The sequence below is a fragment of the Delphinapterus leucas genome, chromosome 11 (assembly GCF_059928025.1).
Source record: "Delphinapterus leucas isolate spDelLeu-1000000601 "Yukka" chromosome 11, BTC_Dleu_Yukka2, whole genome shotgun sequence".
NCBI lineage: Eukaryota > Metazoa > Chordata > Mammalia > Artiodactyla > Monodontidae > Delphinapterus > Delphinapterus leucas.
Window position 1 is genome coordinate 27,730,204 of NC_143139.1, and position 144,179 is coordinate 27,874,382.

General features: G+C 36.1%; 1 protein-coding gene across 1 annotated transcript; it reads right to left on the reverse strand.

The window, feature by feature from the left end:
• Positions 1-32,862: 32,862 nt before the first annotated feature.
• SYT10 (synaptotagmin 10) lies at positions 32,863-109,843 on the reverse strand. Its single transcript, XM_022577081.2, has 7 exons — positions 109,671-109,843; positions 87,231-87,588; positions 73,993-74,560; positions 43,497-43,617; positions 38,709-38,880; positions 36,105-36,234; positions 32,863-33,459 (listed from the first exon to the last, which is right to left on the reverse strand). The coding sequence occupies exons 1-7, from the start codon at positions 109,819-109,821 to the stop codon at positions 33,388-33,390; spliced, it is 1,572 nt and encodes a 523-aa protein (XP_022432789.1). The 5' UTR covers positions 109,822-109,843; the 3' UTR covers positions 32,863-33,387.
• Between the last annotated feature and the right edge of the window lie 34,336 nt (positions 109,844-144,179).

Genomic DNA, 144,179 nt, shown 5'->3' on the forward strand with positions numbered 1-144,179 from the left:
ACAATGCCTATTAATTTGGCATTTACCATTTTATGTTATAAAATGAAATTTTTATCTATGTTTAACAGATTCGATTAACCACATTTGATCCACTGATCCAGTTTTGTGAACTGGGAATGTGATATACAACATATAGCAGAATAACTGCTAATTAATGAATTTTTAAATGAATCTCAGTTACACAGAATTGTTCTAATCATAATGTTTGGCTTGTAGACAAATTGTCTTCATTGGTCCATGCAAGGCTCTCTTTTATGCTTGTTGGTATGGTGAATATACATATTTAGTAGTATAAAGAGCATCTGTGAACTCAAATCTTAGGAACTAGACCATTTCTAGTTATTTATACCTGTACATTTATTCATCCTTATTCTACTCCTCTAGTTCCCACTTCCAAATAAACACTATGCTAAATTTTCTGTTTGTCATTCTCTTTTCTTGGTAACATTTTTATTGGGATATAATTCATATACAAATCAATTCATCCACTTAAAGTGTATAATTAAATGGTTTTTAGTATATTCCCATACTTGTAAAACCAATCACAATTAATTTTATTTTTTTAAACATCTTAGAGTATAATTGCTTTACAATGGTGTGTCAGTTTCAGCTTTATAACAAAGTAACTCAGTTATACATATACATATGTCCCCATATCTCTTCCCTCTTGCATCTCCCTCCTCCCACCCTCCCTATCCCACCCCTCTAGGTGGTGACAAAACACCGAGCTGATCTCCCTGTGCTATGCGGCTGCTTCCCACTAGCCATCTATCTTATGTTTCGTAGTGTATATGTCCAAACCACTCTCTCAGTTTGTCCCAGCTTACTCTTCCCCCTCCCCGTATCCTGAAGTCCATTCTCTAGTAGGTCTGCATCTTTATTCCCATCTTGGCCCTAGGTTCTTCTGACCATTTTCTTTTTTTCTTTTAGATTCCATATGTATGTGTTAGTATATGGTATTTGTTTTTCTATTTGTTTTTCATCTGTTTGTTGGCAATTTGTATATCTTCTTTGGAGACATATCTATTTAGGTCTTCTGCCCATTTTTGGATTGGGTGTCTTGTTTTTATGATATTGAGCTGCATGAGTTGCTTGTATGTTTTGGAGATTAGTCCTTTGTCAGTTGCTTCATTGGCAAATATTTTCTGCCATTCTGAAGTTTATCTTTTTGTCTTGTTTATGGTTTCCTTTGCTGTGGGGGTATTGCCTTAAAGCCAATAAATAGTTACCTTAAAGTGAACATATAGCCAATCCTATTTAAGTTTCATTAGGTCCCATTTGTTTACTTTTGTTTTTATTTCCATTTCTCAAGGAGGAGGGTCAAAAAGGATCTTGCTGTGATTTATGTCATATAGTGTTCTGCCTATGTTTCCCCCCAAGACTTTCCTCCAACACACCTTTTAAGGTGTCTGGCCTTACATTTAGGTCTTCAATCCATTTTGAGTTTATTTTTGTGTATGGTGTTAGGGAGTGTTCTAACTTCATTCCTTTAAATGTAGCTGTCCAGTTTTCCCAGAACCACTTATTGAAGAGGCTGTCTTTTCTCCCCTCTATATTCTTGCCTCCTTTACAAAAGATAAGGTGACCATATGTGTGTGGGTTTATCCCTGGGCTTTCTATCCTGTTCCATTGATCTATATTTCTGTTTTTGTGCAAGTACCATACTGTCTTTTATTTATTTATTATTCTTTTTAACATCTTTATTGGAGTATAATTGCTTTAAAATGGTGTTAGTTTCTACTTTACAACAAAATGAATCAGTTATATGTATACATATGTTCCCATATCGCTTCCCTCTTGCGTCTCCCTCCCTCCCACCCTCCCTATCCCACCCCTCCAGGTGGTCACAAAGCACGGAGCTGATCTGCCTGTGCTATGTGGCTGCTTCCCACTAGCTATCTACCTTACATTTGGTAGTGTATATATGTCCATGCCTCTCTCTCGCTTTGTCACAGCTTACACTTCCCCCTCCCCATATCCTTAAGTCCATTCTCTAGGTCGGTGTCTTTATTCCTGTCTTACCCCTAGGTTCTTCATGACATTTTTTTCCTTTAAATTCCATATGTATGTGTCAGCGTACGGTATTTGTCTCTCCCTTTCTGACTTCACTCTGTACTACAGACACTAGGTCTATCCACCTCATTACAAATAGCTCAGTTTAGTTTCTTTTTATGGCTGAGTAATATTCCATTGTATATATGTGCCATATCTTCTTTATCCATTCATCCAATGATGGACACTTAGGTTGTTTCCATCTCCGGGCTATTGTAAAGAGAGCTGCAATGAACATCTTGGTACATGACTCTTTTTGAATTATGGTTTTCTCATGGTATATGCCCAGTAGTAGGATTGCTGGGTCATATGGTAGTTCTATTTGTAGTTTTATAAGGAACCTCCATACTGTTCTCCACAGTGGCTGTATCAATTTACATTCCCACCAACAATACAAGAGGGTTCCCTTTTCTCCACACACTCTCCAGCATTTATTGTTTCTAGATATTTTAATGATGACCATTCTGACTGGTGTGAGATGATATCTCAATGTAATTTTGATTTGCATTTCTCTAATGCTTAGTGAGGTTGAGCATTATTTCATGTGTTTGTTGGCAGTCTGTATACCTTTTTTGGAGAAATGTTTATTTAGGTCTTCGGCCCATTTTTGGATTGGGTTGTTTGATTTTTTGTTATTGAGTTGCAAGAGCTGTGTAAAAATTCTGGAGATTAATCTTTTGTCAGTTGCTTCATTTGCAAATATTTTCTCCCATTCTGAGTGTTGTCTTTTGGTCTTATTTATGGTTTCCTTTGCTGTGCAAAAGCTTTGAAGTTTCATTAGGTCCCATTTGTTTATTTTTGCTTTTATTTCCATTTCTCTAAGAGGTGGGTCAAAAAGAATCTTGCTGTGATTTAAATCATAGAGTGTCCTACCTATATTTTCCTCTAAGAGTTTGATAGTTTCTGGCCTTACATTTAGGTCTTTAATCCATTTTGAGCTTATTTTTGTGTATGGTGTTAGGGAGTGATCTAATCTCATACTTTTACATGTACCTGTCCAGTTTTCCCAGCACCACTTATTGAAGAGGCTGTCCCTTCTCCACTGTACATTCCTGCCTCCTTTATCAAATATAAGGTGACCATATGTGCGTGAGTTTATCTCTGGGCTTTCTATCCTGTACCATTGATCTATCTTTCTGTTTTTGTGCCAGTACCATACTGTCTCGATTACTGTAGCTTTGTAGTATAGTCTGAAGTCAGGGAGCCTGATTCCTCCAGCTCCGTTTTTCTTTCTCAAGATTTCTTTTGCTATTCGGGGTCTTTTGTGTTTCCATACAAATTGTGAAATTTTTTGTCCTAGTTCTGTGAAAAATGTCAGTTGTTGTTTGATAGGAATTGCATTGAGTCGGTAGATTGCTTTGGGTAGTAGAGAGATTTTCCCAATGTTGATTCTTCCAATCCAAGAACATGGTATATCTCTCCATCTATTTGTATCATCTTTAATTTCTTTCAGTGGTGTGTTATATTTTTCTGCATACAGGTCTTTTTTCTCCTTAGGTAGGTTTATTCCTAGATATTTTATTCTTTTTGTTGCAATGGTAAATGGGAGTGTTTTCTTGATTTCACTTTCAGATTTTTCATCATTAGTGTATAGGAATGCCAGAGATTTCTGTGCATTAATTTTGTATCCTGCAACTTTACCAAATTCATTGATTAGCTCTAGGAGATTTCTGATAGCATCTTTAGGATTCTCTATGTATACTATCATGTCATCTGTAAATCGTGACAGATTTACTTCTTGTTTTCCAAATTGGATTCCTTTTAATTCTTTTTCTTCGGATTGCTGTGGCTAAAACTTCCAAAACTATGTTGAATAAGAGTGGTGAGACTGGGAGACCTTGCCTTGCTCCTGATCTTAGTGGAAATGCTTTCAGTTTTTCACCATTGAGGACGATGTTGGCTGTGTGTTTGTCATATATGGCCTTTATTATGTTGAGGAAAGTTCCCTCTATGCCTACTTTCTGCAGGGTTTTATCATAAATGGGTGTTGAATTTTGTCGAAAGCTTTCTCTGCATCTATTGAGATGGTCATATGGTTTTTCTCCTTCAGTTTGTTAATATGGTGTATCGTGTTGATTGATTTGTGTATATTGAAGAATCCTTGCATTCCTGGAATAAACCCCACTTGATCATGGTGTATGCACCGTTTAATGTGATGTTGGATTTTGTTTGCTAGTATTTTGTTGAGGATTTTTGCATCTATGTTCATCAGTGATATTGTCCTGTAGTTTTCTTTCTTTGTGTCATCCTTTTCTGGTTTTGGTATCAGGGTGATTGTGGCCTCATAGAATGAGTTTGGGAGCGTTCCTCACTCTGCTATACTTTGGAAAAGTTTGAGAAGGATACGTGTTAGCTCTTCTCTACATGTTTGATAGAATTCGCCTGTGAAGCCATCTGGTCCTGGGCTTTTGTTTGTTGGAAGATTTTTAATCACAGGTTCAATTTCAGTGCTTGTGATTGGTCTGTTCATATTTTCTATTTCTTCCTCGTTCAGTCTCGGAAGGTTATGCATTTCTAAGAATTTGTCCATTTTATTGGCATACAGTTGCTTGTAGTAATCTCTCATGATCTTTTGTATTTCTGCAGTGTCTGTTGTTACTTCTCCTTTTTCATTTCTAATTCTATTGATCTGAGTCTTCTCCCTTTTTTTCTTGATGAGTCTGGCTAATGGGTTATCAATTTTATTTATCTTCTCAAAGAACCAGATTTTAGTTTTATGGATCTTTGCTATTGTTTCCTTCATTTCTTTTTCATTTATTTCTGATCTGATTTTTATGATTTCTTTCCTTCTGCTAACTTTGGGTTTTTTTTTATTCTTCTTTCTCTAATTGCTTTAGGTGCAAGGTTAGGTTGTTTATTTGAGATGTTTCCTGTTTCTTAAGGTGGGCTTGTATTGCTATAAAGTTCCCTCTGAGAACTACTTTTGCTGCATCCCATAGGTTTTGGGTCATCGTGTCTCCATTGTTATTTGTATCTAGGTATTTTTTTATTTCCTCTTTGATTTCTTCAGTGATCCTTTCATTATTAAGTAGTGTATTGTTTAGCCTCCATGTGTTTGTATTTTTTACAGATGTTTTCCTGTAATTGATATCTAGTCTCATAGCGTTTTGGTCGGAAAAGATACTTGATACAATTTCAATTTTCTTAAATTTACCAAGGCTTGATTTGTGACCCAAGATATGACCTGTCCTGGAGAATGTTCCGTGAGCACTTGAGAAAAATGTGTATTCTGTTGTTTTTGGATGGAATGTCCTATAAATATCCATTAAGTGCATCTTGTTTAATGTATCATTTAAACCTTGTGTTTCCTTATTTATTTTCATTTTGGATGATCTGTCCATGGGTGAAAATGGAGTGTTAAAGTCCCCTACTATGAATGTGTTACTGTTGGTTTCCCCTTTTATGGCCATTGGTATTTGCCTTATGTATTGAAGTACTCCTATGTTGTGTGCCTAAATATTTCCAATTGTTATATCTTTTTCTTGGATTGATCCCTTGATCATTATGTAGTGTCCTCTTTTGTCTCTTCTAAAAGTCTTTATTTTAAAGTCTATTTTTTCTGATATGAGAATTGCTACTCCAGCTTTCTTTTGGTTTCCATTTGCATGAAATATATTTTTCCATCCCCTTACTTTCAGTCTGTGTGTGTCTCTAGGTCTGAAGTGGGTCTCTTGTAGACAGCATATATATGGGTCTTGTTTTTGTATCCATTCAGCCAACCTGTGTCTTTTGGTGGGATCATTTAGTCTATTTACATTTAAAGCAATTATCGATATGTATATTTCTATTCCCATTTTCTTAATTGCTTTGGGTTCCTTATCGTAGGTCTTTTCCTTCTCTTGTGTTTCTTGCGTAGAGAAGTTCCTTTAGCAGTTGTTGTAGAGCTGGTTTGGTGGTGCTGAACTCTCTCAGCTTTTGCTTGTCTGTAAATGTTTTAATTTCTCCATCAAATCTGAATGAGATCCTTGCTGGGTAGAGGAATCTTGGTTGCAGGTTTTTCTCTTTCATCACTTTAAATATGTCCTGCCACTCCCTTCTGGCTTGCAGAGTTTTTGCTGAAAGATCAGCTCTTAACCTTATGGGGATTCCCTTGTGTGTTATTTGTTGCTTTCCCCTTGCTGCTTTTAATATGTTTTTTTTTGTATTTAATTTTTGACAGTTTGATTAATATGTGTCTTGGCATATTTCTCCTTGGATTTATCCTGTATGGGACTCTCTGTGCTTCCTGGACTTGATTAACTCTTTCCTTTCCCATATTAGGGAAGCTTTCAACTATAATCTCTTCAAATATTTTCTCAGTCCCTTTATCTTTCTCTTCTTCTTCTGGATCCCCTATAATTCAAACGTTGGGGTGTTTAATGTTGTCCCAGAGGTCTCTGAGACTGTCCTCAGTTCTTTTCATTCTTTTTTCTGTATTCTGCTCTGCGATAGTTATTTCCACTATTTTATCTTCCAGGTCACTTACCCGTTCTTCTGTCTCAGTTATTCTGCTATTGATCCCATCTAGAGTATTTTTAATTTCATTTATTGTGTTGTTCATCATTGTTGTTTCATCTTTAGTTCTTCTAGGTCCTTGTTAAATGTTTCTTGCATTTTGTCTATTCTATTTCCAAGATTTTGTATCATCTTTACTATCATTATTCTGAATTCTTTTTCAGGTAGACTGCCTATTTCCTCTTCATTTGTTAGGTCTGGTGGGTTTTTATCTTGCTCCTGCATCTGCTATGTGTTTTTTTGTCTTCTCATTTTGCTTATCTTACTGTGTTTGAGGTCTCCTTTTTGCAGGCTGCAGGTTTGAAGTTCCCGTTGTTTTTGGTGTCTCTCCCCAGTGGCTGAGGTTGGTTCAGTGGGTTGTGTATTCTTCCTAGTGGAGGGGACTAGTGCCTGTGTTCTGGTGGAAGAGGCTGGATCTTGTCTTTCTGGTGGGCAGGTTCACGTCTGATGGTGTGTTTTGCAGTGTCTGTGGACTTATTATGATGTTAGGCAGCCTCTCTGCTAATGGGGGGGGTGATGTTCCTGTCTTGCTTGTTGTTTGGCATAGGATGTCCAGCACTGTAGCTTGCTGGTCGTTGAGTGAAGCTGGCTGCTGGTGTTGAGATGGGGATCTCTGGGAGATTTTTTCTGTTTGATATTATGTTGAGGTGGGAGGTCTCTTGTGGACCAGTGTCCTGAAGTTGGCTCTCCCACCTCAGAGGCACAGCACTGACTCCTGGATGCAGCACCAAGAGGCTTTCATCCACATGGCTCACAAAAAAGGGAGAAAAAGTAGAAAGAAAGAATTAGTAGAAGTAGAAAGACAGAAAGAAAGAAAGAAAGAAAGAAAGAAAGAAAGAAAGAAAGAAAGAAAGAAAGAAGGAAAGAAGGAAAGAAAGAAAGAAAGAAGGAGAGAAAGAAAGAAGGGAAGAAAGAATGAAAGAAAGGAGAGAGGGAGGGAGGGAGGATGGAAGGAAGGAGGGATGGAAGGAAAAAAAAAGAAAAGATAAAGTAAAATAAAGTAAGATAAAATATAATAAAGTTATTAAAATAAAAAAATTATTATTAAGAGAAAAAAACCCCCAAAAAATGGACGGATGGAACCCTAGGACAAATGGTGGAAGCAAAGCTATACAGACAAAATCTCACACAGAAGCATACACATACACACTCACAAAAAGAGGAAAAGGGGAAAAAATCAAATCTTGCCCTCAAAGTCCACCTGCTCAATGTGGTATGATCGTTGTTTAAAGGAGGGAAGGAAGGAAAGAAAGAACTAAGATAAAGTAAAATAAAGTTATTATAATAAAAAGTAACTATTAAGAAAAAAATTGAAAAAAAAAAAGGACGGATAAATCCCTCGGACAAATGGTGGAAGCAAAGCTATACAGAGAAAATCTCACACAGAAGCATACTGATACACACTCACAAAAAGAGGAAAGGGGAAAAAATCATAAATCTTGCTCTCAAAGTCCACCTCCTTAATTTGGGATGATTCGCTGTCTATTCAAGTGTTCCACAGCTGCAGGATACATCAAGTTGATTGAGGAGCTTTAATCCGCTGCTTCTGAGGCTGCTGGGAGAGATTTCCCTTTCTCTTCTTTGTTCTCACAGCTCCCAGGGGCTCAGCTTTTGATTTGGCCCCGCCTCAGCTTGTAGGTCGCCGGAGGGCGTCTGTTCTTCGCTCACACAGGATGGGGTTAAAGGAGCCGCTGATTCAGGGGCTCTGGCTCACTCAGGCCAGGGGGAGGGAGGGGCACGGAGTGCGGGGTGAGCCTGCGGCGGCAGAGGCTGGCATGATGTTGCACCAGCCTGAGGTGCTCCATGTGTTCTCCCGGGGGAGTTGTCCCCGGATCCTGGGACCTTGGCAGTGGCGGGCTGCACAGGCTCCCCGGAAGGGGGGTGTGGATAGTGACCTGTGCTCGCACAGAGGCTTCTTGGTGTCAGCAGCAGCAGCCTTAGCGTCTCATACCTGTCTCTGTGGTCCGCGATTTTAGCCGTGGCTCGCGCCCATCTCTGTAGCTCCTTTAAGCAGCGTTCTTAATCCCCTCTCCTCGCGCACCAGGAAACATAGAGGGAAGAAAATGTCTCTTGCCTATTTGGCAGGTCCAGAATTTTCCCCGGACTCCCTCCCGGCCAGCCGTGGCACACTAACCCCCTGCAGGCTGTGTTCACGCCTCAACCCCAGTCCTCTCCCTGCGATCCGACTGAAGCCCGAGCATCAGCTCCCAGCACCGCCTTCCCCAGCGGGGGAGCAGACAAGCCTCTCGGGCTGGTGAGTGCTGGTCGGCACCGATCCTCTGTGTGGGAATCTCTCTGCTTTGCCCCCCACACCCCTGTTCCTGTGGTCTCCTCTGCAGCTCCGAAGATTTACCCCTCCACCACCCACTGTCTCTGCCCACGAAGGGGCTTCCTAGTGTGTGGAAACCTTTCCTCCTTCACAGCTCACTCCCACTGGTGCAGGTTCCATCCCTACCCTTTCGTCTCTGTTTATTCTTTTTCTTTTGCCCTACCCAGATACGTGGGGGGTTTCTTGCCTTTTGGGAGGTCTGAGGTCTTCTGTCAGCGTTCAATAGGTGTTCTGTAGGAGTTGTTCCACGTGTAGATGTATTTCTGTTGTATCTGTGGGGCGGAAGGTGATCTCCACGTCTTACTCTTCCGCCATCTTCCCGGAAGCCCCTATACTGTCTTGATTACTGTAGCTTTGTAGTATATTCTGAAGTCAGTGTGCCTGATTCCTCCAGTTCCGTTTGTCTTTCTCAAGATTGCTTTGGCTATTCGGGGTCTTTTGTGTTTCCATACAAATTGTGAAATTTTTTGTTCTAGTTCTGTGAAAAATGCTGGTGGTAGTTTGAAAGAGATTGCATTGAATCTGTAGATTGCTTTAGGTAGTAGAGTCATTTTCCTAATGTTGATTCTTCCAATCCAAGAACATGGTATATCACTCCATCTATTTGTATCATCTTTAATTTCTTTCATCACTGTCTTGTAATTTTCTGCATACAGGTCTCTTGTCTCCATAGGTAGGTTTAGTCCTAGATATTTTATTCTTTTTGTTGCAATGGTAAATGGGAGTGTTTTCTTAATTTCACTTTCAGATTTTTCATCATTAGTGTATAGGAATGCAAGAGATTTTGTGCATTAATTTTGTTTCCTGCTACTTTACCAAATTCATTGATTACCTCTACTAGTTTTCTGGTAGCATCTTTAGGATTCTCTATTTATAGTATCATGTCATCTGCAAACAGTGACAGCTTTACTTCTTCTTTTCCAATTTGGATTCCTTTTATTTCTTTTTCTTCTCTGATTGTTGTGGCTAAAACTACCAAACCTATGCTGAATAACAGTGGTGAGAGTGGGCAACCTTGTCTTGTTCCTGATGTTAGTGGAAATGGTTTCAATTTTTCACCATTGAGGATGATGTTGGCTGTGGGTTTGTCATATATGGCCTTTATTATGTTGAAGAAAGTTCCCTCTATGCCTACTTTCTGGAGGTTTTTTATCCCAAATGGGTGTTGATTGTTGTCAAAAGCTTTCTCTGCATCTATTGAGATGACCATATGGTTTTTCTCCTTCAATTTGTTAATATGGTGTATCACATTAATTGATTTGCTTATATTGAAGAATCCTTGCATTCCTGGGATAAACTCCACTTCATCATAATGTATGATCCTTTAAATGTGCTGTTGGATTCTGTTTGCTGATATTTTGTTAAGGATTTTTGCATTTGTGTTCATCAGTGATATTGGCCTGTAGTTTTCTTTCTTTGTGACATCTTTGTCTGCTTTTGGTATCAGAGTGATGGTGACCTTATAGAATGAGTTTAGGAGTGTTCCCCCTTCTGCTATATTTTGGAAGAGTTTGAGAAGGATACGTGTTAGCTCTTCTCTAAATGTTTGATGGAATTCGCCTGTGAAGCCATCTGGTCCTGGGGTTTTGTTTGTTGGAAGATTTTTAATCACAGTTTCAATTTCAGTGCTTGTGATTGGTCTGTGCATATTTTCTATTTATTCCTCGTTCAGTCTTGGAAGGTTGTGCATTTCTAAGACTTTGTCCATTTCTTCCAGGTTGTCCATTTATTGGCACATTGTTGCTTGTAGTAGTCTCTCATGATCCTTTGTATTTCTGCAGTGTCAGTTGTTACTTCTCCTTTTTCATTTCTAATTCTATTGATTTGACTGTTATCCCTTTTCATTTTTGATGAATCTGGCTAATGGTTTAACAATTTTGTTTATCTGCTCAAAGAATCATCTTTTAATTTTATTGATCTTTGCTATTGTTCCCTTCATTTCTTTTTCCTTTATTTCTGATCTGGTCTTTATGATTACTTTCCTTCTGCTAACTTTGGGGTTTTTTTGTTCTTCTTTCACTAAGTGCTTTAGGTATGCATTTTGGTTGTTTATTTGAGATGTTTCTTTTTTCTTAAGGTAGGCTTGTATAACTATAAACTTCCCTCTTAGAAATGCTTTTGCTGCATCTGTTACGTTTTGGGTCATTGTGTTTTTATTGTCATTTGTTTCTAGGTAGTTTTTGATTTCCTCATTGAGTTTTTCATTGATCTCTTGGTTATTAAGCAGTGTGTTGTTTAGCCTCCATGTGTTTGTATTTCTTACAGATATTTTTCCTGTAATTGCTATCTAATCTCATAGCTTTGTGTTTGGAAAAGATACTTGATATGATTTCAATTTTCTTAAATTTATCAAGGCTTGATTTGTGATCCAAGATATGATCTATCCTGGAGAATGTTCCATGAGCACTTGAGAAGAAAGTGTATTCTGGTTTGTTTGGAAGAAATGTCCTATAAATATCAATGAAGTCTTTCTTGTTTAATGTATCATTTAAAGCTTGTGTTTCCTTATTTATTTTCATTTTGGATGAGCTGTCCATTGGTGAAATTGGGGTATTAAAGTCTCCTACTATGATTGTATCACTGTCGATTTACCCTTTTATGGCTGTTAGAATTTGCCTTATGTATGGGGTGCTCCTATGTTGGGTACATAAATATTTACAATTGTTATATCTTCTTTGTGGATTGATCCCTTGAACATTATGTAGTGTCCTTCTTTGTCTCTTGTAATATTCTCTGTTTTAAAGTCTATTTTGTCTGATATGGAAATTGCTACTCCAGTTTTCTTTTGATTTCCATTTGCATGGAATATCTTTTTCCATCCCCTTACTTTCAGTCTGTATGTGTCCCTAGGTCTGAAGTGGGTCTCTTGTAGACAGCATATATACGGGTTTAGTTTTTGTATCCATTCAGCCAATCTATGTCTTTTGGTTGGAGCATTTACTCCATTTATGTTTAAGGTAATTATCGATATGTATGTTCCTATTACCATTCTCTTAATTGTTGTGGGTTTATTATGGTAGGTCTTTTCCTTCTCTTGTGTTTCCTGCCTAGAGAAGTTCCTTTAGGAGTTGTTGTAAAGCTGGTTTGGTGGTGCTGAATTCTCTTAGCTTTTGCTTGTCTTAAAGTTTTTAATTTGTCTGTCAAATCTGAATGAGTTCCTTGCTGGTTTGCATAATCTTGGTTGTAGGTTTTTCTCCTTAATCACTTTAAATATGTCCCACCACTCCCTTCTGCCTTGCAGAGTTTCTGCTCAAAGATCAGCTCTTAACATTGTGGGGATTCCTTTATGTGTTGTTTGTTGCTTTTCCCTTGCTGCTTTTAATATTTGTTCTTCGTATTTAATTTTTGATTGTTTGATTAATATTTCTTGATGTGCTTCTTCTTGGATTTATCATGTATGGTAGTCTCTACACTTCCTACACTTGATTGACTAATTCCTTTCCCATATTAGGGAAGTTTTCAACTATAATCTCTTCAAATATTTTCTCTGTTCCTCTCTTTTTCTCTTCTTCTTCTGGGATCCCTATAATTCAAAAATTGCTGTGTTTAATGTTGTCCCAGAGGTCTCTGAGACTGTCCTCTCTTCTTTTCATTCTTTTTTCTTTATTCTGCTCTGCAGTAGTTATTTCCAGTATTTTATATTGCAGGTAACTTATCCATTCTTCTGCCTCAGTTATTCTTCCATTGATCCCTTCTAGAGAATTTTTAATTTCATTTATTGTGTTGTTCAACTCTGTTTGTTTGCTCTTTAGTTCTTCTAGGTCCTTGTTAAATGTTTCTTCTATTTTCTGCATTCTATTTCCAACATTTTGGATCATCTTTACTATCATTATTCTGAATTCTTTTTCAGGCAGACTGCCTATTTCCTCTTCATTTGTTAGGTATGATGGGTTTTTGCCTTGCTCCTTCATCTGCTGTGTGTTTCTTTGTCTTCTCCTTTTGCTTAACTTACTCTGTTTGGGGTCTCCTTTTCACAGGCTACAGGTTCGTAGATCCCATTGTTTTTGGTGTCTGTCCCCAGTTGCTAAGGTTGGTTCAGTGGGTTGTGTAGGCTTCCTGGTGGAGTGGACTAGTGCCTGTGTTCTGGTGCATGAAGCTGGATCTTGTCTTTCTGGTGGGCAGGTCCATGTCTTGTGGTATATTTTGGGGTGTCTGTGGCCATATTATGATTTTAGGTAGCCTCTTTGCTAATGGATGAGGTTGTGTTCCTGTCTTGCTATTTGTTTGGCATAGGGTGTCCAGAAATGTAGCTTGCTGGTTGTTGAGTGGAGCTGGGTCTTGGCCTTGAGATTGGAGATCTCTGGGAGATTTTCACCATGTGAAATTTTGTGGATCTGGGAGGTCTCTTGTGGCCCAGTGTCCTAAACTTGGCTTTCCCACCTCAGTGACACAGCCCTGACACCTGGCTGGAGCACCAAGAGCCTGTCCTCCACATAGCTCAGAATAAAAGCGAGAAAAAAAAGAAAGAAAGAAAGAAGAAGAGAAAATAAAATAAAGTAAATTAAAATAAATTTATTAAAATAAAAAATAAAGTATTATTAAGAAAAAAAATTTTTAGTAATAAATAAAACAAAAACCAAACAAACAAACAAACAAAAAAAACATGGACAGACAGAACCCTAGGACAAATGGTAAAAGCAAAGCTATACAGACAAAATCACACACAGAAACATAAAGATACACACTCACAAAAAGAGAAAAAGGGGAAAAAAAATATATCATTGCTCCCAAAGTTCACCTCCTCAATTTGGGATGATTCATTGTCTATTCAGGTATTCCACAGATGCAGGGTACCTCAAGTTGATTGTGGAGATTTAATCCACTGCTCCTGAGGCTGCTGGGAGAGACTTCCTTTTCTCTTCTTTGTTCGCACAGCTCCTGGGGTTCAGCTTTGGATTTGGACCCCCCTCTCCATGTAGGTCGCCTGAGGGCATCTGTTCTTCACTCAGACAGGACAGGGTTAAAGGGGTCGCTGATTTGGGGGCTCTGGCTCACTCAGGACCTGGGGAGGGAGGGGTACGTTTGTAGGGCGAGCTTGCAGTGGCAGAGGCCAGCATGACGTTGTACCAGCCTGAAGTGTGCCATGCGTTCTCCCGGGGAAGTCGTCCTTGGATCACAGGACCCTGGCAGTGGTGGGCTGCACGGGCTCCCGGGAGAGGTGGTGTGGATAGTGACCTGTGCTTTCACACAGGTTTCTTGGTGGCTGAAGCAGTTACCTTAGGGTCCCATACCCGTCTCTGGGGTCCACGCTGATAGCCGTGGCTCATGCTCATCTCTGGAGCTCCTTTAAGTGGCGATCTTAATCCCCTCTCCTCGCGCACCAGGAAACAAAGAGGCAAGAAAAAGTCTCTTGTCTCTTCGGCAGCTCCAGAGTTTATCCCGGACTCCCTCCCGGCTAGCTGTGAGGCACTAGCCCCTGCAGGCTGTGTTCACGCAGCCAACCCCTGTCTACCGAAGCCCGAGCCTCAGCTCCCATCCCCCACCCATCCCGGTGGATGAGCAGACAAGTCTCTCAGGTTGATGAGTGCTGGTCAGCACCGATCCTCTGTGCAGGAATCTCTCCGCTTTGCCCTCCGCACCCCCGTTGCTGCATTCTCCTCTGTGGCTCTGAAGCTCCCTGCCTCTGCCACCTGCAGTCTCTGCCTGCTAAGGGGCTTCCTAGTGTGTGGAAACCTTTCCTCCTTCACCGCTCCCTCCCACTGGTGCAGGTACCATCCCTATTCTTTTGTCTCTGTTTATTCTTTTTTCTTTTGCCCTACACAGGTATGTGGGGAGTTTCTTGCCTTTTGGGAGGTCTGAGGTCTTCTGCCAGAGTTCAGTAGGTGTTCTGTAGGAATTTTTCCACATGTAGATATATTTCTGATGTATTTGTGGGGAGGAAGGTGATGTCCGCATCTTACTCTTCCACCATCTTGAAGCTCCTCCTCCCACAATTAATTTTAGAACATTTTCATCTGCTCCAAAATTAATCCTGTTCCCTTTGTAGTCACTCCCAGTCTCCTCATCCAAGGCAGCTCCAGTCAACCACTAAACTGTTTTCTGTCTCTATAGGTTTGCCTGTTGTGTACCTTTCATATAAATGGAATCATTACAATACACTATCTTTTGTGATTGGCTTTTTTCAATTAGCATAACGTTTCCAAGGTTCACCATGTTGTAGTATGCACCAGTACTGTATTTTTATTTATTGCCAAATAAAATTCCATATGTGGATATACCACATTTTACCTTTATATTCGTCAGTTGACAGGCATTTGGATCATTTCCTCTTTTTTGCTTATTATGAATAATGCTGCTATGAACATTCATGTACAAGTTTTTTGTGGACATATGTTTTTATTTCTCTTGTGTATATATATTTAGGTGTGGAGTTGCTGGGTAATGTGGAACTTTAACATTTTGAGGAACTGCCAGAAATTTTCCAAAGTGTCTGGCCCATTTTACATTCCTACCAACTGCCAATGAGGATTCCAATTTTTCTACATTTTTGTCAACATTTGTTCTTATCTGTCTTTTAAATTATAGACATTTTAGTGGGTGTGAAGTGGTATCTCATGGTTTTGATTTCTATTTCCCTGATGACTGATGTTGCTAAACATCTTTTCCAGTGCTTATTGGCCATTTGTACATCATTTGGAAGAAATTTCTTTTCATATTTTTTGCCTGTTTAAAAAAATGGGTTTGTAGTTTTTATTATTGAGTTATAAGAGTTCTTTATATATTTATTAATAAGATCCTTATAAGATATATAACTGGCTTATAGTTTCTCACATTAAGTAAGCTGTCCTTTTAGGCTCTTGATGGTATCCTTTGAAGCATAAGAAGTTTTAATTTTGGTGAAGTTCAGTTTATTATTTCCTTGATTGTCAATGCTTTTGGTTTCATATCTCAGAAACCATTGCTAAATCCAAGGTCAAGAAGATTTACCCCTATGTTTTCTCCTAAGAGTTTTATCATTTTAGCTCTTACATTTATGTGTCTGATCCACTTTGAGTTATTTTTTTGTATACTGTGTGAGCTGGGGCTCCAGCTTCATTTATTTGGATGTGGACATCCATTTGTCCCAACACTATTTGTTGCAAAGACTATTGTTTCCTCATTGAATTTTTCTGGCACCCGTGTCAGAAATCAGTTGATCATAAGTGTGAGTGTTTATTTCTGGGCTCTAATTTCTGTTCCATTGATTTATATGTATATACTTAGTCAGTTATCACAGTTTTAATTTTATTGCTTCCTTAAATTAGTTTGTATGTAGTTTTTGTTTGCAATGATACAACATCCTTTCAAGATTAAAAATTATACAAAAGTGTACACAGAAATTCTTCAGTTTTAAGGTTTCCAGTCAACATATTGTTATTAAGATTTATCCATGTCATTGGTAACAATAATTCAGTTATTCCATGGTTATGTATCATTTTTTGTTGAATATGCCATACTTTTAAAATCCATCACTTTTCTATAAGTGTGCAGGTCATTTCCTATTTTTACCCCCCCCCCCATTTTGTACAGTGTTTCAATGTCAATTCTTGTTCCTATCAACTAATACACATGGATGAAGTAGTTTCCTCTGGGTATATACTCAGGTGTGGAATTGCTCCAACCTGGATATGTCAGTGTTTAATAGATACTTCCAAATTGTTGGGTTTTTTTTTTATTACTCTCCAATCAGAAATGTATTGGAAATTCTATTGGTCTATTGGTCTTCAGAGTTGGGATTGTGAGACTTTGTGAGTTTGTCAATTAGTGCCATATTACAAGCTTGATTTGCATTTCTTTGATTAATGAGGTGGAGAATATCCATAAGTTTATTGCCATACATATTTCCTCCTCCATAAAATACCTCCCATGATTTTCATGTTTTTGGCCATTTTAAATTGGGTTATTTAAGCCCTTATGATTGATTTGTAGGATTTATTTATACAATTTGCAGCTTTCTTAATCATATGTGTTGTAAATATCTTATCCTTAATTTGTAGCTTGACTTTTCACTTTTTAAAGGTAATTTTTGATAATGAAAAGTTATTTAAGTTTTTTTTTAAATTGAGGTGTAATAGACATATATTAGCTTCAGAGGTACAACATAATGACTTGATATTTGTAATGTATTACAAATTCTTCACCACGATAAGTCTAGTTAACATCTGTCTCCACACATAGTTATATAGGTTTTCTTGTGATTAGAACCTTTAAGATCTCAGCAACTTTCAAATATACAGTACAGTATTAACTATAGTCACCATGCTGTACATTGCACACCCATGACATTGATTTTATAACTGGAAGTTTAATATCTTTTGATTCCCTTCATCAGTTTGACACCCCTTTACCACCACCCCACACCTTCCCCACCTCTGGCAACCACCAATCCCTTCTCTGAGCTTGGTTGTTGTTGTGTGGTTCTTTTGTGTTTGTTTTGGTTTGGTTTGGCTTTAAGATTCCACACATAAGTGAAATCATATAGTATCATTTACCATAATATCCATGAAGTCCAGCCATGTTGTCACAAATTGCAAGATTTCCTTCATTTTTTATGGCTGAATTATATCCATCTATCTGTCGATGAACACTTAGGTTGTTTCCATATCTTGGCTATTGTAAATAATGCTGCAAAACATGGGGGTACATGAACTTTTCGAATTACTGTTTTTTCTTTGGATAAAAACACAGAAGTGGAATTGTTGGATCATATGGTAGTTCCATTTTTAAGTTTTTGAGGAACCTCCATACTGTCTTCTATCGTGGCTGCACCAATTTATATTCCCACCAACAGTGTATGAGTGTTCCCTTTTCTCCACATTCTGACCAACACTAGCTATTTGTTGTCTTTTTGATGATAACCATTCTAACAGGTGTGAGGTGATACATCATTGCAGACTTGACTTGCATCTCTCTGATGATTAGTGATGTGTGTGTCTTTTCATGTCCTCTTTGGAAAATTGTCTGTTCAGGCCCTCTGCCAATTTTTAGATTGGATTGTTTGTTTTTTGCTATTGAGTTATATGATTTTTCTCTATATTTTGGATATTAACCCTTTAGATATATGATTTGCAAATATTTTCTCCCATTTAGTAGGTTGCCTTGTCATTTTGTTGTTAATTTCCTTTGCTGTGCAGAAGGTTATCCTTAATGTAGTCACACTTGTTTATCTTTGTTTTGGTTGCCATTGCTTTTGGTGTCAGATTACTTAATGTAATACAATTGGTCTTTTGTTTTAATTTGAACATATTTTGTGTCTTAAGAAACCATTCCCTCCCTCTAAATCATTTATATTTTATAATAGAATTTTGAAAGTTTTTTTGATATTTAATGCCATTTGAAGTTGAATTTAGTATGTGAACTGAAAGGGGGATTGGTATTTATGTTTTTCCCTAAAAATAATCATTCTTACAGCTGCCAATTATTAAATAAATAATTCCATTTGTTTTCCCACAACCTTGTATGTCCCTTTTGTCACATATCTAATTTCCATATGTATTTGACATAGTTTTACTCTATTTATTTTGCCAATTTTTCTATCCTCACACAAGTGTCACACTCTTTAAATTACTATAAGTTCAGAATAAACCATATTTTTAGAGTAAGTCTCACCTCTTCCTCTTCCTCTTTCTTTTTCAGCAGTATGGTTGTTCATAGACCTTTACTTTTCCATACACTTTTAAGAATCAGCTTGTCAAATTTCATAGAAAGAAAAATTTAAAAACTCATTGGGGGGACTTCCCTGGTGGTCCAGTAGGTAAGACTCTGCACTCCCAAGGCAGGGGGCTTGGGTTTGATCCCTGGTCGGGGAACTAGATCCCACATGCATGCCACAACTAAGAGTTCGCATGCTGCAACTATGAGCCTGCATGCCATAACTAAAGATCCTGCATGCTGCAAATAAGACCCAGCACAGCCAAAATAAATTAATTAAAAAAATAAATATTAAAAAAAAAACCTCATTGGGATTTTAATTGGAGTTGCTTTGAAAAGTTGAGTTGGTTTAGATCAATTTGGAGGAATTTTAAATCTTTACATTTTTAAGACTTTCTATATTTTTCCTTGGCTACTTTTAAGAAACAACATCTCAGCCAGGTGTGCTTATACCAAGATCATGAAGATATACTTGGTCTTTCAGAAGTTCTATAGGTTTAAGATTTATATTGAAGCCTGATGTATCTGAATTTAACTTTTATGTATGATATGAGGCAGGAGTCAAATTATTATTTTTTCCTTATGGATTTGCAATTGATCCAGTACAATACTTTTCTCCTTTAAGATTCATTTAGGAATTTGGGTAAGGATATGGGATGTACAGAGTTGCATTTCTAGTGGTGGATCTAACAACACTGGATAGTAGAGAGTGACAACTGTGAGAATCTGGAGGTTTCTAAACCAATTATCAAGATTTATAAAATGTAGATAACACGGTTCATGGCCTGAACCAGAATAGTGCCAATGGAAATATAATTTTTATTTATCTATTTAAAAAAATTTTTTTAACATCTTTATTGGAGTATAATTGCTTTACAATGGTGTCTTAGTTTCTGCTTTCTAACAAAGTGAATCAGCTATACATATATCCCCATATTTACCCCCTCTTGCGTCTCCCGCCCATCCTCCCTATCCCACCCCTCTAGGTGGTCACAAAGCACTGAGCTGATCTCCCTGTGCTATGCAGCTGCTTCCCACTAGCTATCTATTTTACATTTGGTAGTGTTTATATGTCCACACCACCCTCTCACTTCATCCCAACTTACCATGTCCTCAAGTACATTCTCTAGGTCTACGTCTTTATTTCTGTCCTGCCCCTAGGTTCCGCATGACCATTTTTTTTCTTAAGATTCCATATATATGTGTTAGCATATGGTATTTGTTTTTCTCCTTCTAACTTACTTCACTCTGTATGACAGCAGACTCTAGGTCCATCTACCTCACTACAAATAACTCACTCTTGTTTCTTTTTATGGCTGAGTAATATTCCATTGTATATATGTGCCACATCTTCTTTATCCATCCATCTGTTGATGGACACTTAGGTTGCTTCTATGTCCTGGCTATTGTAAATAGAACTGCAATGAACATTGTGGTACATGTGTCCTTTTGAATTATGGTTTTCTCAGGGTATATGCCCAGCAGTGTGATTGCTGGGTTGTATGGTAGTTCTATTTGTAGTTTTGTAAGGAACCTCCATACTGTTCTCCATAGTGGCTGTATCAATTTACATTCCCACCAACAGTGCAAGAAGGTTCCCTTTTCTCCACACCCTCTCCAGAGTTTATTGTTTGTATATTTTCTGAGGATGGGCATTCTGACTGGTGTGAGGTGATACCTCATTGCAGTTATGATTTGCATTTCTCTAGTGATTAATGATGCTGAGCATCCTTTCATGTGTTTGTTGGAAATCTGTATATCTTCTTTGGAGAAATGTCTGTTTAGGGCTTCTGCCCATTTTTGGATTGGGTTGTTTGTTTTTTTGATATTGAGCTGCATGAGCTGCTTGTATATTTTGGAGATTAATCCTTTGTCAGTTGCTTCATTTGCAAATATTTTCTCCCATTCTGAAGTGTGTCTTTTTGTCCTGTTTATGTTTTCCTTTTCTGTGCAAAAGCTTTTAAGTTTCATTAGACCCCATTTGTTTACTTTTGTTTTTATTTCCATTTCTCTAGGAGGTGGGTCAAAAAAGATCTTGCTGTGACTTATGTCATAGAGTGTTCTGCCTATGTTTTCCTCTAAGAGTTTTATAGTGTCCGGTGTTACATGTAGGTCTTTAATTCATTTTCTGTTTATTTTTGTGTATGGTGTTAGGGAGTGTTCTAATTTCATTCTTTTACATGTAGCTGTCCAGTTTTCCCAGCACCACCTATTGAAGAGGGTGTCTTTTCTCCATTGTATATTCTTGCGTCCTTTATCAAAAATAAGGTGACCATATGTGCATGGGTTTATCTCTGGGCTTTCTATCCTGTTCCATTGATCTATATTTCTGTTTTTGTGTCAGTACCATACTGTCTTGATTACTATAGCTTTGTATTATAGTCTGAAGTTTGGAAGCCTGATTCCACCAGCTCAGTTTTTCTTTCTCAAGATTGCTTTGGCTATTCGGGGTCTTTTGTGTTTTCATACAAATTGTGAAATTTTTTGTTCTAGTTCTGTGAAAAATGCCAGTGGTAGTCTGATAGGGATTGCACTTAATATGTAGACTGCTTGGTGTAGTATAGTCATTTTCACAATGTTGATTCTTCCAATCCAGGAACATGGCATATCTCTCCATCTGTTCATATTATCTTCAATTTCTTTCATCAGTGTCTTATATTTTTCTGCATACAGGTCTTTTGTCTCCTTAGGAATGTTTATTCCTAGCTATTTTGTTCTTTTTGTTGCAGTGATAAATGGGATTGTTTCCTTAATTTCTGCTTCAGATTTTTCATCAGTAGTGTATAGGAAAGCAAGAGATTTCTGTGCATTAATTTTGTATCCTACTACTTTACCAAATTCATTGATTAGCTCTCACAGTTTTCTTGGAGCATCTTTAGGATTCTCTATGTGTAATATCATGTCGTCTGCAAACAGTGACAGCTTTACTTCTTCTTTTCCATTTTGGATTCCTTTTTTTCTCTGATTGCTGTGGCTAAAACTTCCAAAACTATGCTGTATAAGAGTGGTGAGGGTGGACAACCTTGTCTGTTCCTGATCTTAGTGGAAATGATTTCAGTTTTTCACCATTGAGAATGCTGTTGGCTGTGGGTTTGTCATACATGGCCTTTATTATGTTGAAGTAAGTTCTCTCTATGCCTACTTTCTGGAGGATTTTTATCATAAATCGGTGTTGAATTTGTCAAAAGCTTTTTCATATTTTGAGATGATCATATGGTTTTTGTCCTTCAGTTTGTTAATATGGTCTATCACATTGATTGATTTGTGTATATTGAAGAATCCTTGCATCTCTGGTATAAACCCCATTTGATCATAGTGTATGATCCTTTTAATGTGCTGTTGGATTCTGTTTGCTAGTGTTTTGTTGAGGATTTTTGCATCTATGTTAATCAGTGATATTGGCCTGTAGTTTTCTTTTTTGTGACATCTTTGTCTGGTTTGGGTATCAGGGTGATGGTGGCCTCGTATGATAAGTTTGGGGGTGTTCCTCCCTCTGCTATATTTTGGAAGAGTTTGAGAAGGATAGGTGTTAGCTCTCATCTTAATGTTTGATAGAATTCACCTGTGAAGCCATCTGGTCCTGAGCTCTTCCTTGTTGGATGAATTTTAATCACAGTCTCAATTTCAGTGCTTGTGACTGGTCTGTTTATATTTTCTATTTCTTCCTGGTTCAGTCTTGGAAGGTTTGCTTTTCTAAGAATTTTTCCATTTCTTCCAGGTTGTCCATTTTATTGGAATATAGTTACTTTAGTAATCTCTCATGATCCTTTGTATTTCTGCAGTGTCAGTTGTTACTTCTCCTTTTTCATTTGTAATTTTATTCCTTTGAGTCTTCTCTGTTTTTTTTTCTTGATGAGTCTGGCTAATGGTTTGTCAGTTTTGTTTATCTTGTCACAGAACCAGCTTTTAGTTTTATTGATCTTTGGTATTGTTTCCTTCATTTCTTTTTCATTTATTTCTGATCTGATCTTTATGATTTCTTTCCTTCTGCTAACTTTGGGGTTTTTTGTTCTTCTTTGTCTATTTGCTTTAGGTGTAAGGTTTTTACTTGAGATGTTTATTGTTTCTTGAGGTAGGATTGTATTGCTATTAACTCCCCTCTTAGAACTGCTTTTGCTGCAGCCCATAGGTTTTGGGTTGTTGTGTTTTCATTGTCTTTTGTTTCTAGGTATTTTTTGATTTTCTCTTTGATTTTGTCAGTGATCTCTTCATTATTTAGTAGTGTATTGTTTAGTCTCCATGTGTTTGTATTTTTTACAGATGTTCTCATGTTAATAATATCTAGTCTCATAGTGTTGTGGTCAGAAAAGATCCTTGATACGAATTCAATTTTCTTAAATTTACCAAGGGGTTAATTTTTGACCCAAGATATGATCTATCCTAGAGGATGTTCCATGAGCACTTGAGAAGAAAGTGTATTGTGTTGCTTTTGAATGGAATGTCCTATAAATATCAACTAAATCAATATTGTTTAATGTATCATTGAAAGGTTGTGTTTCCTTATTTATTTTCATTTGGATGATCTGTCCATTGGTTAAAGTGGGGTGTTAAATTCCCCTACTATGATTGCGTTACTCTCAATTTCCCCTTTTATGGCTGTTAGCATTTGCCTTATGTTTTGAGGTGCTCCTATTTGGGTGCATAAATGTTTACCATATTTATATCTTCTTCTTGTATCAATCCCTTGATCATTATGTAGTGTCCTTCTTTGGCTCTTTTCATAGTCTTTATTTCAAAGTCTATTTTGTCTGATACAACAAGCTGCTACTCCAGCTTTCTTTTGATTTCCATTTGCATGGAATATCTTTTTCCAACCCCTCATCTTCAGTCTGTTTGTGTCCCTAGGTCTGAAGTGGGTCTCTTGTAGACAGCATATATACAGGTCTTGTTTTTGTATCCACTGAGGCAGTCTATATCTTTTGGTTGGAGCATTTAATCCATTTACATTTAAAATAGTTATTGATATGTATGTTCCTATTACCATTTTCTTAATTGTTTTGGGTTTGTTAATGTAGGTCTTTTCCTTCTCTTGTGTTTCCTTCCTAGAAAATTTCCTTTAGCATTTTTTTTAAAAGCTGGTTTTGTGGTGCTGAATTCTCTTAGCTTTTGCTTCTCTGTAAAGATTTTAATTTCTCCATCAAATCTGAATGAGTTCCTAGCTGGGTAGAATAATCTTGGTTGTAGGTTTTTCCCTTTTGTCACTTTAAATATTTCCTGCCACTCCCTTCTAGCTTGCACAGTTTCTGCTGAAAGAGTATCTGTTAACCTTATGGGGATTCCTTGTATGTTATTTGTTGTATTCACCTTGCTGCTTTTAATATTTGTTCTTTGTATTTAATTTTTAATAGTTTAATATGTGTCTTGGCATGTTTCTCCTTAGGTTTACCCTGTGTGGGACTCTCTGCCCTTCCTGGACTTGATTGACTATTTCTTTTCCCATATTAGAGAAGTTTTCAACTATAATCTCTTCAAATATTTTCTCAGTCCCTCTCTTTTTCTCTTCTTCTTCTGGGACCCCTATAATTCGAAAGTTGGGGCATTTAATGTTGTCCAGAGGTCTCTGAGACTGTCCTCTATTCCTTTCATTCTTTTTTCTTTATTCTGCTCTGCAGTAGTTATTTCCACTATTTTATATTCCAGGTCACTTATCCGTTCTTCTGCCTCAGTTATTCTTCCATTGATCCCTTCTAGAGAATTTTTAATTTCATTTATTGTGTTGTTCAACTCTGTTTGTTTGCTCTTTAGTTCTTCTAGGTCCTTGGTAAACGTTTCTTGTATTTTCTGCATTCTATTTCCAACATTTTGGGTCATCCTTACTATCATTATTCTGAATTCTTTTTTAGGTAGACTGACTATTTCCTCTTCATTTGTTAGGTATGATGGGTTTTTGCCTTGCTCCTTCATCTGCTGTGTGTTTCTCTGTCTTCTCATTTTGCTTAACTTACTGTGTTTGGGGTCTCCTTTTCATAGGCTGCAGGTTCGTAGTTCCCATTGGTTTGATCTCTGCCCCAGTTGCTAAGGTTTGTTTAGTGGGTTGTGTAGGCTTCCTCTTGGAGGGGACTTGTGCCTGTGTTCTGGTGGATGAGGCTGCATCTTGCCTTTCTTGTGTGCAGAACTGCATCCGGTGGTGTGTTTTAGTGTGTCTGTGACCTTATTATGATTTTAGGCAGCCTCTCTGCTAATGGTTGGCATTGTGTTCCTGTCTTGCTAGTTGTTTGGCATAGGGTGTCCAGCACTGTAGCTTGCTGGTCGTTGAGTGGAGCTGGATCTTAGTGTTGAGATGGAGATCTCTGGGAGAGCTTTCCCTGTTTGATATTACATGGAGCTGGGAGGTCTCTGTTGGACCAATGTCCTGAACTTGGCTCTCGCCCCTCAGAGGCACAGGCCTGACACCTGGCCAGAGCACAAAGATCCTGTCAGCCACATGGCAATGTATGTGGAGTGTTGCTTGCCTTTTGGGAAGTATGAGGTCTTCTGTCAGTGTTCAGTAGGTGTTCTGTAGGAGTTGTTCCACATGTAGATGTATTTCTGTTGTATTTTGGGGGAGGATGGTGATCTCCACCTCTCACTCCTCTGCCATCTTGAAGGTCTCTCCTGAAAACTAATTTTTAAATGAGATATTATTAGCAGGATTCTATGCTCCTTCTTTTCCCATCTTTGCTCTTTTTTCATCAGGTCAGGGTAAATTCAGTATCAGAAGAGAGTTCCTTCTTCTTAGCAAATTGATCTGCAGATAATGCTATCTTATGGCACTTGAAAATATTTACCCCATTCATGGGTTTTATGTATTAATGATGAGAATTATGTTGGTGATAAAACTAGTGCTACTATTTGCATAGTGGTTTACATGTTATAAAAATGACATATACTTTAACTAATTGGTAGATCAGGCAGATACAACTGATCTCAATTTAGGGAAGAGTAAAGGTAATAAAGTTTATACATCTTTCGTCTTGGTGATTTATCTAAGAGGCAAAAAAATCCAATTAGCTCTCTTTTTTATTTTTAAAGTGTTATACTGAAAAGCATCAAGTTGCTTATGCTTGTAATTTAGGCCCAAAGATCTAGATTTGAAGCCCAGTCTCACCATCTACTTTGTAACATTGGGCTTTCACTTAATCTTTCTTAACCACAATCACCATCTCTGTAAAATTGGAGTGATACAACCCACATGACTTTGGTAAGAATTAAGAAACAGCAAATGTGAAAATATTTTAAAATTATATAAATATAAGCTTTTACATTTCATGGTATGTAGAGAATAAAAGCCCAGACTTACCATTTGATCAAAGCTGTGCTCTGCAGTTTAAAAAAAAAAAAACCTCCCCAATTCTTAACTCTAGGTTTTAATTACTGCTTCTGGTTAAGGTACCTCTATAGCTTTCAGTATGCTTTTTCCTTGTTATTCACTAATTTAAGGTGGTTAGATTCATGTGCTGCTGCAGGCACCATTTACATACAGTAGTGTGATCAATGCCTCTAGGAGTTGTACAATTTGGTGGCCTGTTTGTATCTTGTGTTCTCAGTATAATTCTTATCTATTAGTTCCTTTACATCCTGGTTTAAGTTCCTGTCACTGACTCAAGTCTACCTTCTCATTTAAGGTACAATTTTCAGTCATATATGTCCTGGAAATTATAAAAAGCAAACAAACACCACCTCCCCTCAAATCTTGCTCATGAAAGGCATACAAGCTAAACAATTAGACTCACTAAGTTCATTCACAGTTGGGGTTGAATCTGTCCACATAATTTATACTTGTATGTAGAATTTTGGATGATTTTTTTTTCATTTGAAGGAAAAATGAGGTTAAAAAAACATGAAAACTGTTTGGCAAGTGTCCTATTGTGGTTACAGTTCACATTTTTGGTTTTATTTTCTGTAGACATTAATGGATATATCTTCCCTTCATTCTGTATTATTTTATGAAAGTGGATAGATTTGAAACTGTTCAAATCTAACATAAAAATTAATTTAAAAAATAGCATAAATAATGGCTTATCCATGAACTGGACGTCCTCAAATTCTTTCAGATACACTGGTAGTGACAGCACAAAATGATCTAGTATACTGTCAAGATAATAACTCCTGCTTTTTAAGATAAAACATGGTAACTTTTGATTACACTTTGTATCTCACATATATTTTTATTTTATATTTTTCATTTGTATAGATTGTATAAACTGCCTTTACAGATTATAACCTAATATTATATGCCTTCAGCTTTGCAGGATGGAAATCAGTTTGAGATGTGGTCCTATGAAGAATATGTTTGCATTTTAAAAAAAAGGAATAAAAACCTCTAAAAAATGAATAAAGGGCTTCCCTGGTGGCACAGTGGTTGAAAGTCCACCTGCCAATGCAGGGGACGCAGGTTCATGCCCCGGTCTGGAAAGATCCCACACGCTGCGGAGCAGCTGGGCCCGTGAGCCATGGCCGCTGAGCCTGCGCATCCGGAGCCTGTGCTCTGCAACGTGAGAGGCCACAACAGTGAGAGGCCCACGTACCACAAAAGAAAAAAAAAAAGAATAAAGAAGACAATTCCAACAGAAGAATGAGAAAAGTCTTAAGCAATAAAATTCAAATTTCCAATCAAAATATATGAAAAATGTTTAATACCACTGGAAAAAAAGAAATAAAATTAAAACACTGATGAAATATCATTTTTGTTGTGTTTAAATTGGCAAAGATTCAAATAATAATAATGCCAAGTACTGACTAGGGTAACTGGAAACTCTCATATATTGTTAGTGCAAATATAAACACTTCCTGGGGAGACATTTAGAAATACTAACAAAAAGTCTTTAAGAGTTGCCATTTGACTAATATTTTTAAGAGGCAACTTAAAAAACTAATCTAAACAGCTTAGATTTCATGTTGGTTCCTCAAACTTTTTGGATGTAGGAACTTAAGCAAGGCCAGACAAGTCAGATCATTGACTTTTCATTATCCTGCATTCTAAACAGAGGCATAGACTTATTTATTTGCTTCTTCTTAGGAGTTGTATTTTTTTTAAACAGTGACTCTAGGTACAGAGCATCTGTTTTATCAATGATTATGATTTCCTTTGATTCACTGCTGTGTTGATTGCTTAAAACTAGTTGCTGTATGTATAATCCTTATGAAAATATTTTTGAAAATCTGAGGTAAAACAGAACCAAACAAAATAACTGGTATTCCCAACTACTGAATCACCTGCTAAGTTATTTATAGGGAGTTTTTGCAGATGAAAAAAATGTAGCTAAGATGTGTAAATTTACCTCTCTTAACACTTGACTAATGATTGTTTCATTATACCTTAATGGAAATAATCCAGGACCTTAAGTTTATAATTTTGTTAAAATAATGATATGTATTAAGTGAGGTTTTTAAAGTATATTCAGTTGCTCTAGTTACTGAATTATTGATAAATGAATTACTCTGCTCTCTAATGAGTGCCAAAAATAATGACTATTAAAGAAAGACTTAGCAACATAAAGGTCTCAAAATTAAATCTGAAAAAGATGTTTTCTTCAAAGGCAAGAAAAAATAATTTATAATCACTTTATTTTCAAAATACATATGAAACAGTAAAATTATATTTCAAGTGCTTTCCCTTTTTCTTTTACAAAAGTAATCTCATAAACTGTACACTTCACAACAGCTTTGAGGTTTCATTGTTTCATAATTCATCTGAACCTAACAAATATGTTCACACATTTTAAAGAAGACATTGTAAAAATACTGAAATGTGTAACATCTTTTAAAGGTGGTTGCAAAACATTTGTTCTAAGTAATACAATTATATGCTGTCAAATTTCACAAATGGCTGGTTACCATGTACAAAAGCCAGAAACATGAATTTCAAAAGATTAAAAAAATTTTGTTCTATAATACAGAAGTCAAATATTTTGATTTGAACAAAGGCTACATATTATATCACAAACTTCAGTTAAAAAGCCACCTTATGAACAATGACTGAAGGATACAAAAAAAATCAAATATGATGAATCCAAATTATTCAATGTCATGTATGAAATGAAGAATTTTCATGTATTCTGCCAGTTTAGAATAACTGGCAAATATTTTGGAATATTCATTAGTGGAATCATCATATTTACAGTGTGAGATATTTCTATTTGACTTCTTCATTCTTCAATGAGGATCTCACTTCATGTGTTCCATAATTTATCTATATTTTGCAGATGAACCCAATAATTTATCTCAATTGGAAGGGTCAATAAAAAGTTAATGACATAAACTTGAGTTGGACTTTTTGTTTATAAAAAAGTATAAATGCAAATATTTTGTATATATAATTGAAATCCACCATCCTGTACAGTAAATAGGGGTCCTGTGCATAGCAGATGCAAATCACAACAAAATTTCTGAAGAAAATGATCTATTTTTACCCTTTTATGACAAAATCAGGCATAGTTTGTTCTTTGGAGAGGGTATTCATGACGCAGTTGAGCTTCAAAGAAATCATCGTCAGTTTGAGATTAAAACATTTCCATATAAATACTATCTGCAGCTTTAGATCCATTAATGGCAAGTCATTTCCGGTGTTTCAGAAGAGATAAAAATAGGACTATTGTAATCAATTCTCCTTATAGAAGTGTATTTAAATCATTTCAAGCATGAAGAAATCTATCTTTTCTCATATATATCTTCTACTTATTTTTTCAATCACCATTTCTAATATCCAAAATGTTTGCATTCAATAATCTTTAAGTCCCACCTCAGACCTTAATTTACTGCTTTATTTTTAAGGTCTCTACAGCATGATATTATCATGCTATTAAGTCAAACCCTGGTTACCAATCTTCATAATGAACAGGGCGGAAATAAAAACAATTTCTTGCTTTGATGAGAAAACCTTTGAACTGAATACTAATTAATTGCCACTGTTCAAATGCACATCCTTTTGGTTAACTGTAATTGCCAGATTACAGGTATTACCAATGCATCTTTAACTAAATTTCTGTTCACTTTAATATAAGATTGAACAAATATAGGAAGTCTTTTAATGAAATAGAAAATTATTACCTTAAAGAGTATCACTGAATAACATATTGGAAACATTTAGTTTAATTAACTCTCTTTCCCATATAAAATAAAAACTCACTAGTTTCTTTTAAATAATGGGTCTTAGTAGGTTCAGATGAATCACATCCTGAGCCATATCATTGAGTAACTATTAAAATGCTATGTCATGGGTTTTTTGAACAGTGTTAGAGAATTTACTTTCTCCTAAAAGTTAAAATACAAAGGTGGTTTTTGATTTTGCATTCAATATCTTTATTTCCATATGCTTTAACATCTGCATTTAACTGCCATTTAGTTATATAGATTCTTAATTTAAATTATTTTACTTTCCATGCTTTTGTATCATTTCTTTTTGGCAGCCTACAAACTACAAAAGTTTAAATCAATTAAAGTACATCAGAACAACAAGAGCTGCTTCAAGAACAGATTTAGTTGGAAGATGAATGATTTTCTTAAATCCTCATCACCTCTAGTTTTCTTTCTTTCATTTTTTAAAATTATCAGGTAATTAAATTACTTGGTCATAATTGCAACTAAAGTGGCAAAAAAATCATATGGAAATCCATTCCATGAAAATATATCTGAGATGATATTGAATATTGTTTTTAAAGAGGTAAAGAAATAACAATGTTTTCAATGTTAAGATTTTGTGTCCCTTTATTTGCAATAGTCTCTGGCTCTTCCGATAACTCATTCTGAAATGAGTTATATTTTGTTTCATGGATAGTAAAAGTTGAGAAAGAAGTGAAAGTTTGGATTTTTCATTTTTGAAGCAATTAATCATTAAATTAAAGCCTTAAGAGGCTGATAGTTTTTATTGCATTTGCAATATTAAAATAACAGACATTACAGAAGAATAAAGACAGGTGTCAATTAAATATCACAACCAAGTAGGTTCAAATATATTTTGCTTTTATCTAACACCTGAGTCAGTAGCAATCAGTTGTGAGCTCCCTTCAGTAACTAGAACATACAATCACTCCCAAAAACTGCATAAGAAAGTGGGTGCTTGGTTCTGTGTTCCCATCTCTAGTTCCTTGGCACTAGTCCTGACGATATTTTTTACTGAACTATGAATGTATTAACATCATAAGTTTTATATGTAAAATAAAGTACTAGAAACAGGGCTGACCTGACAAAAAAATTAAAATTGTCCATAAAAGTATTAAGAAACCAGGGTAAAAAAAGCATCAGCTGTTCAGATTTTTGTGAGAAGATTATATACTCCACAAACATTAATATTTTTTCATACTCAATTTCCTCATTCACCTGATTACTTAGTGAATCAGGTAAAATAAATAAAACTAAAAAGAACATCAGTATTGTTATGCTAATTAGTCAACACTTGTTCCTTTTTCTTAGATTTATGTTTGGCAAGTCCCTGAATAAGTCCCTGGAATTAGGTATTCATTATATACCTAAATTGTAACTTCATAATGTGTCAGTGCTGTCATTAAAATGTGGTGTTCCACACAAATTAGTGGAGGATATCTGTAACATCAAACCTTATTTTAAATACTGAAATGAAAAACATTCCATCTTCAACCACAGGTAGAAAGAGGATAAGTTATGTTTGTATGGATGCACGACTGTGCAGTGTGATGGTGTATTGTATTGAAAATGGTAGAATTACATTTTTATAATATGAACTACCATTTTAAATGATGCACGAAATCTGAGTTACTAATTTTCTCTCCTTAATCTCTCAAAGATTAACAAATGCTCAGTCATGGTGAGTTTATTCTAATCCCTAGGAAACATTAAAAAAAAATTACCTTAAACATTTAATCTACGATAGCCATATTAACGTCTCCTGTTTGGCTGATTGTTTGCATTTTTCATCATAAACATTGACTTTATCTCCATAGGAGGCAAAGAAAAGCATGAATATAAAGCCCTTAAAATATATTTTCAGGTGAAAATAATTATTATACTAAGGAAATAGAGTTGCTAATTAATTGTAAGTTGCAGCAATACCTATAAACAATTGTCTCCAAATATGTTATTTCATTGAGTCTTCCCATTTGACAATTTTATTTTCCAGTAAAACAAAGACTTACAAAATGGAAGTGTCATCCTCATTCTGTCTATAGCAAGTGGTTCTTTTAGGCTTGATAAGGTAACCAGGTATGTCCAACAGGTTTCTTTAGTTATTTTAAATTAGAAAATGTTAACCAGGAATACTTGTTTTCATTAAGATGGCACAAGCATTTTTGAAAAATTTTAGGGAACTGTGTTTGACTTTAAAATGTTAATGTGTAAAATAGTTACATCTTAATTAATAGTAATACCATCATATGAGAGATGCCAACATACAAAATTTCAAGATTTTTGAAACTTTGTATTTTTTAATATTTAAAAATAAAGGATTTTACTAAAATCAAAACATTGTAATTGCTGATAAAATTTTCTCATTCTGATGAATATGTTTTTATAGCCTACCTGCAGATTTTCTTGCTTTTCAGTTTTTTTTGGGGGGGTGGGGTTTAACCTTCTCTCTTGGGATAAGCTTGAAATATGCACTATCCATGGTACACATCTCAAAAGTAAGGTTGGGGGTCATTCAATATAGATATATTCCAATAGGGCCCAGAAACAAGACAATAAAAAGTTGACATGATTTAAAAGAAAGTTCTGTCATGTAAAAACATTTGCATAGTTTTTACGACTAGTGACCTGATCCTTGATCCTTATGAAGGCAAATGCCTTTCACAAAAGACTGTGGGTCTGGGCCTTAAGAATTATTTATTTATATTAAATGTTCAAGTTGTATTATTTATGGTATAGTTTTATAATTTGCTGAAAAATGTCATTTTTTTCTTTAAGAAAATATCCACTTCTAAAAATTACTTCTGTTTGAGTTTAAAAGTCCCCATTACTCTGTACAATCCAAACGACAATGAGCACAGACATTTATTGTATCTTTGGTGTCAGTATGCCTATCAGAAATACAGGATCTATGTGATAGCTTTATGTCACAAAATAAACATGTCACAGTACTTGAGAAACTTATGAAGACTCATGAGTTCTGATTCTATTCACTTAGGAATACTAATGCTGCATTTGAGATTAAGAGTAATAGAATTTTTAAAATATGAGTTAAATAGTGCTACAGATGTTTGAACTAATGTAACTTTAAGACAATAGAAAATAGTAGCCCAAATAGATCAATCTCCATTTTCCAGCTACTAAATATTACTTCTTAAGTTTATACTCAAAGAGGTTCTTCAATTATAGTTTTGTTTCTCTATATATTAAAGAACAAGCTTGAAAGAAAAAGTTTTGAGTTTAGCAGAGCCGAACTTCACCAAGAAAAGATTTTGTTGAGAATGAAAGAATATATTATCAGATAAGTATATTAATTTGATTATTCAAGGATTTAATGCTGTGAGTAAAGTTCAGAATTTCCCTTAAAGTGTATATAGAAACATGTGCACAGCTAGAAATGAACATAGTTTTAATAAAGTCAAAACCATACATATGTGACATGTGCTTCTTTATACAATAGCAGCATTAACTATTTAATTTTAGATAAGTATGGATTATTTTCAAAAAATGTATTCTTTGCTTATGCAAAGAATTTACAACTCAGTGAAAACATTCTTTGTGCTAATTGGCATATGACACAAAGAATAAAAAGCCTTATGTAAGGACCATTTGTATTCAAGTAAAATACATCAAGATGTCCAAAGTTAATAAACAGACAAAAAAGGTAAATAAAAATTGCACATCATTTGTTCATTATCAGGATATATTTTAAATGAGATCAAATCTTCCTCTTTTTTTTTTTTTTTTTTTGATCTGATGAGTACACGGTCCTGGGTCCTTATTATAATGGTCTTATTTTGAAAGCATTATGGTGTGGAAGGTGGTTTGGGAGATGGACAGGATCCTTGACTATCAAAACTGGTTGCCCGACCAGGTAACTGAAAGATAATAATTTCATAATATATGATCTAGTGTAAAAAATAATAAAGTGGGTAATTGTTGTTACCTTTTAATAGTGAATATTCACCCCTGATATGCAAGCCTCTGAAGAGAAAATATACATAACTCCCCATGCCTTTCAGAACTCACCTTCTCAGGTATCATGAGGGGACACAAACATCTAACAGAGATGTAGGTAGCGCATGGTACATAGATGGCATGCAGAGCAACTGCAGATTCATTTCACATTCTATCACAGGATTTTAGTTCTATTGTAAAATAACTAATGGTTTACTACAGTCGGGGGCAATTGCTGGGTAAGAACAAGAAGGTTCAAGACACAAGAGGCTGCATTCCACTTCCTCTAAGGCAGGAGGTGATTTTTATAGGAGCAATTAATGAGATGAGAGGGACTGAGAAAATGGGAGCCACGAGTGATAAAGAATAATTTCTCATGGTCTTTAAATATTATGTGTCTTTTAAAAGTTTAATTACAATAGAATAAACTTTTGTATCTAGGTACAAGTAGCCAGATTTTCCAAGTGATGCTTTAGTCTCCTCTTACTAACTTACTCAGCTCTTGAATAATTGTTCCCTTCTCATTTTAATCCCTGCTGTGGCAACAAAACATAATTACACATGTACCACATGTACACTTTCCCACAATTCAAAATCCAGCCAGTTGTTAGGTCTCCAGTCTCTATGTTCTGTTTGATCAGTGAATGTAGGTACAGGAGTTGGAAAAAAAGAAGCTATTTGCTAGAGAAAGTATATTTACATAATCTTTTTGGCCCACTTGTCCTCTGATAGTCAGCTGCTAGAAAAATATATCTGGGATATTCTTCTGAGGCCCATATTGTAGCTTATTCTTCCTATATATTCTACGATGACTGAAAAATATTCACAAGTTCTCAGACACAAACACATGCCTATTTCATAGCTCCTCTTCATCATATAAATGTATAACTTCTTATTAAACAGTCATAAGTATAATATGCCTTGGGTCATACAACATCTGTCCTTTCATTAGTTAAAAGTTGTTGGCCACATTATCTCACTTCTCCCTACATCATTCCTATGAACTCTGTAGGGGTGGGCATTTCTATTTTCATTAAATATGGGAGAATGTAGCTGCAGACAGATACGTGGTCTGCCTAGGATTAGACAGCCAGAGGAGGAGCAAGGGTTAGAATCCATGTCTCCCTTCAGTGTGGTTCTCTGCCCAGAAAAATTTACTCTCATGTCTAGATTCTTAGACTTAATATTCACTTTTCAAACTTTACATGAAAACAAAGATGAGAATCAGGAAATGGATAGTAAAGCAGTAGACTATACTTTAGACAATACACATTGTTGAAATGAAACAACATTCTCAGGACTCCTTGAGCTATTACTTAGGGGAAAGTGCTGTGTGAATGTGCATTTGCATGTCTGTCTGTCTTTTATGATTTACATTAAATGATGAAGTGAGGTAAAGATTTGGAACATTAATATAATAAAGCAGATATCTTATCTATGGTGACAGTTCACCTCTGTTGTCTGAGCATGTGCTGTTTATACAGTGTTCATCGAATTTTCCCTATAGAGTATTGAGTAACACAGCCAAGGTCACATTTTTGTGACTAAGCTGAGCTTAGAACCAGGGCTCACTGACATTTAATTACACTGCTCTGTCTCTCCTATTCAACCCTGTGCTTAGTGACAGAACAAGAAGCAGAACCTTATCCATGGGAGAGATGGCAATGTATCCTTCACTTACTATGTGGCTATCATAACTTTTTATTAAATTGCATGAATTCCACCCTCTACCATACAACCTTTTATCAACCTGCATTACCTCTCAGTTAATCAGGTCATATAAATGATTTATTTTGAGACTCTTCTCTATTTATTTATTTTGAGACTCTTCAAGAGACTCCCATAGTCTCTGACAACTGCCTTCATGGCTAAAAATCCTGATAGAAACTGGTATTGATACTTCTTCTGGTTAATATAACTATTAATATTAGTTATAATTAGAGCAAACACTGTGCCATACTCTGTACTAAGCATTCAGCATTTTATTTAGTTTTACTCTATGAGTTTACTGCTATTACAGAGTGTAATATGTAGTCACACAGCAGAGCCAGGCTTTCAACTCAGACAAAAAATATTTTTAAAAATCTGTGAGCCCTTTTACTTCCTGACCAGAGTCAGTGGATGTATATCTGTCCCCTTACATAGATGAGCTGTATTAGGTGATAGTACCCCTATTTAGGGATTCTGGAGAAGTTTAGGTGAGGTAGCTGTTTTCACAAAAGAGAAGCAGGAAAATTCAGTTTCCAGTTAGTAATGAATTTACTTGATTGCTCCACCACTCACTGATATGAGTTTTCAGACAATGCAAAGAAAATAATAGGCTTGCAGTTTTTATGGGCTTACTGTAAAGGAATATCAAACTCAGAAAGTTTAGTGGTTTTTAAAAACCAACAAGGCACACAGAACTTTTCATACTGGATGATAGAGTCTGTGGGACAAAAGCAAGAACAATATCTATTTTAAAAAATAGGTGAATATATAAAACATTAGTGAAGTGTTAGCAGATAAATAATATTTAAGCAAGAGATAAAGAAGAGAGTAGATGTGAGAGAGTCCCAGAGCTTACCTCCAGCAAGGGGTGCCAATGTGTTATTGGTTTTCGGTGATAGGCCAGCATTTCATTCCAGTGGTCTCGCCCAAGACCCTCAGCGTCCAGTCCTGTTCTACACACTCCTATGACTTCATTGTGTCCTACCCTATGATTTGGAGAATATTTTGCTTTCATTCCAACATTCAAAGATAAATTTCACACACCTTAAACAGAATTTTAAACTTATGATTAAAAGAGTAGATTTTGTGGTAAGTTCTAGATAATTTTACATATTAAACTACTTCAGGTCAAATGAAAAGTCTTAAGTAGGCTAAAATTTACTAAACAGGATCAGCATTCAAAAATGAATCTGTAAAAGGATCACACACAAACCATTTTAGTGCTCTGTAAATTGAGAACATTTCACAATAATAAGAATAGTGTGAATGAGAAATGCCAGCTGGTCCTTACCTACGTGATGAGTTTCTTTCTTGGTAGCAGACCTATTAACTTTAAGTGATGTAACTCTAATCTCCTTCTTTCCAAAAGGTTTAATGTTTTATATTGATGCCTACATTTCTTACCAAGAGCTCAATACCCACTTTCTTGTATAAATGACCATAATTAATTGATTCTAAATGATATGTCAGTGAACATTACTGCTTGTATTACAATTAAACAGGGCAGGGCTACATTTTGAACCATGGCATTTGACTTATTATTGCATAGTATCAGAGCATACTGAACAACATTCTTATTTTCTATTCATACCTTGTTTTCATAGCAACAAATCAAAATAATTATGATATTAATATTTTTTAAGAGCTTGTTATGTGCCAGACACTGTTCTAAGTAATTTAAATGTACTGACTCACTTAATCCTCACACCATGACCATGAATACCATTATCATCATCTCATTTTACAGACAAAGAAATTGAACACCCAGAAGTTAAGGGACCTGCCTGCCTTTGTACACTTAGTAAGAGACAGAGGCAGGACTTGAATCAAGACAGTTGACTCAAGCATACATATGGTAAGCTGCTTTTCAAGAATGGAATGGAATTTAAAGGCATTTTCTTGAGGATTATTTTGACATACATCTATCTATAAGGAAAGTTTTGAGATGATTTTAGGACATTTCATTACTTTCTTCCTGTCACTGATGTATTAATAGATATGTAGGCTTAGTATCTTTTCTTTTAATATGAAGTTTCCCAAAAAAGCATATTTTAGAAATAACTTTTAATCTTTCTATTTTATATATTGTCAGGGTCCATTTCCCTAAAATTATTTGGGTGACGAATCCTCAATTGTATTTATCTGCAATCTATGCTGTGAGAAATCAATAGGAGTAATTTTTTGGTAAAGCAGAATAAGGGCTTCTGATGAAAACATTACAACATTTTTAAAGTTTGCCATTTTAACTAATTCAAGATTTCTCTCTCTCTCTCTTTAAATTGTGTCAACTTGTTTTGTAAACTGTGATATAAACTAATTTCAAATAGATGGTATAAATCACTGTATTTTTCAGCGCTTCATTTTTCTAGCTCTCATTCAGAGGATACCATTTTTAATGTCTCTATGTTATAGGGTCTTGGTTACTGCCATTTGCATAATGATATAAAATAGACACTCTTTGAATATTTGTGTATGTGTATTCTGTCCCACTTGTGTTATCATTAGAACAAAATAAGACATTGCCTATGTGTTGATAATTTTGTAGGTTAAACATACAGGATTCCTTTCTGAAAGTCTTATAAATATAAAAAGCAAAACAATAAAAAGAAGTATATAGCAAGATCAAATAAGATATATAAACCTTTAGTGGGACAAAAGTTCAGAGGGAGAAGAGATTGGTTAGCCAAGAAAGACACAGAAGTGGTGCCTTGAGCAGGGCTGTAAAGCATGGGTGAAATGAGATACACAGGTATCTCGTGTAAACGAGATATCTCGCATACACGAGATACCTGTATCTGAAATGTTGATACAGGGCAACATTTCAGAAAAGGAAGGAGTGGGTGCTGCAGCAGGAAGAAGCTTCAGAGCTTCACTCGGGAGTTTGCCATTTATTTTGTGAAAGGAGAAGTAATCAAAGTGTGTGAACTGGAAGAACTATCCACAAAGCAATGATTTAAGACTGGTGTGAAAGCCTCAAGGCATAACACTATTGCCACTATTCACCTTCTACCGTTAATACTCACTGCTCACAGCTGCACATTACACTGATGTTTTACAAATGGAAAAGTGAATTTCTAAGAGATAACTTGCCCTTTCACAGTGCTAGTTAATGATAGAGCTCAGTATCATGATATTCATATTCCAGCCCAGCTGGGAAAGCAAAATACGTTGATTGTAATTTATGTTGTTACTGTAAAAAGACTTCACAAAAGTGCTTCCTATAATGTATCCCATTCTTTCACCATCTGCAGGTATCCTGTCCTTCAACTTAAGAATGATGTCTTTTGGAAAAGATAAAGGATAAATAATAACATAGAATAAAATTAATTTTGAATGAATAATTTTTATTCATTCCAGTTTAAATTAAAACTCTTGTAGCAGTAAATAACCTGAAAAGTTGAATTTGGTCTGCATATGACTAAATGTAGCTGTTACTCAGTGAGTAGAGGGATGAACGTACCTGTCATAATCCATGACTGCAATGGAGAGGCTGACCTGGTCCACATTCTCTGGAGGGATATCAAAAATAATGGCCTCATTGTACACAGGGTTTAGAGTGTTTTTCTTTGTAGTCGTTTTCCTCTTTTTTAATCTTCGACCCTCACACATCAGAGACACTTTGACATAAGGATCTATCACGGGAAGGCAATTTTATTAAAATGAAAGTAATAGTACAAAGCATAAATAAAACTGTGGTTAATTGTTACTAAATAAGAAAAGTAGTATATTAAGCCCTTTAGTGTTACCGGTTTTAAATTCAAATGGCATAATTGGGGGCAATAGACTCTCTAGGACTTCTTACTGAATGGACTAGAAAAGAATTAACTTGATCACTGTGTTTAATACAACAGAGAAAACTCACTAGTTTATCAAGAGCCAGTCTAAACTATAATGTGTCTTTTAGTCACAGCTATTTGAGGACATGTTTTGTCCCAAGTGATTTCTAGGGAATGTAATCCTAACAATTAAAAATAATTGTATTTAATTTAATTTCCTTCAAAATGATTTAGAATAAGAAGGCTAAAATTTATGAAAGAGCAACATTGTATCTAGATAAGTATATATAATCACAGTGAATTGAAATTAGCAAAAACTATGTGGGAATTGTCTTGAATTGTTGGAAAAAGTACTAATCTTAGAAACTTTTTAGTCATAGTACTTGATAAAGAGTTTGGATTGAAGAAATGATCACTACAAATCATTTATTAAATGCTCAACAGTATACAATGAAAAGGTGATATTTGGTTTACAGATGTTCTCAGGGAAGTTTCCTCATATGAATTGTCTGTATAATGTCAACTGGAAAGATAAAATTTTAGTCGGGTTATATTTTTATGGGCCAAAGAGGTCAAATAATTGTTAACAAGTTCTGCCCTAGCTGACTGATCTCTACTTTCTTACCCCTGCCACCTTAAATAGAAAAACTGTTACAGTATTGTAGAAAATTATACAATATTTATCCAAAGTTTCTTTAAAAAGCCTTACTTCTTGTATCTTTTTACAAAAAGGAGGCATGGTTTTGGGAGAGGGTATTGGCATTGGGGTGAGTATGCTAGGTGGTCAAAACAATCAGTGTCTGCTCTACCTTCATTTTTTTTTCATTATAGTTACCCTCCAACTGTAGCAACACAACCATCTTTTCTCTCTTTCCATCAATGTAACAAAGTAACAAAACTTATTTCCTTAGAATAAGCCAAAAACATGGCAACATTAATTTATTTGAGCAAATGAATGAAATGGATGATTTTTAGGCTGTAGAAAAATGTCTCTGTATATTTCATAAGCATTTGTATCAAGGGGAAAAACACATTTTATGGCTGGAAATAGGGTATATAGAGGAAAACAAGGTAAAAGGGAAATGTTCAATGGCTGTTTCCTATTTATTTATTTATTTTAACTTTTAATTTTATACTGGAGTACAGTTGATTAACAATGTTGTGTTAGTTTCAGGTGTACAGCAAAGTGATCAGTTATACGTATACCTGTATCTACTCTTTTACAAATTCTTTTCCCATTTAGGTGTCCCATAATATTGAGCAGAGTTCTCTGTGCTATACAGTAGGTCCTTGTTGGTTATCCATTTTAAATATAGCAGTGTGTACATGTCAATCCCCGAATCCCTAACAATCTGTCCCCCCAACCCTTCCCCTCTGGTAACCATAAGTTCATTCTCTAAGTCTGTGAGTCTGTTTAAATAGAAATATAGATCAATGGAACAGGATAGAAAGCCCAGAAATAAACCCATGCACCTATGGTCAATTGCTCTACGACAAAAGAGGCAAGACTATACAATGGAGGAAAGACAGTATCTTCAATAAATGGTGCTGGGAAAATTGGATAGCTACATGTGAAAAAATGAAATTAGAACATTCTTTAGCACTGTACACAGAAATAAATTCAAAATGGATTAAAGATCTAAATGTGAGACTGGAAACTATAAAACTCTTAGAGGAAAACATAGGCAGAACACTCTCTGACATATCACAGCAATATCATTTTTGATGCATCTCCCAGAGTAATGGAAATAAAAACAAAAATAAACAAATGGGACCTAATTAAACTCAAAAGCTTTTGCATAGCAAAGGAAATAATAAATAAAATGAAAATATAACCCACAGAATGGGAGAAAATATACGCAAATGATGTGACCGACAAGGGATTAGTCTCCAAAATTTACAAACAGCTTGTGAAGCTTAATAACATCAAAACAAACTGCCTGATCAAAAAATGGGCAGAAGAGCTAAATAAACATTTCTCCAAAGAAGACATACAGATGGACAAAAGGCACATGAAAAGATGTTCAGCATCACTAATTATTAGAGAAATGCAAATCAAAACTACAATGAGATATCACCTCACACCAATCAGAATGGCTAACATCAAAAAGTCCAAAAACAATAAATGCTGGAGAGGGTGTGGAGAGAAGGGAACCCTCCTACACTGTTGGTGGGAATGTAAATTGGTACAGCCACTATGGAGAACAGTATGGAGGTTCCTTAAAAACTAAAAATAGACCTATCACCTGATCCTCCAATCCCATTCCTGGGCATATATCCAAAGAAAAACATGGTCCAAAAGTATACATGCACCCCAGTGCTCATTACAGCACTATTTACAATAGCCAAGACATGGAAGCAACCTAAACGTCCATCGACAGAGGAATGGATAAAGAAGAGGTAGTATATATATACAGCGGAATAATACTCAAAAAAGAATGAAATAATGTCATTTGCATCAACATAGATTGACCTAGAGATTATCATACTAAGAAGTGAAGTAAATCAGACAGAGAAAGAGAAGTATCACATGATATCACTTATACGTGGAATCTAAAAAAAATGATACAAATTAACTTATTTATAAAGCAGAAACAGACTCCTATTTACTTTTCAGTGTTTTAATAATAGGAAATATGTTCTAAGGAAGAAGCTTATTTTTTTGATATAATTCTATGTATGAGCTTCCAGGCCTAGGCCTCTCATTAACAATGAGAACGAGTCCTAGTTTATTGTTTGCTACCCCCATCATGTCTCTGATGACATTTCTCTACTAGTGACAAGGACAATTTACTGGCTCCTTAGTTGATTCACAAGGCTGTTGTGAGAATTAATGAGGTGATGTTCTCAAAACATGCGCTCCCCTGATGAGAAGCTTCATATAAATAAAAAGTAGTCTTGCACTTAATTACAACTTTGATGTTGTTTGCTTGTCTTGAAATTTGGTTCTCTTTTGATACATGGTAGAAAGAGTAAAATAAACAATAATTTGCAGTGTTCTGTTTAAGTTCGTCAGCATTTACTTACCTATGACCTTTTCACCAAAATGATTGTGGAATTTATTTGCTTTTTTTCTATCTTTATATTTCACCTATGCATTGCAAATTTTAAAAAATGAATAGGAAATTCATGACATAGTTCAAAAATGAGATAGAGAAAGATGTGCAGTGAGAAGTCCCCCTCCCATCTGTCCCCATACCTCTCCACCACTCAGTTTTTGTGTATCACTCAAGTATTTCTTCATGCAAATATTAGCAACATGATATATATTCTAAGATTCCTCATTCTTACATAGGAGGGAGCATGATATCCATATTTATGCTGTACCTCTTTTTTTTTTTTTTTTTTGTGGTACACGGGCCTCTCACTGTTGTGGCCTCTCCTGTTGTGGAGCACAGGCTCTGGACGCGCAGGCTCAGCGGTCATAGCTCACGGGCCCAGCCACTCCGCGGCATGTGGGATCTTCCTGGACCGGGGCACGAACCCATGTTCCCTGCATCGGCAGGCGGACTCTCAACCACTGCGCCACCAGGGAAGTCCTCTTGTACCTCATTTTTTATTCACTTAGTATATCCTGGAGTTCTCTCTACATTAGAACTGAGAGTTTCCTCATACTTTTTGTGATGCAAATTTAGTTTATTTCTTTGTTCTGAAGAACCAAAAAGTTATAGATTCTACTCCCCATGTCATCTTTTACTATATCTCCATTACTATTTCTTATTTGTTTAATTCAACAAATGCTACTGAACTCCCTACTCTGTCTTTATCATTTTTTCTTCCACAGAGCTGTGCCAGAGTTCACCTATTAACTTACAAATAACCCTTCAGAACTGTGGTGATTTAAATGAAGGGATTAAAGAGAATGATGTGATTTTACCTCTTTAACAAAGTTAGCACAAGAGAATTTCTTCAAGAATATCTTTAAGGAGTATTTATTTACTTTATTATTTCTTTCAGTCCCTGTTGTTGTCCAAATTTTTAGTTAGAAAGGTGGTAAGAGAGCAAATGCAAATGGTGGTCTTGGAATGTTGTTATTTCTTTGCAGATCAGGTGAGGGAGATAAATTCAGTCTAAATATGTCTTCCTAGGACTCTTACTTGTAGAGTAACACAAGTTTAAATTGAATGGCTTAAAGTCCAAGGATATTCCTTTATAAGCAACTGACTAGTTGGAAGCAGGGAAGTGTATAGTAAATAATGCATGTTTGAGAAAGAACTAAATCAGTAGAGAAATAAATAAAAATAAAAACCCAAGTTCAAAGTCTATCTATTTGATAATACTTTTTAAAAATTTCATAATGATAATGTAAACTAAAGAGGTGTTTGGAGCACTTTATTTGGTAATCTCTTTTTTCTACTTTTATAGTGTCCCACGACAGACAAATGAACTCAGTAATTCAAGAGCCATATATAACTTTGTCTATGTGGAATATTTTATTTGGGAATGAACCCACTAGCCAATTGTGTGCATACCTGATGAGCCGGTGATATCCATAGCTTTCAGATTTCTGCACTTGATGACTGTCAATGTCATACGTCCAGCAGTTGGCAAATAACAAAGGGAAAACATGATTTCACCCAGGTCTATACTTTCCTAGAAAGGCAATTGGTAATGTTAGCAATTTCAAATACCAGATATTGAAAACAAAATATAATAGAGTGAAAAATCGCTTTAGTGGAATATTTGAATGCCATTTTAAATTGTTTTATTGAGGATACAGATTGCATTGCAAAAAAGCTGTAATAGAGTAAGAAAAAAGAGTATATCCCAGTTGCTCATTTGATATATCCACTTGTATTTCTAACAGGAAACTCAAACTTAACACAGTCAAAATCAAACTGCTGATTGTATTCATTCCCAATCATCTTCTGAAACCAATTCCTCTGTCATCTTTCCAAAATCAGGAAATGATATCATAATTCACCCAAAGGCTGTAGGCAAAAACCTAGCACTCACTTTCATTCTTCTTTTTCTCTCACCCTTAACACATCGAACGCATGTCTTGTCTACATTATCTACAAAACATATACAAAATTACTGACTTTCTTTTCAGCTTTATTACTATCATTGAAACCAATATCGCTTCTTGCCAGGATTAATTCAGTAGTCTCTAAAACTGATCTCAAAAGCAAAGTGATCACTTATGAAATGCAAATCACATTATTTCACTTTCCTGCTTAAAACCATCTAAAGGCTCACAACTATATTGGAATAAAATTCAAATTCTTTACCTAGGCATATAAATGGGGTAATTATAAATCCTGGTAATCTAAGAAATTCCAGATTTATACCTACTGCCCTGATATAATTATTAAGAATGTCTATTTCCATTACTAAATATGTATTTGTTTAGATAATGCATTACAAAGTCATACATATAAGGAGGCCCCATGTGATCTGGACCCACCTATCACTCTATTAATCTCTTGCCTCTCCCTCAGCTCACTCTTATGCAGGCACAAGAGATTTTTTTCTGTTATTCAATCAAATGACATTTGTTCCTGCTTTTGACCTTTGCATTTTCTTTTTGTCTCTCATATCTTTACATGGCTGACTCCTCCTCACCATGTAGGACTCAGCTCAAACAGCATCTCTTCAGTGAGGCCTTCCCTCTTCTTATCCTATACCCACCTCATTCACATATCCTTCACATTTTTTTCATAGCACTTCTCATCACCAGAAATTACCTTTTACATTTATTTTTTGTTTCCCCAATTCCAATATATAAGGTCTAGGAGAGCACGGCTCTTATTTATCTTATTTTTACATCTTAATGAAGGTACATAGCTGGCTCTCAGTGCAGTTTTTGAAGAAACGAAAAGATTATTAATTAATCTGGATAAAAGCTGACCTGCTTTGTTTCATTTGTAAAATAAAACTGTCCACAGTACCCAAGTATAGATAAATTTGCTGTGTGTGGCTGCATAGATGGTGGACAAATGAAAATGAGTGTGAACAATGCACATTTAAGATGCTTCTCAAAGAGCTGTTTAAAGGAATTAAATCAAATTATTCCTGGTAAGAGCTGGAGGAACTGGGCTCTGGGACTTCAGACTATACTACAAAGCTACAGTAATCAAGACAGTATGGTACTAGCACAAAAACAGAAATATAGATCAATAAACAGCATTGAAAGCCCCGAGATGAACCCATGCACATATGGTCACCTTATTTTTGATAAAGGAGGCAAGAATATACAATGGAGAAAAGACAGCCTCGTCAATAAGTGGTGCTGTGAAAACTGGACAGCTACATGTAGAAGAATGAAATTAGAACACTCCCTAACACTATACACAAAAATAAACTCAAAATGGATTAAAGACCTAAATGTAAGGCCAGACACTATAAAACACTTAGAGGAAATCATAGGCAGAACACTCTATAAAATAAATCACAGCAAGATCCTTTTTGACCCACCTCCTAGAGAAATGGAAATAAAAACAAAAATAAACAAATGGGACTTAATGAAACTTAAAAGCTTTTGCACAGCAAAGGAAAACATAAGGAAGACGAAAAGACAACCCTCCGAATGGGAGAAAATATTTGCAAATGAGGTAACTGACAAAGGATTAATCTCCCAAATATACAAGCAGCTCATGCAGCTCAATATCAAAAAAACAAGCAACCCAGTCCAAAAATGGGCAGAAGACCTAAACAGACATTACTCCAAAGAAGATATACAGATTGCCAACAAACACATGAAAGGATGCTCAACATCACTAATCATTAGAGAAATGCATATCAAAACTACAATGAGTTATCACTTCACACCAGTCAGAATGGCCATTATCAAAAAATCTAGAAACAATAAATGTTGGAGAGTGTGTGGAGAAAAGGGAACACTCTTGCACTGCTGGTGGGAATGTGAATTGGTACAGCCATATGGAGAACAGTATGGAGGTTCCTTAAAAAAATAAAAATAGAACTACCATACGACCCAGCAATCACAATGCTGGGCATATACCCTGAGAAAACCATAATTCAAAAGGACACATGTACCACAATGTTCATTGCAGCTCTATTTACAATAGCCACGACATGGAAGCAACCTAAGTGTCCATTGACAGGTGAATGGATAAAGAAGATGTGGCACATATATACAATGGAATATTACTCAACCAAAAGAAGAATCAAAACTGAGTTATTTGTAGTGAGGTGGATGGACCTAAAGTCTGTCAAACAGAGTGAATAAGTCAGAAAGAAAAAAACAAATACCATATGCTAACACATATATATGGAATCTTAAAAAAAAATGGTTCTGAAGAATCTAGGGGCAGGACAGGAATAAAGATGCAGACATAGAGAATGGACTTGAGGACACAGGAAGGGGGAAGGGTAAGCTGGAACGAAGTGAGAGAGTGGCATGGACATACATACACTACCAAATGTAAAATAGATAGCTAGTGGGAAGCAGCCACATAGCACAGGGAGATCAGCTCAGTGCTTTGTGACCACCTAGAGGGGTGGGATAGGGAGGGTGGGAGGGAGACACAAGAGGGAGGAGATATGGGGATATCTGTATACATATAGCTGATTCACTTTGTTATACAGCAGAAACTAACACAACATTGTAAAGCAATTATACTCCAATAAAGATGTTAAAAAAATAAATAAATAAAATAAAGTGACATCCTTCAGATAAAAAATATATATACATATTCCTGGTAAGACAAACTGTGGTAGATTTAATATGGGGGGAAATAAGTTTCTATGCATCCAGGTCCATAAAACTGTTTTTTAAAAATTCTTCATGAAGAACTATTAACATTTATTGGACTTATCCTTACAGTTTAGCTTCTGATTTATGTAATTCCCATTTCTTTATTCATGGTCTAGAAGTAGTAGAGCTCAGCAATTAAGAGTATAAATTTTAGAGTCAGTTAAACTTGAGTTGATTCCTGTTTTCTGCTTCTTGGCTGTGAGATCCTAGGAAATTTAATTAAGCTTTGAATCTCTGAAACTTCATTTTCAGATTGAGGAAAATGCTGTCTCCACAGGGGTTTTCAATTGAGATAACGTAAATAAAGTCCAAGGCACACAGTATCTGGCATATGATAAGGCATGCTGTTTTGTTCATTGCTATCACATGGAGCAGGGCCATACACATATCAGGTGCTCAGTAATACTGGACAAGTGAAAAAATAATAAAAAGCATTATTTTTTGAGAAAAAATAGTAAGAAAATAATTATCTTAAAACAAAAGTATATCCAAATGGGTCTCCTCTGGGCTGTTTGATTGCTGCAGATCCAAAATAGTGAGAAAGATCCAAAAGGAGAAGAGGCCTGAGAAAAAACAGGAAGAGTACAACCTCCTTCTAGTACTCATTCTTTTCATCACCAAGTAAATACTGAGTATTATTTGCTAAGTGCACTGGTAGGTGCTATAGATACCAAAATAGAAATGGCATGATTCTGCCCTTGAAGATCTCAGTTGAGGAGGAAGAGAGTAGGCTATAAAGAGCTAAGAAAAGAAGTCTGAATTTTATTTTTATCTGATTCTTTATTTCTCTTTCTCTTTTTCCAAGTGTTTCTTTAGGCTCAGTCAATGGACTGAAGTTCTCTATCTGGTAGCCATCCTTCTTTCCCTTACTGGACATTTCACCTCCCTGGAACTATCAATCAGAGTAGGCATATTTTGTTGAAAGCTGGTAAAATTTAAGGGATCCCTTTATAAATGTAGAACAAGATACCAGTCCCACCAAGAAACATGGTGGGGATGGTGATGGAGAAGCTAGGAAAGAAATAGGAGACATGATCTCAGAGATGAAATACTTAGAAGTCAACAGGAAATGAACTACATATAAGCAGAAAAAAGTACACAAACAGAGACATCTAAAGGGATTAGTAAATACAACATTTTCACATGTCTGACTGATATGGTTTTATTTTTACACATCACACCATCTGTAGAAGTAATTTTTCTGTTTCTTTAGATGTATCACATGTTTACTTGCTGGAACAAAGAAAGTTTGCTATCTTTAGTCTCATCTCTCAAAGATCCTTTCTATGAATTCAGTTGCCACATAATTTTGACTATTAATGAGTATTGGCAAATATAAAGAGGTTAAACTGGGGAGTGACCAAAGAACTAGCCTAAATAAATTGAAAGCGAAGAGCATGATTAAAGGACATCTCTGAGCAACTTCGTATGACAAGCTAGTTGGCTTTTTGTTACAGCAGTAGTAAGAAATCTACTTAAATATTTAAATTCCATATAGTCAGGAGTTTTAAGGAAACTAGAATGAACTGAGTAGGGAAAATTAATGTAGAGTATGCATGCATAATAACTGCACAAAAATTTGAATCTTCATTAGAATAATTTTTTTTTCCTTCAGGAAGTATGAATGTGAAAGAACTAAAACTGCCTACATATGGAAAAGGGCAAAATACTCTCTAGAATAAATACCAATATTCTTCAACTTTTTAAATCTGGAAGAAATATAAGAGATAACTATGAGAAATGAATTTAACGAAGGTAAATGGCTGTATGACCTTTAAAAAGGTCCCATCACAAAAGTAACATCAGAACTCCAGATTTTGGTGACAGTTTTCTGAGCTACAATGTGCACTGATTTCAGTACCCACCACTGAATCTGTCTGTGTGTTTACAGCCCACCTCCAAGGATGAAGTTGAATTTTATTTGCCTCTGTCTGCCCCAGATCACTGAAGTTTATAAGGAAAGTCTTAGTTTGAACAATCTGAACCCTCTAATGCCCAGCAAAGAACCAGGAAATAAATTGAAAGTTCTCTGAACATACAGCATAAATATAACAAAGTTATGCAATAAAATTCTCTTATATAAGGAGACTACATCTTCTCTTATTCAACACCCATTTACTACTATTTTAGACAAAATTCTAAGAAGAATGTTTACTTGGTATATCAGTCTATAGCAGTTCAAAACACACATGTGAAATGTAAAGATGGGGAAACTAACAGCACTAGGTCTAGCAAAGGCAGAGATAAATGATAGCTACAAAGACACAAAGCGTATAAAAAAGAAGCAAATACTGTATTCTAAAAAGGATAGCAATCTAGAATCATTTTGTATCAAGGGTAACTAACACTAATAACTACTCAGTAACTTAAAAATGATATTTTATTACAGACTTGAAGAGTAATTGATGTTCAAAATGATGACTGAGTCATCAAGCTAGGGAAAATTATCCTATATGTTTTGTTTAAGAAGGTAGAGAAGTGTACACTATTTTTTAGAGTTATTTTTATCCAAAACCCTTAAAATGTTTGAAGTGATAATTTTGGCTTAAAATGAGAAATGCTTTGAGTTTCTGAAAATTTTATTTATGGGTAATCTCATTTACTGTAATTCGATATAAAAATGAAATTCCCATATTAACCTTTGAACAACTTTTGTGCCTTTGGGCAAATAATTATTTGAAAGCCTACTATAAAGTCTAGAATATCATGTTTCATAAAATTTCTTTCAAGTAGGATGACTTTTATTTCATTCTTATACACACCAATGTAATTGGTGAAACATTCACTGTGACAATCTTCTGAATCCATACTTGGAAAAAGGGCTCATGAAAAAAAGCTAACACTGAGGTTAGGTCAGGCACTATATATTTGATTTCTTCAACCTGGTTCCACAGACATAGAGCTGGGGAGATAAAGATCATTTTCTGATGACTGGCTACAGTCAGCCTCACAAACATATTCACAGTTATAAAGTTTTTACATGTACTGTCTCTCCAAAATTAAAATGAAAATCATTGGAAAGATAAATTGATATGCAAATAGTTGCATTACATATCTTATTTCAGGACTAACTGAACAAATAGTGAGCTCAAGATATGGAGAGGAGGCAGTTTAAAGGCTCAAAAACTAGTTATTATAATAACCAAGGGAAGCACTCCTGGAGGGAAATAATCATTACATTGGGCTTTGAAGGATTAAAGAGATTGGATTTTACAGGGAAAAAGAGGAATGAAGCTCTATGTGTGTACTATGATTAATACTCAGAAATAAGAATGGGCAATTTATGTTGAGAAATATGGATTTTGGTGACCTGTTGGGAGAGGTTTAAGGCTAGATGCAGTTGGCTTGGTGACTTCTCTGGGCAATAGGGATCCAAAGATTTTGGTAACATGAAAGACTGGGAGCTTGGCAGAATGGAAAGGGCATAGGTTCCTGAGTCAGAAAAGCCAGAGTTGAAATCCTATATCTTCCATGTACTACTTCCCAAGCACATGGCAAAAATACATGACCTCCTTTAACTTCAGTTTGATCACAAGTAAAATGGGGATAATAACATCTGCCTCGCAAGGTAGGTATCATGCATCTAAAGTGCCTGGCATGAACAGACACTCAAAAAAAATAATGATGCTAATGAAAAGGATAGTTTAAAAAATGTTTATTTTGAGTAGGCTAGATTAGGATGGAAAAAGACAGAAGAGAGGGACCATTGAAATAAACAGGCATAGGAAGGCGTTGACTGAAGACAGGTTTGAATTCGGAGATATATTAGGAAGAATCACCAAGACTTATTAAAAAATCTTTAAATGAACAATTGGTTGCCATGGTGACAGCAGTCATCACATCCACCTAGCACCCTAAATGCAGCCTGCCTTCCTCATTTCCTGGTTGGTAAGAAAATAGTTTTTCTCACATCGTTAAATGATACGTTATTGGCTAAAATGAGCTTCTTCATTAAGTTACTAAATTACTTCATGAAATGAAGCTACAGTGAAATGAAGACCCAAAGTGGGTCTTCTGAATTCAAACTACAGTAAAATACTTATTTCTCTCTGACCCACACCTCTCATCCACCTGAGAAAATCATGGAACTTAACCTCAATCAATCCATTTAACCCCATTTGGCCTCAGTTTCTTTGGTATAAAATGAGGGTGTTCAAAGAGATAAACTAGTTTATTTTCCAGCTCTAAAACTTTGTAGTCTTAAACACCAGTAAAATGAGGACTAAATAGTATACATAGCTCAGATATGTTCAGGAATGTATGGACAGGCCCTTTTAGTCTTTGTGTGCTACAGAACTGGCAAAGCCTCGTTGGAAAGACCAGAAAGGATCAACTGGTGCTAATAGCTTGATTTCAAGTTCAAGAATAAGTGGTCATAAAACATGGCTATCAATTAAATTTTCAGACAATGTGGCTTAGATGAGGAAGGATCCAATCCTTAAGGCAGAGAGCATAGGGTTGATTTTGTTGGAGATTCGTGAGAAAAGACCATACTGGACAATGAATGTGCAATGTCATTTATATTGTCCCCTGGCTCTGCTAAAAATTTCAATTGGATTGTGTTTGACTCTCTGATACGTGTTGGACACACAGGACCTACAATACAGTCCATATTCCTCAACATGACACATTTGGTCCCTAACAATTTTGTCCCTATGTTTTTTCTACCTTCATTTTACAAATTTCTTGTTATACACAACAAACCCCCAAACTCTGCACTCCAGCTGTATCAAATACTTCGTCAATCTGTAAACATTCATTCATTTATTAGCATGCTTACGTTTATTGAGAACATCCAAAATGGCACACACTCTTCTAGCATTGAGGGAACACTGATGATCAAGACAAAATTTTCCTCCTCATAGGACTTACATGGGATTTTAGACAAGTCACATAACCTCTCAGAACACCACACAATTAACTAGGGGACAAACTGGAATTTGTCTGCTTGATTTTGAAGTACATTTTTTAAAACCAGTGTTGTAAGCATTTTTAAGAGGGATTCTTAGGTTCTAATTATGAGAATAGAGATGAAAAATACTTCATTCTTCCCATGAGGATCTAGGAGGACTTCAGGGGTGGGTGACTTTTAATCTGAATCTTGAGGAATGACTAATGGTAAAGGGAATTAAAAATAGAGGGAGCAGCATATAAAGAAGCTGTGGGGTGAGGCTTTGAAGTGTCTAAGCATGACCAGAAGGTAAACAGAGATCACTGGCTCAGGATCCCTTCTCAGGAATGCTTACTCAGATCAACCCAGATTTTCTCTGCAGTCAGGATGAGATCCATTTTCATGGCTAATAATAATTACCTGGAGAGGTTGCATTTATATTTAAAGGGGATAATAGACAAAGATAATGTATGCCACGGGTCCAGTTTGCAGACTGACACATAGTAGATGTTCAAAAAATACTATTTTTTCTTGTTTATAACAATCTTTCTAGGGTCAGTGACTGGTATAAGGTTGATGCTCAATAAACAAGCATATTGAATGAATAAATCATAAAAATATCAGGCCAGGTCATGACCTCAGGGACAGCAGGGACATCTACTGTTTGAAGAACTGAAGACTACTCAGTAATCAGAGATCAACTGAGCAAAGACACTGTTCATGAATGTTGAGGGCTTTGTGAGTGAAACCCCTAGAAGTGCGCAAGGGCATGTCCATATATGGCTCAAAACACTTTTGAGCCATTTAAAGGTACACTAAGGTTTGGGGGGCTGAAGTTACATGATACTTATCTACTAGTATTATTGAACTTATTTCTTTGTAGATCCCTCTACGCTAGTGTGATCTGGTATTATGTTTGCTATAATTTTATAGTGCATTGGAATTTCAGAATTAAGTGTATCCCTAAGGTGGACAAATTCCTTCATTTCTTTGTACATCTGGCCATCTCTTCCACTCAGCCAGCACAAGCAGTCTAGTGACTATGGGAAGCAAACAAGAAGGAGGAAGAAGCTTTTTGAAAGAATAAAATTAGGGAACGTAATTAACATTATAATCCTTTTCCAGTTTCTAGCCCACTTCCCTCATTTTCCTCCAAAGAACCAAAATTTTCACACAGCACTTCCTCCCTGCCCTTTCTCTTTCTCCCAGTGATGCTGATTAAACCAGATTTCATCATGTTCAATGAATGTGGGGAAGAAACAGCCAGAGGAGGGTCCTATCACAAAATCTAGTTACATTCCTGGATTTTTCCCATCATCTCCACTTAAAAATAGAGAAAATGCTCACCTGGTGTCCTTTAGCAGGATCTGCTAGTATTTCTGCAAGAAGGAAGGAATGCCTTTGTATTAAGCATATAATATTAAGCACTGTGCTTGGCCATGGCACAAAGATAAGGTGAAACATTGCTGATGTCAGGGCAGGAATGGGCAGAGAGCGTGGCAGTGTTAGAGATGGGACCATTAGGAACCCTACTGAGCATTAAGTGCTTAATGGTCACAACCAAGAGCTATTATTGCTGGGGATGCTATTTAATAGTGCTATTGCTTCTTCTCAGTGGGAGAATTCTTTTCAGCCCTCGATCTAAGCAGGAAATAACTCTACCTGACACACTGGTTTAGCTCTTATCCTATCCAACACAGCCATAGACTTAGGTACCAGGAGTCATTAAGTGCTCAGGTTGAAGAGATAGAGCTGAGGCCTTAAAACAACCTTTCCTGGGTTTAACAAATCAAGTTTTCTAACCACCTGCATAATAAGGACCCTGAAGCAAACAGGCGGTAGCCTAATATAGACACTGGGACAAGAAGAACTTGGGACACAATAAGAGGATACAAATTTGATAAGAACTCCTCATTGTACTTGGTTAAGAGATATCATAAGTTTCTTGCTGAGAGGAACTGGAGACTTATTCTCAAACCTTAATCACCATTTATAGATGGGGCATAGAAACTTGTGTAGTAAACTGTGTACAGCAGTCCTTAGAGTGTTTGATGCTTTTAAATATCATTACAAAATTCCTAATTGAAGGAATTCCTCTCAGTATTGCTCTATGTAGATACTTGAACTGGATGAATTTTAAAGAATAAGAAATTGGTTTACTTGGTTCCTCCCCTCCCCCACAAAGCCTATTCCCCACATAGTAGCCAGAGATCTTATTGATAATAAATGAAGCCATGGCTCACCTCTAATCAAAAGCCATCAATGGTCTCACATGTCACTCAGAATAAAACTCAAAGTTCTTTCCATGACTTGAAGTCTCTAGATGATCTGACCCTCATCTATCACTCTCATCAGAGAGGCCTTATCTGACCATCCTATGAAGAGTGGCCGCACCTCATTGCCACTTCTTGTCTTTTACCCTGCCTCATGTTTCATATAGCATTTCCATTCATTGGACATATTAATATTTCTTTCATTATTACCTGTCTCCTTTATCTACAAAGTAAGCCTTTTTAGATTGGGGACATTTTATGTCCTAAAACATCCAGAAAAGTGCTTGGTAAATAGGAGAACTAAATAGAAATTTTTTGAATTGATAGATTTAAGATCCTTGGTCTACAAATAGGCATAGCAGGTAACCAGCCTGTGTTACAAAAATGTTCTCCTAGTCATTATTTTTCACTGGATGGGCAATATATCATACTTGTTTCTCTATAAATAAATAGATTATAAATGAAAACATTTTCAGTATACTTGGTATGATAACAGCCCGTTTGGACATAATTTTCTGCTTCTGGTTATCTAAGCTCTTCTCTAGACTGTTATTTCATAGGTGTCTACACTTGTAAAGGATCCCTTTACTTACCATGGGGTGTGGAGTTATGCATAGAATATATAAAAATTTAAAAGTACTCCAAAAACATAAATAAAATTGGTATTCAGTCAGTAAGATCCTTGGTTTAGTGAACTAATTAAATTTATAGAAAGACTTAATGCAGTGTATGCCATAGCACAGTCTTTTATAACTTGTCATGTTTTATTCAATTTAAGATTGAGGATAACAGTAAAGAATCTCTCATTCATTTAAAAAATTGTGATGGTAATATATTTAAGAAAGTTAAATATTAAGGTAAGACATTTAAAACATGGAAGGAATTGGGATATTAGTAACCAAGTGGATAACAAATAGCTGTTTTCTTTGTTTGCAAGATTACAGCATGTTGGGGATAATTGACAATTAGCAACTTTAAATTTTACAGGAACTGCATATTTATTATCTTATTTTATTTTCAAAATTATTCCTGTGGGGTTGATGTTATTATAAGCCTCTTTTTTTTGGTTGTGGAAACAAGTTCAGAAATGTTAAGCAATTTCCCCAAAGTGATACGACTTGATGGTAGCAAATCCAGGATTCTAAAGGGAACTCAAATCCATGATTCTAAAGGGCACTCACTTTGAGTTCCTGTAGTTTTCTGCTTTCCTCTGTGACTTTCCCAAATGGAAATACTGCTTCCCATTTTACTAGCCAGAAGAACAAACTCAAATTTGTTTTCATGGCCTTAGATTTCAAAGCTAGCGAATGAAGTACTATATTTCTTACAAAATTTTGTTAAAAATTAGAAAATCAGTTACCTGAATTTTACTAAGCTATTTAATGCAGTCTATCATAGAGGAAGAGGAGAATATTTTGAACATTCACATTTAAAAATCAACTGCTTATCCTTTTCACTATGTAAGAGAATGTTAAAAATTGAACTAGTTAAATGCAAGAGAGAAAGGAACAGTTTTAACCCAACACTACCTGTAGAATTACACTAAATTCCTAAAACTTGCAAGACTCACGTATATTGCTAGAACATCATGGGGATAAAAAGCTTCTCTCTATGTCCTATAACCTCCAAGCATTACAATACAGAAAGCCACAACTGATCCAATTAAATTATACTTCTAATATGGATTTTTCACCAATTACATCTAAGAAGAAAATTAGCCTAGAAATTTCCTGAAATAACACTGATTCTGACTGCTGTTTTGAATAAGGCCAAGAGTCATTGCTTAGTTCTTCATGCATTTTTGATAAAAGTTGTTAATAAGATGGATCTGACAGGATTATAAATTTTAAAGATTTTATACATATATTTTGTCATAAATATCTTTTAAAAAATGTCTTCAATTTATGTATTTTGAGATTTTAATTTTGTAAACCAAAAGTGAACTTCCATGTTAAAAAAATTAATTCTTTTCATATCTTTTTAGCATGTTTCAAGCATGGTAAAAATCTAACATAGTGCAGGGCAAACTACACTGAACTAAGAGTTTAAATCTAGTTTTGAACCTTCTATTAATCAGTTGTGTGAATTTAAGTGATTTTATTATCACTGGACCTCCATTTGTTAACTATAAAATGAAAGGATCACTTGAACTCTTTACAAATTCTAAAATAATATGATAATAAGATCTAGACTTTCAAAATCCTACTCAGAACATACCCATGAACTTTTATGTTAATATAAAAAGACTTCTGACTTATTATAAGTCTCATGTGGTTTACTCTGAGAACAAAATCTCAGATCATTATTTAACACATATTGATTTTACTTATATATAATTCTTCCAACTTAGATATTTTATTATACAACCTAAAAGTAACAAAATTGGAGAAGTAAGGAATGCAGGAAGCACATATACTTATATGGAGAGAAAATAGTGTAATAGAAGAACAATGGACAAAAATTAAAATCTGCTTTTTAAATTTACTATCACAATTAATGGTCACAAAGATCACCACTAACAAGGAAAGGTTAAATTATATTCAGTAGCTTCTACTTAAAAAATAGGGATGTGTAGAGCATTTTATGTGTTTCTAGGTTATATTTCTAAAGAAACTGGATGCACAAATATATGTTTTGAAACCTATAAAATTATCATAAATTGGGGCAAGTTTTAGACTATTCTAAATAAACGATTATTATTAACACTGAAATATTGATTTTTAAAAGGCAGAAATTCAGTTGCGATGAAATGTGAAATTCCAGTGTAAGGAAGCCCTTGGAAATTCTCTGTGTAAAAAAGATTAGAAAATGTTAGGGTGCCTGCCAGCACCGCCTTCCTCACAGTAGAATCAGATCTTAGGAATGGCCGCTGTTGGTGTCTATGTACCCAGGGTGAACTGCAGCAGTCGCTTTCTACCCTAGGAGACTCTCCAAGGCCAGCAACCGTGTGGCTGACAGGATCTTCGTGCTCCAGCCTGGTGTCAGGCCTGAGCCTCTAAGGCGGGAGAGCTGAGTTCAGGACACTGGACCACTAGAGACTTCCCAGCCCCACATAATATCAACTGGCGAGAGCTCTCCCAGATATCTCCGTCTCAGCGCTAAGACCCAGCTCCACCCAATGGCCAGCAAGTTCCAGTGCTGGATGGCCCATGCCAAACAACTAGCAAGACAGGAACACAACCCCACCCATTAGCAGAGAGGCTGCCTAAAATCATAATAAGTCCACAGACACCCCAAAATATATCACAAGATGCAGCCCTGCTCACCAGACAGACAAGATCCAGCCCCATCCACCAGAACACAGGCAGTAACCCCTACCAGGAGGCCGACAAAACCCACTGAACCAAAATCACCCATTAGGGGCAGACACCAAAAACAATGGAACTACGAACCTGCAGCCTGTGAAAAGGGGACCACAAACACAGTAAGTTAAGCAAAATGGGAAGACAGAGAAACACACAGAACATGAAGGAGCAAGGTAAAAACCCACCAGACCAAACAATAGAAGAAGAAATAGGCAGTCTACCTGAAAAAGAATTCAGAGTAATAATAGTAAAGTTGATCCAGAATCTTGGAAAGAGAATGAAGAAAATAAAAGAAACATTTAACAAGGACCTAGAAGAACTAAAGAGCAAACAAATAATGATGAACCACACAATAAATGAAATTAAAAATCCTCCAGAAAGAATCCACAGCAAAATAACTGAGCAGAAGAACGGATAAGTGACCTGGAAGATAAAATAGTGGAAATAACTACTGCAGAGCACAATAAAGAAAAAAGAATGAAGAGAATTAAGGACAGTCTCAGAGACCTCTGGGACAACATTAAATGCACCAACATCAAATTATAGGGGCCCCAGAAGAAGAAGAGAAAAAAAAGGATCTGAGAAAATATTTAAAGAGATTATAGTTGAAAACTTCCCTAATATGGGAGAGGAAATAGACAATCAAGTCCAGGAAAAGCAGAGAGTCCCATACAGGATAAATACAAGGAAAAACATGCCAAGACATATATTAATGAAAGTATCAAAACTTCTATACAAAGAAAAAATATTAAAACCAGCAAGGGAGAAGCAACAAATAACATACAAGGGAATCCCCCTGAGGTTAACAGCTGATCTTTCAGCAGAAACTTTGCAAGCCAGAAGGGAGTGGCAGGACATGTTTAAAGTGATGAAAGGGTAAAACCAAGATTACTTTACAGAGCAAGTATCTCATTCAGATTCTATAGAGAAATTAAAATTTTACAGACAAGCAAAAGTTAAGAGAATTCAGCACCACCAAACCAGCTTTACAAAAAATGCTAAAGGAACTTCTCTAAGCAGGAAGGACAAGAGAAGGAAAAGACCTACAATAATAAACCCACAACAATTAAGAAAATGGTAATAGGAACATACATATTGGTAACTACCTTAAATATAAATGGATTAAATGCTCCAACCAAAAGATTTACACTGACTGAGTGGATACAAAAACAAGACCTGTATATATATATATTGTCTACAAGGGACCCACTTCAGAGCTAGGGACACATACAGACTGAAAATGAGGGGATGGAAAATGATATTCCATGCGAATGGAAATCAAAAGAAAGCTGGAGTAGCAATTCTCATATTGGACAAAATAGACTTTAAAATAAAGACTATTACAAGAGAAAAATGACACTACATAATGATCAAGGGATCAATCCAAGAAGAAGATATAACAATTGTAAATATTTATGCACCCAACGTAGGAGCACCTCAATACATAAGGCAAATATGAACAGCCATAAAAGGGTAAATTGACAGTGACACAATCATAGTAGGGGACTTTAACACCCTTTAACAGATCATCTAAAATGAAAATAAATAAGGAAACACAAGCTTTAAATGATACATTAAACAAGATGGGCTTCATTGATATTTATAGGACATTCCATCCAAAAACAGCAGATTACACTTTCTTTTCAAGTGCTCATGGAAACACTCTCCAGGACAGACCATATCTTGGGTCACAAATCAAGCCTTGGTAAATTTAAGAAAATTGAAATCGTATCAAGTATCTTTTCTGACCACAACGCTATGAGACTAGATTTAAATTACAGGGAAAAAATCTGTTAAAAATACAAACACATAGAGGCTAAACAATACACTACTAAATAACCAAGAAATCACTGAAGAAATCAAATAGAAAATCAAAAAATACCTAGAAACAAATGACAATGAAAACACGACAACCCAATACCTATGGGATGCAGAAAAAGCTGTTCTAAAAGGGAAGTTTATGGCAATACAATCCTACCTCAAGAAACAAGAAACATCTCAAATAAACAACCTAACCTTACACCTAAAGCAATTAAGGAAAGAACAAAAATAACCCCAAGTTAGCAGAAGGAAAGAAAACACAAAGATCAGATCAGAAATAAATGAAAAAGAAATGAAGGGAACGATAACAAAGATCAATAAAACTAAAATCTGGTTCTTTGAGAAGATAAACAAAACTGATAAACCGTTAGCCACACTCATTAAGAAAAAAAGGGAGAAGACGCAAATCAATAAAATTAGAAATGAAAAAGAAATAACAGCTGACACTACAGAAATACAAAGGATCATGAGAGATTACTACAAGCAACTCTATGCCAATAAAATGGACAACGTGGAAGAAATGGACAAATTCTTAGAAAAGCACAACCTTTCAAGACTGAACCAGGAATAAGTAGAAAATACAAACAGACCAAACCCAAGCACTGAAATTGAAACTGTGATGAAAATCGTCCAACAAACAAAAGCTGAGGACCAGATGGCTTCACGGGTGAATTCTATCAAACATTTAGAGAACAGCAATGACCTATTCTTCTCAAATTCTTCCAAAATATAGCAGAGGGAGGAACACTCCCAAACTCATTCTGCGAACACCCTGATGCCAAAACCAGACAAAGATGTCACACACACACACAAAACTATAGCCCAATATTACTCATTAACATAGATGCAAAAATCCTCAACAAAATACTAGCAAACAGCATCCAACAGCACATTAACAGGATCATACACCATGATCAATTGTTTTTTTCCCCAGGAATGCAAGGATTCTTCAATATATGCAAATCATTCAATATGGTACACCATATTAACAAACTGAAGGATAGAAACCATATGATAATCTCAATAGATGCAGATAAAACTTTTGACAAAATTCAACACCCATTTATAATAAAAACCCTCCAGAAAGTAGGCATACAGGAAATTTACCTCAACATAATAAAGGCCATATATGACAAACCGACAGCCAACATCATTCTCAATGGTGAAAAACGGCAAACATTTCCTCTAAGATCAGGAACAAGAAAAAGATGCCCACTCTCACCCCTATTATTAAACATAGTTTTGGAAGTTTTAGCCACAGCAATCAGAGAAGAAAAAGAAATAAAAGGAATGCAAATCGGAAAAGAAGTAAAGCTGTCACTGTTTGCAGATGACATGATACTATATAGAGAGAATCCTAAAGATGCTACCAGAAAACTACTAGAGCTAACCAATGAGTTTGGTAAAAGAGCAGGATACAAAATTAATGCACAGAAATCTCTTGCATTCCTATACACTAATGATGAAAAATCTGAAAGAGAAATGAAGGAAACACTCCCATTTACCATTGCAACAAAAAGAATAAAATACCTAGGAAAAAACCTACCTAAGGAGACAAAAGACCTGTATGCAGAAAACTATAAGACACTGATGAAAGAAATTAAAGATGATATAAACAGATGGAGAGATATACCATGTTCTTGGATTGGAAGAATCAATATTGTGAAAATGTCTATACTACTTAAAGCCAACTACAGATTCAGTGCAATCCATGTCAAACTACCAATGGCATTTTCCCCAGAACTAGAACAAAAAATTTTACAATTTGTATGGAAACACAAAAGACCCCAAATAGCCAAAGGAATCTTGAGAAAGAAGAATGGAGCTGGAGGAATCAGGCTCCCTGACTTCAGACTAACCTCTAAAGCTACAATAATCAAGAAAGTATGGTACTAGCACAAAAACAGAAATATAGATCAATGAACAGAATAGAAAACCCAGAGATAAACCCATGCACATACGGCCACCGTACCTTTGATAAAGGAGGCAAGAATATACAATAGAGAAAAGACACCCTCTTCAATAAGTGGTGCTCGGAAAACTGGAGAGCTACATATAAAAGAATGAAATTAGAACACTCCCTAACACTATACACAAAAATAAACTCAAAATGGTTTAAAGACCTCAATGTAAGGCCACACACTATCAAAACCTTAGAGGAAAACATAGGCAGAACACTCTATGACATAAATCACAGCAAGATCCTTTTTGAACCACCTCCTAGAGAAATGGAAATAAAAACAAAAATAAACAGATGGGACCTAATGAAACTTACAAGCTTTTGCACAGCAAAGGGAACCATAAATAAGACCAAAAGACAACCCTCAGAATGGGAGAAAATATTTGCAAATGAAGCAACTGACAAAGGATTAATCTCCAAAATATACAAGCAGCTCATGCAGCTCAATATCAAAAATACAAAGAACCCAATCCAAAAATGGGCAGAAGAGTAAATAGATATTTCTCCAAAGAAGATATACAGATTGCCAACATGAGAAAGGATACTCAACATCACTAATCATTAGAAATGCAAATCAAAACTGTAATGAGTTATCACCTCACACCCATCAGAATGGCCATCATCCAAAAATCTACAAACAATAAATGCTGGAGAGGGTGCAGAGAAAAGGGAACACTCTTGCACTGTTGGTGGGAATGTAAATTGATACAGCCACTATGGAGGTTCTTTAAAAAACTAAATATAGAACTACCATGTGACCCAGCAATCCCACTACTGGGCATATACCCTGAGAAAACCATAATTCAAAAAGACACATGTACCACAATGTTCATTGTAGCTTTATTTACAATAACCAGGACATGGAAGCAACCTACGTGTACATTGATAGATGCATGGAAAAAGAAGATGTGGCACATATATACAGTGGAATATTACTCAGCCATAAGAAGAAACAGAACTGAGTTATTTGTAGTGAGGTGGATGGACCTAGAGTCTATCATACAGAGTGAAGTAAGTCAGAAAGAGGAAAACAAATACTGTAGTCTAACACATATATATGGAATCTAAAGAAAAAATAAAATGGTTCTGAAGAACCTAGGGGCAGGACAGGAATAAAGACGCAGACCTAGAGAATGGACTTGATGACATGGGGATGGGGATGTGTAAGCTGGGACGAAGTGAGAGAGAAGCACTCACATATATACACTACTAAATGTAAAATAGATAGCTAGTGGGGAGCAGCTGCATTGCACGGCAAGATCAGCTTGATGCTTTGTGACCACCTAGAAAGGTGGGATAAGGAGGGTGGGAGAGAGACACAAGAGGGAGGGGATATGGGGATATATGTATACATATAGCTGATTCACTTTTTTATACAGCAGAAACTAATACAACAGTGTAAAGCAATTATACTCCAATAATGATGTTAAAAAAAACAAAAGATTAGAAAATTTTAACAATGTAATGGTTCTTTTTGTGGTTGAAGGCCTTGTCTTATTATCAAGAATTTAATGGACTAATTTAGCTTCCCTAAAGGTAATAAACACACGAAACATCTTAGACACATGGCATGGTCTAAGAACGTTACAGGAAATTAAACTGTTTGTAATCAGGAATCATTTCCTTTCTTTGTGGTATCATTCAAGGATACAAGAAGAAACAAACGACACACACAAATTAGAGTAATTCCAGAGGGCTTAATGATGGCCCCATCTACAGTGATGTGAGCAGGAAGTATGGAAACCACAAGAGATGGTGTGGTGCCCTGGTGCAGGTAAGAGTAGAGGTGGTAATGACCCCTACGTCTGAAAGGGCAAGGGGGTGGGGACATTTACCTGAATTCAGAAAGAAGTGGTAATAAGAACAGCCTAATTTGAGAGGAACGGTACCCTCAGATAAAGGACATAGCCATCCTGAGGCAATCTCTCAGAGAAAGATCTAAAGAGAATACATATCCAAATGTCATTCTCCTTCTGTCCTAACAGCTCTTGCCAGAACTCAGAGAGCAGAGTTTGCGGACAAATAGGCCAGCCACTTAAGGCACCAAACAGGGTGAAGAATATTGGAAAGGAACATACGGAAGATAACCAGTGTCATTAAATCTTGAGGTTTCATAAGATACACTTTATAAGTGCATGCAGAGGTTGGTGAGGGGAAAAAGAGGAGGAGACATGCCCAGTGGGAAAGGAAGAGTCAAGTCAGGTGGGAGATGAGGGGCATGCTAGGTATCAGTGTGAGTATATATATCATAAAAGAAGAAATAGTATCTACTCACTGAAGCAGAGCATACAGTAACTAAATAGATTTAAATTATCTCTCACACAAAACTTTCCGACCTAAATAGAAAAGCATACCACCTAAAACTATCTTCACTATTATAATAGGACATAGCCATTTTTAGCACCAAGATCTTCTTTCCTGTTTAATATGTCAACTACAACAACCAAAACCATATTCCAGTGATATCATTCTGTTTATACTTCTTGGCTGCTAATGTATACTGAGCATTTGCAAACGTCTGGCTCTATGCTAGGCACCTATTTAGTCTATTCAACAAACTATGGTTCACCTTCTCATTATCCCCATTTTGCAGATAAGATAATTAAGACTTAGAGAGATCTAGTAACTTGCTAAAAGACATACAGATAAATGACACAGTAAGGATGCAAAGCCATGGTCAGTTTGTTCCAGAATCCGCAACAATGATTATATTAGCCTTTTATTAGCAGTTTAAGTATTACATTCCTGTAATATTCATTACAGCATTCTGCTGGACAAAACAAAAATTCAAAGTTAATGCATATCTAAAAGTTAAATTTTGAATCATAATATTTGAGGTTGTTTAAAAAGCAAGATGATTTTTTTTTGCCTATATTCATAGCATCTACATAATTTCCAGTTTAAGTTCCTACATTGTTCTAAATGTAAAGAGTGCAATTGCCATGCAGCTTGTCTACCATTCATGGGCCTCTATCTCTCTCTGTCTTTCTCTGTCTCTGTCTCTGCCTGTAGTTAAGAGGAAGTGAAGTCTAGTCACTAAAGAACTTAGGCTTTGGTGATTTATTGAAAACAAAATATTTGTGAGACAAAGTCCCTTTTAACAGTCTGTTGTTAAAAGTTGAGTAGGGGCTTCCCTGGTGGCGCAATGGTTGGGGGTCCACCTGCCCATGCAGGGGACACGGGTTCGGGCCGCGGTCCGGGAAGATCCCACATGCCGCGGAGTGGCTGGGCCTGTGAGCCATGGCCACTGAGCCTGCGGGTCTGGAGCCTGTGCTCCGCAATGGGAGAGGCCACAACAGTGAGAGGCCCGTGTACCGCAAAAAAAAAAAAAAAAAAAAAAAAGTTGAGTAGGTGTCGGGGTGAAGGGCAAAATGGCAGGGTAAGAAGACCCTAAGCTCACCTTCTCCCACAGACATACTGAATCTACACTTTACATATACAGTATTTCCTCCAGAAGACCTGAGGACTGATTGAACAGCTACTGCACATAGAAAGACAATATAGAAATGGGTAGGAAAGACAGAGACATGGTATCTATGAGAACCACACCCTCACTGCAGTAACCTGCAGTAGGGAGGGATATTGCTGAGGGGCCCAGGCACATACTCACCTGTTCCGGGATACCGTGAAAAAAATGGCAGTTTAAAGAGCATCTAAACTATATGAGAAGAAAATCCATTTACTAATCCTAGAGATTCTGCCAAATGAGCAGGGCACTACTGGACCCCTCTCTGGGGTCAGAGGTACCAGGGACTCACCATTGTTTGAGTCCCTCTGGGACTCCTCCCAGCCCATACCCACTCCAGCACCAGCACCAGCCATCCTGCCAAGGTGACATCCAGTGTAGCACTCCCAAAGTACTGCCCTCCAGACTGACCTGAACCAGCTTCAGTGCCCCACCAAAGTGGCCTCAGGCACAGCACTACCCAGAAACCACACTTGGCCTGGACTGCTCCCACTCCAGCCAGCCTACCAAAGCCACTAGGCACAAGCAATATACACAGGAGATTCAGCCACACAGGCAACTCCATCAAGACTGTAGAGAATTAGCTGTTTTGCCTAATTCATAGAAACAAAAACTAAAGTCAAACAAAATGAGGAGACAGAAGAATATGTTCTAAACAAAAGAACAAAATAAAACCCCAGAAAAAACCCTGATGAAATGGGAACAAGTAATTTAGCTGAAAGAGTTCATAGGAACAGTCACAAGAATGTCCACCCAACTCAGGAAAAGAATGGGAAAATTCAGTGAGAACTTCACAAAGACTTAGAAAATATAATAATGAATCAATCAGAAATGAAGAGTACAATAAATGAAATAAAAATACACTAGAGGAAATCAACAGCAGATTATATGACAAAGAAAAACAAGCAATATAAAAGATAGAATAGTAAAATCACCCAATCAAAACAGCAAATAGAAGAAAGGATTTTCTTTTTTAAATGAGGAGAGTTTAGGGGACCTTACCTCTAGGATAAAAATCAAGCATTATAACATTTACAGAGTTCCCAGAAAAAGGAGAGACAGACAAAGAGACGGAAAATGTATTTGAAGAAATAATGGTTGAAAACTTCCCTAACCTGTGCACATCCAGGTATAGGAAGCACTGACAGTCCCAAACAAGATGAACCTAAAGATATCCACACCAAGGCATATTATAATTAAAATGGAAAAAGTTAAAGATAGAGAATGATCAAGTTGGATTCATTCCAGGGATGCAAGGATGGTACAATATACAGAAATTAATCAATGTGATACACCATATTAACAAAACAAAGGATAAAAATCATATGATCATCTCAATAGATGCTGAAAAACCATTTGATAAAATTCAAAGTTAATTTATGACAAAAACTCTCATCAAAGTGGGCCTAGAAGGAGTATGCCTCAACATACTAAAGGCCATATATGATAAACCCATAGCTAATATCATACTCAATGGTGAAAAGTTGAAAGCATTTGCTTTAAGATCAGGAACAAGACAAAGATGCCCATTCTTGCCACTTTTATGCAACACAGTACTGGAACTTCTAGCCACAATAATTAGTCAAGAAAAAGAAATAAAAGTCATCCAAATTGGAAAGGAAGAAGTAAAACTGTCACTGTTTTCAGATGACCTGACACTATATATAATGTCAAAGACTCCACCAAAAAAGTAGTAGGACTAATAAAAGAATTCAGTAATGTTGAAGAATAAAAATCTAATATACAGGGGCTTCCCTGTGGCACAGTGGTTGAGAGTCCGCCTGCCAATGCAGGGGACACGGGTTCGCGCCCTGGTCCGGGAAGATCCCACATGCCACGGAGCAGCTGGGCCCGTGAGCCATGGCCACTGAGCCTGCGTGTCCAGAGCCTGTGCTCTGCAATGGGAGAGGCCACAAGAGTGAGAGACCCATGTACTGCAAAAAAAACCCTAATATACAGAAATCTGTTGCATTTTATACACTAATAACAAACTGTCAGAAAGAGAACTAAAGAAAAGCATCCTATTTAAAACTGCATCAAAAGGATAAAATATCTAGGAATAAATTTAACCAAGAAGGTGAAAGGTCTTTACTCTGAAAACTCCAATACTTTGAGGAAAGAAATTGAAGACAATACAAATAAATGGAAAAATATACTGTGTTCATGAATTGGATGAATCAATACAATTAAAATGTCCATACTACCCAAAGCAATCTACAGACTCAGTGCAATACCTATGAAAATACCAATGGCATTTTTTACAGAACTAGGACTAATAACACTAAAATTTTTATGGAACCACAAAAAACCTTGAATAGCCAAAGCAATTTTGGGAAAGAAGAACAAAGCTGGAGGTATCATGCTCCCTGACTTCAAACTATTCTACAAAGCTACAGTAATCAAAACTGTATGGTGCTGGCACAAAAACAATCAATGGAACAGAATAGAGAGCTCAGAAATGAACTCACACTTAGCTAGGCAATTAATCTACATCAAAGGAGGCAAGAAAATACAATGAGATAAAGCTTCTTCAATAAATGTTGTTGGAAACCTGGACAGCTACATTCAAAAGAATCAAATTGATTCTTTATATGGTGATCACACCATATAAAGAAATAAACTCCAAATGGATTAAAGACCTAAATGTAAGAAACAAAACCATACAATTCCTAGAAGAAAACAGGCAGTAACTTCTTTGATATTGGTTTAGCAATATTTTTTTGGATGTGTCTCCTCAGGCAAGGAAACCAAAAGCATAATTAAACCAATGGGACTAGATCAAACTAAAAAAGCTTTTGCACAGGGAAGGAAACTATCAACAAAACAAAAAGGCTGCCTACTGAGTGGGAGAAGATATCTGCAAATCATATATATGAAAAGGGGTTAATAGCCAAAATATACAAAGAACTCATACAACTCAACATTGAAAAAGCAAACAACCTGATTAAAAATTGGGAAGAGGACATGAATAGACATTTTTCAAACGAAAACATACTGATGGCCAATAAACACATGTAAAGGTGTTCAAAATCACTAATCATTAGGGAAATGCAAGTCAAAAACCACAATGAGATACCACCTCACACCTGTCAGAATGGCAATTATCAAAAGACAAGAAAAAAATTTTTGGTGAGGACGTGAAGAAAAGAGAATACAATGCTGGTGGAAATTGTAACTTGGTGCAACCACTATAGAAAACAGTGTGGAGGTTCCTTTAAAAAATGAAAAAATAGAACTACCATATGGGCCAGCAATTACACTACTGGGTATTTATCTGAAGAAAACAAAAACACTCTTTTGAAAATATATATGCAACTCTATGTTCATTGCAGCATTATTTACAGTGGCCAAGATATGGAAGCCACCTGTTTTCATTGATAGATAAATGGATAAAGAAGATGTGGTATATATGTATACAATGGAATACTACTCAGTCATAGAAAAAGAATAAAATCTTGTCATTTGCAATAATATGGATAGAACTTGAGGGTATTATGCTAAGTGAAATAAATCAGAAAGAGAAATACAAATACCATGTAATTTCACTCATACGTGGAATCTAAAAAACAAAACAAACACAACAAAACAGAAATATACTCACAGATACAAAGAACAAACTGGTGGTTGCCGGAAGGGAGGGACAAATAACCGCAAAATTTATATGGAACCACAAAAGACCTAGAATTTCCAAAGCAATGTTGAGGAAAAATAACAAAGCTGGAGGCATAACCCTTCCAGACTTCAGACAATACTACAAAGCTACAGTAATCAGAACAGCATGGTATTGGCACACAAAAAAAGACAAAGATCAATGGAACAGAATAGAGAGCCAGAAATAAATCCACATGCCTACAGTCAATCTTCAACAAAGGAGGCAAGAATATACAGTGGAGAAAAGACAGTCTCTTCAGCAAATGGTATTGGGAAAGCTGGACAACCCCATGTAAATCAGTGAAATTAGAACACTCCCCCACATCATACACAAAAATGAACTCAAAATGGCTCAAAGACTTAAATATAAGACATGACACCATAAAACTCCTAGAAAAGAACATAGGCGAAACATTCTCTGACATAAGTTGTAGCAATGTTTTCTTAGGTCAGTCTCCCAATGCAATAGAAATAAAAGCAAAAATAAACAAATGGGACCTAAGCAAACTTATAAGCTTTTGCACAGCAAAGGAAACTATAAACAAAATGAAAAGACAACCTACGTACTGGGAGAAAATATTTGCAAAGATGCAACTGACAAGGGCTTAATTTCCAAAATATACAAACAGCTCATACAACTCAAAAACAAAACAAAACAAAACAAAACAAAATCCACTCAAAAAATGGGCAGGAGACCTAAATAGATATTTCTCCAAAGAAGATATACAAAGAAGACAATAGGCATGTTCTCCACTATGGAGAACAGTATGGAGGTTCCTTAAAAAACTACAAATAGAACTACCATATGACCCAGCAATCCCACTACTGGACATATACCCTGAGAAAACCATAATTCAAAAAGAGTCATGTACCAAAATGTTCACTGCAGCTCTATCTACAATAGCCCGGAGATGGAAACAACCTAAGTGTCCATCATCGGATGAATGGATAAAGAAGATGTGGCACATATATACAATGGAATATTACTCAGCCATAAAAAGAGATGAAATTGAGCTATTTGTAATGAGGTGGATAGACCTAGAGTCTGTCATACAGAGTGAAGTAAGTCAGAAAGAGAGAGACAAATACCGTATGCTAACACATATATATGGAATTTAAGGGAAAAAATGTCATGAAGAACCTAGGGGTAAAACAGGAATAAAGACACAGACCTACTAGAGAATGGACTTGAGCATATGGGGAGGGGGAAGGGTGAGCTGTGACAAAGCAAGAGAGAGACATGTACATATATACACTACCAAACGTAAGGTAGATAGCTAGTGGGAAGCAGCCGCATAGCACAGGGAGATCAGCTCGGTGCTTTGTGACCGCCTGGAGGGGTGGGATAGGGAGGGTGGGAGGGAGGGAGAGGCAAGAGGGAAGAGATATGGGAACATATGTATATGTATAACTGATTCATTTTGTTGTAAAGCAGAAACTAACACACCATTGTAAAGCAATTATACTCCAATAAAGATTAAAAAAAAAAAAGAAGACAATGGGCATGTGAAAAGATACTCAATATCGCTAATTATCAGAGAAATGCAAATCAAAACTACAGTGAGGTATCATGTCACATCAGTCAGAATGGCCATTATTAAAATGTCTACAAACAAATGCTGGCTAAGGTGTGGAGAAAAGGGAATCCTCCTACACTGTTGGTGGGAATGTAAATTGGTGCAGCCACTATGGAAAACAGTATGGAGTTTCCTTAAAAAACTAAAAATAGAGGCACCATATGATCCAGCAATCTCACTCCTGGGCATAAATCCAGAAAAGAGGAAAGCTCTAATTTGAAGAGATACATGCACCTCAATGTTTGTAGTGGCACTATTTACAACAGCCAAGACATGGAAGCAACCTAAATATCCATCAACAGATGAATGCATAAAGAAGATGTGATATAGATAGATAGATAGATAGATAGATAGATATACACACACACATATATACACATATAGTGAAATAGGAATAATACTTAGCCATAATAAAGAATGAAATAAAGAGATTGTCATACTAAATGGAGTAAGTCACACAGAGAAAGACAAATATTATATGCTTTCACTGATAAGTGGGATCTAAAAAATAGTATAAATGAACTTTACAAAACAGAAATATTCAAAAAAATAATATTTGATAGACCCTTAGTTAGGAGATAATAGATTCAAGCATTTTATAGCTATAAACCAAGTCAATTGGTTACACACACACACACACACACACACACACCTTCCTCCCTTGAGAATTCCTAAGTGTCTAGAACATAGCTGGTGCTGAAAAAAATGTTATTTGAATAGATGAGTAAATAAATAAATATGCAAAATGAAGTGGTTCTGTTCATAAGAAGGGAAGCTTTTCCTTATCTATGTAAACTTTCAATGGATTCTTGAGTGTGTATAAGAAAACTACATTTATATATTCAAAATACATTAGTCGTTATTATACAGAACTTTTTGAAAAAATGTTAATTAAAATCTGAATAATATTATTCTCGCATAGTTTAAGCTTAAAATGTATATAAAGGAATATGTTGCAAATCATTCCTTCTCCATATTCATCCAGCTTCTACTATTTTTGCCAATAGGTTAGCAACTATTATTAAATTCTTGTGTCTCCTCATATAGAACTTTTTTTGTATATATAACTGAATATGAATATATGTTTCTCTTTCCCATTACAGAAGTAGAGGCATAGGGTACACACTGTCCTCCAATGTGATTTTTCCCTATGTTGAAGATATTTATGTTAGTTGAAGAGCTGACTGGCTTGCCATATTTGTAATATACAGCTCTAAAGTGAAAACTAATTTTTTGCACAGAATAAAGACATGCCTTTATTGTTTTCTTTTCATTCAACCTGAAATTTTAAAAAAAACTGCTAATTCCTGATAAAAATATTAACCCCTCTTGCATAGAAATAATTTATTGGTAATAAAATTATAAATACATGATACGTGCCTCTTGTTTCAACCATTTAGGATTTTTAACAATAAATTTAAAATATTTCTGGTTTATTTTACATATGAAATTGTGCTACACACTGAATAATTTTTGCCTACAGAAAGTAGTTAATGTCAACAAATATAACCAAGCATATCAAAAGGTACATCATTGCACTGTTCTTTTTTTCTTCTGGGAGATTTGTACTAACATACATTCTTTCACTTGGCCTTATATGCAAATATGCTAAGTTATTTATTCAACAAGTATTTAGTGAGGGCATATGACTACATTACTTTCTTTCCTTTCTCCTTCTTTCTAGAACATTCTATAATTTCTGTGTGAAATTACTTAAAATTAAAGATGTGTGAGTAGGCAAAGACAGTTCCTTAAGCAAATTTCAACTCACATTATTTTTTTCATTTTTATTAATCTGAGAATATAAAATTGTTTAATAATTTTTCAAAAGCTTAAGAGAAGTTTTAATTAAATACTACTTTAACCATAAAGATGATGCTAGTGTATATTGAGAACTTTGGTCCCGTAGTCAAGAAATTTAGGTTTCATCACTATCTTTGCAACAAAAAAGTCATAAACAGTATCTAGAACAGTGTGTGGCTCAGTGTTCCAGTTAAAGAGAAACGTCATTCGACTAGAATAATTTAATAATACATTTTATTATCTGCATACTTCCTTTCATATCCAGAATACTGAAATGAAAATGTCTATGCTGTGGTAGGCAGAATAAAGGCATCCCTAAAGATGGCTGCTTCCTAATATCCTGACCTGAGAATGCTACCTACATGGCAAAAAGGACTTTGCAGATGTAATTAAGATTATAAACCTTGAGATGGGAAGCTTATCCTGGATTGCTCACGTGGGCTAAATCTAAACCAAGGAATGCCCGTGACTGCTAGAATCTGGAAAAGGCAAGGAAATGGACCACCCTTAGAGGCTCCAGAAAGGAACAGAGCCCTGCCAATACCTTGATTTTAGTCCAATAAGACCTATGTTGGACTTCTAACCTACAGAAATATGAGGTGATAAACTTGTGTTATTTTAAGACACTACATTTGTGGTAATTTTTACAGCAGAAATAAAAAATTAATACTTCAAGCACATGGGAGAGTTGAAAATAAAATTGAAGAATTCATTAATATTTACCATAAAAAACCAGTTTATGTTCTATTAGCAGTCAAAAATTGAAGCTTCCACAAGGGATTCTTACTGTTTTTTAAGGACCAGTATGGAATACAAAAACTTATGAATGTAAAAAAATAATCCACTGTCAATCACCTATAAAATTATGTAAATTTTTAGACTTCATTTAGGGGTTACTTACCTGAACCCAAATATATGAACAAAATAGTTTTTTATGGTAACGTTTGTTGCAACCCTAGCACTTACAGTACATCAAACACAGAGTAGGCAATCAGCAAATATTTGTTGAATGAATAAAAGAAGGACTAATATAAGATTGGCGAATCAAGAGAAATAACCTAATAATTAATTATTATCTGCATTTGTAGAATTCTACAGAAGGTGTCATATATTTAAAACAGTAAAATTCACTCTTCACCACTTTTATCCCTGTAGTAATATAAGTAATAAAGTGAAAAAAAAATGAAATCAAAAGAGCCCCAATGTGCCTTTGAAATATAATCCAGTTTGTTCCCTAATAGATTGTCACAGTGGAGACCATGAAATAAAAACCCAATAATGAAAATTTAATAACCTAAATACTGGTTGTACTTAGTAAAACATTAATAAGGGGAAAATACAAAAGGAGCTATTTTGAATTTTAAAAAGTTTTCTTATTTTTTAAATAAGCCCTGTCACTGTCCAAAATTTCAACATTTCTAGTTTATAATTTGTGGTAAAACTTAGACAAAAGATGTTAAGACAACCTGGTAGTAAAAAATTAAATGCCTTCATTTAAAAACTAATAAATGAAAAAAATTTAGCAATCTAACCTCCAAAGAGACCAGTTCCCTAATTGTGTTTCTCCAATTCTATTCTGGACAAATAATCTTGAATAAAAAAGAGATTTATGTATAGAGAATACAACAAATTTTTAGTCTAACAAAATTTATGCCTAATTCAAATGTCCAGCAATAAAAGAATGGTTAGGAAAATGGATCATATATTTAAACATCATGTACTAAAACATATATAGCACAAAAAAAGTGAGTGTGAAAAAAATTTAAACTTGGTTTGATCTTAATTATTTTAAAACATTCATAGAAAAAAAAGTAGAAAGAAATATGCTAAGTTTTTACATATAATTCATGGCATTATGGATTATTTAATTTTATGTTTTTTACCCTGTTTCTAAAATTTTCAATATTAAATTATTTTATAATCAGAAAAAACATTTTGTAATGAAAAGGAAAAGTTCTAATGTAAACAATTACTTCTTGATCATTCAGCATTTCAAATGCTATAATCTTATCAATTCCACAAAATCTCCTGAAGGAATGGGCTGTTTTAGACCAAATCAAGGAGTTTCCAGTGGCATCAAAGTATGTTTTAGGTTTAATCTGAGGAACAAAATCATCTTAAATAATGAAAGTCAATAATAACTATGAGGAAATTGAGTGTTGATAATAGGTTACAGATAAATATTTTACAAGAGAAAAAGCCTACTATTTTTGGCAAATTACCAGAAATGTCCAATACAGTGAAGTAATGAATTTCCCCAAACAGGAAGTGTAGAAACAAAGGTTAGATGTTGAAGGAAAAGATTATTTTATTTATACAATCACTAATGTTACCTAGTGTTAAGTGTCTGAATTATTATGTATGTATGTAATCACATACTCTGTTTGCAGGTCTTTAGGACATAAATTCCCTAATTTGTAGAACTAATGTGGGTAAAAATTAGTTTTATATATCACTGCAGGTCAAATAAAAAGGAATACATTGGTGGAATTATAACTTACTGTGGTAGCACAATGAATATCTTTCCATACTGTGGCTTCCCTGGAGAGATCAGAGGCTTCAAACAAATTATCAAAAATCACTTCCCCAATCATGTCATGTCTAGAAAATCTGTCAAAATCATACACACCGAAATGTAGTTTTCGGTTGCTTAGTTGATCATATGCTACAGGAAACTGAAAAGTTTCATCAAACACAGGATTTAAAGTTTTTCTGTGCACACGGGTCTGAAATTTCTTTTTCCTATCTGGAAGAAGATACATCTTCACGTAAGGGTCAGAAGTTCCTGTGAAGTCTTTAGCAGGGAGATCTAAGGCTTTGATAATTTTAACAACTAGAAGTTCATTTTCATAATCATACTGGAGGGTGAAGTTAAGCTTCCCACAGGTTTTGACATCTTCTTTCTTGTTGCCCTCAGAGTCAACTGATTTCTGTTTGTAGAGCTCTGGTTTTATTCTCCCAATGCTGGTTGTTGTTTCTCCTCTTTGTAAAATGGGTTCTGTGCCCATGCCAAAATCAACACTGGAAATCTGCATTTGCCTTGGTAGGTGTCTTCTGAAGGAATTATGTCTGTACACACACACATACACACAAAATCGTTTAAGTAGATCATTTTGATGATAATGCTATATACAGTGGCATATAAACTCTACCCCACACCCAGGATAATGGGAGCATTATATCTACAGCAATAAACAGATGGATACACACACACACACACACACACACACAAACACACACACGAGTTACTTTTGAAAAACCAGGAATGCAATATTCAAAGAAAAACTCTCCTAGAATTATAGAAACACCTAAAACACACATATGTACATTTTTATGAGCTTTTGGTATCTTTATGTACCATAATAAGCACAAAACTTTTAAACACAATTGTAAAGAAAGATGATTACCAAAAAAGTTCAATATTCTACAAAATGTTACCTGGGTGTATCTAGATGTAAACATTATGTAAACAGATCATTCAGATGGCTGATTTCTTTTCATCTGGATATTTTGGTCTTATGAATTTCCCATTTTAGTGATGACAATATTAAAAAACATAAGTCCACATATTCTTATGCTGTGTTATTTCTAATACTTAAGATAACTAGATGAATGTGTATTTTTCAAAAGAATATATAGTTATGACAGAAAAAAATGAGTACATTTTCCTTTTTTCAACATGGAGTGGGCTTCAGAAACTCTTAAGGATTAAAAGACTGTAGAATTTTAGAGTTTGGGGCTAAATAATAGTCCTTAAAATTCAAACTGAATTTCCTATACTCACTGTTACTATTTATCTCTCCAACATTTCCAGAACATTAGGTATATCAGCTTACTAATGGCTCATAAATGTGACTTGCATTAAGATCTGCTTCTCATAGTTTCTCCATGATTTCTAGCGTGAGCTATGTCAACTTATGTGTTTCCTCAAGGTCTGGTTCCAGGTCTTTTGTTCTTTTCTCTTCTCAATCACTCCATCAGACTAATAATCAGTTTTGGGGCTATAATTACTACCTTTAATCTGGTGATTCCCTAGATATATCTCAGATAGACAAAATCCTAGTTCCATATCTCTTTGTCTTGAAGGGGGATTTCTAAACAAATGTCCTAATTTTGCCCCAAACTCAAGCAAACTAATTATTTTCTCTATTTTGCTTTCAAACCAGTTCACTCTTCCACAATCTCTGACAATAGCTCTAACATTTTTGTCAGTCACTTATGCTTGGAATCCTGCATTATGCTTGTTTGAATCACTTTTCCTTTATTTCATGGGATTTGCTTAATTTTCTAAGTCCTGTTGATTTTTTGCTTTGAGACATCTCATATAATTGTCCATTCTACTCTATTTCCATTGCTATTTGGTCCATATCCTCATCATCTCATACTTTGCTTTCTACAGTAGCCTTCAGCTTGGCTTTCCTTCTTTCATCTCTCTCTTAAATTCAATGTCTCTCCAGCACTTACTTCAAAATCCTTTATGCTTGTTGTTATACCTTTTTCCACTTGATCATAATTGAAAAATTATCTCTATATAAAGAAACAAACTAGGATAACTTTATCTCAGATGAGGGAATAAGCTCCTAATTAAAACTATACTGAATTTAAGACCCAATATTTTAGTTTCAGTACCTAAGTGAGTATATATGTAAAAGTCTTTACTAAGTTACTTAAAGCTTGAAGTGATCTGTTTTCCCAGATTGATCCTCAGATTGATCCCATTTTAATGCATTGAACATGCTATGAAATGTATTTTGATACTGAATCTATTCCAGATATACAAGATCAGAGGCTTAAATTAGGGTCAGGGAACCATCAGGAAGCATTTAAGAAATAATAAGTATTTAGAAAGGAATACAGGTAGTATGTGTCATTGTGAATTATTAAAGAGGTCTAGTATAATCCAGTTAATACATTCAATATTCTTGAGAGATTTAGAATATTTTACTAAACAATCTAATATTTCTGCCAAAATCACTTTCACTTATGCAACAATTTTAAATTATTTTTTTTATTTTTGTGAGCAAAAAGCCCCCAAGAAATTAATTCCTTTTTTAAAATAAATTGATCCATAATTTCACCTCCCTAATGCTTTTCAACATAATAAAATTTAAGCTTCTATCCTCTCCCTAAAAATTCAATAATTTATTTCTTATGCCACTGAATCTAAATGGGCAGCTGTAAAGCCCCTTCTAACAAGAATCAAAAAGCAGTAACATTTTTGTTCTAGTAAGCCAGTGCCCTAATTATAGAGTAAATAGTTCATGTTTTAAGTCACAGTTTAGCTAGTCAGTTAAGAGAAGTTTTAATTATTACAATGTTAAACTATTGCCATGACAACACAGATCCTCTTTATCTTCTTGAATTTTCTTTTCTCTTTTGGAATGACAGTGGTTAAGTGTCTATTTAGTCTCACACAAATACCAACCAATTAAAGTACAGGCCATTTGACTGTTACTGACCCCATTCTTACCCTTCAAACCTAGGAAGGCAACGCATAAGTACTCTTCCAGATGGAGAAGGAAAAACTTTTCCCACCCTACCTGAAACATCTGAGAGTAACTACTAGATATAGTCAATATTATGCCATAGGAATAAAATGTATTAATATGGTAATTTTCAAATATTTTTTTCACCAACAGATCCTTTCTTTCAAACAAAATCAGAGACCAGAAGTTCAACACGTACGGACAGGGCTGCTTTGGTTAATGTGTGAGTAGAGTCCTGGAATCTCACTGGAAACCGTGCCAAGTTTTCCACACTACCCAGGAAAAAGCGCTTGAAGAGCATTACACTGAGATGAGATTAAAAAAATGCTGGACTGAAATCAGACTATAGTTTGGTCCCAGCCTCCCTATGGAGTAACAGCAACTTTGGGCAAGTCACTTCACTTTTTTGATGTGTACTTTCCTCATCCATAAAACCGTCATTCATAGTTGTGAAGGTCAAATGAGATATTACAGATAACTGAAACCTACCATTTTTCATACTGCTAATAATTATCATTAGAGTTTAGGACACATGGAGCTGAAGGGCAAATGCCATAATGAACTCTCTGGTTCTGACAATCTCAAATCTAGGTTTCCTATTTGGGGATACAGAGTTGGCACAAAGTCATTCTTGTATGAGCATGTCCTGGTCTATCACCCTGGACAACAGATTCCCTCTGACTCACTTCTCAGCTGCAGCAGTTCTTTCTTCCTTAAGTGGGAAACCTATATCCTCCTACTCTTACTTGCAGTGTCTTTACTAACTATTAAATTTATCTTAGGTACTGCTTGAGAAATAAGAGGTGTGTTTTATTTGTGTTTTATTTGTTTATTCAATATATTTACAAGGAGTTCATCTCTTTGTTTTAATATTAATAATATTTATATAGGAAACTATCACCATATATTAAAAGTTGTAACCCTGTTTTATAGCTAAGGAGGCTCAAATAATAAGACTAAATTAATTTTCTGGTAAACAAAGTTTTCATCTTTATTTGTTTCCTATTTTTCCCATTCAATTTGAAACAATGACAAGAGTGACTCATTCAGCACAAAAATATCTGAGCATATACCATGCAGGGCACTACATATATGAAGGCAGACTAAGTTGTATAATATACCACAAGGAAGTTTTGAAATTAATTCATTGTCTGATGTTAGCACAATCCTCTATATCTTTAATCTCTTCTTTAAATGTTCTTCTCACATTATTGCTTAGTAGAAGCCTGATTCTTCCCCAAGGACACTGTTTGCTCTGTGCCCCTCTCATGTGGTGGTTGATATTTTTGCGATAATCCTTGTTCCATTGGTCCTAGAAGTGAAGTTGTCCATTCCTCTTGTCCTTCATTACCACATTCACATCATTCTCCCTGAATACACCACTCCAGGCTCTAAAACTCAAGTCAACAGATCATATCCCCATTACCACTTATTGTTAGTCATTTACTAATACTCAAATCACTCCCTTTAAAGTGATTTTAATCACTTGGTTCACTAACTCTCTTTGACAATGTTTTTGCTTCGATTCCTAGCAGTGAACAAGTTTCTTCCAACTACTTGGCCTCTAGGTTCTTTTAATTTCTCTCCTCTAATGATGTTCTCTATTTACCTCAGTTACTACCATGTGCATAGCCAGATTTCGTCATTATTATTAGCTGCAAACTCTCCACAACCCCAATTTCACACATGGTTCTCTCTGAGCAACACCCCTTTCCAGCTCACACCCTCTTATACTCAAATTCAAATAACTTTTCCAACTCACAAGAACCTCCAATACATTGATTCTATCACTATTTCATAATCCCTAGTTCCTTGATGTCACTTTTTCCTCTTTATCCAGTTTCATTTCCATTGTTAATCAATAGAGCCACTCTCACACATACATTCCCAATTCTCTTGTTGCTCTCTACCTTCTTAGTTGCAGGGCAAAACCACAGTCCTGGTTGAATTCAACTTTCCATCATTTCTATACCTGTACCTGTGCAAGTGAATACAACTAGAGAAGAACATAAAAGAACTCGCAATGTTCCATTTTAAATTCATGACCACATTCCTCATTAAACCCTAACACTGAACAGCAAACCATTCTCCCTCTCAATCTGCTAGATTCACAAGACTATTTCACACCTTCTCACCTTTCTTCAAACCTCTAACACCTTCCTCATTCCCAATCTCAATTAATGACCTTACTTCCTATTTCACTAATGAGGTTGAAGCAAAGAGCAGAAATCTTCCACCTCATCAACCCTGTTATCAGCATCTGTATCCATATATTTTACCTTTCTGATATGATTAATTACCCATGCTATTATCTAAAGCCAATCCCTCCACTTGTATATTAAATCCCATTTTCTCTCATGTCACCTTCAAGACTGCTCCTCTTTGCTTCCTGCATTATTAATTCTGCCTCTTTGATGGATTATTACCATCAGCACAAGAGGATACTGTTATTTCTGCTATCTTATAGGAACCTTCCATTCACTCTACTTCCTCTCTCTGTACTGCTGTTTCTCTAGCACATTTGCAGCAAAACTCCTTGAAAGAGTTGAGGATAGTACATCCACTGTCCAATTTATCTTCTCCCATTCTATATAAACTCACTCTAACTAGTTTTTCACATACCAATTCTGACATAATAGCTCTTGAAAATGTCAATAATGTCTCCCCAACATTGCTAAACTCAGCGGTCAATCCATGGTCCTCACCCCACTTGACCTTACAATAGTCACCTGACAGTTAATCACCCTGATTGTTTACATACTCTCTTCACTTGGCTTTCAGGTTATACCCTCCTGGTTTTCCTTCTTCTTTACTAGTCTCAACTTCTCAGTCTACAATGCTGTTCCTGATGTCTTAATATTGGAGTACTTCTGGGATTCATCTCTGGTTTTCTCTTTCTTATCTACACTCACCTCTCTGATGATATTATCTCCTGGCTTTGAACACCATCTCTATGTGGACTTCAAGTTTACGTATGTTTCGCAGATTCTCTCCAGAATTCCAGAGTTATTATCTGGTTGCTTACTCAATTTTTCCACTATGATTTCTAACAAAATCCTTAAACACAACAGTTCCATATCTCCTGTTTTTGGCACCCAAACTCACTCCATTCACAGCCTCATGTTTATCAATTTTATCTTTCCAGATGCTCAGGCCAAAACATGCAGTCATTCTTGACTCCTCTTTCCTTACTCATATGCCCAAGCTAATGTGTCATAGTCTGTTTGTTCTATCTTCAAAGTATATCCTGAATCCAGTCAGGGTATAGATATATATATCCATCATTAACTACCATCTCCTTGGTCTGAACCAACATCACTTCTGGCCTGGATTACAGCCTCCATAGTGTTCTTTCTCCTTCTATCCTTTGGCCTCCTTCAATGTTTATACCCAAAACAACAGAGTAATCCTTTCAAAACAAGTTAGATCATGGCACTCCTCTGATTAAAAACTCTCTGGTGGCTTTGCATGTTACTCAGAGTAAAAGCAAAAAGTGGTTTGGGTCCTACTACCTCTCTGATTTTTCTCCTAGCACTCTCCACCTGGTTCTCTCTGCTACACCTACACTGACTTCCTTGCTGTTGTTGGGACACAAAAGGCAGATTCCACCTTCAGGACGTCTGCAGTGGTTGCCTCCTCCACAAGAAAAGTTCTCCACAAACACCAGCATGGACCACCCTTCCATATCCTCATTCAGACCTACCAACCCCTTTATTTTGCACTATTATTTTCTACAGAACTTATTATCTTCTAAAACATCATGTAACTGACTTAGTTATGTTGTTTGGTTCCTCTCCACAAGAATGCAGGTAGGGAATTTTGAGTTTTGTTCCCTAATGTGTATCAAACGTCTAGAAAAATGCCTGGCACATAACAAGTGTTCTATAAATACTGTTGAATAAATAAGTCAAAAATTTTCCCTGAAGAATTTAGCCATATGACTAACAATCCAATCATAATAAAAGCTGTTTCGAGAAAAAACTGGTTTTCTTCTCAATTATGCAATGTAATGCTTAAAATTAATTTAAGTAACTTATCTTTATTCTATTCAAAGAATTGACAGGAAACTTGTTTTTAATAGTAATTAAGGAAATGAACGTTCTTATTCTGTAAATACTTGTCCCTTGGCCTTTCACCATGTTAAAAAAAAGTTTACAAATCATAACAAGAGATGATAAGCAATTACTTTTGATCCAGCATATATTTAAAGGAATAGAGTATGAAGTAATTAGGTTGGTAGTTTTTGATCTATAAATAAAGTTCTGAGAACATAATATTTTATATTAAAGAAAAAAAGTAATATAAAATGAAGCCTAAATTAAAAAAAACTCACAATAACTACTTGTCAGAATAATAAATCCAAGAATATTTTGTTTGGTATTGCTAGGTCCCTATAAGGTCTTTTGACCTTAATTATGTATTCTAGCTCTAAATTTCTATGCTCAATTTGTCATTTAGGCCTTCCCTTACTTGGAAGTATGTTGCTGGCTATCATGAGCCTCTCTCCTAGAGAGGTCGGCTAGGATTTGAAGAAAAATGTTGTAGTCCTCCAGCTGAGTTGACCTACCACCCTGGGTCCCTCCTTCTGTTCCTCCACATCTCCTTGAGCATACTGTAAAGTGTGTATTGAAATCACTTGTTTCAGATGTACCTTCCATTCCCCAACCCTTCTACTAGTAGTCTTTATAATAGCATAACTAAATATTATTAATCTTTTCATGAATTTCATAATAAACACATGCTGGGATTCAAGAAGTGTCTGTCGGAGTTTGTATGAAATAATTTACAAGATTCTTGTGACTAATAAAAGTCAACTTCCCAAGAATTATTTGTACTATGAAGAATAAGGTCCTAATCAATTTATAATTAGTGCTTGTAAAGAGGAGATAATATTTATCAGTGCCAGAAAACAAACTCTCCAAGTTTGAATACATTTTATAAGGTTTTATCTCTGACCTTGGATCAAAGAGCCACCCCATTTCAGAAGTTAGTTTATATACCAAATACATATGTTTCATAGCGGAGATTATTTAACCACCTCAAGCACTGGCACAGAATGTTTTATGAACTTTTATTTCAAGGAGTTAGATCTCAGGTTCTCTATTGTTCTGGCCAAGCACTGCTTCTTGATATCCTAGCTGGTTAAATACCATTTAAATTCTTCCTTTGTGTAACATCTTGCCTTCCACTCCTTACAGTATCTTGGAATGAAAATTGCAATTTTTGCTATCTTTTGAGAAGGACTTAACTTTTAAAAAAATCTCAAAGAAAACTATGCACTCTAGTATTACATATTTTTATGTAATTCTTCATTTCTCTTTTAACAATCTACATTGAGTGCTCTTTCTGACTTTATGTGTGATGATATTAAGAATTACTTTTCTAAGCAACCATAGCTAATTGTAAATCCATCAGCACATATGAGTCAATGATTTCTTTCCATGTCATGCTTTTGTTCATGTTCAAATGGATCTGTCACTAGGTTTCCAAATTATTTTCAGTAGGTACTTAGAATCCTCTCTAACAGTGGCTAACCTACATAATTTCTCATCCTCAACAAATATTTTGCCGCTTACAATTCACCTCATTTCACACTATTAATGAATGCACATTCACTAATTAATTAGTGAATGCACACTATTAATGAATGAGGAATTGGTCCTCATACTCATCCTTGGGAGTATACCATCATTAACCTTCTCCTAATATTAGCACTGTTTATCTCACCATCTGATGCTGTCTTTAAAGGAGCAAAGCAAAGTGGAGAGATCATCAGTCAATCCAAATCATTCACTTGATGTTTATTATGCACCTACCCAGTGAAGAAATTAGGAGCACATTAAAGTGGGTTATACAGACTTGTTCTTTGAGAAATTAACATCTCAGGTCTGGCACACAGCTAGAGCTCAACATTAAGAAAATAAATAATTGCTAGACTGTAGCTATGGCTTTAAAGGACAATAGCTTATAATTGGACAGAAAAAGATGCATTTTCCTTAAAGATCTTATAGTAGATAAAAAAGAGTTTATCATTCTAGACAAGGGAAGCAGCATAAGCAAAAGCACAGAGGCAGAGAGAGTTGAGGTCTACAGGAGGATGATAAAAAGACCAAGCACCCTTCTAACTGGCAACCATGAAAGATTCATTTGGATAGATAAAATGAAGTCATCAAATTCATTTACTGATTTTTTAAAATTCAACAAATATACCCTGAGTTCCTACAGTGCTTTGTCTAGATATCAAGATCAGTACAGAAATAAAATTGGCAGGTTTTCTGCCTAAGAAGGCAGTGTAGAGCTATATGTGTGGGGCAGTATGGACTCAAAATGTTATAAGATTTTTATCATGCCTGAACTACTATATTACTTTCAAAATAGATGCCTTTTTCTATGGTCTGTCCTACAAACTGTTGTCAAATTAATTTTCCTAAAACACAGCTCTTTATCCAAGGGACTCTTTTGCTGCAAATATTTTTGACAGGACAGACCTTGAACAATTTTGGCCATGATTCCAAGGCCTCCTCAGACTTTAATTCCAGCTGACTTTATCTTCCATTATTCCTCCACTGACATCTATTTTCTGATCAAGGCAACGTACCTGCTGTTTTCATGATAAGATTTGCTGTTCTGTGTCTTTTCACATAAAATATTTCCATCTGGAATGCATACCCTTTTCCAATTGTCTTTATGTGAATTCCTAGTTTCCTTTGGTCTCAGTTTAATGGGACTTCTCCATGCCTCAGCTAAAAATGATTTTTCTAATTATCTTAATTCCACATTCTCCACCACATAGTTTGCACTTGTAGTTCCTTATATTGAAGTTGGTATCTTATCTCTCTGCATTATGTTGTGGATTTTTTTTCCAGTTCACTAGAGTTTGCAGAGTGGACAGAGTATGTAGAATACACTGACTATACCTAAAAGTTATATCTGCTGACTGTATCTACTGAGTAAGGCTATTGGATGAATCAACAGTCAATCAAGACAGATGTGAGAATAATGTTAATAATAAGAAAAACACAGACGTCTGTTGGGTTGTTTGGCTGCCAGCAGGCTGATGCGGCCGAATGTCCGGGTATTTGAAAAGGAAGATGAGAACTTGGGAAATGTGGCAGTTTCCAGCAATGCTGTTAACTAATCAAGATGCTGCTTAAGAATAGTGACAAATAAAACTTGAGAGGATATGTCATCTATTGTCTGAGCCAAATAAAATGGAGTCCCAACACCAGACTAGAGCTGGGATATTAATATGGTGAGGAAACCAAGCATTAAAGTTAAATTTACTGTGTGTGCGTGTGTGAGTGGTGGGGTGGTGGGCAGGGGGCGGTTCTGATGAAAAGTTAGCATTTGAGCAGAATAATCTGATTTATAATGATGTGCCCTGGATCTCTCTGTCTGCGTAATAAACTCAGCAATTTCCCCTTCCTCTCTATATAAAGGTAATTTTTAGTATGATGAAGTAATTATATAGATGAGGGGTTTTGAGAACTAGGAATAATCAAGTTTTCTACAAGGAATTCATCCCAAGGCCAAACAGATTAAACTCATGACTCTTGTTATTCATGATAAGCACATATAATTCCACATTTCTAACTGAGCAGAATGAGCAGGAAGTGGCCCTCATTCTCCAACCTCCAAACTACCTGTCCGCAGCAGACTTTAACCATCTTTGGTTGCAAAAATCCATATTCCCTTGGCTTTAACTCTTAAAACATGTTCCGTCAATCTGGATAAATCTGAATTCTAACTTTCACCAGCTTCATGGCTTTAGGCAATTTTTAAAATCTCTCTGGGCTTCAGTTAACTCACAAGTAATGGGGATAATTAATAATACTTACTTCATACAGGCTGGCAGAGGATTATCAGGAAGGATGCCTGGCATAATGACTAAATTGCAGGCACTCAAAAACAACACTTTTTTTTCTTCCTTCTTCAGCCACTCATAAACAAGGAAATTCAAAGAAGTCAATGAAATTATATCAAAGTTCTAGCAGAACTATGAATTTGTACTCCACTTTTTCTCTTAAGAAAATATGAGATGTACATGTACAATCCAATTTTTAAGATTGAGAGAAAAGTTTTTTTCTGATTTCTTCAATTTCATGTAATAACTGAGAAATCCAGGGCTAAAATGACCCTATTGCATTTCATTTCTAGAAACCAATTCTGCAACCAAAACCAAGTCTTCACACATGTGTTCTCAGTATGTATTCTTTCATTCTCCCCTAGCTAGGGATAATCAGATAAGCTGTATGTTTACATTCAGCAGATAATATTTTGGAGATAGTACTTCATTTTTCTGAGGTTTCCAAAAAAAAATCTGCACAAAGAAAGGCAAGCTATTTTCATAGCTTACCTCAATTTGTCTTCATTAATTGAGTGTCCTTATGTAGGGTACATTTATCAACTAAAAGAGTTGAATAATTCTGAATACTAAGTTGATATATTGTCATAGCCATTATCAATATTTTTAAAAAATGTTTTGTAGGTTAATTGAACATTTTTACCCTGAAATTTCTGGGTATGTTAAGGCTTTATTAAATACCATAGTTGGCCACAGTTTTCAGTTCTGATAGTAATGACAATCAAGTAACCAACCACATGAGATAATTTTGAAGCAGTTTTTCCTATAAATATAAAGAAGTGACACATGGGATAATTATTTTATAGTTAAATATCCATAAATAAATTTAAATGAATGTATACTGGATTATAAAAATGAGCCCAAATGCAGTGCTCAGGAAAACTTGTCAACATAATAACTAAATATGAGGCATATCTTGGTTATAAAATTTAAATAGCTCAGAAAAGTATAAGACCTCCATCCATCCTCCTTACCCCAAAGTTTCTCATCCCCGAAGTAACAATTATTCTTACTCATCCCTCTGGAATTTATTTCAGATAGAAGACAAGTTATTTATAGATGCAATCCTTTTTTATTTTATAAAAGATATATTGAATATTCTTTCAATCCTAGTAGCAAGCATGACCCATGAAGTTTTTCAACTTGATAGATTTCCAAACCCACAAAAAGTATGTCATGTCAGAAAGCTTGGATGCATCTTTGATTTAGAGAAGTAGGAAGGTAAGATTAGGAAGTCAATCAGTTAGCAGAAAACAGCACTCACCCCCATTGCTATTGATTTTTACCCTGTCCTAGTGTAAAACTAGTTGCTACTTCTGGGAATCAGAGAAACACTGCTACTAACATGTTTTTCATTTTAAAGATTGAAGACCATACTTAGTAGAAAAAATGTTTTTTCACAAGAATCTTTTTCCCTTTACAGTTAACACAATTCAATACACACCACAGCAAATTATTTTCCTTCAAGCAAACTTCTGCTGATTTTTCCAGGATGAGTTAAAATGCACTTCCTTAAAATGTATCTCCTTAAGGAGGTCTTCCTCTTCCTTCCTTTCATGTACACGCCTTGCTATGCTCGATATTCACCAAAGCTCTTGTGGAACTTACCATACTCTCACCAGTATAAGAGTTTGGTCTATGTGAGTTCAAATAAGCAATGAAATTTTCCATCAGTTTATGGGGTAGGTGCTAAACAACTGTAGACGAAACATTAGTATCTGTTACTCAGTTTTGACTGTGAACTTGTGGATGATTTCATGAAACGCATTGCAAATGGCTGTTTTCTTGATATTTATTGGTTGTTTTAAACTAAATTGAAAGACTGCAAATAGCAATGATCAAACAATGATATTTCAAAGGAAAAAGTCAATAAATAATAATCTCGGGCTTCCCTCGTGGCACAGTGGTTGAGAGTCCGCCTGCCGATGCAGGGGACACGGGTTCGTGCCCCCGGTCTGGGAGGATCCCACGTGCCACGGAGCGGCTGGGCCCGTGAGCCATGGCCGCTGAGCCTGCGCGTCCGGAGCCTGTGCTCCGCAACGCGAGACGCCACAGGAGTGAGAGGCCCGTGTACCGCAAAAAAGAAAAAAAACAACAACCTCTAATTAGATGATTTTAATGAGAGCTCAAATTCCAGTAAGCCCCTTTCATGGTACTGCTCTCTGTTTGGCTTCTTTGTCCTAAATTTCTCTCTCTTCATCCCTATTTATTCTGTCCTGCCAATTCCCTCCTTATTCTATTATCTGTTTCCTGTGTCTTTCTCATTCTCCTGTTTGTCTTTTCTTTTCTCCTTTCCCACCTCAGTTTTTCTCTTAGAAAATCACATACAACACACACACACACACACACACACACCACAAATAGTTTTATATATTTGATCTTTCCTTACCGGGATGAAGATGTAGGCTCAGTAGTTTGTCTTTGCACACGTGCGTGTTTAATTAAATGTTCTGTTAAAGCAGTTTGGACTTCTGCTGGGATATCAGGGGAAGTGTGGCTGATTTTTATTGCAGGCTCAATAGCTTTTAGTGCTGGTTCTCCATTTTCTTTAACCTCTTTTTTCTCTTCAGTCTCAAAAACTTCAGTGGGAGCACTTGACATGCTCTGTGGAAGGGTACTGACATTGGAAGTCACAGGTTTGCTCTTCCAGCAAGGCCAGCACAACTTCCAGAAGACAAAAAGTGAAACAACCAACAAGGCCAGGCCACAAAAGCTGACAACAACTGCTAACAGGCTGACTGAAATATCTGGAAAAAATTACAATGTAAAGAAATATTAAGTTATTGATAGCGTATGTAACAGGGCAGCAACAGTGGGATAATTTGATATTATGGTTATTATTAATAGTTTGCTGATTTAGAGTTTCAAAAATTTACTTTTAAGTATCTTTGTAGGGAGGAAATATTAATAATTATGTTTGGAAATTCTCAAAGGAGACAAAAATTTCTTTCCCAGAAAGTTTCCAATTGTATACAAGAAAAGCATGATATGTACATATCATTTCCAAGTATAGTACAAACGTTCCAAGAGTTTGCAAAATGAAGGTTAGCTACATGCAACCTGCCTTGACGTCATGAAGCTTAAGATGCTCTGAAACTGTATACAACTGGAAAGGCTTCTGTTTGCTTCATGATGGATCTAAAGATGCAACCTTCTTACTCTCTAAGCAGGTAATGTTAAATATTTGTATAAACTGCTTTCTGTGGTGTAAATGAGAATAACACATTACTAATAGAGAATGGGTACACAATTATTTGTATTTTCAAACTCCATAGGTCCTTTCTAATAAGCTTTCTTGCTCCTAATTCCTAAGTCCAAAATTGGTTGATGATTTCTTATCTAAGTATCTTTAAAATATTCTTATTTAAAAATAATTACAAGGACTTCCCTGGTGGTGCAGTGGTTAAGAATCTGCCTGTCAATGCAGGGGACACGGGTTCAAGCCCTTGTCTGGGAAGATCCCACATGCCACGGAGCAACTAAGCTTGTGTGCTACAACTACTGAAACTGTGCTCTACAGCCCATGAGCCACAACTGCTGAGCCTGAGTGCCACAACTACTGAAGCTCTTGCTACTAGAGCCCATGCTCTGCAAGAAGAGAAGCCACCGCAATGAGAAGCCCATGCACTGCAATGAAGAGTAGCCCCCTCTCCCTGCAACTAGAGAAAGCCCATGCACAATAATGAAGACCCCAATGCAGCCAAAAATAAGTAAATTAATTAATTTTTTAAAATTAAAATAATTACAAAATTAATATATGCTTACTATGTAAAATAATTAAAAGGGATATAGTAAAAAAAAAGTTAATGATTGTATAAATAAACAAATGGCAGAGAAGAAACAAATCTCTCATACAAAAGCATGCCAAAAAATTTATGTGGATATTCTGCCCTCAAGGAAGTGGAGCATAGCTCTCCACTCCTTAACTGTGGGATGCACAAAGTGACTTTCTCCTAAAGAGTACTTGTATGGAAAGGGCAAAAATGATGTAACTTTACACAGAAGAAATCTGAAAAATACTAACCTCACCCAGGTGATCAAAGGGAACATCAACAGTGACAAATCATGTTAATACCCGTGATAGGATGTGATGAATATGGCACTTTATCTTTGTGTTCTTCCTCCCCAAACCAACAACCTGAATCTAATCATGAGAAAAACAGAAGACAAATTCCAGTAGAGGGACATTCTACAAAAAAACACCAATGTTGTCCAAAAAAAGGAAGTCTGAGAAACTGTCATAACCCAGAGACTAAGGAGACATTACAACTAAATGCAATGTGGTATCCTAGATGGAATCCTGGAGTTAAAAAAAAAAAAAAAAAAAAGGACATTAGGTAAAAGCTAAGGAAGTCTGAATAAAGTATGGACTTTAGTTAACAGTGTATCAATATTAGTTCATCAACTGTAACAAATGTACCATACTGATGTAAAATGTTAATAATAGGAGAAACTGGGTGTGGGAAATATGGGAACTCTGTAGTATTTTCCCAAATTTTTCTGCACATCTACAATTGTTTTAAAAAGTAAAAGCATTAAAAAATGTTAAGAATATCCCCCTACCCACTTCCATTTTCACCTTCCTAAAATAACCAATGTTAGCAACCTGGTGTTATAGCACTCTTAAAGTTTGGAAGACCAAATAGATTTCCCATGAGGGGAAATTTTTCTAGATTTAGATAACCTTAACTTTTCTTTTACAACTTTGTTTAGCATCAGTGCCAAATATGAAACCAATTTCTTTTGTTTCTTTGTTTTAAATAAAGATGTTAGAAATATGTTATACGCTTAATTGTGTCTGTCCCTCCATCCCCTCCAAATTCATAAGTTAAAGTCCTAAACCCCAGTACCTCAGAGTGTGTATTTCGAGATAGAGGCTTTTAAATTAGTAATTAAGGCAAAATTAGGTCATATGGATGAGCCCTAACCCAATATAACTGGTGTCCTTATAAGAAGAGCAGATAAAGACAAAGACAGTCACAGAAGGAAGACCATGTGAAGACCCAGGGAGAAGGCAGCCATCGACAAGACAAAGAGAAGAGGACTCAGAAGAAATAAACCCTCCTGACACCTTTATCTCAGACTTCTAGCTTCCAAAACTCTGAGGAATAAGGTTCTGTTGTTTAAGCCACCCAGTCTGTAGTACTTGATTATGGCAGCCCTAGAAAACTAAAGAATAAATCCAATTTCCTTTAACCACCATTGTAAATCCAGGAGGTCCCACCCCTCCTACAAAGCAACCACTAACCCCAGTTTGGCGTGTGTCTGTCCAGCCCAAGCACTAATAAAAACAAATATCTCTTAAGTAACTATAAAATATAGAATTATTTAATACAATTTTTTAATATAAATGGCTACTGCATATTTCTTTATTCAGTTTGCTTTTTTTTTATTCAACAATACTTGAGGTCTAACTTCATGTCACAGCATTCCATAATACTTCATCATGATGGATATTTGGTTTATGCCCACTGTTTGCTATTACAACATAGCTACAATGAGCATCCTTGTACTCTTGTCCCTGTGCATATTTGTGAATATTTATCTAAAGTAAATATCTAGAAATAGAACCACAGGGTCACATGTTATGCACATTATTTAGCTTTACTAGGTATTTCCAAAAAGAACCCCAGACTGACTAACAAAAAACATCATATAAGTTTACTAGTTCCTACAATTTCAGAGAAATATTGTTGTATTTTAATTTTCACTGACCTGATGGGGAAATGATAGGTTGTTTATTTCTCTGATTAGTGAGATAAAATGGTTCTGGTTAAACTCTCAATTTGTAGCTGATGGAAATCCATTAAGAAACTGAAATAATTCCAAGTTTTTATTGCTACTTAATTATAAGAATAAAAATTAATTTTGACATGCTATGATACATAGACACTAATATTTTCCTTTATTTTTCAATTGCTAGCTAAAGCTACATTGAATATATTTTCCATTTATATTCCATTGGTGAGGAATGTGTGATCATATTTTATATTTTGTAGTTTATTTTTACATTTTAAAATTATCCATTAGCACCATACCTTGAGGGAAAGAGAAAAATTATAAAATGAATGTGCTTCCTGATTATTAACTACAGTTTTAAAATGGAGGAAGCCAATGATGGCTTCATAACCTTCTTGTATTTTCAGCTCCACTTACATTATATTTTTCTGGATATTTTAACTCAATTAACTTCTTCAGTGGCTAACTTCTACTCAGTTGGAGCCAAAGCCAAGATATAAGGAAACTGCAGGACAATGTGGGATAGAGGAAAGGACAGAAACAGTTTTCAGTCTATAACTGAAAATGCCCCCTGTTTTTAGGTTCTTTGACCTAATTTCAACTTGTGTGTGTGGGGAGGCGGAATTCCCATACCACTAACAATTCTCTGGATACCAACTGGGTGTTCTTACAGTTCAACTCAATTCTGACACCTGCCTACCAGAGGTAGCATTAGATTCCATAGGTTAAGGGTTCAGTCCTGCATAACTGCCCCCCTCCCTTCCAATGCCAGTAGCAAATCCAAGTTGTTATCTGTAGTTTTCTGACCAACCGGCAAAAAATTGGAGGTTCCCACGACCCCTCCTTGGGTTTGATCAATTTGCCAGAGCAGCTTACAGAACTCAGGAAACTAATTTCTTTACCAGTTTACTATAAAAAGATATAAGGATATATTATAAAAGGATTACCAGTTTATTATAAAATGATATAACTCAGAAATAGCCAGATGGAAGAGGTCATAGGGCAAAGTATGGGGAAAGGGCATGGAAGCTCAGAGCACAATATTCTCAAATTTCTGCATGTACAACCCAGAAGCTCTCAAACCCCATCCTTCTTGGTTTTTATAGAGGCTTCATTACATTGGCATGATTGTGTAAATAATTGGCCACTGGTGACTGATTCAACCTCCAGCCCCTTTCCCTTCTCAGGAGGTCAGCAGGGGTGGGACTGAAAGTTCCAACCCTCTAATCACATGGTTGATTCTTCTGGAAAACAGCCCTCATCCTTAGGTGGGGTCCAAAAATCACCTCATTAACCTAACAAGACATGGCTCTCATCACTAAGGAAATTCTAAGGGTTTTGGGAGCTGTGAGCCAGGAACTGTGGAAGAAGACTAAATATATATGCACAATATCACATCTCCCTTCTCACTAATGTGGTTCATAAAATACTTCATCCAAACCAAGTCACTTTTGAAAGTGAAAGGCTGTACTATCAACTGTACCAGAGTAGCAGGAATCAAGTCATATTCTGGAAACTTAGTAAATGGTCATCTTACCTCTTTTAGCCTAACATCCTTCCAAATTACCCAATCTGGTCAAATCTAAACTTTGCATGGCATTCCACAGTGTCTTTGTGATTTGACCCCTGGCTATTGACCCAACTTCATTCTTCTGCCACTCTCCTACCTATTCTCCTTCTCCTGACCACAAGTTACTCTCTCACGATTTTTGTTCGGGCTGTTTCAAATAGTTCCAGGGCGTTTTTTCCTCCTGTCTGGGTGCCTGGCAAATTTGTATTCATGCTTCAAAAACTAGATCCAGTAGTACCTCTTCCCTGAAGCTCTCTCTGCCTCCTCTGTCCCTAAGGGCCTTTAAAGCACACCCACTACCATAGCACTAGTAATAATTTATTGGCCTATAATCTTTTATCCCAAACACTTAGGACATGATGGTTTCAAAAATTATTTTCTTTTGGATATTGGAAAGGTAGTATGGTATACATTATCTGGGATAACATCTAGTAACCAAACACATTAATATATATGTAATGAAATGTATGGATCAGTCACACTGAGTGGGATCACTGAAGACTGTAAGCAACTTAATGCCAATTTAGGTAAGGTGTTGGTGCCAAATTGGACAATTTTTAAAAATTTTTATTATTTTTGGCTGCTTTGGGTCTTCCTTGCTGCACACAGCCTTTTTCTAGTTGCGGTGAGGGGGGGCTACTCTTCGCGGCAGTGTGCGGGCTTCTCATTGCGGTGGCTTCTCTTGTTGCAGAGCTTGGGCTCTAGGCCCGTGGACTTCAGTAGTTGCAGCACGTGGGCTCAGTTGTTGTGGTGCACGGGCTCTGGGGTGCGCAAGCTTCAGTAATTGTGGCTTGTGAGCTCTAGAGCGCAGGCTCAGTAGTTGTGATGCACGGGCTTAGTTGGGCTGTGGCATGTGGGATCTTCCCTGACCAGGGATCGAACCTGTGTCCCCTGCATTGGCAGGCGGATTCTTAACCACCACGCCACCAGGGAAGTCCCCAAATTGGACAATTTGCAAAATAATTTTCAGGTTTCAGAGGTTTGGAGGTTTCATAATTGTGGACAAGGAATTGTGGATATCTATTTATTTTGCTTCTCCAAATGCTCCCATCCTACCAATACACTTACTCCTTTTATTTACCTTTTTATTTTTAGTGTCTAGTATATATCACAAGGTCAAAAAATATTTATGGAGCTACTGAATACACATTTGGGGAATTATCTGAAAAGACACTCAAATGTCTGTGAACTTCAAGATGGCTAAAAGTTGAGTGATATGCAGGGAATATGTAGAAATTCTTATACTAGGAAAATAGTATAATATAACTTATACTGTGAAACCATTTAGACCTGGGTTAAAATGTCAACTCCACCACTGTGTGACTTTGGGCAAATTGTTTAGACTTTAAGAGTCTCAGTAAAATGGGGGAATTTATATTTATTTCATAGAAATGTTGTGAGTTTTATATAAGGAAATGTATGTAAATTATTTAGCATCATAATTTGCATAAGTGCAACAATAGGTTGCTACTATTGTCAACTATTTTTTTTCTTTAAACAAGAGTACCTAGGGGAAAAGAGGCATAGGTATGGATTGAGTATGGATTGAATGGTGATTCACAGATTAGTTAGAAGAGAAACACATCTTCTAATGCTATTTAGTACTGAAAGGAGTGAATTTGCTTATAATGGAGACCAAAATTTCTAAGTAAATATTAATGTTTCAGGAAGTTAATAAATAACATTCTATTTTCCTACTCAGTTGTGCTCAGAGAAACAGTTCAAGCAGGTAGCAATTAAAAAAAAAAAGTGAATATCAGCTTAGGTCCATTAGAAAGTGGATTTGCTAATATATCACCTTGAATTAACTAGACTAGCCCATACAGTCACAGTCCTGGCTGGACAACCACATGTGTTCCCCATGGGTACTTGACCCTATAAAATTTACTACACAAAGGAGTAGAGAATATTTGTTTCCTGAGGATATCAAGGTTATAACTCAAAGAAAAGGGGGAAACATGTAAGTCATTTCTTAGGGATGGGGTAGGCCAAGATTCCATGATTATCCTATCTTGTAGCTCCTTCCATCCAGAAATGTAAAGCAAGGGGGGAAGAGATTTCCCCACAACAGCAAGAAGTGAAAGAAGTTGCATCAGTTAGAATTTTATTGAGAAAAATAAAACTAAAATTATAAAAAGAAGCTTATTGTATTACACACTTTTTACGTTGCTTATTATTGAAATTATGACTAATTATTAAAAGTATTTAAAAACAAAACCAATAGTTTAATTCTTAGGTCTTTATGATTTTTTTTTCAACAAAATTTGTTTAACAAGATAAAAACAGAATCTGACTCTCAAAAGATTAAGGGAGGATCTGTGAGAATTTATAAAGTCATCAAAACGTTTAAAATGAGTTTTTATGATTCAGTATTTAGCTATGACATGAAGGATGTTATGAGTTTGGACTTAGTTCAAATTCAAATAAGTAGTCCCAGGAACATTTTTAAGTCAAGGTATGAAATGGCTAGATATGTATATCAGAAATAGCCTTCTGGCTAGGGAGAAGATAAGAGTGGAGGTCAGCTAGAAGATGAAAAAATAGTTAACAGATTATAGTAGTCATCCACATGAGAGATTACAGTGGTTCTGAACAAGGGTTGCTGAAATGGGAAACAGAGCACATTGGGAAATCAAGGCTCTAGTGAAAGAGTGTGAAGATTGAAGGACAAGAATGTGATTCACTGGGAGACAAACAGGTTGTTGAAGTGAGGAAGACAATGACTTCAGCTTCGGCTGTGCTGGGTTTGGAGTACATACCCAACATGTAAATAGAAATTTTGAGTAAGCTGTTGGTCACTGCAACTCAAGATAAAATTGAAGGACTTTCTTAAATAGTAGAATCTGAATCCATGAAAGAGAAGATAAAAGCCCCTTAACAGATTCCTGATGACACCGATAATAAAAGAAAGATAACTTTAAAGAACAAAGAGCCTGCATAGAAGACTGGGAAAGAGTAGAAGTATGAAAAAAAATGAGGCCAATGTGCTTTCACAGAAGTTTAGAGAATATTTTAAGAAGTGGTAAACAGCATAAAAAGTTAAAGTAAGTTCAATTAAAACAAAGGTTGGTAAGTATTCATTAACTTTAACAAGTAGGTCTTTAGTGCATTCAAGGAGACTACTGAAGCAGAGACCGTTAAACAGATGAATGTGGTTTAATGAATGAATGGGAGTGAGGATGTGAATTCTGTGAGTGTAGATAGTTCCTTCAGGACATTGTATTTAGGGAAGAGGGAAACAGTAGCATGTGGAATTGATGATGTTTGGATGTGCAATATTTTAAAATTTATGGGAAGGAATCAGTAGACAAGAAGAGATGGAAAATTAAGCAGAATGAATAATTAATAGTAAAGTCTCATAAAAGGTGACCATGGGTGGAGTCTGAAGCAAAGGTGAAAAGATTGGATCATGTCTTCCTTTGTAAGAAAACAAGGATGGGCAGGAGACCTTCAAGATGGCAGAGGAATAAGACATGGAGATCACCTTTCTCTCCACAAATACATCAGAAATACATCTATATGTGGAACAACTCCTACAGAACACCTACTGAATGCTGGCAGAAGACCTCAGACTTCCCAAAAGGCAAGAAACTCCCCGCGTACCTGGGTAGGGCAAAAGAAAAAAGAAAAAACAGAGACAAAAGAATAGGGATGAGACCTGCACCTTGGGGAGGGAGCCGAGAAGGAGGAAAAGTTTCCACACACTAGGAAGGCCCTTCACTGGCGGAGACAGGGGGTGGTTGGTGGGGGGAACTTTGGAGCCACAGAGGAGAGCACAGAAACAGGGGTGCAGAGGGCAAAGCAGAGAGATCACCACACAGAGGATCACTGCCAACCAGTACTCACCAGCCAGAGAGGCTTCTCTGCTCACCTGCCGGGATGGGTGGGGGCTGGGAGATGAGGTTCCAGCTTTGGAGGTCAGATTCCAGGGAGAGGACTGGGGTTGCCTGTGTGAACACAGCCTGAAGGGGACTAATGCACCACAGCTAGCCAGGAGGGAGTCTGGGAAAAAGTCTGCACCTGACCAAGAGGCAAGAGACCATTGTTTCAGGGTGCGCGAGGACAGGGGACTCAGAGCGCCACCTAAATGAGCTCCAGAGAAGGGCACGACCTGCGGCTATCAGCGCAGACCCCAGAGATGGGCATGAAGATCTAAGGCTGCTGCAGCAGCCACCAAGAAGCCTGTGTGCAAGCACAGGTCACTATCTGCACCTCCCGTCCTGGGAGCCTGTGCAGCCCACCACTGCCAGGGTCCCATGATCCAGGGACAACTTCCCTGGGAGAACACATAGTGCACCTCAGGTTGTTGCAATATCACACTGGCCTCTGTCACCACAGGACTGCCCCGCATACTGTACCCCTCCTTCCCCCCAGCCTGAGTGAGCCAGAGCTCCCTAATCAGCTGCTCCTTTAACCCTGTCCTGTCTGGGCGGGAACAGATGCCCTCAGTCGACCTATACGCAGAGGCAGGGCCAGTACAAAGCTGAACCCCAGGAGCTGTGCGAACAAAGAAGACAAAGGGAAATTTCTCCCAGCAGCCTCAGGAGCAGCGGATTAAATCTCCACAATCAACTTGATGTACCTTGCATCTGTGGAATACCTGAATAGACAATGAACCATCCCAAAACTGAGGCAGTAGACTTTGGAAGTAACTGTAGACTTGGGGTTTGCTGTATGTGACTGACTGGTTCCCAGTTTTATGTTTATCTTAGTTTAGTATTTAGAGTTTATTATCATTGGTAGATTTGTTTAGTGATTTGGTTGCTCTCTTCCTTTTTAAAATTTATTTTTTTAAAATATAGATATATATATTTAAAAATTTTTTTCTCTGTAAGTGTGTATGTGTATTCTTCTTTGTGTGATTTTGTCTGTATAGCTTTGCTTTTACCATTTGTCCTAGGGTTCTGTCTGTCAGTTTTTTCTTTTTTCTTTATTTTGTTTTTACTATTCTTTTTAGTGCTTGTTATCATTGGTGGATTTGTTTTTGGTTTGGTTTCTCTCTTCTTTCTTTCTCCCTTTATTTCTCCCTTTCATTCTCCCTTTTCTCCTCCCTTTCTTCTCCCCTCCCCTCCCCTCCCCTCCCCTCCCCTCCCCTCCCCTCCCCTCCTCTCCCTCCTTTCTTTCTTGCTTTCTTTCCCCCTTTTCTTCTGAGCCGCGTAGCTGACAGAGTCTTGGTGCTCTGGCAGGGTGTCAGGCCTGTGCCTCTGAGGTGGGACAACTGAGTTCAAGACATTGGTCCACCAGAGATCTCCCAGATCCACATAATATCAAATGGCGAAAGCTCTCCCAGAGATAGCCATCTCAATGCTAAGGCTCCATTCAACAACCAGAAAGCTACAGTGCTAGACATCCTATGCCAAACAACTAGCAAGACACAAAACCGCCCATTAGCAGAGAGGTTGCCTAAAATCATAATAAGGTCACAAACACACCAAAACACACCAACAGACATGGTCCTGCCTATCAGAAACATAAGACACAGCCTCATCCACGAGAACACAGGCACTAGTCCCCTTCCTCAGGAAGCCTACACAACCCACTGAAAAAACCTTAGCCACTAGGGGCAGACACCAAAAACAACGGGAACTACAAACCTGCAAGCTGCAATAAGGGGACCCCAAACACAGTAAGGTAAGCACATGAGAAGACAGAGAACACACAGCAGAAAAGAAGCAAGGTAAAAACCCACCAGACCAAACAAATGAAGAGGAAATGGGCAGTCTACCTGAAAAAGTATTGAGAGTAATTAGTAAAAAGTATCCAAAATCTTGGAAATGTAATGAAGAAAATACAAGAAACGTTTAACAAGGACCTAGAAGAACTAAAGAGCAAACAAACAATGATGAACAACACAATAAATGAAATTAAAAATTCTCTAGAAGGAATCAATAGCAGAATAACTGAGGCAGAAGAATGAATAAGTGACCTGGAAGATAAAATAGTGGAAATAATTACTGCAGAGCAGAATAAAGAAAACCAGGATGAAAAGAATTGGAGAGAGCCTCAGACACCTCTGGGTCAACACTAAATGCACCAACATTCCAATTATAGGGGTCCCAGAAGAAGAATAGAAAAAGAAAGGGACTGAGAAAATATTTAAAGAGATTATAGTTGAAAGCTTCCCTAATATGGGAAAGGAAATAGTCAATCAAGTGCAGGAAGCACAAAGAGTCCCATACATGATAAATGCAAGAAGAAATATGTCAAGACACATATTAATCAAACTATCAAAAATTAAATACAAAGAAAAAATATTAAAAGCAGCAAGGGAAATACAACAAATAACATACAAGGGTATCCCCATAAGGTTAATGGCTGATTTTTCAGCAGAAACTCTGCAGGCCAGAAGGGAGTGGCAAGACATATTTAAAGTGATGAAAGGGAAGAAATTACAACCAAGATTGCTCTACCCAGCAAGGATCTCATTCAGATTCGACGGACAAATTAAAAAACTTAGAGAAAAGCAAGAGCTAATAGAATTCTGCATGACCATACCAGCTTTACAGCAAATGCTAAAGGAACTTCTCTAGGCAGGAAACACAAGAGAAGGAAAAGATCTACAATAACAAACCCGAAACAATTATGAAAATGGTAATAGGAACATACATATCGGTAACTACATTAAATGTAAGTGGATTAAATGCTCCCACCAATAGACATAGTCTGGCTGAATGGATACAAAAACAAGACCCATATATATGCTGTCTGTAGGAGACCCACTTCAGACCTAGGGATACATACAGACTGAAAGTGAGGGGATGGAAAAAGATATTCCATGCAAATGGAAATCAAAAGAAAGCTGGAGTAGCAATATTCATATCAGACAAAATAGACTCTAAAATAAAGACTACTACAAGAGACAAAGAAGGACACTACCTAATGATCAAGGGATCAATCCAAGAAGAAGATATAACAACGGTAAATATTTATGCAACCAACATAGGAGCACTTCAATACATAAGACAAATGCTAAGAGGCATAAAATGGGAAATCGACAGTAACACAATCATAGTAGGGGACTTTATCACCCCACTTTCACCAATGGACAGATCAACTAAAATGAAAATAAATAAGGAAGCACAAACTTTAAAGGATACATTAAACAAGGCAAATCTAATTGATATTTATAGGATATTCCATCCATAAACAACAGAATACAATTTCTTCTCAAGTGCTCATGGAACATTCTCCAGGATAGATCATATCTTGGGTCACAAATCAAGTCTTGGTGAATTTAAGAAAACTGAAATTGTATCAAGTATCTTTTACGACCACAATGCTATGAGACTAGATATCAATTACAGGAAAAAAAATGGAAAAAATACAAACACATGGAGGCTAAACAATACACTACTTAATAACCAAGAGATCACTGAGGAAATCAAAGAGGAAATCAAAAAACCTAGAAACAAATGACTATGAAAACACAATGACAGAAAACCTATGGAATTCAGCAAAAGCAGTTCTAAGAGGGAAGTTTATAGCAATACAATCCTACCTCAAGAAACAAGAAACATCTCAAACAAACAACCTAACCTTACACCTAAAGCAATTAGAGAAAGAAGAACAAAAAAACCCCCAAAATTAGCAGAAGGAAAGAAATCATAAAGATTAGATCAGAAATAAATGAAAAAGAAATGAAGGAAACAAGAGCAAAGATGAATAAAACTAAAAGCTGGTTCTGTGACAAGATAAACAAAACTGACAAACCATTAGCCAGACTCATCAAGAAAAAAAGGGAGAAGACTCAAAGCAATAGAATTAGAAATGAAAAAGGAGAAGTAACAACGGACACTACAGAAATACAAAGAATCATGAGAGATTACTACAAGCAACTATATGCTAATGAAATGGACAACCTGGAAGAAATGGACAAATTCTTCAAAAAGCACAACCTTCCGAGACTGAACCAGGAAGAAATAGAAAATATAAACAGACCAATCAGAAGCACTGAAATTGAGACTGTGATTAAAAATCTTCCAACAAACAGAAGCCCAAGACCAGATGACTTCACAGGTGAATTCTATCAAACATTTAGAGAAGAGCTAACACCTGTCCTTCTCAAACTCTTCCAAAATATAACAGAAGGAGGAACACTCCCAAACTCATTCTACAAGGCCACCATCACACTGATACCAAAACCAGATAAAGATGTCACAGAAAAAGAAAACTACACAACAATATCACTGATGAACATAGATGCAAAACTCCTCAACAAAATACTAGCAATTAGAATCCAACAGTACATTAAAAGGATCATACACCATGATCAATTGGGATTTATCCCAGGAATGCAAGGATACTTCAATATGTGCAAATCAATCAATGTGATAAACCATATTAACAAGTTGAAGGAGAAAAATCATATGATCTCAATAGACGCAGAAAAAGGTTTAGACAAAATTTTAACCCCATTTATGATAAAAAACCCTCCAGAAAGTAGGCATAGAGGGAACTTACCTCAACATAATAAAGGCCATATATGACAAACCCAAAGCCAACATCGTTCTCAATGGTGAAAAACTGAAACCATTTCCTCTAAGATCAGGAACAAGACAAGGTTGTCCACCCTCACCACTATTATTCAACATAGTTTTGGAAGTTTTAGCTATAGCAATCAGAGAAGAAAAAGAAAGAAAAGGAATCCAAATCGGAAAAGAAGAGGTAAAGCTCTCACTGTGTGCAGGTGACATGATACTATACATAAAGTATTCGAAAGATGTCACCAGAAAACTATTAGAGCTAATCAATGAATTTGGTAAAGTAGCAGGATACAAAATTAATGCAAGGAAATCTCCTGCATTCCTATACACTAATAATGAAAAATCTGAAAGAGAAATTATGGAAACACTCTCATTTATCATTTCAACAGAAAGAACAAAATACCTAGGAATAAACCTACCTAAGGAGACAAAAGACCTGTATGCAGAAAACTATAAGACACTGCTGAAAGAAATTAAAGATGATACAAACAGATGGAGAGATATACCATGTTCTTGGAAGAATCAAAATTGTGAAAATGACTATACTACCCAAAGCAATCTACAGATTCAGTGTAATCCCTATCAAACTACAAATGGCATTTTTCACAGAAGTGGAACAAAAAATTTCACAATTTGTATGGAAATACAAAAGACCCCACATAGCCAAAGCAATCTTGAGAAAGAAGAATGGAGCTGGAGCAATCAGGCTCTCAGACTTCAGACTATACTACAATGCTACAGTAATCAAGACAGTATGGTACTGGCACAAAAACAGAAATAGATCAATGGAACAGGATAGAAAGCCCAGAGATAAACCTATGCACATATGGTCACCTTATCTTTGATAAAGGAGGCAAGAATACACAATGGAGAAAAGACAGCCTCTTCAATAAATGGTGCTGGAAAAACTGGGCAGCTACATGTAAAAGAATGAAATTAGAACACTCCCTAACACCATACACAAAAATAAACTCTAAATGGATTAAAAACCTAAATGTAAGGCCAGAAAGTCTTAGCAGAAACATAGGCAGAACACTCTATGACATAAATCACAGAAAGATCATTTTTGACCCACCTCCTAGAGAAATGGAAATAAAAACAAAAATAAACAAATGGGACCTAATGAAACTTAAAAGCTTCTGCACAGCAAAGGAAACCATAAACAAGATGAAAAGACAACCCTCAGAATGGGAGAAAATATTTGCAAATGAAGCAACTGACAAAGGATGAATCTACAAAATTTATAAGCCGCTCATGCAGCTCAATATCAAAAACACAAACAACCCAACCCAAAAATGTGCAGAAGACCTAAACAGACATTTCTCCAAAGAAGATATACAGATTGCCAACAAACATATGAAAGAATGCTCAACATCATTAATCACTAGAGAAATGCAAATCAAAACTACAATGAGGTATCACCTCACACCAGTCAGTAAGGCCATCATCAAAAAATCTACAGACAGTAAATGCTGGAGAGGGTGTGGAGAAAAGTGCACTGTTGGTGGGAATGTAATTTGATACAGCCACTATGGAGAACATTATGGAGGTTCCTTAAAAATCTAAAAATAGAACTACCACATGACCCAGCAATCCCACTACTGGGCATATACCCTGAAAAAAACATAATTCAAAAAGAGTCATGTACCACAATGTTCATTGCAGCCCTATTTACAATAGCCAGGACATGGAAGCAACCTAAGTGTCCATCGACAGATGAATGGATAAAGTGGGTGTGGCACATATATACAATGGAATTTTACTCAGCCATAAAAAGAAACGAAATTGAGTTATTTGTAGTGAGGTGGATGAACCCAGAGACTGTCATACAGAATGAAGTAAGTCAGAAAGACAAAAATAAATACTGTATGCTAACACATAAATATGGAATCTAAAAAAAAAAAAAGGGTTCTGAAGAACCTAGGGGCAGAGCAGGAATAAAGATGCAGAGGTAGAGAATCGATTTGAGGATACGGGGATGGGGAAGGGTAAGCTGTGATGAAGTGAGAGGGTGGCATGGACTTATATAAAGTAACAAATCTAAAGTAGATAGCTAGTGGGAAGCAGCCCTATAGCACAGGGAGATCAGCTCGGTGCTTTGTGACCACCTAGAGGGGTGCGATAAGAAATGTGAGAGGGAGATGCAAGAGGGAGGAGATATGGGGATATATGTATATGTATAGCTGATTCACTTTGTTATAAAGCAGAAACTAACACACCATTGTAAAGCGATTATACTCCAATAGAGATGTTAAAAAAAGAAAAGAAAAGGAGGATGGTTCTGGAATCAGGTAAGTTTATAGGTATAGGCAGGAAGACAAGGGAATTCTTGTTTTAAGTACAATTTTCTCTGCAAAATAAGAGTTAGGGTCAACTGCCAGTTAGTTTGGGATACTGGGGAATAATTTGGAATATTTAAACAGAGTGTGGAAAATCTGATATATGAACTTTAGAGAACAGGAGAAAATTGAATAGGAAAACAAAGGATGTCTGGTCAGAATTGAGGGTTCTTTTGAAATTGGAGACTAAGAGTGATACTCGTCTGCCTGGTTTTAAAACCTCCTAAATATTGTTTCTTTGGTGTAGGAATAGAGAAGCAGATGAATTTATCCATGAATGACCACCCCCTACCCTCCCAGGAGAATGTGATAAACCTCAAAGGAGAAAATGATTGCGATGATGAAATGATGTATCGTAAGTATGATGCAATATTTGTTGACAGGGAATTCACACAGAGGTAGAAAACTGAATGGAGTTTCCAAATGAGAAAGATAAAAGCATAGGAGCTCTTCGTTGGGGCTCAGAATATTTGAATTTATAATTCTAAAATAGTACTGTTTAACATAATGACTAGTGTTTGAGCATGATCATAAAAGAAATGAGGTAAGGTGGAGAGGAGGAGAAGATCACTGGAGCAAAGGGGCCAACCATTCTGAGGCCAGGGTGATGAATATGAATGGTTTGCCTTCACACAGACTTTGAAATTGCCCATTTTAATGAGCAAGCTTGATGAGTAGGATCTCTCTAGCTCAAAATTTTAATGTCTCTGGATAATTAAAAAGAATCCATTATATGCCATTCACCCAATTAGATCTTGGTAAAATTAGAGTAAATGAAATTTCAAAAATTAGATTAGACTCAAAGATAATTAGGTTTAAAATTGCTCAAACTCTGATTTGACTACATACATATGCATAACTATTGCTTCCACCGATATGTATCTACTTATCTATCTGTCTGGTTGGCTGACTCTATATCTCTGACTGATTTGTAGCCATAAAGATCTCACTCTTTTATCATGTCTTAATATCTCAAAATAAAGTGACATTGTTCTGAAAAAAACAGGAAAGACCACTCTCATCAGAAAATAGAATAAGCCAAAAAATGCTAATTCCTCAGAATCTTTTAGTAAAACAGAACTTTGCTAAAGTCTAACATTTGCATGGTCTTAATTACTATGGATTGTAAATACTGTTAGGTCTAATTACCTATTAACCATGCAGATGGCTACGATGCAGAAAAGCATAGGCCAATTTGTATGCTCTCAATTCCAATTACTACTGCCTTAGTTGATAATCTTATCTGTGTCTTTCTGCATCATTTTTTTAAATTTTAAAATTCTAGTTTTTTAATTTCTCAAAATGTACAAAGAAGTAATTTCTCAATTAATCAGAAATTATAATTTCTTGTATATTCCAAGTCTTTTGTTTCTTTGGTTGTCCTCATTTTTGCCTGATGACAGACCATGTTTATGGCAACATTCTGCAGAGAACAAGAGGTAATAAAACTCAAACCAGCAACTCTTATTCAGAGAAAGCTGAGGAAAGCTGCCTCTAAAACGAAAATTTGGAATTATCTGTGAAGTTAACTTATTTATACTCTTCATATGGTGTTATTATTATAATGGGGCATAATTCTGATTTCTACAATAAGGGACCAAAAAAATACTGACTTAAACAAGATAGAAGTTTATTTCTCTCTCATTTAATTAATTGGCTCAGCATAAGAAAGCAGGGCAAATACATCAGCTTCAGGTGTTTGGAATCCTGGTTTCTTCCATATTTTTGCTTTTCTATTCAAAGGTTTTTGCTTTCTCGTTAAAGTCCAAGATGGCAAGCTTAATGTCTATGTTCCACACAGCTGGATGAAGAATAACAAGCTTGTTACAATTGCTAATAGCCATTAAGTAAGTGTGTCATAGTTTTCTCTGTGTATGTGCTAAAGCAAATACATCAGCATCAGAAGTCGCAGAATGAGTCTAAATTGGCTTGGAAGAAAATACTGGAGAAAATAGCGAAACAGACCCGTAACCCTCATAAGCCAAACTTTTGTTGGGTCAGATGAGTTTGGCAACATTGCCAACATTCGACATAACTGTACAGCTAGCTTTAGAGCACAACAACACTAGATTTTATATCTTATGAAATCCTGCGTGGAAAAAAGTGCATCATTACTAGTCTTGACAGCATTCTTGATGGCAAAGAGTCCAATGATGAGAGGATAAACAAAGGTATCACCAATTCTCAATCAAAAAGCCATTCAGAAGATTCAGACTCAAAACTTTATTTTTTAAATTATTTTAACCTATATGTCTTTTATACTTTCCTTTTTATATTTGTACAAGAGTGATATATGATATTAAAAATTTATGTCTAGCTTTTAGAAGTTTTTCCATAAGTATAAAATAAAAAATTCTATGTGATAAGAAAGCATAATTTAATTTGCATCCTTCTTTTTCCTTTTTTGGTATCATATAAAATAATGTGTCTTGTAATCAATAGCATCTTAGATTCAATAAAATATGGTATCAAGTATAGTACCAAATATCGTATTAAATTAGCCAAATTTATTGGCTAATTTGTTGACAGGGAATTCATACAGAGGTAGAAAACTGAATGGAGTTTCCAAATGAGAAATCTTTACATATATTCGTAATTGAGTAAATGATTTATAAATGATTTATAATCTGTGATTGTATGTTAATTCTACATTTACATTAACTTGAACAACTGTGCACAACATTTAATTAATAGTACCAGTACCATTCTTATTAGTCAAGTAACTTCAGTGAAAGTGTTTGCCATATAAATACCTACTTGCTCCCACATCTAAGAAATTGAAGAACACACATATGAATTTAGAATAATTTGTTTAAATGTTTATTTTAGAATTTTTACTACTAAATTAAAAGTGTAAAAGTGAAAATTTATAACATTAATGAATTAAATGTTTATTTAAAATATTTAAATTATGGTTAGGTCTATACAGTTGTGATGCAACTATGAGCTTAAGTGCGTTTGATTAGCTGCATTTATGAGGTCTGCTTTTCAAGCAACAAAGTTTCCTAAAACCTCATAGGGATTTGGATATGGAGAAGCAATTAAAGACTGACCAGAAATGAACTCAAATGAAGTTCAAAAACTCTTATGTATATTCAATCACAGTATGTATGAAAAATCACATTTAAGGCCAATATATTGTTTTGTATTTTCCCTAAGCATTATAGCATTAAGTCCTATTATATCAATAAATTAATGAATTTAGTGGGTGATCTATCTATTTAGGGGGACAGGGAGAATCAGTGGCAAAAAGACTGCAAAAATCTGATTTTCTAAAAAAATAGCACATGATGAACTTTCCAGTGTACTAGTAATGTTGGCATCAATAATGTCTCTAAAAAAACTATTCCAAACTAGTGTTGCCATCTGCAGTTAAGTTTTTGTAAAGTTTGTAAAGTTTACTAAATATGGGATCTGTCGACTTAATTGCTTGATCCTCAAGTCAATTGCTTGATCCTCAAGTCAATAACACTGCTGCTGCTTCTGTTACTGCTGCAGTAGTAAATGGTAGAGAATGGTGAAGCTGCTCCTTACTGGCATTAAAAAAACATTAGGAGAATACCTTATTTATATATATGATTCATGACTTCTTTAAGGTAGAATAACTTTAGGATTACAGTCAACCCTCTGTATCCATGTTCCATATCCATGGGATCAAGCAACCACAGGTTGAAAATATTTTTTAAAAAAAGAAAAATTCCAGGAAGTTCAAAAAACCAAAACTTGAATTTGTTACACAGTCTACTATTTACATTGTTTACATTGTATTTACAACTATTTACATAATCATTTACATTGATTTAGGTATTAACAGTAATCTAGAGATGATATAAAGTATATGGGAGGAAGTGCTGTAGGTTACATGCAAATACTACATCATTTTATATAAGGAACTTGAGCATCACAAATTTTGTTATCTGTGGGGGCTCCTAGAACAAATCCCCCATGGAGACTAAAGGAGGACTACACCTGCACTTCTCTGCCTCTACACTTATATGAAGGAATCTAAAAATATACACAATCTGGAAGCTTGCAATTGTCACTGCAACCTTAGAATAACTGACACCATCTGGGCAGTGCTGAAAGTAAAAAACCACTGTACCATTCAATGTCCATGTCCTCCTACCAATAATGTGTTTCTCTTTAAACAAACAGTGAATAGAAGGCTCGCCTACTGTAAGTGTGTTTACGTAGGGATCTTTAATAAAGGACACAAGTACATAAGTTATAAGAAAGTTTACTTTAAAGAACAAAGTGAAGCTGAGTGGCTAATTAATATAATTAAAGACTTGTAAATAATCTTTGATCCGTTTCATAGATATATATTGGTATTGGGAGTATATTTGCAGATTAAAGTATTGTACTTCTAATTGTTGCATAGATTTACAAATGGAAAATGTAAAGCAATCTTGTGCATCTTTATATCTCATACACAACCTAGTAGGATGTCTTTTCTAGTGACAGCCATTGAATAAATATTCATATATTAAATTGAATACCCCATTTGAATAGTACATATTTTCCCCTAAGGGCAGAAAAATATCCATGTAATTGTTTTAGACTATGTTTTGTCCACTTTTTGTTCCCAAGGGAAAGTCCAAAAGGAATTAGGATTACAACTACTTCTTGTAGCGCTTAGGACGGGCTCAGAACCCTTTCTACAATTCATATACTGTGCTTTACCTTAAGCTGATAATTGTGTATTTATAAAGATTTAAGAGCTAGTGTTTGTTTTCCAACCTTCAAATTTTCCTCATTATCAATCAATTTGAGACCCAGGAAACCACTATTTGGTGTATGATCACAAGGGGTAGTGGTGGAAATCAGTAGTTTTATCCACAGTATCAAATGTTAAATGACCAAAGTACAGATCTTTAAACTTAAATACTCTCATTTCTTTCACTTCACCTCCTTCTCTTAGTCTTATCTTTAGCAAGTGTATCATCAAAGACATTTCAGAGCAACTTATCCATTCACCACACAGGATTTTAAGTTCACTCTATTTTGAGTGTTTATCTCATGCTTAGCTACCATGCACAAGACAAGCATATACACAATGTTCACCCAGTGCCTTCCAATAGTAGTTGAGTTTCATACATTCCTAGCAATTTAACACCTGATGAACAAATGGAAGACTCTGTTGTGTTTATAAAAATTCACAAAATGTCTACGTTTCCAGAATATGTACAGAAGCAATTATGTATCATTCCGATCCAGGGCCCAAATAGCAACAACTCCTCAGGTTCTGCCAAGTGCATACAGAAGCCTCTCGTGGTTCCTATTGCCAAGATCAGAGAATTTTAAGAGTGCAAATATTCCACTTAAATAATGGTACGCAAAGACTAAACCACATCTCTCCTCCACCTCCATCCCCTCTCCCTTTGTATTTGGTGGTAGTGGATGAGGGGATCACTAACTGTGCCCTCTTTGCCTCCTCCCCAGCACAGAGCTCTCCACCTCACGTTCCACACTGAGCTACGGTCCAGCTCTTACCTGTTGCCTTGGTTACCCTCAACCCACGAAGCCCTGTCAGGTGACTAAAATGACGGGAAAGTAAGGGGAAAGAAACAAGACCCTACAGAAGGAATGATAACCTTCCAGCCCGATGACGAAAATCCCCAACCAGTGTTCGTCTCCCAAAGCAACAAGTGACCCTCTCACAAGGGACTCTTAAAACCACGCGGCCAGCAACCCCCGGAATCCATCTCGCCCGCGTCAACAGCACAACAGGCTGCACATAGCGCAGGTCGTAAAAAACCCTTTCCCCCAAGCATGACCAAAACAGTGGCTCTGATACGCTCCCCACACCCCTTTGAGAAAAATCTGTCACCTGAGACTTCTTTCCACCTCCAGATTTCTGAAGGTCGATGTGTTTCCTCCACCCCACCCCGTTTCTTCCCCCCAAGTTTCTTGAAGGAGCAGAGAGGGTGCCTGTGTTGGGGGGTATATGAGCACGTGTGTAGAAAGGATTTATAACCCTTTGCCTCTGTTCCACGTAAATCTGTATGTGCACTGAGCCTTACCTGTCGCGTCAAAAATGGGATCCATAATCCCTGCTGTTGGGCCAACGTTGTCATGAAGCCCTATAAAGTTATATGTATTAAAGGGCTTTGCACACTGTCAAATGCTAGACAGCTTGCGGCCGCGGGTTATCCCTACAGGGATCCTTTCTGCTCTCGGGGGCCAAGGCAGCCCCATTTCCAACGCGGTTCTTTGCGTCCACGCCCGGATTCTTCCGCCTGGCCCCCTCCCCAAGCCGCGACCCACCACCCGCAGGACAAGCTAGGGCAACCAGAGTCCGGGTGGCGAATGGCCCCCGAGGGCAGCGCTCGGCTAATGGTCGGACGCCGCCGCTCGCGCTCGCCCCTCCACTCCGGGAGGGAGATCGGAGGCGTGGGAAAGCTCAGAGAGAGGGGGTGCAGGCGCCTGGGAGCGAGAGACGGCGCCGGCGGGTATGGAGTGGACCAGAGAAGTGGAAGAAGCCGGGCAGATGGAGGCGAGGAGACAAAACCCGAAGAGTCCACGCTGGAAGTCACCAGGAGCTGACCAGAAGGAAGGAGCGAGGTAGGATAGGAAAGCGCGGCGTCCCAAAGATGCGCCGGCGCCGCACTGAAGGCTCAGGACCCGGGAGCTTAGAGCCGAGAGGACGCAGGTCCCAGACGACTGGGAGGTCGCGAGCGGAGCCCTCCCCCAATTACCTGTGCTACTTCCGCCCTGGCTGCCTCTGTCCGTGGGGAAGATGCTCGAGCATTTCTCCCACTCCACCTGGCCCGCGAAGCACAGCTCGGTGACGATATGCAGCGCCTTCTGGCACAGGCTGCTCACTCCGTCCTCCTTTTGGAAACTCATCGTTTGGCCTTGTTTCCCCCAATTAGCCGTCCTTTCCCCTTCCCGTTACCTCTGTGCTGGCCCCTCTAGCGCCGTAAACCATAACCGGCCCTCGAGGACTTTGGCCGGAGAGCGCGCAGCTAAAAGGCGGCAATTTAGGAGCCCCATGTTGGCCCCATGGCGGGAGCGGAGGGCTCGGGAGAAGGGGGAGAGGCTGGGGCGGTAACCGGGTCGAGGCGGAGGCGGCAGCGGCGGCTGCGAGGTTTTTGCCAACTCTCACGCGGCGCGAACGAGCCCAAGCGAGCTGGAGAGAGACCCGGCATGGAGTGCGGAGGGGAGGGGGCGGGGGACGTAAAAAAACTAAAGCCCTCGACTGCTGCAGCGCTTGTGTTTCTGGCGGGTGCCTGAAGGGGGCGCTTCCAATCGCAGCCTGGCGCCGGCCCGGTAACCCCCAATAGAACGCGCCGTCCCCCTTCTTTAGTCCCCGGGGGAAGGAGGAGACCATGGGGGAGGGGCGGCCCGGTTCCCCTGCTGGGTCGTCCTGCGGAGGCTGGGGATGCTCTTCTAGGGGCACAGGAGGGCGAGAAATCTTGGTTTTCTCTGTACCTTTTTCAGCCTCCGTACCCCAATCCCCTCTTCTCTCCAACGTGACTACGGATGTGTTCTATCCGGTTCTACTTTTCTGAAAAGTCATTCCAACTGAAAACAAACTGAAAAAGTTAAATTGAAAAAACGAGTAGATGAGTAATAAAACTAGACGTCTATAGAAAGAAGACATCCCAGGAAAGCATTTTAAAAATGATTTCTAACTATGATTGTTTAGAGACAGAATATTCAACCCAAGAGGTCTTTTTATTACTAGTAGTGAAATTCACCATGAGGTGCATTTACTGATTACCCAGTTCAGTTTTTCTTTATGCATAAACAAACTGAATAGTCAAATTTTAATTTATTGCCTTTTTGATTTTTTCTTTATTAAACTTAGGAGATCACAAAACAAAATATGTTATTTGTATTAATATTCAGTAAGGATTCTGTCCACTAATCTGGAATTGGCAATTGAGACTGCATAACCTGAACCCATTTATCACCCTTTCAAGTGACTTAAATACTGAAAAAGACAAGCCACAGTTGTTAAAGGGGAGGAGGGTTAATTTCAAATCTGTCACACACATCACTGCTTAACCTGAGGAAATTGTTTTCAGGTGTTTATCTCAGTCAAGAAGATGACTGAGGGGCTTGGACTCATAATTCTCTAATGCAAATGAGTGATAATCATTAATGGAGCTAAAGCTACAAAATAATGCTAATAAACATGTGCCATAAGTTTACAGGAAATGCATTTACATTGCTTTTAAATTGTTTTCAGGCAGAGTTTGATCCCATATTATAAACTGAAGATTGATTTAACCTTTGTTAGGTAAGGATTCTTTACTTTAGAAGTGGAATATCCTGAATTTGTTCTTGTTGAGGAGGAAGAAATTTCCCCCTACCCATCTTGATTCTTCGGGCTGGTCTAAGAATTAAATTGATTTGAAACAAATCAACAGGAGAAAAAATATATATATAACATGTATACAGTGGGAGAGACTCAGGAAAAATGAGTAACTCACCAAAATGGCTGCAGCCCTCACCTTAAAAGCCCTCTTCAGCTAAAGGCAAAAAAGGGTGTTGGGGGTAGTGGTTTGGTACCTGGAAGGGGAGGAAGGCAATTCACATGGAGATGGGAAAGCAAATGCTTGGTAAACAAATGTGTTCTCGGCCACATGGAGACAAGAGAAATTTTAACAAAGAGACCTTGCTAGGTTCCTCCCAGTCTACACATCTAGTTCATACAATAGTTACCTATGATGATAGCTCCCTTCCTGGACAGCTCTATCTACATATTTTTAGGCAGCTAGGAGGAAGGTTGAAGTTTTCTTCCTGAGTCTTTTTGGTACTGTTGTTTTCAGCTCAAAATAATCTACATGCCAAAGAGACATTTTGGGGCAGCAGCTTTTGCTCCTGTAGAATAGATTGTTTTATTTTAAACTGTTTGACAGTTTGTGATAAATTATTTCCTCTGTAAGAACACTGGTAAAGCTTACTATAAATATTCAGCATAACATCCCAGTAGGGAGCATTTATTAGTTGAATCATTTTGACCTGATTCATAGGACAATTGGTATAACTAGGACTATTTTTATCATGAATTATGAGAAAGTAAAATCTGCAGGCTTCATTTCCTCTTTTTTTTTTTAATGCACATCGATTTGGGGATTTTTTTTAGATCAGATTGACTAAAGAAATAATTTCACTGTCATTTAAAAAAATCTTGAATATCCACTATGTTTAAAGATAAGTGTTACTGAACAAGGGCTCCTGTGCCCATGTTACAGAAAGCCAAACTCTAACAGTGGGTGTTTGCAGCAAAGTAAGGATTTATTTGCAGGGCACCAAGCAAGAAGAACAGGCAGCTTATGCTCAAATGGCTTTCAGGCAAGGGTTTTTAAAGACAGTGTTAGGAAAGAAGGTCATATGTTTTGTGATCAGCTTGTGGACATTCTTCTGATTGTTTGATGGTGAGGTAATAGGCTGATGTTTTGGAAACCTCAACCTTCTGGTTCCAACCAGTCTGGGGCCTACATGCTTGTGGTGAGCATGTAGTCACCATCCTCCACCTTGGTGGGGGGGGGGGGTCTTAGTTTCTACAGAATAACTCAAAGATACACATCAGATTGTATATCTATCTTCAGGAGGAACTAGCAGTCCTGTGACTCTATTGTCCTAATCATTAACTGCTTGAGCCTTCTCTTTGGAACTCAGTGAAGACCTTGAAGACTAATGCCTTTTTTTTTTACAATCAAGAAATTGGGGGCAGAGAGGAGATTCTGCACTCAGGAAGGCCCCTCAGGGTCCTGCTGTAACAGATTTTAGTAAGGCCCTTTCCAATTGTCCTTGCCCTCCAGTCCTCCACACTCTAGACAGACCCATATGAAACAACTTGTAATGTAATGCTGTGTTTTCATATTTACTATATGAGCTCTTGTGTGGGATGACCAAATCAGTGATTTTATACTACTTACTTGCTTATGTGGGGTAAGGCAGAATGTCTCTCTAATGACCCTCTTATGTTTGATTTCAGTGTTAAATATTATCAAGTAAGCAAATTCTGAAAATAACTTTCCTGGTATTTGTTTATGCTGTTCCCACTATTTGGTTGTTTATTACTATTCCTACTGCTGTGTTTCCACAACAAGCAGAGTTAATTTCACTTGGATATTCATTTTTCTGAATTCATTTTTCGGAAATATTTTTGCTTTCTTCTAAAATTAATACCATAAGGATTTGATTTATTTTAGGCCATCTAGAGATGGCATCTTTAGGCCATCTCACAGTTCATTAACAGGTGGGTCAAGTCAGGATTTTATGTCACTTATTAAAGCTCAGGTAAGAGTTTTGGGAAAGTAGAAACTGCAGTGGAAGTCATTTTTTTTTCAATGATTAAGGATAAGATGACAAGAATTTAAACTCACAGTCTTTAAATTTCTTTGCCAACTATTTTAATAAGAGCCTAATAAACCATGCAATACAGATTTTCATATACTTCCTCACCAACACTCTGAAGGAGTTGCTAAAGTAGTAAGGAATGGGAGAACAGGTTAGGCTGACACTTACTGAACACCATTTGCTGTGCTAATGTGAGACATTGATAGTCCAAAAGTACAGGCTGTAAGGGTCTTTGTCACAGCTTCATTCTGAGTGACCTTTGCATTAAGTAGAGGAGGAACTGGTTTGGGGGGGAAGATCCTTTGAGAATTCCTGTGTAAGCTAAACTAGCCTCTTGAGTGGTAATTTTGGACATTCAGTACTCCCTGATATCCCTGCTTGCTCAATGCTTTTCCAATTCTTTCTTTTTCCTCTTCCCATACCCCTTTCAAAATATGGAGGAGAGGGAGTTATCTTCTTAGGTAGAGATCTACCTGAGGTAAGGGGAACTTGTGAATCATTCCTGAAACTATCGTCGACTGAAAAGAAAAAGCACAACCTAGAAGTTGAGAGTTATGTTTTATTTGGTGGATTTTCTGAGGAATTCAAGCCCAAGCCTGGGAGACAGGACTCTTAGATCACTCTGAGGGACCACTCCAAAAAGGTAAGGGAGGATTCAGGATATATAGGAGTTTTTGCAACAAAAACCAGGTAGTCTGAACATAAAAAGATTACTGTTAAAGAAAACCAGATAGCTTAAGTTAAGGAATTTAGCACTTTTCTATATATGGGAAGATGCAAGAGTCTGGGCTCATTGAAATCATTCCTTTGATATGCACCTTAACTATGTGGGTCCAATATCCTGTGCTTTCCCATCCTGAGTCTCCTCAGGGTGCACCTTTGTGAGGATTGCTGCAGTGATTGACTGCTTGATGGCAGGCATCCTGCTTCTATCCTGAGTTCCCTCAAAGGCTTACCTTTGGGGTGGCTGCAGTGTGATGGCTTGATGGCTGCAACACCCTTTGTTTACTGATATGGCAGTCAACATTTTTTTTCATTCAAATAATTTCAAATATTACTTGACCCCAAAGACAGGAAGTAAGAGAGTGAGCAAATATCAAAACAGCTGAGCTCACTCTGAAAATGAAGATCAGAGGCAAATATTACATTTTAATTTACTTAAATCTTTGCCACATTCCTTTTCTGTGTTCTATAGTAGCTCAGGTTCATAAGGGCCCAATTCTAACTTCCTGTACATGCTTGAGCCTTTTCTATATTTCTTAATTTGGAGAATGGCATCGTCATTCACACCCAAGTGGTGATGATGATGACCAGACTTCTGGCTTGCAGGCATGGGTATTGCTGTTGAGAAGTTCTATTCTGGCTCCAGATCCTTTTAATCAATCTGATTCATCACTCTGGAAGATTTGGTGTCTTCTCTTTTTCCATTGTGTTCACTTTTTCATTTATCCTGACAGATATTCAGTGAACATTTCAGAGACTCAATTTTGAGAAATTCTATTGATTTATTCCTTTGATAATCCTTTGCTTTCTATTTTTCTATTTCTTTCTATTTCTTGCATCTGTCTAGAACTCCTTTATGTTGGATTTCGGACCACCAGGATTGAATCTTTTATTTTGTTATTCTTCTGCTTTCCATCTCTACCACCCCCTACTCTTTGCAGTTGAAATTTTGGGAAATTTCCTTGACTTTCTTTTCTTTCTTTTTTTTTTTGTGATACGCAGGCCTCTCACTGTTGTGGCCTCTCCCGTTGCGGAGCACAGGCTCCAGACGCACAGGCTCAGCGGCCATGGCTCACGGGACCAGCCGCTCCGCAGCATGTGGGATCTTCCCGTACCGGGGCACAAACCCATGTCCCCTGCATCGGCAGGCGGACTCTCAACCACTGCGCCACCAGGGAAGCCCTATTTTCTTTTTTTTAAAAGAAAATTGAAGTATAGTTGATTTACAATGTTATGTTAGTTTCTGGTGTACAACAAAGTGATTCAGATATATGTATGTGTATATATATATTCTTTTTCATATTCTTTTCTATTATAGGTTATTACAAGTTATTAAATGTAGTTCCCTGTAATATATAGTAGGACCTTGTTGTTTATATATTTTATATACAGTAGTTCATATCTGCAAATCCCAAACTCCTAGTTTATCCTCCCCCTTTCCACTTTGGTAACCATAAATTTGTTTTCTATATCTGTGAGTCTGATTCTGTTTTATAAATAAGTTCATTTGTATCATACTTTAGATTCCACATATAAGTGATATCATATGAAGTTTGTCTTTCTCTGTCTGATTTACTTCATTTAGTATGATAATCTCTAGGTCCATCCATGTGGCTGAAAATGGCATTATCTGATTCTTTTTTTATGGCTGAGTAGTAGTCTATTGTAGACATGTACCACATCTTCTTTATCCATTTATCTGTTGATGAACATTTGGGTTACTTCCATGTCCTGGCTATTGTAAATAGTGCTGCTATGAACATTGCGGTGCTTGTATTTTTTGAATCCTGGATATATGCCCAGGATTGGCATTGCTGGATCATATGGTAACCATTTTTAATTTTTTAAGGAACCTTCATACTGTTCTCCATAGAGGCTGCACCAATTTACATTCCCACCAACAGTGTAGGAGGGTTTTTTTTTTCTTCACACCCTCTCCAGCATTTATTATTTGTAGACTTTTTGATGATGGACATTCTTAACTATGTGGGGTAATAACTCATTGTAATTTTGATTTGCATTTCTCTGGTAATTAGTGATATTAAGCATCTTTTCATGTGCCTATTGGCTATCTGTACGCTTGACTTTCTTTTATGAACTTTCTATTAAATTTCTACAATTTCAGCTATTATAGTTTTAAGATATGCATACTTTTTTTTTTTTTTACGCAAACCTCCAACATTCAGTGGAAGGGCGATTTGGGAAACACGTGTCTTTATTTTATTTATTTATTTGGTTGTGTTGGGTCTTCATTGTTGCGCGTGGGCTTTCTCTAGCTGCATTGAGCGGGGGCTACTCCTTGTTGCCATGCGCAGGTTTCTCATTGCAGTGGTTTCTCTTGTTGTGGAGCTCGGGCTTTAGGCACGCAGGCTTCAGTAGTTGTGGCATACGTGCTCAGTAATTGTGGCTTGCAGGCTCTAGCATGCAGGCTCCGTAGTTGTGGCACGTGGGCTTAGTTGCTCCGTGGCATGTGGGATCCTCCCGGACCAGGGATCGAACCCATGTCCCCTGCATTGGCAGGTGGATTCTTAACCACTGCACCACCAGGGAAGGCCCCATACTTTTTATTGATTGTTTTTGTTTCTTATTTCATGGACATATAGTCTGTACTTTTTTTCGGACCATGTTAACTGTTATATTTAACTTTCTTTCACTGCTTCTGTCTTTTTGTCTTTTCCCTCTGAATAACTTCTTTTTGCTCTAGTTTTATTGAGATATAATTGATATATAACATTGAATAAGTTTAAGAGGTACAACATAATGATTTATGTGTACATTGTGAAATGATCACCACATTTTAGTGTATCATGAACTGTAGCAATTTAAGTATTAAAATACCAAAAGTGTGGATTAAAGAATACCATTCCCTCAATAGAAAAGAGAAAAAAGAAAACTACAAATAGGGATTTGGACTTCGAGCTATGCTTTCATTTTGTGAAACTGGTATGTCAATAAACCAAAATTCATGCAGATCAAATGAGAGACCTAGAATTATCCATTAATGATTTGCAAAAAAATGGCTTGTCATCTATTACACTCTCATTTTAGTAAATGATCATCCAGGGGTTCTTCCATCCAAAAATTTTACTACCTCTGAAATTTATTTGTTCTGTCACTAGAGAACTCTGACTAACGCACTCTTAATCTCATCTCAGGTGGTCTGTCTCCTAATCTTGATGAGCTACTCTGGTCCCTTTAATCTTGCCTAAGGTGGTTTCTTGGCTGCTCCTCTCTTGATTAGCATCTGCTTGAATCTGCCCGTTGGAACTCAGGGAGTCATGGAGGCTGGAGTCTTGCCTACAAAGAAATGGGGGACAAAAAGACCTCCATGCCGAGGAGCCCCACAGGGCCCCACTTGGTTTCATTACCCCCTTTTCTTTGATACTCCTCAATCTTGAGGAGAACAGATGTTGGACAAGAAAGGAAACAGTCATTTTGGATAATAGAGATGTTAATCATAAACTCGGCAGACGAAGTTGGTTTTAGGGGGACTTGATTTTAATCCCCATTTCAGTTTTATCTTTCCCAAATCTTTGAGGGAATGGGGTGATGACTGCTGTGACTACTTCCTGCTGAGATGCGGTATAGTCCTGCCTAAATTTGGAGGAATAGATACTGAATTAGAAATATTTGAGTTCCAAGTCCCAGATCTAAGTCTTGTATGATTAAGATCTCAGTCCCTCAGGAATAAGCCTGAAACCTGGTCCAGACTTGGCACTTTGGAGAGACTTATAGCCAGTTGTTTTCAAACCATTTCCTGTATGGGGAAAACCCATTAAGGCAATCCTGAAGACCTGGAAATAGGAAGCTGACCACATATCTAGCAGTTAAAATTATTGAAAGAATCAGTATATGAATCTATAGTTTTGTAGTAAAAGGTATGAGAAAGGATAAGAAAACAGAACTTTCATTCCATTTGTCAAAACAAACAATTTCACAAAGGGTGAGATGTCTGCTTCTTGGAGTCTGCTCACTGGCTGTAGGCAGGCTTGGCTGGTTTGTCTCTGGTAATCTTCTTACTCCAGTATGATGTACCCACAGTTTTACTCCATGCAATTTTAGAGAAGCTTGACTAGTAATAAGGACATCATAGAGTCCCTTCCATTTTTCTTCAAGCTGCTGCTCAGGTCATTGCTCTTTTTCACACTTTCAGCAGCATCTTTTCTGCCAGCTTTGGAGGGATGTAAGGAAGTTTCCAGGTGAGGGGAGACCCAGATTCTGGCAGAGGTGTCACAACATAAGATGCTATCTTTTCTGCTTCCCCAAAATAATTTCTTGGAGGAGGAAGTCTAGGGTGGTCCAGGCAGGAGGAAGAGAGGAACATCCTCAAGGCAAAAGTGCAGCTGCTAGGGCTGTCCCTCTTCCACCATCTATTCCAACCTCAGAGTCCAGCTGCTGGAGTGGTGGACAGGCTATGATTGGGGCTCAGCCTTTCCAGGCAAGGGTCCAAGGTGATCTGGCCTTCAGGGACGCCCCTGGAACCATCCCCAAGTTGGTCCCTTCATGGTTGCCAAAACCGTTACCCAAAGCTCAGCCTCTCTGTACACTGGTGCCAAATCAAATCTTGGAGACAGAGTTTTGGGTGAAGTAGAAAAAGATAGCTTTATTGTTTTGCCAGGCAAAGGGAGACACACAGGGCTTCTGCCTCTAAAACTATGTGTCCCTGAATAACTTTTGTTTGTTTGTTTATTTGTTGTTTTTCATGTTGTGGGATTTTCTCAGGTGTCTGCTGATAAAAATGACTAGATGTAAATGCTCTCTATTTCTATTTAAGAACACTATAATATGGAGTTGAAATGCATTAATAAGGCTTACAACCAGTGAGCTTCACTGAAGGATGATTCAGCGTACTTTTGAAGTGGAGCATCCCAAAATATCAGAGAAGGAGTATCTAATCTTTAATTAGATGGGATAATAATTAAAGTCTGTCTGCTTTTACTTAACCCTCCTTTTTCTCGTGCCTCAATCTGCCCTCTTGAAATCCTATTGTCTTGTTTCTGGAGCCTTTCTATCTCCAGGGGAAAATCCCTTTTATTTGCAAGATTGGAGAAGTGTAATCACCTGACCACAAGAATTTTATGGGTGCAGACTTGAGCCTCAAGACACTTAGAGAATTACACTAACTCCTAACCCCACCTTTTTTAGCCTTTCACCCTACCCCCGACTTCTGCAGAATCAGTACAAGTATCTTCATATTTGCATTTTTCTGAGGCTCTGTGAGGTGGTGCACTAACTTCTCATTTTTTATCTGCCTCTAGAGGTTTAATCTCCCTCTACTCAGGAAGGCAGTTACTACTCCACCTTCTTCTATCTTGTAAAGCTATTGACATTTTTTGTCAACTCCTGTGTCCTCTCCTATTCTTTTTGTCCTATTGGATTTATAGCCTTTCATTGCTGTATTGTCATTTCAGTGTCATTTCAAGAGGGGCAGGAAAACACATCTTCAATCCATCACGTTTAACTGTTTAAAAGGAAAGTTCTGATTATGTCATCCCATTGCCTTCCCATTGTGCTTTAGATATATAGAATACCTTGCATGTGGCCTGTAAAGCCCTACCTGATTTGACCTCTGCCTATTTTCTTTGTTCTCTACTGAATTCTTTGACTTTGTGCTTTCTTTTTATTCTCTATGTCATAATTTAAATTGAATAATTAATTTGATATAAACTCTAGTACATAGAGAACTTTTCTTCATTCATTACTGCTCTTTTCCAATTGCCTTGTGCTGTGCCAGCAGTAACAGTCATTTGATAAATATGAATGAATGAATAACTTAATGTATGTCATTTGTTAGCCCTATTGCCTTCTTTCTAGTTATCAGAAATAAAAGTCTTTAATTACCTGTTTCAGAAATACCACAGTAGAAAAGGTATTCCATGCAAATGGAAACAACAAGAAAGGTGGGGTAGCAATACTTATATCAGACAAAATAGACTTTAAAATAAGACTATAACAAGCGACAAAGAATGACATTACATAGTGATAATGGGATTGAACCAATAAGAAGATTTGATAATTGTAAATATATATGCACCCAACAGAGGAACACCTAAATATACAAAGCACATATTAACAGACATAGGGAGAAAATGACAGTAACACAATAGGAGACTTCAACACCCCACTTACATCAATACAGATCATCCAAACAAAAAATCAATAAGGAAACACTGGCCTTAAACAATACATTACACAAGATGGAATATATATATAGAGAGAGACAGAGAGAGACAGAGACAGAGACAGAAGACACAGAGAGACAGAGACAGAGAGAGACAGAGAGAGGAGAATATTCCATCCAAAAGCAGCAGAATACACATTCTTTTCAAGGGCACATGGAGCATTCTCCAGGATACACGACATGGTAGGCCATAAAACAAGTCTCAGTAAATTTAAGAAGACTGAAATCATATCAAGCATCCTTTCTGATCACAACACTATGAGACTAGAAATAAACTACAAAAAAAACTGCACAAAACACAAACGTGGAGGCTAAACAATATGCTACTAAACAACCAATGGATCACTGAAGAAATCAAAGAGGAAATAAAAAAATACTTGGAGACAAATGAAAAAGAAAACATAATGACCCAAAATCTATGGGACCCAGCAAAACAGTTCTAAGAGGGAAGTTTATAGTGATAAAAGCCTATATCAGGAAACTAGAAAAATCTCAAATAAATAACCTGACCTTAAACCTAAAGGGACTAGAAAAAGAGGAACAAACATAACCCAAAATTAGTAGAAGGAAAGAAATTATAAAGATGACAGAAGAAATAAATGAAGTAGAGACTAAAAAAAAAAAAAAAGAATAAAAAAAGATCAGTGAAACTGAGAGTTCGTTCTTAGAAAAAAATAAACAAAATTGATAGACCTTTATCAGGACTCATCAGTAAAAAAGAGAGAGCGCAAATCAATAAAATCATAAATGAAAAAGAAGTTATAACCATGACCACAAAAATACAAAGATCATAAGAGATTACTGTGATCAATTATACACCAATAAAATGGACAATCAAAAAGAAATGGACAAATTTCAAGAAATGTACAATAGCCCAAAACTGAATCAGGAGAAATAGAAAATATGAACTGACCAATGGCCAGTAATGAAATTGAATTGGTAATCAAAAAAAACTTCCAACTAATAAAAGTCCAGGACCTGATGGCCACACAGATGAATTCTACCAAACATTTAGAGAAAAGTTAACACCTAACCTCAAACTATTTCACAAAATTACAGAGGAACGAATGCTTCCAAACTCATTTTATGAGGACAGCACCATCCCAATATCAAAACCAGACAAGGATGTCACACAAAAAAGAAAATTACAGGCAAATATCACTGATTAACCTAAACGCAACAATCCTCAACAAAATATAAGCAAACCAAATTCATCAATACATTAAAAGGATCATACAACATGATTAAATGGGATTTATCCCAGGGATGCAAGAATGGTTTCATATATGCAAATCATTCGATGTGATATACAATATTGACAAATTGAAGAATAAAAATTGTATGATAATCTCAATAATTGCAGAAAAAGCTTTTGACAAAATTAAACATTTGTGATAATAACTCTAAACAAAGTGGATATAGAGTGAACATACCTCAACATAATAAAGGCCATATACAATAAGCCCACAGTTAACATTATATTTGATGGTAAAAAGTTGAAAGCATTTCCTCTAAGATAGGAAGAACACAAGAATGCTCACGCTTTTATTCAACATAGTATTGGAAATCCTAGCCACAGCAGTCAGACAATAAAATGAAATTAAAAGAATCCAAATGAAAGGAAAAAGTAAAACTCTCAGTGTTTGCAGGTGACGTGATACTATGCATAGAAATCCCAAAGAAATCATTAAAAAAACTACTAGCACTCATCAATGAATTCAGTGAATGCAGGATACAAATTTAATATAGAGAAATCTACACACTAACAATGAACTATCAGAAAGAGAAATTAAGAAAATAATCCCATTTACAATCTTATTAAAAAGAATAAATCTAAGTAGGGAGGTAAAATACCTGTACTTGGAAAACTATAAGAAACTGATGAAAGAAATGAAAGGTGACACAGGTGGAAGGATATGTCGTGCTCATGGATTAGAAAAAATGTTAAAATGACCATGCTACTCAAAGCAATCTACAGATTCAGTGCAATCCATATCAAAATACCAAGGACATTTTTCACAGAACTAGAAAAAATAATCTAAAATTTGTGTGGAAACACAAAAGACACCAAGTAATCAAAACAATCTTAAGAAAGGAGAACAAAACAGGAGGTATAATGCTCCCTGAGTTCAAAATATACTACAAAGCTGTAGCCATCAAAACAGTACTGGCACAAAAACAGCCACATAGATCAATGGAACTGAATAGAGAGCTCAGAAATGAACCCAAAGTTATATGGGCAACTAATCTATGACAAAGGAATCAAGAATATACAGTGGGGAAAAGACAGGCTCTTCGATACATGATATTGGGAAAACTGGACAGCTACATGTGAAAGAATCAAACTTTTGCACACCATATACAAACATAAACTCAAAATGGATTAAAGATTTAAATATAAGACCAGAAATGTAGGCAGTATGCTCTTTAACATTGGTCTTAGCAATATTTGTATGGCTGTGTCTCCTCAGGCAAGGGAAACAATAGGGAAAATAAGCAAATCGGACTACATCAAACTTAAAAGCTCTTGCACAATGAAGAAAACAATCAACAAAATGGAAAGACCACCTGCTGAATGGGAGAAGATGTTTGCAAATGATATATCCAACAAGGGTTTAATATCCAAGATATACAAAGAAGTCATACAACTTAACGTCAAAAAAAAAATTTTAAAAATGGGCAGAATATCCACATAGACATTTTTCCAAAGAGGACAGACAGATGGCCAATAAATGCATAAAAAGATGCTCAACATCACTAATCAGAGAAATTCAAATCAAAACCACAGTAAGATATCCCCTCACACCTGTTAGAATGGTATTATAAATAAATAAACAAACAAATGAATAAATAAGTTGGTGAGGATGTAGAGGAAAGGAAACCCTGTGCACTGCTGGTAGGAATGTAAATTGGTGCAGCCACTATGGAAAACAATGTGGAGGTTTCACAAAAAAATTAAAAATAGAGCTAAAGAAAATTAAATAGAACTATTTTTATGATCTAGCAAATCCTCTCCTGGGTAGTTATATAAAGAAAATGAAAATACTAATTAGAAAAGATATATACACCCCTGTGCATTGCACATTATTTACAATAGCCAAGATATGGGAGCAACCTAAGTGCACATCAATAAATGAATATATATATATAGTTATGTTACTTAGCCATGAAAAAGAATGAAATCTTGCCATTTGCAACAACATGGATGGACCTAGATGGTAGTATACTAAGTATAATAAGTCAGACTCAGAAAGACAAATACTGTATGATTTCACTTATATGTGGAATCTAAAAAACAAAACAAATGAACAAGCATAACTAAACAGAAACAGAACTACAGTTAGAGAGAAGAAACATTGGTTGCCAGAGGGGAGGGGTATGGAGAAAGGAGAGAAATAGATGAGGGAGATCAAGAGGTACAAACTTTCAGTTACCAGAAAAATGAGTGACAGGTATGAAATGTACAGTGTGGGGAATATAATCAATAATTATGTAATATCTTTGTATGGTGACATATGACAATTAGACTTATTATGTTGATCATTTAAAAATGTACAGAAATATTGAATCACTACGTTATGGGCTAGGAACAAACATAGTGTTGAAGGTCAATTACAATTCAGAAACAGTGTAACCAACTAACTAACTAACTCATAGAAAAAAAGCAGATTTGTGGCTAGCAGAGGCAGAGGGTGAGGGGAAGAGGAGTCGGAGGAAGGCAGTCAGAAAGTGCAAACTTCCAGTTACAAGATAAATAAGTACTAAGGATACATGATAAAGATAATTAATACTGCTGTAAGTTATAAATGAAAGCTATTAAGAGAGTAAATCCTAGGGTTCTCAACATAAGGAAAAGCATACATGTTTTTCTATTTCTTTAATTCTGTATCTATATGAGATGATGGAAGTTCACTAAACCAATTGTGGTGATTATTTCATCATGTATGTAAGTCAAATCATTATGTCATACACTTTAAACTTACACAATGCTGTATGGCAATTACATATCAATAAAACTGGAAGAAAAAAGAAATGAAACACCAGAGTATAGCAGAAACTAATAAACTGTTATATTCCCAGGGAAGTTGAGAGAATAGGTGTTGGAAGAAAGAGCATGTGATAGTAGTGGAATATGTCCTTTGAGAAGAAAGAAGGTGGTCACTTGCATTTTAGGAACAATTCTAACTTTTGAGCACCTGCTTTGTGTCAAGACTGTTATACATTTTATTTTTTAATTTAATAATGATAATGTTAATTAAATAAATTATTAATTTATAAATAAATAAAACTAAACACTTTGTAAGCAAATAGTAACTCATATATTAACTCATTTAGAACAGTGACAGGCATAGTTTAATCTTTTCACATATATTAACTTAATTCTCACAACAAACTTATGAGATAGGTGCTATTTCCCACTTTACAGATGAGAAAGCTGAGCCACAGAGAGTTAAAGTTGCCTTCCTTAAGCGATATAGCCATTAGTAGTTGAACCTAGATTTGGAGTAAGTCCTTAAGGTTGCAGAATTTGGGTTCTTAACTACTGCAGTATGCTGCTGCTTCTCACCTATCCTCATGAGATGCTTATAGGATAGGAAAATGAGATTAAAAGACTATTAAACCAGGCAGGTGTATTGATAAAAGCATATAATGATAAAAGTATGACCTTTCTCTACCTCTCCATTTACATTAGCAACCAATACTACCCCCAATAGTTATACAATTTAAGAACTTAGCATACATCTTGTCACATTCTTCTCCTCTCTCATATGATTTAATAAGTATATGGATAGACATGTATAAACAGATGTTCTATCATTGTCTATTTCCCAGAAAGGTAGAGGTCTTACCCAACTGTAATTAATGAAAATTCCTTCACTTCAACTGGGTAGCTTTAATTTTAAGTGACAATAAATTTTTCAATGTGATGATATACCATAATTTATTCAGCAATTTCCCTACTGATGGAAATTCACTTTACTTCTAGTTATTCGTCACTATGGATCCCTCTATAATGCAGTGACACATATTGTAGCAGTGCGTGGTGTATGTTGCAGTGAACTTCCTAGATCCTTACATACTGAAAATTTCATTTATATTACCTAGGTTCCCAAAGAAGAGAATTCTGCTATGTGAAATCACATTTAAAATCACATTTCTACCAGAAACATATAAGAATATAATTTTCTTTGCATCTCTTGCTTACAAAAATAGAGGTTACTACTTTAAAATTCTTGCCATTATTTTGAGTGTATTTCAAAGACTTCACTAAAAAAAGAATGATATGGTCATTTTTGTAAATTTTTATATCATGTGTGTATAAATGAATTTAAATTTAAGTGTAAAACATTTTTATTTAAAAAAGGGATGTAGGAGTAGCCATTAATTATCTTTTAAATTAGTGATCTCAAAGCTTAGCATGTATCAGAATCATCTGGAGCGTTCATTAAAACACAAACCCTGGCCCACACTCTCAGAGTTTCTGAATCAGTAGGTCTGAGGTGGGGGTATAAAAATTTGCATTTCTAAGTTCCTGCTGGTCCAGGGACCACATTTGGAAAACCGTTGTTCTTTGTGGCCTCTTTAAAACCAAGAATTATTTCTAAGACTTTATACCAGAAGTAAGCCCCCGAATAGTCCCACCTAATTAATAGTCAAGTAACTACAAAATTTAGTAATATGATAATCTTTTTTAAAAAGTGATAAGACCCAATGTAGGCCAGATTTGGGGGGGGAAATGGGTAATTGTGTACACTGCTAGTAAGAAAATAAATTGATATATATTTCTCTAAAATTAGCATTGCATACTTTACTTAGAAATTCACTTCTAAGGGTTTATCCTAAGGAAAATATTATAAATGTGTTCACTGATTTAGCAACAAAAATATTTATTGAAACATTGTTTGTAATATTAAAAATGTTAGAACTGTCTGCATTTCTAAATAGGGGATTTATTAGATCAATTGTGGTATATCCATAAAATTGAATACGACTCAGCTATTCAATAAAAAATAATCAGATTATAGAGATGCACAAATTTACTGATTTATAAATATTAAGAAAAAGCAACAAATGCTCACAGTGGTTATGTCAGATGGGCTTAGCAGCTATGATGGCTGGTGCTCAACACCTCTTCCAACTTCTTCTCAGATGCTTTCCTATTCTGTAGAGACTAGAAAGTTAGAAATTCCATTCCTTAGGCTCCATTGCAGCTTGGGCTCTGTATCTGTTTAACACCCACAAACCCCATGTTATTGCAGGAAATTTGGAAGGTGCAAGTGAGGCAGTAGATATACTTTTGTTACTTCCATTTCTTCTCACAAGCATAGTCATAGAATCATTTGATTTTTTGCTACATCATCAAAGGGGTCCCAATGTTTAGTCACTTGTAATGTGATTGTCAAGAAGCTGACCATGGGACATCCATTTTGCCGTTGTGTAGTATAGCATGCACAGAGTAGACTGTGGAACAGTTTCCTAGTCCTGGTAGTGATGGCATTATTTTGAATTCTAACTTCTAATCATTTAAGAATCAGTAATTCCCTGTGGTATGGCTCCGGCATTCTTTCTGACAGCACAACCTAGAATCTGTCTCTTTACTCTTTACAATAATTCTGTAAGCCATTTAGTATTTAGTAAAATCTCTTTTGGTTTAGAGTGGTGGAAAAGATTCTGTTCTCAAAAAAAAAAAAGATTCTGTTCTCTGTAATTGAACACTGAGCACTGATAAGATTAGATAGTTTCATTCTGTGTTATCTAATTATTTAACAACCATGTATTACTATTGAATATGAAAAGGCTATTTATATAATAATAATAATATTGTTTAGAATGAACCTAAAGTTTACAAAGGGGCTTATTTTAAAATTACAATAATAGGGGCTTCCCTGGTGGTGCAGTGTTTAAAGGTCCGTCTGCCGATGCAGGGGACGCGGGTTCGTGCCCCAGTCCGGGAGGATCCCACATGCCGCGGAGCGGCTGGGCCCATGGGCCATGGCCGCTGGGCCTGCATGTCCGGAGCCTGTGCTCTGCAACGGGGGAAGCCACAGCAGTGAGAAGCCCACGATCCGCAGGGAAAAAGAGAAAAAAAACCCAAAACATAAAATTACAGTAATATTTTGAACAAAGTATGATAGTTGAGTAGTTAACAGTTTGGGCTTTAGAGGCAACCTAAATTTAAATCCCAGCACTGCCACTTCCTCCTTTAGCATTCTTGATCAATAAAGCTTCTAAAATCTCAGAATCATTTGCTAGAAACCTGAGGATTATAATACTTTATCTATGATGTGACGATTAAATGAGATAATGTATGTAAAGCTGAGATCCCAATGCTTAATATTCTACAGGAATTAAATAAATGGTGGCAGCCTTGCTGTCTCCCTTAAACTTTCATAGAGTTCACATTTTTCCATCCTGATTGTAAGAACATCCAAGCATCTCTTTTTATCAATGCTTTGCTTTGAACTGCATCTCATTATACAGCATCAAAATAAATTTAGATAAGTATCCTACTATCATTTAAATTAGATGCAAGAAACATGAAAATATTAAATGAAAATGATTTCTCCATGTGAGCCTATATTTCATTATCATTGACATTATTTAAGAAAACAAATTCTACTTTATAGTTAAGTGGTTTTAGAATTCTTTCAGCTCACCGATTGTTTCAAGGTGAAACAAGTGCTGGCCTGGTGTTCAAAATACAGCAACATATCAATATCTGATAATTAAGGAATTATTGTTTCCTTGCATTCACATGCATAACCCTTAGTAGCGTTAATAGTTAATGAGAACACAACGAATTTCCTAGGAATTTAAAATAGGAACATGCTTCCAAGTTGTTTTTACTCAAGTATCTGGAGTACATAGGGCAAATATTACCTTTAAATATACACCCAAATATTGTGTGATTACAGATAGAACTCTGAAACTGTCAACAAGCTTGAAGCACCTTGTCTAGTAGAGCTATTTGTTTCTGCTAATGTAGTTGCAATCACTTTATTCTTTTACAGTGTTCAGTTGCCTAGAGAGAGGAATGTAATATATGCCCACTGCATAAACAAATAGAAAACCACCTTTTATGAGGTTCAATCTTATCACCTTCGTTTTTTTTCTTTTATTTATTATTATTATTTGGCTGTGTTGGGTCTTTGTTGCTGTGCACAGGCTTTCTCTCACTGCGGCAAGTGGGGGCTACTCTTCCTTGAGGTGCACAGGCTTCCCATTGAGGTGGTTTCTCTTGTTGCACAGCATGGGTTCTAGGCATGTGGGCTTCAGTAGTTGTGGCTCATGGGCTCAGTAGTTGTGGCACACAGCCTCAGTAGTTGTGGTGCATGGGCTTAGTGGCACACAGGCTTAGTTGCCCCATGGCATGTGGGATCTTCCTGGACCAGGGATCGAACCTGTGTCCCCTGAATTGGCAGGCAGATTCTTAACCACTGCACCACCAGGGAAGTCCCTCACCTTGTTTTTATTAGTATATACACTAACAAACTGAGATGATATTAGTAAGTTTTAATTATGAATAAATGATAATATATATCATATATATACTTTTGTTACTCCCACCATTTCTTCTCATGTTACTTTGAATGTGTAATTCCTGTATTCTTAAGTGATGCTCATGAGGATGATTTCTTGAGAAAATATGTGCTCCTGAGTTGTAGGTAACTATCTGAGATTCTTTTCTGCTTTAACTAAAGAGAATGAGAAAAGGAATGCCTCCTTAAAACCTCTTCTTTTAAATAAGAGCTTGTCACTAATATGAGAGAAAACTTGTTAATAAGTACAAGAACTATGTTCGTTCATTTATTCACTCATTCAGTATCTATTTATTGAGACCTACTGTGCAATAGTCTGAGTGCTGGAGATACAGCAGTGAACAAAATAAACAACAGATATAAATGATGCAGCCCCTTTGGAAAACATTTTGGAAGTTCCTAAAAGTGTTTAACATTGGGTTACCATATGACCAGAAATTCCATTCCTAGGAATACACCACCAAAGAACTGAAAACATATGTTCACACACAAAAATTGTATATTGATATTCATAGCATCATTATTCCTAGTAGCCAAAAAGTGGTAACATCCATCAACTGATGAATGGATAAACAAATGTGGTATATCCTTATAGCATAAACAAAACTGGAATTGACTCTAAAAATTTATTACAAAATAAGTTCTCTTCTTCAGTTAATTTCTCATTTTTAACTGAAATGAAATGTAGAGGGGAAAAATTATCTGGTATGTTAGTCTGTGCAGTGTAACAACACTGCTCCTCAGGTGGGTTTCTCACATCTTCTGGGGAGAAGTATGATTCTTTAGGGGAGAATTTAGTTGTTTACAATCACTTGTAGCCTAAAAAATTTAAGATGTTCAGTCTTGGTTTAACCCATTCATGATTATATTAAAAGAAAATGATAAATCCCTTTAAAATTTTTTATAATTTTTATATAATTAAAAATTTCTTAGATACTATAATACTATATGCTTGACTTCCAATAAAATGTACTAGAATACATAGAATAAGATCCCTTTAAAAGACATTTGCTTAAGAAATTTTACTACTTTTTAAATTCTACTAAGTAGATTTTGAGGAAACATAAAGACAATTGTTAAAAGGACAAGCTTGGGAAATAATTTGATTATAGTATAGAATTCAAAGGTTTAGCAAAGCTTGTCAATAGTCTAGATCCTATAGAGAATATCTTCATAAGTAAGTTGTAAATACAAGTAAGAGAATTATTTCTATTTGTAATTCATGTATTTTGTCTTAATAGTCTGTTATTTGTTTTGTATAAATCATTTAAAAAATACATTACAAGAGTGACAACATGGAAAATGGCAAAGCAGGGAGCTCACTCCACTGGAACAATCATTAAGCTGGCAAAACTGACAAAGAGAATTGGAGCAAGGTGGCAGAATAGAAGTATATGGAGCTCACTGCCCACCTAAAAACATCAAAAATACATCTATGTGTGGAAAAGTTCTCACAGGGAACGAACTGGAAACTGGCAGAAGAATACCTATGCAACCAAAGCTCAAAAAAGACTTCCACATAACCAGGTAGGATGGAAAAGAGATATAGCATCAGAACCTCCACCCCCAGAAAAGATCTGAAAGGAAAAGATGGTCTACATGGGTGGACCCTCATTCTGGGGAGTGAGCAGGTCAAGCCACAGACTGAGCATCCCATTTGCCACATGGTGTTCCAGAGATCTACACAGAGGAGACATGGCTACTAGGAGAACTACTGGGACAGATTCAAGGGCTGGAGAAGCCTAGACCCCACTTACAAAGAGGGTGCAAGTGCTGGCTTGCCAACAAATAGGATGGAGAGAGCTCCGCACTAGTGGCTGCTGCCTTGCCACACTCTGCAATCCAAGTGGGGCAAACACCTCAGCCTGCTCATTCCACAACACAGCTTGGCACGGGATCTGGACCAATTGGGCTCAGGAAAAGATTTGGTTTAGCTTTGCAGAACCAGCCCGGGTGCCTGGGGTGTGGTCTGGGTGGGGCAGCAGCAGACATTTTTGACATTTACTGGAGGCACTCTGACCAGTAAGCTGTGGTCCCCACTCCCAGTCAAGTAAATGCTCCAGTATCACCCACTCAATGCCATACAGCACGAGGTCTGGAGCAGACAAGTTCTGGAAGAAGACTATCTAGGGACACAGATTGGGAGCATGGGGTGTGTGTGGTCTATGTGGGGCAGTGGTGGCCATTGTTGGCTCTTACTCAAACCACATCTTGGGAACCACCCCAATCAGCACCACATTGCTGTCCTGTTCCCAGCTGAGTGAATGCTCTGGTCCTGCCCACTTCATGCTACAGCTTGGTGCTGCATCTGGGGCAGAAAGGCTCTGGGAGAAGACCTGATTTAAGGATTCAGAGGAGGCTCAGGGTCCTGGTATGTGGTTCAGGTGGGGCAGTGGCAGCCAGTATTGGTGCTAGCTCAATCAGCCAATTCAGTTCCTACTGCCACAACACCCTGATCCCCAGCCCTAGCCTGGTGAACACTGTGGCCCCACCCACTCCATGCCATAGCATTTGCAGTAGCTCTGGGACAACCAAAACAGGTGAAAGTATGTGACCTTGGGCTGTGTTTCAGCAGAGCTGTGGATGTCTACATACATGGTGCATCAGACCTCTGTGAGCACATGAACCTCACTTTCTTCAGCACTCCCCTGCTTTGGGGCAAAACACAAACTCAAAAGGAACAGAGCCTGCTCAAACCTGACCCTCAGGGCTTCTGCTATAGCAAGTAGGGAGCAGGCCTCACCCCTAAGAGGGTAGCAACAACCATGGAGCAAAAAGCAAGTCCCACTTCACACACTGTGCAAGCTTCAGGTCTTCTGACACCAACCACATCCACTGTCAAAGTGATAGAGGCCAGCATATCCTGAGGAAAGATATGGCTGGTGTCCACATCAAAACCAGCCCTGATACCAAAGACATTCAACACATGCTGTCTACGCAGGGGTGCTCCCACATAAATATACCTCTTCAAGACCACAATAGATAACTGTTACTATTAAATTCATAGAGATAGAGAAAGATAGGTAAAATAAAAAAGCAGAGAAAATACTCCCAATCAAAAGGCCAACAGAAATCCCTGAAAAAATCAAGAGATAATTAGTCTACCAGACACTGAGTTAAAAAGGTGGTAAATGTTAACTAAATTAAGAGAGATTATTGACATAAAAGCAGATCTTTTTAAGAAGGAAATAGAAAATATAAAGATAACTCAAACAAAAATTGATAGTTAAATCATTCAAGAAGCAATGAATAGCCAACTAGATGACATAAAACCATGAATAAGTGATCTGGAAGACAGAATAATGGAAATCACCCAATCAGAATAGCAGACAGAAGACAAATCAAAGAAAATGAAAGTAGCACAGGTGATCTATGGAATAATAAAAAAAATGCCCACATACATGTAATAGGGATTCTACAAGAAGAAGAAGATACAGAAAAGGGGGCTAAAAATGTATTTTAAGAAATTATGACTGAAAACTTCCCAAACCTAAAGAAGGAAACAGATATCCAGGTACCAGAAGCACAGAGGGTCCCACATCAAGACATATCATAATTAAAATGGCAAAAAAAACCAGATAGAGAATTATAAAGGTAGCAAGAGAAAAACAGAGTCAATTTTAAGGGAAGCCCCATAAGCTTATCAGCTGATTTCTCTGCTGAAAATTTGCAGGCCAGAAAAGAATGGCATAATCAAAGACCTGAAAGGGGAAAACTAGCAATCTAGGTTACTTTACCCAGCAATTTTATCCTTTAGAATAGAAAGAGAGATAAAGAATTTCTCAGACATACAAAAACTAAAAGAATTCAGCAATACTAAACCTACTCTAAAAGAAAAGTTGATGGGTCTTCTCTAAATGGAAAAGAAGCAAGAATCTACAGGAAAGGGAAAATCCCAAGAGAAAAGGAAAATATATAGTAAGGATTGAGTATCACTTAAATAAGTCAGCAAATAGATTAAAAATTGAAAAAAATATGTAAAAACAACTATAGTTACAATAAAGAGTAAAGTGATACACATGAAGATATAACATAGGACATCTAAAACACAAAATGTGGAGAAGGGGAGTAAAAAATGTAGATCTTTTAGAATGTGTTTTTGAAATTATGACTATCAGTTTAAAGCAAGTAGATGTAATTATGGGTCAACATATATGAACCCCACATAACCACAAATCAGAGACCTACAATAGATACACAAAAACGAAAGTAATTCAAGCATACTACAAAAGTAGTACAAAAGCATAGTACAAAAGTGTGGTTTGAAAATACTCAAACCACAAAGGGAAAAACAAAAAGAAGAGCAAAAGAACAAACAAAAAAACACCTGGAAAACAGGAATAAAATGGTAATAAGTACATACCTATCAATAATTACTTTAAATGTCAATAGACTTAGTGCTCCAATCAAAAGACATAGGGTGGCTGATTGGATCAAAAAAAAAATCAATAACTTGCAATATGCTTCCTACAAAAGACCCACTTCAGGGCGAAAGACACACACTGAAAGTGGGGAGATGGAAATGACATATGGAAATGACAAGAAAGTGGGGATAGCCATACTTGCATTGGACAAAATAGACCTTAAAAACAAAGGCTATAATGAAAGACAAAGAAGGGCAGTATATTGCCATTTGCAGCAACATGAATGGATCTAGAGATTTTTATACTAAATGAAGTAAGTCGGAAAGAGAAAGACAAATACCATATGATATCACTTATATGTGAAATCTAAAATATGACACAAATGAACTTATCTACAGAACAGAATCACAGACATAGAGAACAGATTTGTGTTTGCCAAGGGGGAGAGGCAATGGGGGAGGGACGGATTGGGAGTTGGGAATTGACAGATGCAAACTATTATAGATAGAATGGATAAACAACAAGGTCCTACTGTAAAGCACAGGGAACTATATTCAATATCCTGTGATAAACCATAATGGAAAAGAATATGAAAAAGAATGTATATATATGTATAACTGAATCACTTTGCTGTACAGTGGAAATTAACACAACATTGTAAATCAACTATACTTGAATAAAATAAATTTTTTAAAAAGGGTATTATATAATGATAAAGAGATCAATACAAGAAGAGGATATAACACTCATTAATATATAAGCACCCAATACACAAGAACCTAAATATGTAAAGCAAATACTAAAAAACATAAAGAGAGAAATTAACAATAATACAATAAGAGTAGGAGACTTTTAACGCTGACATAAACTGACAGATCATGCAGACAAAAAAATCAACAAAGCAACAGAAGTCCTAAATAACACAATAAGCCAGTTGGACTTAACTGATACCTACAGTCACTACATCCAAAAAACCAGAATACACATTCTCATCAAGCATGCATGGAATGTTCACTAGGACAGACCACATGCTAGGTCACAAAAAAAGCCTCAACAAATTTAAGAGGATAGAAATTTATATTAAGCATCTTTTCTGACCCTAGCTGTATTAAATTGGAAATCAACTACAAAAAGAAAAAAGGGAAAAGAAAGAACATATGGAGAATTAACACATGCTACTAAAAAAAAAATAGGTCAATGATAAAATCAAAAGAGAAATCAGAAAATAATTAGAAACAAACAACAATGAAGACACAAATTTACAAAATCTATGGGATGCAACAAAAAGTTTTAAGAGAGAACTACATTACAATACAGGCCTTCCTCAAGAAACAAGAAAAATATCAAATAAATATCCTACCCTGCCACTTAAAAGAATTAGGAAAAGAAAAACAAACAAAATCAAAAGTCAGCAGAGGGAAGGAAATGATAATGATGAGAGAGATAAGAAATAGAATAGAGATAGAAAATAAGCAAAGATCAATAAAACCAAGAGCTTTTATTTTTTAAGCGTAAAAAAAAAATTATCACACCTCTAGCCAGGCTCACCAAGAAGCAAAGAGAGAGGACCTACATAAACAAATTAAGACATGAATGAGGAGAAATAACAACTGATACCACAGAAATACAAAAAAAAAATCATAAAAGAATACTATAAACTGTTATGCCAACAAATTGGTCAACCTGGAAGAAATGGACAAATTTCAAGGAACACACAGCTTCCCAAGACTGAGTGAAGAAGAAAAAGATAAATTGGACAGACTGATCACTAGAAGTGAAATAGAATCTGTAATTTGAAAAAAAAAAAAAAAATCCCTGCAAACAGATGTCCAGGACTGGATGGCTTCACTGGGGAATTCTACCAAATATACAAAGAACTTATACCTACCTTTCTCAATCTATTCCAAAAAATTGAAGAGGAGGGAACACTTGCAAATTCATTCTATGAGGCCACCATCATCTTGATACCAAAGACAGATATAGACACTACAAAAGAAGAAAATTACAGACCTACATCTTTGATGAATATAGATGCAACAATTCTCAACAAAATATTAGCAAACTTAATCTAACAATACATAAAATTATCATACATGATGGTCAAGTTGGATTTATTCCAGGGTCACAAGAATGGTTCAACATATGCAAATCAATCAATATGATACACTATATTACAAAAGGAAAGACAAAAAAACATGATCATCTCAAAAGACCTAGGAAAACATTTGACAAAATCCAACATCCATTAATGAATGATAAAGACTTTCATCAATGTGGGTATAGAGGAAATATAATAAAGGCCATTTATGACAAACCCACAACCAACAAGATACTCAACAGTGAAAAGCTGAAAGTCTTCCTGTGAAATTCAGGAACAAAACAAGGATTCCCACTCTCACTACTTCTATATAACATAGTATTAGGAGTCCTAGTGACAGCAATCAAACAAGAAAAGGAAATAAAAGTTATCCAAAGGGATGTGAAGAGGTAAAACTGTCAGTATTTGAGGATGATGTGATACTCTATATAGAGAATCCTAAAGTCTCCACTCAAAATCTATTAGAATCATTAAGTTAATTCAGCAAGGTTGCAGGATACATAATTAATATATAGAAACCTGTTACATTTCTGTTAAATACTCTAATAATGAAATATCAGAAAGAGAAAGTCAAAAAAATCCTGGTTAAAATCACATCCAAAAACAAATGAACAAAAACAAACAAAAAATACCTAGGAATAAACTTAAGCAAGGTGAAAGACGTACATGTGGAAAAGTATAAAATATTGATAAAGGAAATTGAAGATGATTCAAAGAAATGGAAGATACCCTGTGCTCTTGGATTCAAAGTATCAATGCTATTAAAATAGACTGTACTACAAAAGGCAATCTACAGATTTAATGTAATGCTTATTAAAATACTGAGGACATTTTCTCTGAACTAGAACAAATAATCCTAAAATTTATATAGAATCACAAAATACTCTGAATTGCCAAAGCAATCCTGATAAAAAAAAAGAACAAAGCTGGAGGTATAACTATCCCATACCTCTGAGAAAGTTATGCTTTGGTATCCCATACTACAAAGACATAGTAATCAAAGCAACATGGTATTGGCACAAAATCAGATATATAGATCAGTGAAACAGAATAGTGCCCTGAGATATAAACCTACACATCTACAGTTAATTTATTCAGACATAGGTGGCAAGAATATACATGGAGAAAAGATAGTGGTGCTGGGAAAACTGGACAGACGCATGTAAAACAATGAGTTTAAAACATTATCTCACACCACATACAAAAATAAACTCAAAATATTTTAAAGACCTAAACATAAGACATGAGACCTTAAAACTCCTAGAAAAGAACATAGGCAAAACACTCTTTTACATAAATTGTAACCATACATTCTTAGGTCAGTGTCCTGAGGCAAAAGAAATAAAAGCCAAAATAAACAAATGGGACCTAATCAAACTTAAAAGCTTTTGCACAGCAAAGTAAGCCATCAACAAACAAAAGGACAACTTATAGAATGGGAGAAAATATTTGTAAATAATGTAACCAATAAAGGATTAATATCCAAAATATTTGAACAGTTCATAGTCAATACTGAAAAACCAAACAATACAATTAAAAAATGGGCAGAAGACTTGAATAGATATTTTTCCAAAAAGGCATACAGATCACTGACAAGCACATGAAGAGGTGCTCAGCATTGCAAATTATTAGAGAAATGCAAATCAAAACCACAAGTTATCATCTCATATCTGTCAGAATGGCTATCATGAAAGTCTACAAATAATATGTTGGAGTGGATATGGAGAAAAGGGAACACTCCTACACTGTTGGTGTGAATGTAAATTTGTGCAGCCACTGTGGAAAACAGTATGGAGGTTCCTCTAAAAATTAAAATAGAACTACCATATGATTCAGCAATTCCACTCCTGAATATATATCTGGAAATAATGCAAACACTCATTTGAAAATATACATGCACACAATGCAACAGATGATTGGATTAAGAATATATATATCTTCTTAATATATATGTATTAATATACATATATGTATATATATACACATATATATTATTCAGTGATTAAAAAGAGAAATATTGCATTTTCAGCAATGTGGATGTACCTAGTGAATATTATGCTTAGTGAAATAATTCATACCAAGAAAGACAAATACTGTATGATATCACTTATATGTGGAATCTACAAAATAATACAAATGAATTGCAATACAAAACATAAACAGACTCACAGACATAGAAATTAAACTCATGGCTATCAAATGGGAGAAGGAGAAGGGTGAGGGACAAACTAGCATTATGATATTAACAGATTCAAACTACTATAGATAAAATAGATAAGCCACAAGAATTTACTGTATAGCACTATACCCAATACCTTATAATAACCTATAATGGAATATAATCTTCAAAAACTGAATCACTATGCTGTATACCTGAAACTAATACAACCTTGTTAATCAACTACACTTCAACTAAAAAAAAAAAAAAAATCCTTGACAGAATAAACGTTTTTAGAACCCTAGAAACTAATGAAAATTTTATAGCAACTAGAGAAATGCTTAGTGGAGGAAAACTTTGCTAAATTTCAACATTTAAGGAAACCTTTGTCAGGTCACTAGCTGAATGTTGAGATAATGGAACAGAGAATTCAGTGACTATATACAACAAGGAAAACAAGTTTTTGCTAAAGTAGCTTCAAGAAGTCACAAAACAAATGGACAACTGCACCCCTCAACAGGCAACAGCAGAAAACCTTAGGGAGGGAGAAAATCTGACTTCCAGAGTTTCCACATTGTAATATTCAAAATATTGTTTTTAACAAAAAAATTACAAGGCATATAAATAAACAGGAAACTATGGCCCATTCATAGGAAAAAAAAATGATATAAACCATCACTGAAGAAGCCCAGACATTGGACTTACTAGATAAAACTTTAAGTTGACTGTTTTAAATTTGCTCAAATATCTAAAAGAAACCACTGACAAAAAACTAAGTGAGGGCTTCCCTGGTGGCACAGTGGTTGAGAGTCCGCCTGCCGATGCAGGGGACATGGGTTCGTGCCCCAGTCTGGGAGGATCCCACATGCCATGGAGTGGCTGAGCCCATGAGCCATGGCCACTGAGCCTGCACGTCGGAGCCTGTGCTCTGCAACAGGAGAGGCCACAACAGTGAGAGGCCCGTGTATCGCAAAAAAAAAAAAAAAAAAACTGAATGAAACCAGGAGACTGATGCCTTATGAAATAGAGAATATCTATAAAGACATAGAACTACCATATGATTCAGCAATTCCACTCCTGGAATTTTAATTATAAAAAGGAATCCAAAATTTGGAGTTAAAAAAATACAACAACTGTAATAAGAGATTCACTCGAGGGATAAACAGTATACTTGAATAGGCAGAAGAAAGAATCAATTAACTTAAAGGTAGAATAGTTGAAATTATTCACTCTAGGAAAAAAGGAAGTAAAGTGAACAGAGCCTAAGGAAACTTCTGGGCACTATGAAGTGTACGAACATGACATAATGGGATCGCAAGAAGAAGAAGAGTTAAAGAGAATGAAAGAATATATGGAGAAATAATGGCTGAAAAGCTAACACAATTTGGTAAAATACATGAATCTACAAATCCAAAAATTTCATCAAACTCCAATAGGATGAACTGAAACAGATTCACATTGAGACATTTTATAATCAAACCGTCAAAAACCAAAGATAGAGAACCTTGAAAGTAGCAAGAGAGGAGTGACTCATAACCTGCAAGTAATCCTCAATAAGACAAATAATTGATTTACCATTAGAAATTATAAAGGCCATAAGACAATGAATGAGATATTTGTTACTGAAAGAAAAAAAAGCTGTTGACCAAGAAGTTTATATCTTGTGAAATCATTCTTCAAAAATGAAAAAGTTAAGACATTAATAAATAAACAAAAATGATAGACTTGCACTACAATAAATGTTAATGGGAATCCTTTATGGTGAAATAAAAAGATATTAGACAGTGACTTGAAGGCATATGCAGAAATAAAGAAATCCAGTAAGGTAATTACATAAATAAATACAAATGTTGTATTATTATATTACTGGTTTATAACACCTCTTTTTAATATATGGTTTAAAAGATAAATACATAAAAAATAATTATAAAACCTTAGCATATACACATGATGTATAAAGATGTAGTTTTTGACAATAATAATACAAAGGGGGAATTGAGCTATATAGAAGCAGACATTTTGAATGCTACTGAAGCTAAGCTGGTATCAATTCAAACTAGACTGCTATAATTTTATGTTGCTTATTGTAATCCTCAGGGAAATCTGTAAGAAAATTACTGAAACTATACAGAAAAGAAAATGAAGAGAAAATCATAATCGTACACTGGAAGTAATTGATTATAAAGAAAAGAAAACAGTATTAGAGAAATTGAAGAGCAATGAAAATTAAGCCATATAAAAAACAGAGCAAAATGGAGAAGTTCTTACTTATCACTAATCACTTTATACATAAATAGATTAGATTCACCAATTTAAAGACAGAGATTGGCAGAATAGATTTAAAAAACAAAACAAACATTGCTAAGAGACTCACTTTAGATCCAAAGACACAAATAGGTTCAAACTGAAATGATGCGAAAAGATGCAAATGGTAACAAGAGATCTGAGGTACATATAATAGTATGAGAAAAGTAGAATTTAAGTCAAAATTGTTAGAAAAATCAAGGAGAGTATTGTATATTGATGAAAGTGTTATTTAATCAAAAATACATAAAAATTAAAAATATATACCATTCAAACAACAGAGCCTTAAAATATATGAAGCAAACACTGACAGAATTGAAATGTGACACAGAGTGTTCTAAAATGATAGATGGAGATTTCAATATGCTACTTTCAATAATGGGTAGAACATTTAGACTGAAGACCGATAAAGGAAATACAGGACTTTAACAGCATTATAAAACAATGTCTTAAGATACATATACATATATATATATATTTATATATACCTTAAGTTTTAGGCATATATATAAAACTCCAGTGACATCAGAATACACATTCTTTTCAAGTGCACATGGACATTATTCAGGAAAGATAATATAATAGGCTACAAAACATGTTTTAATATATTTAAAAGACTGAAATCATAAAAGTGTCTCCTCTGACCACTGTGGAATGAAGCTAGAAGTCAATACGAGAACAAAAAAAAAACTAGAAAACTCACAAATATTTGGAAATTAAATAACACACTGTTAACAACAAGTTAGTCAAAGAAGAAGTCATGAGAATAATGAGAAAATATTTAAAGATGGGAGAAATAAAAATAACATAATGTAAAAAACTTACTTCATGCAGTGCTCTGTGGGAATTTTATAAGTTTAAATGAGTACATTATATAAAAAGGAATAAAGATCTAAAATCAATAACAGAACTTTATACCATAAGGAGTTAGAAAAGCAAGGCCAACCTAAACACAAAGCTAACGAAGAGAACTAATAAAGTGGAAAAAACAAAGTAGAGAAGAGAAAAACAATAGAATCAGTGAAACCAAAAACCAGTTCTTTAAAATGATCGAACAAAATTGAAAACCCTTTATCTAGATTGACTAAGGGAAAAAAACAGAGACTGTGAAAGTAACAAATCCGAAATGAAAATGTCATCATTGCTACTAATCTTACAGATATTAAAAGGAGTATAAGAGAATACTATAAACAATTGTACATCAACTAATTAGAAAACCTAGATGAACTAGAAAAATTCCTAGGAATACACAAATAGTCAAAATTGACTGAAAAATTAATAGAAAATCTGGACAGACCAATAGCAAATAAAAGGATTGAATCGGTAATCAAAAAGCTCACTAAACTAGGGGCAGGACAGAAATAAAGACACAGAAGTAGAGAATGGACTTGAGGACATGGGGAATGGGAAGGGTAAGCTGGGACTAAGTGGGAGAATGGCATGGACATATATACACTAACAAATGTAAAATAGTGGGTAGCAGCTGCATAGCACAGGGAGATCAGTTCGGTGATTTGTGGCCAACTACAGGGGTGGGATAGGGAGGGTGGGAGGGAGACACAAAAGGGAGGAGATATGGGCATATATGTATATGTAAAAATGTTAAAATAAAATAAAATAAGGGAAAAAAGAAACCTCACTAAAAAAGAGCCCGGCAAGATACAGCCTCATCCAGCAGACCACAGGCACTAGTGCCCTCCACCAGGAAGCCTACACAACCCACTGGACCAACTTTAGCCACTGGGGACAGACAGCAAAAACAACGGGAACTACGAACCTGCAGCCTACAAAAAGGAGACCCCAAACACAGTAAGATAAGCAAAATGAGAAGATAGAAAAACACACAGCAGATGAAGGAGCGAGATAAAAACTCACCAGACCTAACAAATGAAGAGGAAATAGGCAGTCTACCTGAAAAAGAATTCAGAATAATGATAGTAAAGATGATCCAAAATCTTAGAAATAGAATAGAGAAAATGCAAGAAACATTTGACAAGGACCTAGAAGAAGTAAAGATGAAACAAACAACGATGAACGACACAATAAATGAAATGAAAAATCCTCTAGATGGGATCAATAGCAGAATAACTGAGGCAGAAGAACAGATAAGTGACCTGGAAGATAAAATAGTGGAAGTAACTACTGGAGAGCAGAATAAAGAAAAAAGAATAAAAAGAACTGAGGACAGGAGACCTCTGGGACAACATTAAATGCACCAACATTTGAATTATAGGAGTTCCAGAAGAAGAAGAGAAAAAGAAAGGGACTGAGAAAATATTTGAAGAGACTATAGTTGAAAACTTCCCTAATATGGGAAAGGAAAGAGTTAATCAAGTCCAGGAAGCACAGAGAGTCCCACACAGGATAAATCCAAGGAGAAATATGCCAAGACACATATTAATCAAACTGTCAAAAATTAAATACAAAGAAAACATATTAAAAGCAGCAAGGGAAAAACCACAAATAACACACAAGGGAATCCCCATAAGGTTAACAGCTGAACTTTCAGCAGAAACTCTGCAAGCCAGAAGGGAGTGGCAGGACACACTTAAAGGATGAAGGAGAAAAACCTGCAACCAAGATTACTCTACCCAGCAAGGATCTCATTCAGACTTCATGGAGAAATTAAAACTTTTACAGACAAGCAAAAGCTGCGAGAGTTCAGCATTACCAAACCAACTTTACAACAAATGCTAAAGGAACTTCTCTAGGCAAGAAACACAAGAGAAGGAAAGACCTACAATAAGGAACCCAAAACAATTAAGAAAATGGGAATAGGAACATACATATCTATAATTGCTTTAAATGTAAATAGACTAAATGATCCCACCAAAAGACACAGATTGGCTGAATGGATACAAAACTAAGACCCAAATATATGCAGTATGTACAAGACACCTACTTCAGACCTAGAGACACATACAGCCTGAAAGTAAGGGGATAGAAAAAGTAAGGGGATAGAAAAAGTAAGGGGATAGATAAAGATATTCCATGAAAATGGAAACCCAAAGAAAGCTGGAGTAGCAATTTCCATATCAGACGAAATAGACTTTAAAATAAGATATTAGAAGGGAAAAAGAAGGACACTACATAATGATCAAAGAATCGATCCAAGAAGATATAACAATTGGAAATATTTATGCACCCAACATAGGAGCACCTCAATACATAAGGCAAATACTAACAACCATAAAAGGGGAAACCGACAGTAACACATTCATAGTAGGGGACGTTAACACCCCACTTTCACCAATGCACAGTTCATCCAAAATGAAAATAAATAAGGAAACACAAGCTTTAAATGATACATTAAACAAGATGTACTTAATTGATATTTATATGACATTCCATCCAAAAACCACAGAATACACATTTTTCTCAAGTGCTCATGGAACATTCTCCAGGATAGATCATATCGTGGGTCACAAATCAAGCCTTGATAAATTTAGGAAAATTGAAATTGTATCAAGTATCTTTTCTGACCACAATGCTATGAGACTAGATATCAATTACAAGAAAAGATCTGTAAAAAATACAAACAGATGGAGGCTGAACAATACACTAATTAATAACGAAGTGATCAGTGAAGAAATCAAAGAGGAAATCAAAAAATACCTAGAAACAAATGACAATGGAGACACAACGACCGAAAACCTATGGGATGCAGCAAAAGCAGTTCTAAGAGGGAAGTTTATAGCAATACAATCCTACCTTAAGAAACAGGAAACATCTCGAATAAACAACCTAACCTTGCACCTAAAGCAATTAGAGAAAGAAGAACAAAAAAACCCCAAAGTTAGCAGAAGGAAAGAAATCATAAAAATCAGAACAGAAATAAGTGAAAAAGAAATGAAGGAAATGATAGCAAAGATCCATAAACCTAAAAGCTGGTTCTTTGAGAACATAAACAAAATTGATAAACCATTAGCCAGACTCATGAAGAAAAAAAAGGAGAAGACTCAAATCAATAGAATTAGCAATGAAAAAGGAGAAATAACAAATGACACTGCAGAAATACACAAGATCATGAGAGATTACTAAAGCAACTCTATGCCAATAAAATGGACAACCTGGAAGAAATGGACAAATTCTTAGAAATGAACAACCTGCCAAGACTGAACCAGGAAGAAATAGAAAATATGAACAGACCAATCACAGCACTGAAATTGAAACTGTGATTCAAAATCTTCCAACAAACAAAAGCCCAGGACCAGGTGGCTTCACAGGCGAATTCTATCAAACATCTAGAGAAGACGTAACACCTATCCTTCTCAAACTCTTCCAAATTATAGCAGAAAGAGGAACACTCCCAAACTCACTCTACGAGGCCACCATCACCCTGATACCAAAACCACACAAGGATGTCACAAAGAAAGAAAACTACAGGTCAATATCACTGATGAACATAGATGCAAAAATCCTCAACAAAATACTAGCAAACAGAATCCAACAGCACATTAAAAGGATCATACACCATGATTAAGTGGGGTTTATTCCAGGAATGCAAGGATTCTTCAATATA

Coding starts and splice junctions, on each gene's coding strand:
- SYT10 (XM_022577081.2), bottom strand. CDS start 109,821: ATGAGTTTCCAAAAGGAGGACGGAGTGAGCAGCCTGTGCCAGAAGGCG. Junction 74,561..87,230: donor GAGCCTACATCTTCATCCCG/GTAAGGAAAGAT, acceptor GTGTGTGTACAG/ACATAATTCCTTCAGAAGAC. Junction 38,881..43,496: donor GGATATCACCGGCTCATCAG/GTATGCACACAA, acceptor TTCCCGTGATAG/ATCCTTATGTCAAAGTGTCT.